The sequence below is a fragment of the Haliotis rubra genome, unplaced genomic scaffold (genome assembly GCF_003918875.1).
Source record: "Haliotis rubra isolate DU_JTF1 unplaced genomic scaffold, ASM391887v1 Scf447, whole genome shotgun sequence".
NCBI lineage: Eukaryota > Metazoa > Mollusca > Gastropoda > Lepetellida > Haliotidae > Haliotis > Haliotis rubra.
Genome location: NW_025767132.1, coordinates 652,195 through 796,373, shown reverse-complemented (window position 1 = coordinate 796,373; position 144,179 = coordinate 652,195). Strand labels below are relative to the sequence as shown.

General features: G+C 40.8%; 4 protein-coding genes across 6 annotated transcripts in view; 1 reads left to right on the top strand and 3 right to left on the bottom strand.

Moving 5' to 3' along the window:
• LOC124289687 overlaps positions 1-155 on the bottom strand; it is a 4,032-nt gene extending 3,877 nt beyond the window's left edge. Inside the window, exon 1 of the mRNA XM_046726312.1 lies at positions 12-155. Coding sequence (XP_046582268.1) covers positions 12-75 — 64 coding nt within the window. The 5' untranslated portion in view covers positions 76-155. The remainder of the gene's footprint in view (positions 1-11) is intronic.
• LOC124289686 overlaps positions 1-8,278 on the bottom strand; it is a 21,000-nt gene extending 12,722 nt beyond the window's left edge. The window contains exon 1 of the mRNA XM_046726305.1: positions 8,128-8,278. Within this exon, the coding sequence (XP_046582261.1) occupies positions 8,128-8,200 (73 nt within the window). The 5' untranslated portion in view covers positions 8,201-8,278. The remainder of the gene's footprint in view (positions 1-8,127) is intronic.
• Positions 8,279-63,288: 55,010 nt separating this feature from the next.
• LOC124289716 lies at positions 63,289-86,249 on the top strand. 2 transcript variants are annotated; one of them, XM_046726348.1, is made up of 2 exons: positions 63,289-63,393; positions 83,266-86,249. In XM_046726348.1, the coding sequence occupies exon 2, from the start codon at positions 83,352-83,354 to the stop codon at positions 84,417-84,419; it is 1,068 nt and encodes a 355-aa protein (XP_046582304.1). In that variant the 5' UTR covers positions 63,289-63,393; positions 83,266-83,351; the 3' UTR covers positions 84,420-86,249. The 2 variants fall into 2 exon arrangements, with proteins under 2 accessions (XP_046582304.1, XP_046582302.1); XM_046726346.1 differs by lacking the exon at positions 63,289-63,393 and adding an exon at positions 77,586-77,757.
• A 31,086-nt stretch (positions 86,250-117,335) lies between these two features.
• Positions 117,336-133,018, bottom strand: LOC124289683 (sporozoite surface protein 2-like). 2 transcript variants are annotated; one of them, XM_046726300.1, is made up of 6 exons: positions 132,771-133,018; positions 127,097-127,156; positions 126,856-126,885; positions 121,291-121,326; positions 120,787-120,945; positions 117,336-120,657 (listed from the first exon to the last, which is right to left on the bottom strand). In XM_046726300.1, exons 1-6 carry the CDS (start codon positions 132,832-132,834, stop codon positions 120,296-120,298), a joined length of 711 nt encoding a protein of 236 aa, XP_046582256.1. In that variant the 5' UTR covers positions 132,835-133,018; the 3' UTR covers positions 117,336-120,295. The 2 variants fall into 2 exon arrangements, with proteins under 2 accessions (XP_046582256.1, XP_046582257.1); XM_046726301.1 differs by having other exon boundaries at positions 120,823-120,945; positions 132,771-133,013.
• Positions 133,019-144,179: the final 11,161 nt, after the last annotated feature.

Here is a 144,179-nt window from a genome sequence, read left to right as displayed (position 1 = left end):
TGAATACTTACATATGTTGACACTAGTTGCACACACACAGTGAAGGTAACAGACGAGCAGCCCCACGGTCCACATATCTCCGGCCCGTGTGCTGGAGTGGTGTACCCAAAGAGGAAGAGAGGAAAACTTGACTGTATCACACAACCAGTCAATGTCGCTTATTTCACTAGCCTATTATACATGCCTGACATCAGTATATCATGCTTTCCATTGGAGGAAAATACTTTCCTCTTCTTCATTTAACGTCCGGGTATGTGATAGGTGTGCATTCATTCATAATACGTCGTAGGGAACTGCGTATAATGTAACATTCATTATTATCTAAGCGAGCGTGTTTTCGCTACGTGTCCTCATCTCATAATCCAACACACCAGGGTTATACTCCTTGGTATCCAAGTTATCGTTCCCCAAGAAATCCATTAGCTTTCTGATATTATTTTGGAGTTTTTTGTCACTCGGAATCTATATCCATAGATATATATGAAACAGATGCGGGTATCACGGGTCTACCTTATGTTTGGTTCAGTTTGGTTGTGGTAGGTGGTGGGTACGATCCAGTCAACTATCTACCTCCGACCACACATATAAGCAGTGGTAGGTACGATCCAGTCAACTATCTACCTCCGACCACACCTATAAGCAGTGGTAGGTACGATCCAGTCAACTATCTACCTTCGACCACACCTATAAGCAGGGGTAAGTACGATCCAGTCAACTATCTACCTTCGACCACACCTATAAGCAGTGGTAGGTACGATCCAGTCAACTATCTACCTCCGACCACACCTATAAGCAGTGGTAGGTACGATCCAGTCAACTATCTACCTCCGACCACACCTATAAGCAGTGGTAGGTACAATCTAGTTAACTATCTACCCCCGACCACACCTATAAGCTTTGGTAGGTACGATCCAGTCATCTATCTACCTCCGACCACACCTATAAGCAGGGGTAAGTACGATCCAGTCAACTATCTACCTTCGACCACATCTATAAGCTGTGGTAGGTACGATCCAGTCAACTATCTACCTCCGACCACACCTATAAGCAGTGGTAGGTACGATCCAGTCAACTATCTACCTCCGACCACACCTATAAGCAGTGGTAGGTACGATCAAGTCAACTATCTACCTCCGACCACACCTATAAGCAGTGGTAGGTACGATCCAGTCAACTATCTACCTCCGACCACACCTATAAGCAGTGGTAGGTACGATCCAGTCAACTATCTACCTCCGACCACCTCCGACCTATAAGCTGTGGTAGGTACGATCCAGTCAACTATCTACCTTCGACCACACCTATAAGCAGTGGTAGGTACGATCCAGTCATCTATCTACCTTCGACCACACCTATAAGCAGTGGTAGGTACGATCCCGTCAACTATCTACCTCCGACCACACCTATAAGCAGTGGTAGGTACGATCCAGTCAACTATCTACCTCCGACCACACCTATAAGCTGTGGTAGGTACGATCCAGTCAACTATCTACCTCCGACCACACCTATAAGCAGTGGTAGGTACGATCCAGTCAACTATCTACCTCCGACCACACCTATAAGCAGTGGTAGGTACGATCCTGTCAACTATCTACCTCCGACCACACCTATAAGCAGGGGTAGGTACGATCCAGTCAACTATCTACCTCCGACCACACCTATAAGCAGTGGTAGGTACGATCCAGTCAACTATCTACCTCCAACCACACCTATAAGCAGGGGTACGTACGATCCAGTCAACTTTCTACCTCCGACCACACCTATAAGCTGTGGTAGGTACGATCCAGTCAACTATCTACCTCCGACCACACCTATAAGCAGTGGTAGGTACGATCCCGTCAACTATCTACCTCCGACCACACCTATAAGCAGTGGTAGGTACGATCCAGTCAACTATCTACCTCCGACCACACCTATAAGCAGTGGTAGGTACGATCAAGTCAACTATCTACCTCCGACCACACCTATAAGCAGTGGTAGGTACGATCCAGTCAACTATCTACCTCCGACCACACCTATAAGCAGTGGTAGGTACGATCCAGTCAACTATCTACCTCCGACCACCTCCGACCTATAAGCTGTGGTAGGTACGATCCAGTCAACTATCTACCTTCGACCACACCTATAAGCAGTGGTAGGTACGATCCAGTCATCTATCTACCTTCGACCACACCTATAAGCAGTGGTAGGTACGATCCAGTCAACTATCTACCTCCGACCACACCTATAAGCAGTGGTAGGTACGATCCAGTCAACTATCTACCTCCAACCACACCTATAAGCAGGGGTACGTACGATCCAGTCAACTTTCTACCTCCGACCACACCTATAAGCTGTGGTAGGTACGATCCAGTCAACTATCTACCTCCGACCACACCTATAAGCAGTGGTAGGTACGATCCAGTCAACTATCTACCTCCGACCACACCTATAAGCAGGGGTAGGTACGATCCAGTCAACTTTCTACCTCCGACCACACCTATAAGCTGTGGTAGGTACGATCCAGTCAACTATCTACCTCCGACCACACCTATAAGCAGTGGTAGGTACGATCCAGTCAACTATCTACCTCCGACCACACCTATAAGCTGTGGTAGGTACGATCCAGTCAACTATCTACCTCCGACCACACCTATAAGCAGTGGTAGGTACGATCCAGTCAACTATCTACCTCCGACCACCTCCGACCTATAAGCTGTGGTAGGTACGATCCAGTCAACTGTCTACCTTCGACCACACCTATAAGCAGTGGTAGGTACGATCCAGTCATCTATCTACCTTCGACCACACTTATAAGCAGTGGTAGGTACGATCCAGTCAACTATCTACCTCCGACCACACCTATAAGCAGTGGTAGGTACGATCCAGTCAACTATCTACCTCCGACCACACCTATAAGCAGTGGTAGGTACGATCCAGTCAACTATCTACCTTCGACCACGTCTATAAGCAGTGGTAGGTACGATCCAGTCAACTATCTACCTTCGACCACACCTATAAGCAGTGGTAAGTACGATCCAGTCAACTATCTACCTCCGACCACACCTATAAGCAGTGGTAGGTACGATCCAGTCAACTATCTACCTCCGACCACACCTATAAGCAGTGGTAGGTACGAACCAGCCAACTATCTACCTTCGACCACACCTATAAGCAGTGGTAGGTACGATCCAGTCAACTATCTACCTTCGACCACACCTATAAGCAGTGGTAGGTACGATCCCGTCAACTATCTACCTTCGACAACACCTATGAGCAGTGGTAGGTACGATCCAGTCAACTATCTACTTTCGACAACACCTGCATGAAGTGTAAAACAGATGAGTCTATCCATTATTCTATTCCAAATAGTATAGTTATGAAAAAGGTTGTGTTCACAACATGAGACAGTTTCATAAGTAATTTTATTCAGAGAGTTCAATAAGTTTTAAGAGTGAGATTCTTCATTTCCTCCAGAAATCAATCCGAATCAAGTGTGCAATCCAACATTAAACATATTAGGACAATGCCATGCATTTGATATATACAGGAATATAATCAAACGTTACTTGTACACAGAGTGTCTGCGTTAGAATACTAACTCAAGATATGGTTTCAAATGGTAGACACATGTTGCATTGTTATCCGTCCCGGAGAAGGGATCGTGTGAACCTTTGGGTGTTGACAACATTTCGTCGTTTTCAAACATTTCAAAATTTACATAGGTTTCAACATCAAGTACATGTAGATCAATCACAGATGAGAAAAAAAGTTATTTCGGAGAGGTAATATTATTACAGTGTAGCATCATATTGTTGTCATAATCATAAGAGTGTTTGTTACAAAGCAAACATTCTTTTGAGACTTTTCGTGACGAAATTTTCAAGCATAATTGTAAGGCTGCTCTGTGTTCAGGATATAAAAATGATAAGCTTGAAAGTATGTGATATGTCAATGATGTATGAACTCGCCTGTAACGAGGCAGTCGTGGATTAAGTGATACTTTGTTGCGCCACATTAGCTCGTCATATTCATGTACTTGTTTGTTTACAATTTGTCTTCACTGGTGTTTTGGGGGAAATGAACCACTGTATCAATGAATATATAAGTAGTTTTAAGATTGTATTTGAGCAAGGCAGACTGATGGTCGGATCTTGGTCTCATAATCGGAAACATTTTCCAAACAGTATACTTTATTACTAATAACAAATTAATCTTGCGAGAACTATTAATCTATTCCAGATGTTTTTAAACTTTTTAACTTTCTGAGAAATGAATGATTAACGTGTATGAATTACTCGTTGCATATGTTCATTCGTTTGCGAGAGGCCACACAGTAGAAACAATGCAAGTTGTAATGCATGGCGACGTTACAAGAAAAGTGCATATGTTAACACATTTGTATTAAAATATATATTTACAATAAAAACATAGATATATAGAGAATACTACACGAGGTCTCATTACACACGAATTATACGAAACGAGTGTCCTTCCTATGGTATCTGACCGAGCGAAAGCGAGGTCAGATATCATAGGAAGGTCACGAGTTTCGTATAATTCGTATGTAATGAGACTGAGTGTGGTATTTTATTTATTACCCACGTCTTACATGCATTAAATTGACAAAATAGCGTTTTTTTTTGTTAATATTTTGGTTTCAAACCGAAACCGGTTTCATAAAGAGGTTGCGGAAGAGTTTCGTACTGTAGTACAATATTTGCATGACGTCACACTGTAATGACCTCACTGCCTTGGTAACCGACGTCACGATGCATGTCAGTTGTCATCGCCTCGTACAGCCGCCTACAGTAAACTACTCCGTAGCACCCCGTTTCTTGGTTTGCAGTTGCTACATTCGGCTAACATCACTGGTGGAAATATTGCGTTTACGTTTTTCGACGGATATAATGTCTCAGTTCGACTCACAATTAAACAGCGACACGGCAACGTTCGCGATGTTTACATTCCCACAGTGCATTTAAGTTGTAGAATGAATGAATTCACGTGTTTGTCATGAATGAAAAAATAGTTACGTCAGAATGTGACCTAATTGAGGGGTTATCGGTTATCCAATCAAATCGTTAGAATCTCAGGTCAAGTCGTTACGACACAGGTCAACGCGATACGACACTCGTGTGACGTACGAGATTAGTATGCAACTACCCATACGTTGACCACGTGGGTAATAAATGGATTATATGATATGAGTGTCATATTGAGTCTGCTACACGAATGGCATTAAATAATTCTTTGTTTTTCGTAAGCTTTTGTAGTATAGCATAGTATAAGTAACAATAATCAACAGTAGTCAACATGGACTTCATCATATACATCATGTCTACATCATATGTGTTATCAGATTTGTAGTATAGCATAGTATAATTAACAATAATCACCAACAATAGTCAACATGGACTTCATCATATACATCATGTCTACATCATACGTGTTATCAGATTTGTAGTATAGCATAGTATAATTAACAATAATCACCAACAGTAGTCAACATGGACTTCACCATATACATCATGTCTACATCATATGTGTTATCAGATTTGTAACTTTGCAGTATGTGGTATATGTATGTTTAATTATGTGTCATGTTCACACATGTTTAAACTTTTCATGATATAAATATAAGTCTATAAAAAAGAATTCATAAAAATGAAATGGTACAAGTCAGTCAAAATGAACCGCTTCAGTCATTGCTGAACTTTCAAGTGACTAAAATACAAGGTATTAATTAAACACACAGTCCTAGACGATATATAGTTGTTTCATGAGATACCACATAAATTATTTGATATTGTATAAGTTTTTATTTTAAATACTCCAATATATCATATCCTCAATAATTAGTTGTTTTTTACACAATTTGTATCCTATTAATTTATCAATGTTACGTTGTTCTGATTAGGGTTTCTTTGATATAGAAATAGACAGATTGATATTTGCACCTGTAAAGGGCTTCTATCCAGTTCCTTCCTAGCAAAATTGTTGCGAGGGAGTGTTAGTTCTACAGGACGTACAGTAACTATGTGAACCTAAGATATCATCAAGTTCATCATAATACCGATATCATTTTCACTGGCAATAGGGGCGGTGGGGTAGCCCAGTGGTTAAAGCGTTCGCTCGTCACTCCGAAGAACCAGGTTCGATTTTCCACATGGGTACAATGTGTGAAGCCCATTTCTGGCGTCCCCCCACCGCGATATTGCTGGAATATTGCAAGAAGCGGTGTAAAACTAACTCACTCTCTGGCAATTGACCTTGTGTTACAGGAATCGGTGGTTTTGTCATCACTCTCATACGTATGGTGTCATCCAAATTCTTTACAACCAGTCCTGCATCAGCGACATCATAGTTACCTTCTTCAAACCCCATCTTTATTGCACTGATGTGACTGTATGATTCGTCCAATCTACTGGCGCCGCCTCCTGTCTGTACATGTGCTGTGTCGTAGTGCCCCTCTGTCCCTCCCGTATGGTCGTACAAACCAGCATCGCCTTTCACCTTTGCTGGCAGGGAGTTGTGATCTTTCTCAACACCATCCACAGAGTAGTTCTTGTAGGCTTTCTTAATGTGACTGCTGGGGTTTACTGTGGCCCTCGGAGTGGATGACTGCCCAGCAATTGTGTTTGGGTTTATAACAGAATATTCCCCATTATCTCTCGGCACATCTGTACAACAGGTCGCGTTATCTGTGGGCATGTTGAAGTTCATCTGATGATTCGTATCTTCTCTCTCCAAACGGATTTTTCGTTGCCTGCAATATGATGAGAGTATAAACTGTCTCTCCATACATGTTTGACTTTGAGTCATTTTGTGAACAATAACTGGCGTGAATGATTGAAGTAGTGCTAAATGTATGTATTCATTACGTTTCCTCTAGACGTAGCACGTGTAACATATTGTATATGTGACATTTTGAAAAAAGTTAAAACAAGCTGCAGATTGATAATTAATGGACACCTGACATTTTAAGATAAACTGTAAGGGCGATAAAGGATATCTACAAAAGAAGTCTTATTTCACAATTTTGGACAATTAGTTACTCAAGGAAAAATAGTACACTTAACACTTAACACTGCAGCTGTAGCAGTTTTATGATGTTGAAAGAAGAGCCTGCTTGAGATCTCACCTTCGCACAAAGAAGACAACAGCGATGGCAATGAGAAGAAGGACACCGATGCCTGCACCCAGACCGATGTGAAGACCTGGACATAAACACACAGAGTACACATTAATAACAGATATATAATCACTCAACATTATTTCGTTTTGTTTGGGTTGAACATCTCTATGTGACATGGATATATCAAACTTGTAACTGTACTGCTACCTTACCTGTCTGTGTATCATTGCTATTGGAGCTAAGAGAGGGTGTAAATGAAAATTGAAAGCATATTACTGCCACATTCCAAGAAAAATATTTCAGCTTTGTAGAAGATAATTTCATCTACGCAGATTATACTACATTATTTATGTTAATGATATCATAATTTACTTAGGTAGAAGGCATCATCTGGTATCGAATTATCGACTTGGTTTTAACCATGTTTTCGGGTCTGTTTTTTTTCTTTTGACGTCTGGCTTAACTCATTAAAATATCGAAGTTTTGTTAAATGTTATCGATCTGTTTGGGTTTTAACACTGATGGACAATTTGAGATGATTCCAATACGTTGTCGAAGATAAAACACACTGGAACCTAATTGTGCAAGTCAAAACACGGAACTGTGAGATGATGTGCCAAATTTGAAACAGTTCGTTAAGCACTGATTTGACATTATTGTTACCTTCACAAATAGAAGCAAGATGGAGAGAGCACGGTAACCAGTACAACTTCCTTGTTCTATTGGTTTTCAAAGCAAGGCACATTTGTATAGGCGAGTTCAAAAACGGGTAGTAATCTTCATATCCATAGGCGTTATTTCCTGGAAACATAAATGCATAGTTCACTGTAGCATTTATGAGCACTTTCTTGGGCATGTATGCATTCAACTGAGTGTGTTGAATCAAGTGGGGAAATCCATTTAATATTACCTGACAAATCATATTGCACACAAACGCTTACTTTCCCTGACTTCCCATTGACGCTTTAACAGTGATTCAGTTACTTTACAGAGTGAAAGGACTCACATACCTGCACCAAGTGTATACACTGACATCCCAGTGCTGTTTCCACACTTTTCATCTAGGTTGCCCGGACACTGCATCTCTCCTGCACTGGTATTTGTAGCTTCATATGTCTCGCTAAGACAATAGCATTTGTTGCCCTAATTACAACAAGGACACTTTCAGAAAACTATATACTGTACTCAGTAACATTAATGTCATGAAATGTTAGTCTATTCCAAGTGGAGTCCTTCAATGAAATTGTGTATAGTAAAATATTAACAATGATAATAATAAAGTGTTGTCAAAAAGTCCAAATCTTTACAGCTCCAGGGCCTGATGACATTCGAAGCCGTTACTGGAAACTGTTCTCCTGTGTCCAAAAACCATTACTTCACTGTGTCAATTCTCTCGTTGACACAGGTGATGTTCCTCCATGGTTCTGCAGAGGTCGCACAATACTCCTTCCAAAGAAAGGAGGCCTGACTAATCCCAAAATCTCCCGGCCTATATAACGTGTTTAAATACACAAAACAAAATCTTTACAAGGTGTTTGAGAAAGCTTGTGTCATCCGACTGATCTTCCAGTAATTTATACAGAGCAGAAGGGAGCAAGGAAGGGATGTTGGGGATGCAAGGATAATTGTTTTGTACAGAAAATGATTTGGGAAGAGGCTAAAACATATCTCCGCAACCAGCATGTGCTGGATTGACTATACAAAAAAGCATATGACTCTGTCCCTCATGGATGGATTCTGAAGTCTCTTCATTGTATTGACCTGCCAGAGCGACTACTTGATCTACTCAAGTCTTTAATGAGTTGCTTGTCGACTCAACGCGGGATGTACTCGCAAGGGTATGTGCAGACTTCGGAATCTATTCTTATAACAAGGGGAATATTCCAGGGGGACTCCTTTAGTCCTTTGCCTTTTTGCCTGTCTTTAAATCCTTTGAACTTTCTCATTAATAAAGAGGAGGGTTACCATCATGGACCTCCTCAGCATAGACAACCAACAATGCTTACTCATCTCCTTAACATGGATGACATCGAGCTCCTTCCCAAAGGCGATACCAAATTGAAAGAACAGTTTCTCCTCGTTGAGTCGTTTTCTAATGATACTGGCATGATATTGAGACTCTTCAAATGTAATACTCTTTATTTGAAACGTGGCAAGGTAATTAATGGTGGATCGGTCAAGTTACCGTGTGGAGGAGTTATTGAGCATCTTGTGGCAGATCAGGCCTGCACCTATCTTGGAATACAACTTTGGACCGAGTATAAAACTTGCTTAAAGAAAATCTGGAGCTCAGAGCTAAATACTCGAAACAAGGTCAAAGTCACCAATACTGTTGCTGTGCCAGTCCTTTCCTATTCCTTTGGAACAGTTGATTGGAGAAAACCAGATATCCAGAGTCTTGACTGCCTGACTAGAAGGATCATGTCTTATAACACAGCCCACCAACCTCGTTCCTCTCTTAATCGTCTATATATGCCAATTAGTTCTGGAGGTCGGGGTTTGATAAATGTGGGGGCTTTTCATGATAGCATTTTATTGTGTTCTTTTCCACATATTTATTTATCGGATGATCCTCTGGTGATGCATGTCAAGACTCATGATGAAATTCCATAGCTATTTTCAGCGCGCCAAGGTTGTTGGACAGAATCTCAAATTTGAAGTTGATTTTGTTGATACCGATGTACTGCTGGGTGGTACAGCGACGTGAATATACCAGATGAAGTCCTTCACCAAATCTGCCCAGAGTCGGTCATTTGTGAAGACACTTTCTGGGAAACCACTGCATCGTGTGTACATGTAGTGTGTGGAACAGAATAGCAATCCAACCGACTCCTTCGCCTGGATGAAGTCTGCTGGTCTAAAATGTGAAACTGAGGGCTTCCTTTTTGCTGCTCAGGATCAGTCACTTCCCACTCGCAATCGCCAAAATGTTATTATTAATTGATAATATTAACAGGAAATGTTGAATATAAAATGAATTTACAGAGACTGTCCAATGCCTGTCAGTGGATGCCGTTCTTTGGCACAAACAGCATACCTTAAACAATATGATTCAGGAGAAGCATGCTAAATATGCGGACCTCGCCTTTGAAATGTCTCGCTTGCATCCCAAGCTCACTGTCGTCAGGCTGTCGCATTGTTCTCGGTGCCCTTGGTTTGGTACCTCCTGATCTCTTGGCGCAGGTCAGGAGAGTGACCGGGTTCTTCACCGGCAGCACAACCTGGGCACTCTGGGTAATGCAGAAGGTTGCAGTGTTGGGGAATCCACATATTCTCCGGAAAGTTCTTGGTGGGTTAAACAAGGCAGCGTTTCCTGGAAGAAGTCCGGATCGCTGTCTGGGCTGCGTATAAGGGGGGGCAAAGGCCCTGAGCTGATGATGAGCCCTACCAGCCTGACTGTGCCAGGATCACCCGACCCCTCTCTGCTGCATTTTTATCTTAATCTGTGAAACATATGAATAATAATGGTGTATCACTGGTTTAGAGAACGTCGACAGGAAAGGTCTTTTGTTAGCCTTGAATGTTCTTCCGATTCCAAACCCTCTCCTGCTCGTGACCTTTCTGATGACCGTTTTGCATTTTGTTCATGCCTTTATATTCAAATCTGTTTCAAATTGAAAAAATGAGGCGAGCTATAAAAATTAACACAATATTTCCACAGAACCAAAATGAAAAATATCTCTGAATGCGGACTATTCTTTTCCGGACATCAACATCTCGAACATTGGAGAAAATCCATTTAGCTTCGTATTACAATTTGTACAAGTCAGTAAATGTGTTTATTGCAGATGTGGAATCTTATGTTTACAATTTGAGCTACTTTCTTCCGTGCAAGTGCATGTGCACCTTCTCAGAACGTACGGTACATCTATTTCTTTACGTCATTACGTCTAACGGCAATACGTCTACTCAGCATTTTTTCGCATTCTTACACTGAGTCCTGGCGAGGTGGGGTTAACCTGCCTTTTCAGGGTGAGACTCCTGGTGACGCAGCAATCTTGAACATGTCAACCAATGAAAATCGTCATCAACGGAGTAGTCGCATTTCATTTCTCAAACGAAAACCAATGAAAACAATATGGCGGGGTGAGTATGTCGGCATCGGCACTCTTCTATCCGATGAAGGTAGTATCGAATGGTTACAAAAACAGGTAACATGAGTTTGAAACTGGTCAAAGAGCCAACAAGAAAGCTAACAATTGACAGCTGGACATCCCCTTTCCATATTTACATGAGTTTATACCTCGGTAAACATTCCAGACTGCCAGGCAGAAACTGAAAACAGGCAAAATAATCAAGAAAACTATCAAAGTTTGGGACAATGAATCAATCGAAAACCTCCGTGCATGCTTTGATTGCACAAGCTGGGATATGCTCCTCGCTGATGTAGACAACATCGATGGAAGCGTTGATGTAATCACTGATTACATAAACTTTTGTATAGACAGCATTGTCCCCGCAAAGCAGATTAAAATCTATCCCAATAACAAGCCCTGGGTTTCGAAAGAGTTAAAACTCTTGCTCAATGAATAGAAACATGCTTTCCAACTCAAAGACAACACAAAACTCCGAGCTGCCCAGAAAGAATTATATGTTCAAAAAAAATAAAATAAGAGCCTAGCAAGCAATACAGACCATGATTGGAGGCACAACACGTCGCCAAACTTTCAACGTTACTGACGAAGCGTCACACGCAGAGGATCTCAACTCCTTCTACGCCAGATTCGATGACATCAACTACACATCTGAACTAAAGGATATCACTAACTCGATCACTGTGGACAACACCCACTAGATTACGATAACTGAAGACGAAGTGTGAAGTGCATCCAAATGGATAAACACCCGGAAGTCACCTGGACCCGACAACATCTCTGGTAAAGTACTGGGACTTGCTTTTCGAAGCTCTCTTAGCACTAAGATAGTCGTAAGTTAATGTTAAGATATGGCACTTACGACTATCTTAGCGCTAAGAGAGCTTCGAAAATCTAGGCCCTGAAGGAATGCTGCTCAGAACTCTGTTTTCAGTAAACTATTTGAAGAATATAACTCTCACAATATTCTACGAATATGGAAACTTTCCAAGATTATTCCAGTTCCAAAGATCCCAAGATCTAAAGAACTTAACGATTATCGACCAGTGGCGTTGACATCTATTATCAAGAAGTGTCTTGAACGAATTATGCTCCGACTTCTCCAGTGCGATGTTAAAGATTACCTTGATCCACAACAGTTTGCATACAAGGCTAAGCGAGGTGTTGAGGATGCCACAGTGACCCTACTACATGCAATCACGAAGCATCTTGATTCACCCAAAACGTATGCCCGTGTTTTATTTGTGGATTTTAGCTTTTAATACTATACAACCTCATTTTGATCCTACAGAAACTGTGTGCTTTGAATGTTAATCCTCATATTTCTCTCTGGATAAGGGACTTTTCAACCAACCGTCTACAATATGCACGAGTCAATTCGACATACTCTAAAACACGTATCTTAAACACAGGTGCCCACAAGGATGTGTACTTTCCCTAGTCCTCTTTACATTGTATACTAATGACTGCAGAAGTGATGTGAATCAAACCCTAACTGTAAAATTTACCGATGAGGCTGCATTAGTTGGATTAGTAAGTAACAACGATGATTCACATTACCACCACGCAATAGGACAGTTCTGTAATTGTTGTCATGACAACGTCCTAGTTCTTAATACGAAGAAAACAAAGGAAAAGATTAAAGACTTTAGAATAAAGAAACCCGCTTCCAAAATCCACTTTTCAGAACTAACAGGGCATCAAAATCATTTATTCCAACCATCATCGCTATTTTAAACCAGTAAATCGGTTTATCGGTTTTATTCTCATGCGTCATTTTACGCCCCGTTGACTTATTATCTTTTGTATTTTAAATTTGTAGCTTCTGCATCAGGCATTTACCTCAATGTTAATTTATTCACTCTGTTTAGAGTGCTAATTTTTATTCTGTAATTTTAATTATACATCACTTAACATAATATTCTTTTTACCCAACTGTACATTTTCTTTATACCAGTTATCATTGCTCTGATGTGGTTGAATGTATTACTTGTTATGTGTGTCATGTCATAGTCCCCTTGTGTAAATACTGTGTTGTTTAGGTGATTCTCATACTGTAACATGTACCATTTATTGCTCTATGTATCACAGCAGCTGATGTACAACAAATTCCCTTTCGGGCGAATAAAGTATTATTATCATTATTAAACCTTAGTTCTCTCTAACGTGGTACATGTATTTTCTGCTTTACCCTATCCCCCTAAATCATGTATTACAGAAATAGAGAGAATCTTTTTCAGTTTCATTTGGAATGATAAACCAGATAAGGTTAAAAGGGAGTATTTGAAGAGGGATTACAGTGAAGTGGCTTAAGAATGACTGATGTAACTAAAAACTTATAGATTCCCTATTAAATGATTGCAACTATCAAAAGAAGCTTTCGTAAAATCCCGCTTAGTAACTCAACCAACGTACCACTCCAAGATGTAATTACTCAAGGAGTGAGTGAGTGAGTGAGCTTAGTTTTATGCTGCTTTTAGCAATATTCCAGCAATATCACGGCGGGGGACACCAGAAATGGGCTTCACACAATGTGCCCATGTAGGGAATCGAGCCGGGGTAGTCGGCGTGACGAGCGAACGTCTTAACCATTAGGCTACCTCACCGCCCCCAGTTACGCAAGGTGCAAATATTGACAGTTTGTCAACTGTTGTAAATCCAATCTGGAAAAATGCTTTCTCTGCCTGGAAAAGGTATAGATTTAAATTCACCACTGACCAGAACAATTTAGACAATATTTCAGCTCAATCACTGTGGCTGAATGAACAATTTAAACATTCTAAATTTATGATAAGAAAGTGGTATACAAAAGGTATCCATACCATTAAGAATCTTTGCAACTCAAACGGATTGCTCTCCTTTGAAGAAGTTAAAAAGAGGTATGAAGTGAGAGGTTCATTCGTCGACTTCTTACAGGTTATTATTAATATTCAATAAATGTTACAGATACAATAAATGATAAGAAATATAACTATTAACTGTTAATTTGACTTTACACACATCTGCTCTGTCGAATGTTCTATGATGTTTTGTGTAAATATCCGGGTCATCATTTGCTTAAGCCTTGTTTTAAATGGGAAAATCATATTAAACTAGATATCCCTTGGAAAGGTATATTCACAAACTACAAAAAATGTACCAGTGACCCAAAGCTCCTGGACTTTGAATATAGATTCATTTATAACTGTGTATTTACAAAAATAGGAATTGCTAAGAATAAATTTGGTAGATAGCAATGTTTGATCTTTTTGTAAGTCGGAGTCTGAGAGTATAATGTATGTCTTTGTTAACTGCATTGACGGATCCAGAGGTGTGTGTGTGTGTGTGTGTGTGTGTGTGTGTGTGTGTGTGTGTGTTTGTTTGTTTGTTTGTTTGTTTTCAGGGGGTTCGAAACCCCCACTCTCCGTTCTTCTTTTTTAAATTGACTAAAGACCACATTAATGTTTTGCATTGGCGGAGCCACGTTAGAATTCAAGATGTGAAAGAGTTTTGGAATAACTAGAAACAGTCCATACATAGAACATGTAATATTGATGTAAACTTTTCAGTTTTTCAGATACTGTTGGGTATTGATACCGGACAAAAGTTTCTGAATCTCCAAATATACCAACAGTATCCTGCATTTGAAAGGAAATGGCCGAATGAACTGGTACAATAGTATATCATGGTTATTGTGGAAAATGAAACTACCCCTACAGTCACGAAACGTTGTGGAATCTGTGTAATATTGTCATTTGACTGAAATTAATATATCGAAAAAAAGTTCCTTCTTTATGGCATCACTTCTTTATTGTTTTCTTGTTCTTTACTTCCTTAAACTGACGGCCGAAATAATCTGCGTCACTATAAAAACTACACTTAAAAAATTAAAGAAAACAGAGTGAAAACTAAATCAATGCTAACCACATATTTAACACACTATTTCACGCAGAAGGTTATACACATCCCCGACGCAAAACACATGCCGCTTCGGCAAACAGTACTACACGTGCAATCCGGGTATAGAAATAGTACGGCCGGCACTGGGACCTCACACTGATGAAATAGAATCAGTGAAATGCCATTACTGGCACCCGAATAATGCGTACGTAGGTGATGTATGCAGATGGGAGCCTCGCGAAAAGGTGAGCGTACCCTGCCCCACCGGTGGCGCCCGTCATATATATATGCAAAGGCTTGCCAACTGTTCGGAAACGTCAAAATACGGCATTGATGCATCAAATTTGGAAATGTCCTCCACATGTCTACTATAAAACTGTTTGAAAGCTATTACTGACCTTGATCGAACAACTTCTGAACAAGAGCCGTTTGACGCTCTTTGAAATTTTGGTAAAAGGAGCATGTTCGACTGTACCTCAAAAGCGGTAGCTGTTGGAATATTCCTCGACATGAAAGGGAAGTTGAAATTGTCTATTGGAAAGTTGCAATCAACCTTTTTGTCATACAGCCTTGTGGAGACTTAGTTGTGGTTCAGGGAGTTGTTCCAGCATGACAACGCTACTTCACATACAGCAAGCGGCACGATCCGCTACCTTGCCAGTTCTAACGTCAATGTCTTGCCATATGACCTTCCCGATCACCAGATGTAAACCCGATAGAACACCTATGACATGAACCCGATGGACCTGTGCGTCAACGTCAAAACACGCCTCAGACACTTCCACAACTGGCCATGGCATTGCAGGAAGAGTGGGAAATAATTCCGCAAGAGCGACTTCGCCAACTTATCCAGTCTGTGCAGAAACGTTGCCGAGCAGTAATTGCTGCCAATGGTGGTCATACTAAGTACTTCGACGCCTTTGTGTGAAATTTCAAAATTTACCATTGAAATTACATGAAATAATTGCTCTTAAACTAACGCAATAAATTCTTCTAAAATGGCTTACACGCTTCTTTCTTTAAAAGAGTGTTAATACTTTTACACTTGTTTTAATGAAAATATTATAAAACAATAATGCTTGATGCTTTACTTTTTGTAAGGGGTATGTAGAGTATATGTTGCAATGACAATGTCCTTAACAGTGGGAGAACATGCTTGAAAGTGGCACCGATTGAGGTGATAATCAAAAGCACATTAACCCTCACCCTTGGTATCTTTAGATACAGATCAGCACATTACAGTCACACACTGGCCAGTTAAAACATTAGGTATTTTGGGTCTGAAATTGATATTTACACTGTTACCTTTAACTACATTTCTAATGTTCTAAAGGGGTGTCGAAAGAATCATTTCTAACATTAATGGAATCCTAGAAAGGACATTGTGACACTGACAATAAGAAATGTGTCAAATTTACCGCGACATTTTGGTCATTTGTTCCGTTTTGAATATGTTTTCTTTCACCAATAGGCAACGATGCAACAAAGCAACAGTTTGACTGTTTGTCGAATTGTTGGTGCAATTGTAACATCGACCAGGACTGGAAGCAGGAACTTTAAAGACATACAGGTCGACTGAATTCCCAGGTGACAATGATGAAGATTCCTCAGGGTTCACGTTGATACAGCGACCTTAATGTGTTTCTGTCTATAAAACAGGGATAAAAATTCAGGCAAAAATTATTTTTAGATAAATTTGCTTAACTTGAATCCTCAATTATCGAAATTCTCGAATAACATCATCCAAGAAAATCACTATCCACCGATTTGAATTCAAATCGGAAGGCTTCGTCATTTCAATCTGTACTTTTAACTACAATTTACAATCTGTGATGTTGCCTCATCAATCTCTGTCCAAATACAAATCAGGTACATGTTGACTTTGATTATGATGATACTGATTCTAGGTGATGCTTAATATGTTTCATATTGTCTTAAAAAAAAGTTTAATTCATGGATGTGCAATCACTGTTCTCACTGTAACGTATTTTAGCTGTTTGAATAATAAACTGCTAAACATGCTATTGTGCAGCCTAAAATAATACTCCTTGAAAGGTTGTGTCTTCTTTTCGCTGTTAAAAAGTGTTGAAGCACCAATTTAAATTGTACTTACAGTGGTTGTTTGAGATTTCGTTTTATGTATACTCACACGTAAAGGTTCTGGCTCTGCCAAATTATCAATCCGGTTGTGTTACCTAGAAAACTAGATATATAATGTACTTCATCTTTGTTTGTTCATGTCAAGATATTGGCAATAAAATAATGAAACCGAGGAAAGGATAATGGATATACTTAGCCAAGAATGTAGTATTTTCCCTTGAAGTAGTTCAACAGATACGTATGATTATTTTAGATCCGTTAAATCTTAACTGAAACCTAAAAATATTCTGCCATCTTCTGATGATTCTACTATCCTGTGCCGTCGCAAATATGACAGTGCTATTACTGGAATACAGTACTGGACTGATTTGTTTTTAAACTGTCGGAAGCAAGACCCACTACTATAGGAAATGTACTGTCTATTTTCTATCAAGTGGAGACGGAAATATGCTCCGTTTGTCTGTCTTCCAAAAACGGGGGATTAGGACGTTTTCTTAGATTACATGTTATCTTGCCCGACTACATGAATGATCATGATATTAATCACTGGTTTGTGTTGCTACCGTCGTGTAGCAACAGTTTGTGCGGTGATAATAAGGAATCGTCCTACCCTTGACATGTATAAATGACCATGGCCCAAACAACAGAGGCGGACTGTGTCCTTGTACACGCTTCCTGTTTATGTATGCGAGTCCTTCCACATCATGACAAGGATGTGTCTACATGGAAGTATTTTCCAAGAATGTAATCTGAGAGAACCTTTCGTCAAACGTGCATATTATACACATTTTAAAACGTAATTTTAATAAATGTTTATGCTACCCCTAAATAGTTTTTTTCTCACAATCGCCCCAAACTATTCAATGGTTGTTTGAATCGCCCAACTTCCTTATTCTTATAAAACACAAGAAAACTTCGTTCTCTTTAAAATATTACAGTCACCATCAGCATTTATCACATATGAATTGGTTTCCGACATTACAACCTTCAGAACAATTATTGAAATACTATGTTTTGATGATACTTTCGTCATTCAGCAACAATTGTTAAGCAGACCATCAGTTTAATGTCAGTCGTGCTCAAAGGAAATCACCTGTTTACTGCAGCACTCTACAGTTAATGAATTTAGATCAATAAATTTGAAATTCAACCCTTCACTAGACTGCCATGTTCTCACGAAAGATAGCAGTTCTCACGCTATCTTGGCATCCGGGGATCCCAGGTATCGTGGCCTCAAGACCTCCCAGGAGAGCCTGCTGGAACGGACTTGGTGAACCTCACGTGACTTGAAGTCTTCCATTTTCTCAACAACATCATCTGCTCTTTTTAACGAATGCACTTTTGTCTTAAGAGGGTGTTTTTTTCATTCGGTTTATATATTGTTGAAGTTCGGTTGTCCTTGTGAATTAACCGAGAATCTGATATAACAGAACGTGGCTGGCCGTGAAACTAGCCCAACCTATTGAACAAAGCGTCAGTAAAATGTCACATCGTGGTTCCTTGTACGACCTTCCAGCTCGTCACGTATTAACATTCATGTATGGGAGGAAACAATCCGAGGTTATGTTCTGAGGTTAAACATGAGGGTGCAAGCCCCGGGTGGAGATGGGAGAGGGTGAATGTCTTTAAAAAGACTACTGGAGAGACAGGTTAATATGTTTGTACATCCCTGTAGCCAGAAGATGGAATCATTGTGACGGGGACACATGAATTGGAGGTAATTCCACGATAGCAATGTACGCATAAAACAATAGACTTAAGTCACCTAGGTTTCTTCAGGAATATTAGATGTCATCTCTATATTAAACTTGATTAAAATGCGTCAGAAAAAATGCGTTCTACATCACTAATTGAGCAAATCTTCTTGGTTCAGAAGGCGATCTTGATAACGTCAATAGCTGATTCTAGACTTGACATAAACGTCTCTCCATTTCATACCAAGCGTGCCTAGTAGGTCCGGAGAAACAGCTAGCTAGGGTAGTACCGGAATGTTCTGCTGTCTCAGGAGCGACATGTGAACAGTCATCTTGCTGAAGCGTGAAGAATACGTCCCTGTCCTTGAATGAACGGCTGCACATGAGGCCTAATGATCTCATCTCTGTATCGCAGATCAGTCAGATTGCCATTAACAATGACAATGCAAGTTGTGTCCGACACCAAACTGTCGCCGTGAACAACGCACGTGTCAGCATACCGTTCACCTCGCCCTCCCTAAACCCTTGCCCTGCCTCCTGAGCTGTCCAAATGTAATCTAGACTCGCAAGTGAACAAAACACTATGCCAATCTTGTGTACCGTAGATACTGTCTGCACCAGGCAAGATGTTCCCTGTCGGTGACGATGGAGCAAAATTGGAGTATTGCAAGCCGTTGGGGCCGGATGTTGTGCTCTCTCAATCGGTACCGAACAGTCCTGGAACTGATAGGTCGTAAGCCAGGAATGGTCCGAGCAGTCACACTTGCAGTCTGGAATCGTTTCCTTAGATAGGTCAGCCGAATGTGGTTGTCTTGCTGACGTTACGTCAAGCATGGACGGCCGGTCCGAGGCAAATCTCTCATGTTCCCATTATGTTGGAAATGTCTCCGTGGGGATGGACACCAAAATATCTGGCCACTTCATTTTGGGGCGCATTCCAGTTTCCGACATACCCACGGCACAGAGACGCTGATTTTCTTTTAGCCGTGGCAGGTAGTTTCAGAATTCACTTCAATAAGATTTGCGTTTACAGCGGTATAATCGGTATAAACTCCGTAAATCTTCGTTGGGTATATGTAAGAGGGGGATAGGTCTGTCCATGAAACTCGGAGATAGGTATGTCAATGTAACATAGAGCTAGGTCCGTCCATGAAACATGGGGATAGGTATGTCAATCTAACATAAAGCTAGGTCTGTCCATAAAACACGGAGATATGTCAATGTAACATAGAGCTAGGTCTGTCCATGAAACACGGAGATAGGTATGTCAATGTAACATAGAGCTGGGTCTGTCCATGAAACATGGGGAAAGGTATGTCAATGTAACATAGAGCTAGGTCTGTCCATGAAACATGGGGATAGGTATGTCAATGTAGCATAGAGCTAGGTCTGTCCATGTAACATGGTGTCAGGTGTGTCCATGTTACACGAACACAGTAACACAGAGCCATATGTGTTCATATTACATACAGGCAGGTGTGCCCATGTTACATACAGACAATGGGTACATGTAACATAAAATCAGGTGGGTTCATGTAACATACAGACCAGCAACTACACATGACAGGAAGTGATCGTTGCCCAGATGAATAATGTACTACTGGCGAAGACATGAACAAAAACAAAGGTACTCACAACTGGATGTACTTTCTCCATGATTACGCAACACTGTCGGCACGTTTGAAGTAATAATTTATGACAGGTGACGTCATTATTGGTCATAATCGTTGCGTAGTGCTGGATCTGGAATAAAGAGATGCCGTCATGCACATGTTCAGCTGGCTCTGGCAGCAGGGACTTCTGACATCAGCCCCAAATGTAAGCTGTTGATTCATTCACGAGTTTGGCGCCTCTTTAAATTGCATTTATCTACTTTGTTCCAGGCTTAATTAGTCGGACGTAATCCCACAGACAGGGGTGTGAGAGGGACGTGAATGTTTGATAGGCTCTGAAGGCCTGCTGTACAGTGCACGGAATAGCTTCTCTGCCAGCCTACTTCCATACAAAAGTTCAGATTATGCTGGTTGAACAGACGTTATGAAATCAGTCCAGCTTGATAGCGGTGTAAGAATCTGCCAATTGCAATAAACAATAGGTTATTATCCTTGAAGTTGTATGTTTCCTTACCAACTCACCAATTTCTAGGGTGACAATCACCCGTGTATGATCCAAACAGAAAACCCAGAACACCATGCTGGACGACGTGACGAGAGTGTTGGGAGTTTTAGACATTTATCATCTTTCTGAAACCTATGACCACTGGCAATGTGCGGAGAAACCAAGGATCATAAGTAGTCAAGTTGGGGATTCGAGGTGTTTGCATGTTTGTTTCTTTGTTTTCTGAATCATCACGCAAATCTGGACAACGTAGTCCTGCCCCTTTAGCTTTACATAATACTATCAGCACCATGATTAAGCATATTGATCTTATGTCAGAACTAATTCAGCACTTTGGTTTTAAATCAGAAAGAAGAAGTACCGTTAAGCACTATAATGCTGGAACTATTTGAGTGAGTGAGGTAAGCGTTTTAGGTTTTCATACTTGAATCTCAAGTGCTTTCCTCCCTCACCAGCGTCATGAGCCCGTAATCTAGATGGCGCGATCGTCATATTCAGTTCAACCATGCTAGTGTGTTGTGTATCCTGTTTGGACGTCATACTGTTGGCTAATGAGATATGCCGACTATCAACGACCGTGTAATTTCACACTTGATAAGCAGACTCTGGGTGCATTGTCTGACCATGGAACTCATAGTCAGGATCATGTTTCGTGTGATTGTTGTAATTCGGCCTGCCACCATCCAGGGCGTATTAAAGTACAAGTCAACTGGTTATTTCCGCTGGGTTATTTTTACAGGATCTTCTGTACTGACGCAGGTGGTGCACAGCAAACCAACGTCAACGACAGTAACGGTGCTGATTGTATACACTGCCCTTATGATTCCACAGTGGTTATACCTGGTAAAATAGGTTAACGGGTGGACAAGGTCCGTGACTTGGTTCAGTTGATATGTCATCGTACCGTTATATTAGTTTTAAAAATATTAATTGGTTTCAAAAAAGCATTTGATAGTGTTAACCATGAAGTTATTTTCCCCAGTGTAATTAACTCGGGTATAAGAGGTAAAGGTTTTAACTTTGTTGTATCAATGTTTCAAAATCTGTCAGCTCGTGTCCGAATAGAGAAAGTATTTCAGGTGTAATACTGATACCTGTCAGGGATGCCCCTTAATATTCTTCAAAAGAAATTATCTATATGTTATCGAATAAAATGCTGGAAAAAACATATTTACTTCCAGTGAGTTTGTTGCAGCCGTTTACTTTTTCAGGTATATCTGATACCCCAGTTAATTAATAAAAGATTACTATGCTTGGACAAGTTTTGACAGTACTGTTGTTAATATAAACGTGAGTTAAACAAAAGCAATGGTATTTCGTAAAGGTGGACGTCTTCGTTATTATGAAAGATTGTACTTCAAGGGGAAAAGAATAGATATTTTACAGATATTTGGCTGCTGTGTTTACACCTAGACCTCCCTAAACCAAGAGGGCACAAGCATACATGACACGTATGCCATATGAGTGTCAACAGAAATTTGGAGCAATCTCATGTTCAGATGTGTTTAAAATCTTTGATGCAGTTATCGTACCTGAACTTTGTTACGGGTCCGAATGTTTTGGGTACAACCCACTGCAAATAAATTGAAAATGTTCATACATATTTTTGTAAAAGCTTTCATAAGTATAGAAAATATGCAGAAATATGTTATGCCTCTTGGGGACTACAAAAGGGTTCCATCACAATGTAAGCACATGTCAAAGTGTATAAAGAAGTAGTGTAGAGTGCTTCACTTAGATACCTGTAGACCGCCTCGCCAATGTTATATAATGTTTACATCTCTTGATAATGTTGGAAGGACCACTTGGGTTTCATGTATTAGAAATATTATATATCAGAAACAAAGGATTTGGTGTTACATCTCACTAGATATTCGAGCTGTAAAAGTGGTCATATCTTTGTTGAAGTAATGACTTATGATGATCTTTCTCCAGATTGGCTTTATACAGTGCAAATATCAAAGAGCATGGTGAATTTAAAAAAAGAGTATGCTGAATTTAACACAATGTTACATGAGGAAAGATATCTCTCTACAGATCCTCCAGTATATCATAGACATGTCTGTCCAGATTTTGGTGTTTTAACTTTAAACTGGCTGTAGGATAATAATATTAAGCTCAATACTACTCTTCTTCTTCTTTTGAGAACCCGTGATGGTCCGGGTTAGAATTTATCTTCAGTAATCCATGCTTGTCGTAAGAGGCGACTAACGGGATCGGGTGGTCAGGCTCGCTGACTTGGTTGACACATGTCGTATTGTCTGGACCAGGCTCGATTATTGACAGACCGCCGCCATATAGCTGGAATATTGCTGAGTGCGGCGTAAAACTGAACTCATTCACTGATACATCTTCGATTATCCAGGGTGTAATAGTTCCATTTTCTGGCAATAAATATACTGGACTCATTCGCTAGCATAGTTTCGTTTTGAATTCGATTCGAATTACACGACGACGGAAAAATAGGTAATTGATGAAATCACCGGTTTAGCTGGAAGGACCATGTGCTAAAGGACAGGAGATTGAAATGGTGACGTCACTTCCGATCCGAAGGGGTCGAGGGCATGTAACTTAATGGGAATGCCTTTCAATCCAAGCGTTCATGATAAGAGTACATCAGCCAAGGCACCAGGTGCACCGCATATCCAATGCACCTGTGCCAGAGAATTTGATATATATGCAATCTACTGCACGAACTTGGATTAAATTACAACCGCATGCTGCGCAAGACGTGATTAATTCCAGACGATGATATACGATTGATTCGTCCACTCAAAAGTTGCCACGTGAATGTCATGGAGCCTCCATTGATGCCCCTAGGAACCTACGTTCGGATGTTTGGATGTATATTTGTCTACAGACAATAAAGACTGTATAGTGGTATATGTTCCAGGAATCTCTCGTAGCCCTTCTGCTACAACTGAATCGAGAATAGGGGAGAGTTTGGTTTATCGCCTTTTTGAATACCAAACGCTTAAAGGAAAGTATCTATCCATGTTCCATGTTTGATAAAAGAGAAACAAACAAGAAATTGTTATATTCGATGTAGTCGGTATGGATATCAAAGTTAGGTTTTGGACCTGTGAAGTACCGAGACGACAGTTTGCAAATGAACGCAAACTTTCAATGTCATTTCATTCGCGACAGTAAATGTTCAACACTGATTCTGTTTGTTGTTTGTGAGCCCCAATAGCTTTGCGTCTGAGTCTATTTTCACATATATATCATGCACTGTTTATATGTTTTGTAGAAAAAATTTTCGTGAGTTCATTTTCCTTTCTTATTAGGGAGAGTAATTTTGGGCGTCACTTTTCCTTTCCCACAAGGCATCAATCTGCCATTGTGACTGAATGTCCTATTGACATCTGTTGCTGTTGATCTTGTCACTCGGAATCTTTATCTTACTGCGGTTGAGGCTGCTTCACTTGTCTGTTATATTTCCAGTTCCGGTAGGTATTTCATTATAGGGATTGCTTATTTGATTGCTTGTGAATGATATCAGTTCAGCAGAGCTCCAGATAAGATTTAGCTCATGTGGGTACTGTACCCACTGTATTTATTTGGAGTGGGTATTATGAATGTTGAATGGGTTTTTCATTTTCCGTTACCCACTGCTTTCAAATAAGTGCGTATTTCCGTCATTTTACTCACCTAAGTATTATGTCATTGAGTAAGTTTACTAAGCAGGTATGTTCTGCCTCATGTCATACCTAATCAAAACCAACTTAAATATAATGGGAATGATTTCATAAATAAATCATTCATCCTATACTGACAGTACAACACTTGTCCTATACTAACAGTACAACTTGATAGCAATCGATGTCTTTTTCATTACGCAAGTGATTTTTATAAATATATTCCGTACGCATTTGTTTTAAACTCTTTGCGTATCTAACATTTTAAATGCGTAATTGGTACGCAACAATTATTTTTCAATGCCTACTTGGAAATTTTCTATGCGTATTTTACCCGGATACGCAGCTTATCTGGGCCTCTGAGTTCACCTATATACCTAAGGCTTAATTTACACGTATAATGACTTGCCTACAAATATACCTTACAAATACCCCATTGGCCTTGAATGAAAGTTTTGTCTCACCTGTGGTTTAATAGTGTACACATGTAAAAATGGTTTGGTTTTACTTAACTGAATCCACAGTTAATCTCCAGAATCCATATCGTTATAATTATTATTACTTTTCGTTATGGACACGTGTATATGGTTTCTGTGCCATATATTGTCAGTATCTGATGTAACGAAAGGTGATAATTTCAGGATTAAGTCAAGAGTGACACTTGTATTCATTGAATGATATTGGCAGATTCGGTTAGACAAACTTAACCCTTTTACTCCTGGTGCCATGGTCTAGGTCAATATAACGAGTGAAGATAATGTGTTAGCTTCCCACGAGACAGATCGCAGCGTCTGGAAGATAGGCTCTAGATTGTAGAGACTATTCCCTACCCGAAAAGCAGACCGGCATCATCGGTCCAACTGTAGATAAGTAGTTTCGTTTTTAAGAAGCATTGGTCACATTCTGATTGAACAAATACGAGACCAGCTCACTCACAGAAAACGGCTGAAGCGCTACCACCATCGTGAGTCTCGTGAGTTAAGTGGTTAGGATCACGTTCTGCCGATGTGCCATCGTCACTCTCGTACTTTAAGCGAAAGGGAGAATAGTCTGGTTAGGATCACTTTGTGCCGATGTGCCTTCGTCATTCTCGTACTTTAAGCGAAAGGGAGAATAGTCTCTGGTGAGGATCACTTTGTGCCGATGTGCCATCGTCACTCTCGTACTTTAGGCGAAAGGGAGAATAGTCTCTGGTTAGGATCACTTTGTGCCGATGTGCCACCGTCACTCTCGTACTTTAAGCGAAAGGGAGAATAGTCTCTGGTTAGGATCACTTTGTGCCGATGTGCCATCGTCACTCTCGTACTTTAAGCGAAAGGGAGAATAGTCTCTGGTTAGGATCACTTTGTGCCGATGTACCATCGTCACTCTCGTACTTTAAGCGAAAGGGAGAATAGTCTCTGGTTAGGATCACTTTGTGCCGATGTGCCATCGTCACTCTCGTACTTTAAGCGAAAGGAGAATAGTCTCTGGTTAGGATCACTTTGTGCCGGTGGGCCATCGTCACTCACTTTTAAGCGAAAGGAGAATAGTCTCTGGTTAGGATCACTTTGTGCCGATGTGCCACCGTCACTCTCGTACTTTAAGCGAAAGGGAGAATAGTCTCTGGTTAGGACCACTTTGTGCCGGTGGGCCATCGTCACTCTCGTACTTTAAGCGTGAGGGAGAATAGTCTCTGGTTAGGACCACTTTGTGCCGGTGGGCCATCGTCATTATCGTACTTTTAGCGTGAGGGAGAATAGTCTCTGGTTAGGACCACTTTGTGCCGGTGGGCCATCGTCATTATCGTACTTTAAGCGTGAGGGAGAATAGTCTCTGGTTAGGATCACTTTGTGCCGGTGGGCCATCGTCATTATCGTACTTTAAGCGTGAGGGAGAATAGTCTCTGGTTAGGATCACTTTGTGCCGGTGGGCCATCGTCATTATCGTACTTTAAGCGTGAGGGAGAATAGTCTCTGGTTAGGATCACTTTGTGCCGGTGGGCCATCGTCATTATCGTACTTTAAGCGTGAGGGAGAATAGTCTCTGGTTAGGATCACTTTGTGCCGGTGGGCCATCGTCATTATCGTACTTTAAGCGAAAGGGAGAATAGTCTCTGGTTAGGAACCACTTTGTGCCGGTGGGCCATCGTCACTCTCGTACTTTAAGCGAAAGGGAGAATAGTCTCTGGTTAGGACCACTTTGTGCCGGTGGGCCATCGTCATTATCGTACTTTAAGCGAAAGGGAGACTAGTCTCTGGTTAGGATCACTTTGTGCCGATGGGCCATCGTCACTCTCGTACTTTAAGCGAAAGGGAGACTAGTCTCTGGTTAGGACCACTTTGTGCCGGTGGGCCATCGTCATTCTCGTACTTTAAGCGTGAGGGAGACTAGTCTCTGGTTAGGACCACTTTGTGCCGGTGGGCCATCGTCATTCTCGTACTTTAAGCGTGAGGGAGACTAGTCTCTGGTTAGGACCACTTTGTGCCGGTGGGCCATCGTCATTCTCGTACTTTAAGCGTGAGGGAGACTAGTCTCTGGTTAGGACCACTTTGTGCCGGTGGGCCATCGTCACTCTCGTACTTTAAGCGAAAGGGAGAATAGTCTCTGGTTAGGACCACTTTGTGCCGGTGGGCCATCGTCACTCTCGTACTTTAAGCGTGAGGGAGACTAGTCTCTGGTTAGGACCACTTTGTGCCGGTGGGCCATCGTCATTCTCGTACTTTAAGCGTGAGGGAGACTAGTCTCTGGTTAGGACCACTTTGTGCCGGTGGGCCATCGTCATTCCTCGTACTTTAAGCGTGAGGGAGACTAGTCTCTGGTTAGGATCCACTTTGTGCCGGTGGGCCATCGTCATTATCGTACTTTAAGCGTGAGGGAGACTAGTCTCTGGTTAGGACCACTTTGTGCCGGTGGGCCATCGTCACTCTCGTACTTTAAGCGTGAGGGAGAATTCTGGTTAAGCCGGTGGGCCATCGTCACTCTCGTAGGGAGAATAGTCTCTCTGGTTAGGACCACTTTGTGCCGGTGGGCCATCGTCACTCTCGTACTTTAAGCGTGAGGGAGAATAGTCTCTGGTTAGGACCACTTTGTGCCGGTGGGCCATCGTCATTCTCGTACTTTAAGCGTGAGGGAGACTAGTCTCTGGTTAGGACCACTTTGTGCCGGTGGGCCATCGTCACTCTCGTACTTTAAGCGTGAGGGAGACTAGTCTCTGGTTAGGACCACTTTGTGCCGGTGGGCCATCGTCATTCTCGTACTTTAAGCGTGAGGGAGACTAGTCTCTGGTTAGGACCACTTTGTGCCGGTGGGCCATCGTCACTCTCGTACTTTAGGCGTGAGGGAGACTAGTCTCTGGTTAGGACCACTTTGTGCCGGTGGGCCCAGGCTCACGGTAAGCAGCAGCCATTAAGTAATGCAACTAATAAATATTTCACCTTTATCACCCAGTAATGACAGGAGGCGACAGTCCACTCTCATTCCGACGCCGAGCTTAGTCACAGTCCGCTTGCTTCGTATCTCAGCCGGCCAAGCCACCGGGTAGCTATAGTTTAAGAGTACATCTGTATATACAGGGGGTATTAACAAGGATATATGTTTAATAGGGTATTAGCTGGAATACGATTTCCTTCGTTTCCTTTCTAGCTTGAAGGAATTCACTGAAAGGGAGAGTATTACCGTATCGATTTATATCAGTTAATGAAAGTGACACCTTCTCGGCTGATCGATATTAAATGGAGGTAGTGGCATATTTAAACAGTTGAAAATGTATGAGTATTTGATTAAAATCCATCATTAATAAGGCATGATAAAACAATAATAAAGATAATCCCTCTTTGCAGGAAGAACTTAATGTATCGGTCTGATGTTCGCTTACGGCAGACAATGTAACCTCAGTGTCAATCCGTTAAATGGAATATGGACAATAATTTAGTCCCGCTATGTACTTGCATCCGATTTTTAAAAGTCTTTCATTTTCTAATCTTCTGACGAAAATAGTTTTTGTTCATATGGTGACACATTCACATTGAAATATGGAAACATAAATCGATATGTTCATTACGTATGAAAATAAAGGAGGGCTGCTTCATCCAATTCCATGTGAATATATGATTACAGTGATCATGATTTCGATGTCACATAGACTGATCATGACTATCAGTATAAACCAATATCCCTACTCGCCCCTTCAGGGGGTATAGCTGTTTCACAGATTTACATCGACTGGCATAAGTATTAGCGAGAAGATAAAAGTGCTTAAATCAACCTCTAGGGAATCCATTTTGGACTATAGATCACTGTACACGTACTCACAGCTTATGTTATGACGTTCCTCGTTTATTGTGTGTCTGGTTTAAAGGTCACTGTTACAACGTCACGCAACTCAACATGTAATCAAACAAAACATTTCGCTTATACAGACTGGAGGTCACGCCAGGTTGTTTAATGTCCATGGATGCTTAGATCAAAAGGCCAAGGGAGATCACTGAGCTTATGATGTATAATCGTATGATATGGTTATTGCTGATGATTTTACGTTTTATTGCACGGCTTGGCGGCAGGCTTGTTAATCAGTTCGTCGCAGCTGGTGTTCATATTAAATGCAAACACCATAGAAACCAAATGCATTCACACACCATAACAACCAAATACATTCACACACCATAGCAAACAAAAACATTCATATTCCTTAACAACCTAATACATTCACACACCATAACAACCAAATACATTCACATACCATAACAACCAAATACATTCACACACCATAGCAACCAAATACATTCACACACCATAGCATCCAAATACGTTCACATACCATAGCAACCAAATACATTCACACACCATAGAAACCAAATACATTCACACACCATAGCAACCAAATAAATTCATAAACCATAGCAACCAAATACATTCACATACCATAACAACCAAATACATTCACACACAATAACAACCAAATACATTCACATACCATAGCAACCAAATACATTCACACACCATAACAACCAAATACATTCACATACCATAGCAACCAAATACATTCACATACCATAGCAACCAAATACATTCACATACCATAGCAACCAAATACATTCACACACCATAACAACCAAATACATTCACACACCATAGCAACCAAATACATTCACACACCATAGCAACCAAATACATTCACATACCATAGCAACCAAATACATTCACACACCATAGCAACCAAATACATTCACATACCATAGCAACCAAATACATTCACACACCATAGCAACCAAATACATTCACACACCATAACAACCAAATACATTCACACACCATAACAACCAAATACATTCACACAGTATTCCGACGAAATACAATTACACAGTATTCCGACCAAATACATTCACACAGAATTCCGACCAAATACATTCACACACCATACCAACCAAATGAATTCACATACCATACCAACCAAATACATTCACACATCATACCAACCAAATACATTTTCACACCGCACCAACAATATACATGCACACACCGCACCAACAATATACATGCACACACCGCACCAACTATATACATGCACACAATATAAGAACGAAATGAGTACACACACCAAACCAGTCGTATACACACACACCACACCAACCAAATACATATATACACAATAGTGTCCAAGTCTTTAGCTTCCATTCAACACGATTGTGGCAAAACCTGTGCAAACATGAATTATGAACTTAAATGTCCCCAAGTTATTACAACGTCACCCGGCCTGACCATCAAAACAAATTTTTATCCACACCATTAGCCTCTTGAATGATGTTGGACGCATGAACTAAGTCAATATACTCACTGAAGCGGAACTACACGTGAAGGTTAATGGTATTGCGATGCTATGTTGTGTGACTCTCTCCCGCCCACACATCAGCAAAGTACCTACTGGGCAGTTCCCAGAGGGGCTTCGCGTCATCTAGGACAGGCCCCTTTGATGTTTAGTGTTCAGTCGGATGGGGAAGAAAGGTGTATCATTGACAGACTGAGACCAATATTCCTATGACGATATATGTTATGTTCTATAGGTTGTGTTAAGATACGCTTAACCAGCCAACCAACTATGGATGTCGCCCGACTTCTTTCCAGTCCGTTTCAGAAGCTGAGTAGCACGCAATAATTGTTTTGTTACAATAGAGTCTGTACAAAGATGGAGATATTGCCGGGTTCACCATATGAACAACCAAATCCTGCTCCAAAGATAATCAAAATCCTTACTAGGTAGAATAGAATAATCAAGGAATGACTTTTTTTATATTCACAGAAAAAGTTTCAGACATCTGAAATTAATCCAATGTAAATTCTCAATAACTCAAAGAGTATGTTTCAATTATTGCAATCTATAAAAAAAACCAAGTTGAATTATTAACTTTTGATTTATCAATTTTGTACACGACAATCCCACACAACAAAGTTAAAGATGGCCTAAACATCGTGATCCATGAGGTGGTTGCCACTGAACATGGTGAACTTAGATGTAGTTACATTAATATGGTTCGGAACATTTGTCAAAGATGAAGGCAAACTGTGAAATGTTGGACTTCCTTGTTCCTCCTTTGCTGGTCTGCTTACTTTCCCATACGAATCAGAATTTCTGCTGGCAAGGTCAAAACAAGGGAATCTGACCTTGAAGTGAGGCGACAATCGTTACCAAGCCATGTCGCTTCCACTGATATACCCACCTGAAATGGAAACAAACGACAACAAACACAACCCCAAGTTTACTTAATATAAATCTGTGCATAAAGATTTGAAAAAAAATCCCAAGGGCACTGTATGTCCAGAAGGATGTCTTTAACTTTCTACTTGTCAGGTTGCTCTTTATGGGGAGCAACAGTGCAGCAGTTCCAGCCTTTGGAGTGTACATTCCTAGTTTGTCAGTTACATGCGAGCATGGTCTTCTTACGAACCTTTACATCAGTGTCATACGACTCTTTGTTTTATCATGGTTACAATATTCATAGTCGATATGTGGAGAAGCGATAAAAAGATTTCCATGCGAAATCTCTGGTAAAAGCAATAAAGCTCTGTATGCTATCAGACATGTGTGGGACATTTCAAAGATTTTCCCCTCAGTAAAACAATTGTGCGTGTGCGTGTGCGTGTGCCAATAGCTGTACAGGAAATACTTATCTTTCTGCCAACACACGCACCACGTGGTCACACCATGTGTTTGCAGAAAGTGTATTTAGAATGTCTTGCTTAGCTGTTAGAACTCAAAATGTAATATTTCTTCCACATTCGGGAGGCCTTCTGGGCCAGACAAACCAGTGATTATACCATGAGCATCATCCCCTGTCGTCTTGGTACAACGTCATGCATTCAACTAAGTGACCTTGACTCACCTACGGCTCCATTTAGTCAACTTATAACATGCCCTTTCTGGGAACCTGTTCTAATTCGGAATCCCCAAAGGGTTCTTGATATCTTACTACGCTGAAGGGGAAACCTTTGGATATTTGAGGCATGTGAACAGTTTGGAAAAGAAAGACGTGACTGATTGTAATTCTTGATTCGTTGAGGAAAAATGTATTCTAGATAGAGACTATACTATCCTCCCTCCTTTAGATTTCTTCAACCCTAAGAGCAGAAAGTGTCAAATGTCGATATCAAACTGAATGTATTTCTGTTGAAAGGTTGACCCTTTCAAGACCAGAACTTCACCCTTAAAACACATATAGATCCACTCTGGTCATTTCCTCAAATGGTGAAGTGCGGATTAAATTCATTTAACGTCCGCAAACAATTCTTGACTGGTCGCATAAACCAGGAAACACCCCTCAGATCCTCACCATGAAGTCCGACATATGGGCAGACGGAATTAAACAAAAGCATCAAGCGATCGGAGATCTGACATCGATCTAGGGTCGATTTCCAACAATGGGCTGCAATAAAACACTGCATCTAGTACTGTTTACTTCTTTGTGTACTCGTGTACTCTACACAGTGTTGTGGGGAAGAGCTGGCCCATTAACCTGAATGTCTTGTATTCTTCTTTCATGACTGATACTGACATTGTCTTCTACGCTTGATTAACGGTAAGAGCTTTGAAATCGACGTTAATTGGATTTCGTGAGAGTGTGTATTATGTTCTTTGTCATAGAAGTTTTGGTGAGTAAACAGTACTTCGTGTCGTTGTCTGAGAGTGAAGGTTGCAAAGGAACAATAGACTGGAGTCAAGTAATTCACATGTCAAATTATTTTTTGCTGACAAATGTGACGTGCGTTTTAACAGTGTTAGTGTGATAAAGTTTAACTGTTTTCAGTTTTATTAGTCAGAAAATATAACAATGGAAAGAGTGGAAAACAATATCCAACAACACCACTTTCTCCTTTGGTAATGTGATGTATCTCAATACTGACACCAATGAAGGCACTCACTACAAGAACCAGTATATGGTATTGCCAACCACATATGCACTGTCATGCAACGGGTACGTATGTATGACCATGATTCTGTGAATGAAGAAAATATTGTAAATATTCTACAATGTATTTGCACTTGCAATTATGTTGAGGCAATAATCCGTGTAGAGCTACGTCTATAAAGCGTACCAGAAGCCTATACTCGTGATTCGAACCTTCGCTCCAACTTATTATATAATATATGATCATCAACACCATACCCTTTACTTCCAACAAGCGGTAAACAACTGAGTCAAAACAAAGTCTCACAAATCCGGTGAGAATATTGGATGTGCGAAATATAGAATGTTCCATACCTATTGATCATGAGTGTTTTGAAAAAAATAGACCATAGGTAAAATATAACTTGAAAATTGCGTTTTAGGTTTCTTCTGACTTTGTTTTCCTACAGACACTCAAACTGAAACATTCAGTTAATCTAGAAACATGTACGCAAATTCAATGTGAAACAAACAATAACAAACGAATGTTGCACAATCAACCCTTTATTGGAGGGGGTGGATGGGTGGTGGTGGTGGTGTTGAAGCCCGTTTCTGGTGTCCCCCCGCCGTGATATTACTGGATTACTGCTAAAAGCGGCGTTAAACTCACTCACTCACTCAGGAACGTTACATATCATACTGTATTTATCTATAACTGTTTTAGGAGATTCAAATAACACGGAATAGCGTACACCATAGACAGTAATGTATTCCTGACAACAAATTATTGTTATAACACAATGTAATGAACTTCAGTTTAACATAAACTATATAATACAATCATAACATTGCTTAATAATACATTTCACTACCATAAAGCACTATTATAATAATTTTAACACTGCCATGTAAAACTACCTGTTGGCATGATAACTGGTATCATAACCCGGAAACTGAAACATTTGTTCTGAAAATGGTTGGCGGTGGCGTAATAGCCAGTTGGGCGATACATCCAGGGAATTTCAATGGCTGAAATTAGTGCTAAAGACTTCTGGCGTTATAACCAGGGGCATTAAAACCAGGTTGCACAGTATCTCAATATTATCTTTTAAGATTTAAGAACAACAATTAGTGAATTAGTTAGTGAGGTTTAACGCTGCATCGAGCTGTATGCCAGTTAAACACAAGAAAAGGTGTTTCAGCTCAATGTGGGACGAAAAGTCGAAGTGGTGCAAGTCTCTGACGTTTACCATTACGATGAAACAACAAAATACGGGAGTAGTGTTGACAAACCAAGAAACACAACCGTGGCCTATCGGGATTCTACCGCGCGATCATAGGGTTCTGGCATACCCAAGGGACGCAACTCTGCGCAGAGAATTACGGCGCCTTTTACTGACTGAAGTATCCATGACTCCTAAAAACAATGTAAAGGCAACATTTCGATTTGCATATATTTCTTGCCCATTCAACAAAATATTACCGGGTAATGTTTAATAATACATATATGCTTCAAATCCAATCAATGCGTCATCGAACTTAGCAAGGATATGTACATGGAAACACACTATTTTTAACAGTCAACTCCAGAGCAAAGAATTACAACCTAATTTGGATTGCTGTCGAGAAATATTTCTATTAGAAAAGCTTATATATTGAAACCACGAATACATCCTTGAGTGAGTCATTTAAGACAGATAAGAAAGACTCCCGCCAGTGTTAACAATGTAAAAGATACCCATCCCACCTATCAAAACCTCGTGACCGGGGTCAGTGAGGGTCTCAGACGCGCGTCTACCTCTTACTTGTCAATATTTAACATATGTAATATTTATGCTTCGTTTGCTCAGAACACACCTGACAGGTAACTAATGGATGTCTGGATCTGCGGGTAAACACCGCAGACCTTTCGCCAGGTATTGTTTGCCAAGAAATGGATGAGGGTCCCTGTGCATACACTGTAGGGGACCCCCGCCCCCGGGGGTGCTATTTGAGACGAGGACACAAAGGATGGAACTAGGCAAATCGGGTTTCGTGTCACAGGCTTTTGCTAACTCGGATTTCGGGTCCATGGTTGGGTTTTTTTCGGTTTCGCCAGATGTGTGATACTTTGTGACGTGAGTTTTGTATCATGAGATTAGTATATTCAAAGTGTTTGTTTTCACAGGTATAATATGATTACTCCTTTATTTTTATCACATACCGTCACAAATCAACGAGACGAGAGCGCTTTCATGGTCACATTTTGTGACCTCTTAAGATCTTAAGATCTAAGGTGTAAAGAAGTATTGTATTCACACACGTCGTATATAGTGTAACATCCAGGAGGGAAACAGGTCGTAGAAGGCGCCACTTGCCTCCCTTAGGCGTGCCAGGATTGTGGGTGGGAATCGCAGATTTAATCTAAGTATGATCCTTTGCCTGTTAGTGCTACATCCGTGATATCCGGTTTATCCAATGTGATACACGTGGCTTACTCCAACAATAAGTTTTCAGGACATGACTGAACTATTGTTCTTTATGACATTAAACCCAACTCTCTCACTCTGCACTAAGCCAGTTTAAAACGACACTAACAAAAGTTTTCATGAAAGAATCTGGTAAGGGGGGTTGGGTTTTTTTTGTTGCTGAAAATGGACACCGTTTGTAGTTACCAGTCCAGACGTTGACGTCAGTGTAGGTAACCAAAGATGTTGCTGGACTTCTACCATCCCCCATTATGTAGACCGCACAAATCATGTTTCTTATCAATTCCATGTTGTATTTATAACCATGTGACCAGACTTTTGTTTCTTGTTTAACAGCAACTTGGTTTTTGCTTCTAACAGCGAAATATGAGAAGACAACAGGAGACAATAAATAGAGATTATTAACTGAGTGTGTTTCCGTATCATTATAAAATTTGCATTATGCGAGCCTATACGAGGTTAATAATCTCTTTATCAAATAATGTCATTCTTAAAATTACTATAAAAAAGCCATGGTTGTTTACAAACTCGTCCACGCAATGTAAACTCGCAACGACGTCATCAATGGCATGTTAAAACGTTTTAGGATTCGCATGGCGTGTATGGAGATTTGTGAAAGTAGTTCGTGGACTGACGTAATTTGCATAGTTCTCAGATTCGGATTCCAAGTGTATCAGATTACTTTATTGCACCGATAACACGATACATTAGATGACAATAGTGCTTATTTCATTGCAACATGGAACGCGTTAAAAGTACATACCATGCATGAACTTAGGGACCGTTGATAATTTATGGCGAGGGTGAGGATGGGGTTTAATGGTGATTTTTATGGCGAAGCATGTACAATGTGACTCCCCACCCCCCTAAAATTTAGGTGCAAAGTAAGTGACTCCCTGCATGTCATGTACAAAATCAATGAGCCTCCCCTTCCCATATTTTTTAAGCATAAGTTTTTAATATTATTATGTACAAAATTATTTTAACCCCCTTACATCCCCAGGACAAAATGGGTGAACCCGCTTAAACTCAACGATATTGTAATAATAATAGCTTTGTACAACAACGAAAATGTGTAGCATAACAGTTTTGTACATGTTGTACCTTGTGTACAACCTTTACGACTACAGATCCCATTTGTAGAGTGTTCCATTTAAAACATGGCGGACACACAGCAAAGGCAAGACAACACTAATTGAAGACCAAAATCTAAAATTCGGAAGCCTCATAGGCATCATTGACCAACTCCATTTAAAAAGACCCGCCCGACGTTGAGATGAATTTTGTTTCGTTCTTTGACCTTAGAGGTGGTTATAGAACACGATGGCCTCGTACATATGTACTGTGTATGTGCTAACTTCTACTGTGAGAATACATGTAATATCACTGCGTTATTGGACTGGTGATAATGAAGTACATTGTTTGATTGTGCTTGCTGACGTGTTAATCAGCCTCCTAGTGGGTATGGATTTTGACATTCTATGATATGTATGTTCCGTTAATATGTTTTAATGACATGTGTGAATGTTTAATTTTGCTTTTTATACCAAGCCTCGAGGGAGTCACGTTGATGATACTGAACTGTCGATATGGCAGTTTTGTTCTCTTTCTTTGTTTGGGGCGGTGGCTTAGCAAAGTGGTTAAAAACAGCGTTCGTCTCACCAGGTACAATGTGTGAAGCCGTTTTCTGGTGTCCCGTGCTGGAATATTGCGGAAGGCGGGGTAAAACAAACGCAATCGCTCTTTATTTGTTAAATTGTTTGAAACACAATTGAAAGGTTTTTTAAATAATGTTTTGGGAGATAACGAACATTGACGATGAATTGGACTATTGGACTGTTTCTGTGTCTTGCAGTTTGCTGCACTTTTTGGCTCCGACTGCAGGCTGTGGAGCGTTCATCTAACGTGTCACTTTGATCCTTACTGCATTTGGCACTTGGTTGCACCTATCTCTATCCTAAGCTCCCGACCACGTTTCTATAAAGTACCACAGTGACTTAGAGATCATTACGGTCATGTACCCTTTCCCATAGACTTATGTTTAGTCTCTGAATATATATCATTTTAATATTACAAACAAGCCCATTTAAATTGAAAAGGAGCCCAATGGAGACCAGAGATTCAGAACCTGAGGAAATCTAGACTTGCTTCATTTAGGGCTTTAGCATTGCAGAGAGGGCTTGGCAGTAGGGAAAATAATGTGGTTCAGGGACTGTGAGACAGACTACCTTTCCGAAGAAACAACTCCCTGTAGCCTGTATGATCCTCAGGGTCCGTTGTGGGTTAAGGTATGGATTAGTTGACTCTCGATCAGCTGTCTCACCTTTCGAAAAATAATAATAAAGTCCAAAAATATTCATTTGGATCGGTAAACATACGAAGCCGGATCAAATAACTTTGCCCTATGTGTAGGTCAACAAAAATGCTAATCAAGAAAAGAATACAGCACTCGGTTTCTGAAAAGCCATACATGCAATATAAACATTGTCTGGTTTAGCCTTGTGTATACCCCGTCTGCCTCGGTATCTGGTGGGGATGGCCCCGATTGACAGCGATATAGCTGAGGAAGACGTTAAGACGTTCAATATTACAAAGACAAAATATTCTCGTCGGCATAAATAGCTTTGAAGTTGTGTCAAATGACAGGTAATTGTTGCTATTGATAAGTGATATTGGGCCTTTCCCTGAGACGAGATCTAATGTTTATCATGATGACTGGCGGTGTTAGTTGTGACATAACAGTGGTGAATGGGAAGGTGTTGGTTGACGCGGCTGTTAGCGGTATTCCGATATTCTGATACTTGATGATCAAAGAGGTTTTCATGTTGGTGATGGAGCTGAACATGATGTTAATTAGTCTAATGCTACTAATGAGTCGTTTATGAAAGGGATAATGTCGTAATGGCATAAGGGCGGTTATTATGACATGCTTACATGTGGTTTAGTGAAAATAATCACGCCTTGTCATCGTAGTTGTTGTTACGTTCTATTACATTATTGTGAATGTTCACAAATTCAGATTATATGGAACACCTGTCCAATCAGCAGTGCATTAGTTGCAGAGTGAGTGAGTTTAGTTTTACGCCGGACTCAGCACTATTCCAGGTCTGTAAATAATCGAGTCTGGACCAGACAATCCAGTGATCAACAGCATGAGCATCGATCTGCGCAAATGGGAATCGATGACATGTGTCAACGAAGCCAGCGAAATTGACCACCCGATGCCGTTAGTCGCCTCTTACGACAAGCATGGGTTACTGAAGATTCATTCTAACCCGGACCTTCACGGGTGCATTAGTTGCAGAATAGACTTAGATGCAATTCAGTAACATTAGACTTGACCCACTACTTCATATTCAAATGAATACATAATATCGTTAATCTGAAATGGAGGATTAAACAGAGGGATATTAATCGTTGTGGTTTAAGGGAAACCAGTGTATATTTTTCATTTTAAATATATTCCTAGTCTCTTGTGGATACCATGTCGATTTATGAGGATATTTTGTTTAGTGTAACACCCATTTAGTGTCTTTTCCTCCATATTGTCCTCACGCTAATTATGTTTTGTCAACTCTTACACAAAACGTGACCATGTCTATGTAATTAAAGCGGTGGTCTTGCCAACAAAATTATAGGCGTCTGAGAAAAGAAACGGATATCTAATGATATCTTTGTTAATACGCCAACGACTGCCTTACCTAACACACGTATTAACAAAGGTCTACTGTGTTGAAGGCTATCTGCTGGTTAGTTATTATGAGTATATTCGTCCTCCATTAATGCGATGACCCTGGCTTGACCACACAGCTATACAATTTATCAGTAGCCCCTTGTTCGGAGACCGGAGAGCATTCATTAACGACTTCAAAAATATCTGTCGAGGGAGTGACAGTGGTCTTAATAACATGACTAATCAATAGCTGCTCTAAACATATCTTACATATCGGGACGGTTCGATAGCCTAGTGGTTAAAGCGTTCGCTCATCATGCCGAAGACCCGGGTTCGATTCCCAACATGGGTACAATGTATGAAACCCATTTCTGTGTCCCCTGCCGGGATATTGCTGTAATATTGCTAAAAGTTGCGTGAAACTAAACTCATTCACTCTCTCTTACATATCAGAACATATAAAAAATGGATATTCATATTCGCGTCATGGGGCATGACTGAGACAGTTCCGTTACTCTTGTTGTGTAACATTCAGTGTCTTACAAGTCAGATATCGTATGTTCGAATCTCCGATTATATTTCTATTTTTGCCAGCACCATGCATGCCCACACTTGTGGATTCCACCAGAAATATATCTACAAACCGAACTCATTCATTCACTCATGTATCTGCCACAATAGAAACATTGCGAACAAAAGTAATGAGCCCATGAGCTCAATGTATGGTAATAATCATGATACCAGATGCAAAACAAGAAAGTCCACTGTCTCTTTACTTTATTGGGATCCGTGAAGGTCCGGGTTAGAATGAACCTTCAGTAACCCATGCTTGTCGTAAGAGGCGACTAACGGCATCGGGTGGTCAGGCTCGCTGACTTGGTTGACACATGTCATCGTATACCAGTTGTATTGGTCCAGGCTGGATTATGTACATCCCAATACGCCACGTCTTCATATAGCTGGAATATTGATGAGTGCAGCGTACAACTAAACGCACTCACTCACTTTATTGGGTTTATCATGTTTTAGCCTTTTTGTTGTTGTTGTGATTTTTTATTCAGGTAGGTGTTTTGGGGTTGGTGTTAGTATTTATTTTCTTAAAACATCCCAATGCGCCACGTCTTTCTATGCATCTCAACACTCCTCCTGAGTTGCGCGTTGACTTCTTTCTGGACGCGTGTCACTGCGGCTGCAGCTGGTGCGTCCAGTTCAGGGACAGGAATCAGTATTATGTCTTTATCTTTAAAACAAACTGATATGACAACACAGTACGTAACAGGCTTGTCTTAAGTCAGTGCACACTCAATGCCATATGAACCATTACGACTCCTAGTCTGTCTCCCCGTATTAGCTTCATGGACTCTTCATCTTGTTTAATGACCCACGTAAACCACATGAAAGGACATTAAACAATGTGTAATGTAAAATCAAATTGAGATACGGTATCAATGTCTTCTGGTACACTGAGTAAATGGCTCTGTGTAGTGATGATATAGATTTTCTAACTTCTCAACACAGGGTCATCCGAAGTAATTAAGAGTATTATGGCAAACAAAGATGAAACCATTATATCCTCACCCTGAAAGAATCGTATTTGATGATGGTGAAAATGGAATTGTCTAGCACTGAAGCAAACAAAACTTATTTATGTCATGCACAATAACATGTATGACTAATATGTCATGCACAATAACATGTATGACTAATCAGGCAAACGTTAAGAAACGTCGCTCCCGGGGAGTAGATGGATTTGTGATCGTGTTCGGTCGCTTGGCATCTGAGAGTTCCCAGAAATGCTGACTGATGCTTAAACATCTTGTCACGATTGCAATATTATTATTGTTAGTATGTTTCACGGATTACAATATGATGTAGAGAGGGGTTGTGTGGTCCTGGTACAGCCTGGCCGGTTAGGCTCAGCAACAGCTGAGGTACCCTTGGCACCTCTACACGTAGCACAGACAGCGAATAGGACTTCTCCCAGGTTGCGCTGCCTAGTCGAACTCACCAAGAACAGTCCGGCGAATATGGAGCTTCGCCAACACCGCAGCCTTCTGCATTACACAGAGTCCCCAGAAGGGCCGTGTCCCTGACAGGATAGTCTCCCAATGTCAATCAAGAGACTGGGAGGTACCAAAATTAAGGAAGCAAGAAAACAGGGGAGTCGGACAACCCCCCTTGCGAGGTTCATTTATTGGCCATGCTTTTTCCAAGATTTGTTGTTCGATCAATGTGACAACATCCTCAAGGCCACAGTAAATCTTTCTAAACGTTTTATGGTAGATATGTAGAGTACATATTTCAAAATGTGATACATCAGTAACGAAAATTATGTCCGATGCATGTCCAAAGTTTGACTTGTACCATACGTTCTCGAATATTTATCAGATGAAAAATTGACTAGCCTTAGCATATGCTTATGGCGGGTGGCATCGGTGGGGCAGGATATACTCATCTTTTCGCGAACACCTGGTATCACCATTATTTGATAGTGATTCTTGAACCTTGAATACTTTGTTATTGTATGTCATGATGTCAATCACTGGATTGTCTGGTCCAGACTCGATAGTTTACAGACACCATACAACTGTAATATTGCTGGGTGTGACGCAAAACACAAAACAGACATATGCTCATAATATAGTCGGAATTGTACAAGCGACTCTTTTCTTATTGATGTGGAAAGGGTTTTGTCGCTTTTATTGTTCTGTATCTTTCAACTCTATAACTGTCATAAGGGACAAAAAACTCGATAACATCAATACTTCTTTGGTTTTATTACAAAGGACCAAATTGGCTTGGGTATGTCTGAGGTTGTACACAGGCCTATTCCATAGATTTTTATAGATGTCATTTTCAATAACGCTCTCTGCATATTCTCGGTTGTCCCCATATAGCTGGAATATTGTTGTGTGCTATTAACTAACAAACAAACTGCATAATCTTGGTCGTACCATGAACGGATCTCGGAGTCAAAACCACAAGCATGGCGAAGACGGTGATAAAACGATCAAGCCCCGCCATCATGTCGCTTAAGTTCGTCCTAGAGCTGGACATCCACTGACAAGGTATTGTGCAGTCTGATTACATTGACGGTTTCGTAAGGGACGTGGCTGGTCCTGTATCAGGGTTAGAATGCTCCCATCGAGCATAGTATCGATCACGGGTTGACGGGTCAAGATTCAATTATTTACAGACTGTTTAGGTCGTCACTCATAAGATCAATCATTGCATCGTCCAGACTCGCATGTTCACAGACATGTTAACTTGAGTACCGTGTACACAAAAAAGATATCATTTATTACAGACAGGGTCCTGTGAAGCATGGAAGACCCCATCAATTTGGAAGTGATCATATGTTACTATGTTACGATGGACAATGATTGTTTTATTAAACAGCAGGGCCCTTATTCTCGAAACGTTCGTAGCCCTAAAAATTCTTAACTTTGACCGTAGACAATGTGTTAAGAATGGGCTTAAGAAGTTCGTAGGGCTACGAATGTTTCGAGAACAGCTAACCAGGCGAGGAGTACGTTCAAGATACAGTTTTCCACGAGTTGCTCTGCAATCATATTCAAGGCTCGGCGGATACATATACAAGGTTTACAACTAAAGAATAATCGGATATTTTATATAACCTCCACAGTGTTGTTGATATGTTCGGAACGTGTGTATGTGTGTGTGTGTTTGTTTATATGTTTACTGTGAGTATTACTTAACCCAAGGTACCCAGTGACCAGCTGACTCTCACAGACGACGTAACGGTTAATCATTTCACAGTCAACTCTGTGACATTGGGACAGTTTTACATATCATGCAATCTTGCAATGAATTCCGGGATCACACGTCCTCTGTGACAAAGCGCAATAGATTCCGATGTACACACTATATGAACCGTGCAGATAGAGGCCGAGATGAACAATTAAGCAATTGGCCTGTGCAAGGTAGCACGTAATTAATGGTATATGTGAAACTGTTGCATGTATGTTTACACTTAAATAGCAATTTGGCAAACACGCATATCAGTTACGAACCATATGTAACTCTTTAGACCGGAGACGCAATCAGCTGGAACTATTTAATGTGTGGGTGTCCTTTGGTACAGAAATTGATACCTTCATTTGTTGGACACTTGACATTGCCAGCAGCTGTTATGTGTGAAATACTTATTGACAATATAGGGAAATGTCATGCAATGAAACGACGATACATTTCTACTGCAAGTTACACAAGACTTTCTACAGTATGGGACAGAGGTTTTACTTAAACTCCCGAGGGCACTGAGACAAAAGGGGTGACTCGAAGTTTCCAATGATCACTTATTTCCATATGTCGAACTATAATCCAGCTCCAACCTTACATTTCAAGACTAAGGAACAACCGAGCGTGCTCTTTCTACAAATATTTCAAAGAGCGTCATACTACCCTTGCTCAAACATTGTTTGATCAGGTTCACAACATGCACGAGCCAACAAAGCTTGTAAAACGTTTAGTGGTAGACATGTGAAGTACATTGATGCAATTATCTATTTCGATCAGTCCCACACGTGTGTGTGTGTTTTTCAGGTGAACGATTGCTTTGCCCTTGCATATTTTTTGTGGGTGCTGTCATGCAGTTCGCGTGTACCCATTTTCCACGTTTGTTTGTGTACATGTTTTCCGGGCAGCTCTGCTACCGTTGAATCTTGTGTCTTTGCCTCAGCTCATGAGAACTGTCGTTGTGGACACTTGTTTTCTACGTGATTCATTATTTAATATGTTGTCTTAATATCTTGAGTTAACCACATCTATTTGACTTTGTATGTCTAGTTATTTTCCAGTAATTTCCTGGTATATGTAGTTGTCACCGTGACAGGGCCACTTGGAAGACAGGATACGATAAGCTTTGGATATAGTCGGAATCTCACAATGAAGTTTGTGTTTAGTAGATACTTCAAATGATGATGGGAATGTCTGTCGTCGCTTTCACCTGGTAACTGTATATCTGTGGAGCCTCCACATTAGGGATATTATACAGAAAGAAGCTGTGTCTCATTGGCAACTTATTGAATGAGCGTTGACGACGACCAGAAGGATTGACATATGTTTTCCAGTGTGAGTGAGTGAGTGAGTATGGTTTACGCCGCTTTAACAATATACCAGCAATATCACGGCGGGGGACTCCAGAAATGGGCTTCACACATTATACCCATGTGGGAATCGAACCCGGATCTTCGGCGTGACGAGCGAACACTGTTATCGCTAGGCTACCCCTCCGCCGCTTTTCCCATGTTAAATACTCTGCAATGGATAGCCTGATGATTAAATTGGTCACTTGTCACTACGAAGGTCCGGGTTCGAGTCGCGATACAGCACGTGAAGCTAATTTCCGTTGCCACCTCCGTGATATACTAAATATCACTAAATCGCTCTGGTTTGAACAGACGCAATAGGCACACAAATCATACCATGAGAATGTTTGTTGTACTACAGGTCTCAGTCATACGGCTTCATTATTCAGAAGGAAACATCGCTTAAATGGGTATCGCCATATTTTACGAGCTTTTAAAAAATACAATTCTTCAGAGTTGCAATTCCAAAGCAACTATATCTTAAGTTTGGAAAGGAGGATCGATCTCGCTTTAATCTTGTGTTAATATAGGAAGATTTCATAAGAAATCGCCTATCATGGCGAGGAGACATGAAATAAGTTTCATAAATTACATCCAGACAGTCAGATAGTTTATTATTGTTTTATGCATTAATGTAGTGATTCGAAACCGAATGATATGCTTGATGAGATACCGCTTAATCTCTTGGCTAAACAACCGCCCATTTAGTTAGTTAGTAAGTTCATTCAAAGGAACACTAATTATTTCGGCATTGATGGAAATATACTTATACAATAACATAACCATGTTAGAAAAAAACCCCTTAAATTGTCAATATACTGCAGTTTGATCTCCAGCTTGGTTAAGAATAGTCAGTGTTACGCCACTTTTCATTATTTCGAAACTGTTTAAGCATGTGTAATATAGTAAGGTGCAACATATCGACATCATGGTAAATGGTGTACACTTATAAAGGCCATAAACCAGATATGCTACTGGGTCAAAAAGTACAGTAATACACTTATATTCGGTATGATATATGGCATTTTAATCACATTTTATGACGCGTGTACTCTAACATCAATGCGAGCACTTGGACGTCACAGCGGGAGATCTACACCATTCATTAACCGATGGATTTACGATCAGGTCAATTCAAACAACCTTCACTGTCAATGCTGTTGAATCATGTGGTGTCTCGGGTTTCTTGGAGGTTTCAGAACATGCAGACTTTTAACCCACGAGCCATAGTCCATGAATAAGAAAAAGCTGGAAACAGACATTTATATAACCCAAAATAACCTACACTTCCTCGGTGTAATCTCTGGCCTTTGTTGCGGTGAACCCATATAATAATACGCACCAACACAACGACACGAACCCTAGCCATTGTGCACTGAAATTATTGCATTTTCTTCTTCAGTTGAAATTAACTTATATTTCCTTAATAAGATGTTAGTTTTTTAAAACTTCAATAATTTTATACCCGCAACTTCACCGCTCTTTGGAATCACTGCGTTTGAAATAGACATGTTTTGCTGACTACGTGCGTATGCCATGGCTACGATATCCCCCCTGCGACGTTCGATGTATCAAATATCAGTAGATTTCCCCGTTCATAACACGTGCTTTGAATTCACTGTTCCGTACCCAGTGCATATGTCCAACAAGCAAATACAGGATTACCACAAGGGTGGGTCCAGGACCCTATTATTTTGCCGACGTGATTTTAACGTAAGATTGATGTTAGCAAATAACAGACGCTTGACAGTCGTGTGCTAAACATACCCTCAACAAGAAATCCTCTTACAGTACAAAAGAGAGCAACATGTGCTTAAAGCACACATAGCTGGATTAGCCTGCCAGTATTGTGGTGCGCTGTACGGTCCTCTAAGCAAGTTAATCAGCGTCAACCGTCCCTGTGGAATAACAGGTAAGACAACATTGTATCACTCTGATTACTTTGAACAATTCTCAGTATATAGACAGGGCAAGTCTGTCTTGGCATGTTGAGTTAGTGAAAAGATAGGGTATGACAATCACTGGATTGTCTGGTTCAGACCCGATTTGTTTACAAACAACATCATACAGTTGTAACACTGCTGAAACAAATATCTGCTCATGATATAGTCACAATTGTACAATCGACACTGCTTTTGACAGAGATTTCTTATGAATGTGGAAAAGGTAATGTCACTTCTGTTTCCATATTTTCCCTCAGTGTGTCAATGTTGTTCACACAAACACTCGTAAGCAGGATTGTATTTATACCATATATTCTACACGTACCCCGTTTTATTACCCACGTGGTCAACGTACTGGTAGTTGCATACTAATCTCGTACGTCACACGTGTGTCGTATCGCGTTGACCTGTGTCGTAACGACTTGACCTGAGATTCTAACGATTTGATTGGATAACCGATGACCTCTCAATTAGGTCACATTCTGACGTAACTATATTTTCATTCATAACAAACACGTGAATCCATTCATTCTACAACTTAAATGCATTGTGGGAATGTAAACATCGCGAACGTTGCCGTGTCGCTATTTAATTGTGAGCCGAACTGAGACATTATACCCGTCGAAAAACGTAAACGCAATGTTTCCACCAGTAATGTTAGCCGAACGAAGCAACTGCAAACCAAGAAACGGGGTGCTACGGAGTAGTTTACTGTAGGAGGCTGTACGAGGCGATGACAACTGACATGCATCGTGACGTCGGTTACCAAGGCAGTGACGTCATTACAGTGACGTCATGCAAATATTGTACTACAGTGCAAAACTCTTCCGCAACCTCTTTATGAAACCGGTTTCGGTTTGAAACCAAAATATTAACAAATATACGCTATTTTGTCAATTTAATGCATGTAAGACGTGGGTAATAAATAAAATACCGCACTCGGTCTCATTACATACGAATTATACGAAACTCGTGACCTTCCTATGTTATCTGACCTCGCTTTCGCTCGGTCAGATACCATAGGAAGGACACTCGTTTCGTATAATTCGTATGTAATGAGACCTCGTGTAGTATTCTCTATGTACTACATTCGTATATCAATCATGTGATGCATTGACTTGTTCCTCCATGTATTGTTCCAGGGCATATTATCAATAGATCAAATAAGAATGTATGTGATATTTACATACACCCCGTTTGTTTATATAATAGTGACAGTAAGACGAGGCTGTGTATTGTGTCATTACATACTATTCCATGCATTCACCATTTAATGTCGTATATGACATTTACAGATACTAAGTTAGTCACAACTACAGTCAGATCGTAGCAAGCTGTGTATTGTGTAGTGATGTTATCTATCATGCCAACGCTTATCACTACTCGAACAGTGAAGTACGTACTGGATATGTTATGAAGATAAACCATAAATAGTTGTACACTACTGTCATATCAAGATCAAACCTTATAAAGGTTACTTTCATTATGGTAGTATGGTATATGTGATGGTTATATACATCTTATGATGTCATAATTAATACATTTTTTGCTGTAAGAAATTATGTTCTTTATAGTTAGTGAGTGAGTGAGTATGGTTTCCGCTACATGTAGCAATCTATTTAACATTGTCACGGCCCTTAACACCAGAAATGGCTCAAAATATTCTTTAGGAGAGGCGTTTTATATTCACACATTGTACACATTTGGAGAATCGAACCAAGATGGCGTAAAGGGTGAACACTTTCACATGCAGCAAGTAGCAATAGCCTTCCCTTTTAATGACTGGAGGTATCAGTGTACAATATATTTTGTACATCAAAAGTTCAACTTTAGCCGTTAGTCGTCTGTTATTATACTTCAGTGATATAGGCCATGAACTAAATCAATCATCCTGGCCTATCTTTAGAGTGGTGCTGTTGTTTTGTCTGTCGGGACCATAGCAAAGAATAAATATATTTCTTTTGTTTGTCCAAGGTTTCGATTTATTGACGCTTTGTATTATCTAAGATAACACATCACTCGGTAGTTGGTATATCTCCACAGACGAGGCCTAAATTACCCCGTGTACACTCAAAATACACCTCTTTATTGCAACAACTCTTCTGGAAAATTGCGATTTTGTGTTTTGTATATTTCCTTAACTACGGGTAGGTGACTCGCAGTAGGAAGGGCTTAAGAGGAATTGTGTCTCAGTATCAGATTTTCGAAACAGATTGGTGGGTGTTTATATAATCACTCGTTCATGTTTAAAGACAATATAAAGACTGTAAAATGGCGAAATCAATCGTTAAGATATTGACCTAGCGAGAATCGATTATCAGGTAATATCACAACGGCTACTTACATAAGGGCTATCGCGAATGTGTTCATTCATAATTCATACTATACAAATCAACAATTGCTGTGTTTTAGTAGACGTGTGGTATTGTACACATGTAAGCTCGGATATAGTTTTACGGTGGAAATGATGAATGATTTGATACATATTTTGATTTCGTGACACGGACTGCAGCGTACATTATTTGTTGGTATTAATAAGAATGTTTCAATATTCTAATGGTATTGCGCGGTGTGATTAATGTGGAGGCTCTTTATTGCACATATTTACTTGTCTGATGATTCTCTTGTGAAGCATGTCAAATTTATATATATTCAAAGACTAAACGTTGGTCTAAGAAGAAATGAGTGTCAGCCAAGCGAAATGCCATATCAAATCGATACAGTCTCAGTTTTTCAAGGGAAGGTTCTATGAACGACCGCTGCATCGAGTTTACCTGCTGTGTGTTGTGAAGAGCATCCCTGCTGAGTCTTGGATGAAGTCGGAGGGCCTGAAAAGTGAAACAGAACGAATTCTGTTTGCTGCTCATGACCAGTCACTTCCCAGCCGTAACCGTCAATGTCTGAATTTACGTCAAAAGGTAACTTGGACATGTAGATTTGCAGTGAATTTAATAAGACTGTCAAGCACTTTGTCAGTGGAAGCCCAGCAGATTCTTAATCGACGAGGTGGCTTTGCTCGGTCTTTTTCTCACAGTCTTCGCCAAGCTTGTGGTTTGACTCGGATGTCCATCCGTGTACGACCCAGAATATGTAGCGGATGTCATGGAAAATGACAATTACAAATTCTTTAGCATAAGCCATATACAGCCTTAGACATATCCAAGCCAACAAACCTGATCTCGTTCTTTTGATGAAACCAATGGAATTATTTATATCATTGAATTTTCGGTCTCTTTTGACAGAAATGTGATTGACAAGATTCGTGAAAAATATGGCAAATATGCGGACCTCGAATTTGAAATGTCTCGTTTGCACTTGCATCCCACTACACTGTTGTCGGACGTCTTGGTTTGGTACATCCTGATCAGACATCGCAGAAGTAGACATAGGCTGGTTAAGTAGAACCCAACTGGAGTATCGAAGTGCACGTTCCGGAAAATACAGGGAGATCAAGTCCTTAGATATAGAAGGATAGTTACTAGTATCATTGATGAGTTAGTCATGGGTGAAAACACACGTACAGGCCTTGAAGCAATATCAAGAGGAGACGGGAAGCAGTATATATCAACGTAGGCTCCCGTTACAGTCTCAACTGCCCTATAACTGCTAAAAGGTTTATTCATATATAATATAAACACTATGTCATCCAACCAGGTACCCGTTTACAACTGCACAGAAGTCTATTTTGAACAAGGTTGCGATACTCAGAATGGAGTTTTACTGTAGGAGTCAAAGTTGCTCTGTTTGCCGTTCTCTATAGTCTGCCCCACCGGGCTTGTGAACTATGCGCTGTAACCCATTCCTTGTGCACGAAGTAATTAAACTGGTACAATGAACAAAGGTGCACTGTCAGATTTCAAGTTGCACATTAGTTAGAGTATTTCGTGATCGTTAAAGCAACATCGATTATCCACCGAAACAGACAAAGACAAAAGAGCGGTGAAAGTTCAATATACAAATAACTGCAAATATGTGATGATATCAGGTGTTCGTGAAAACACGTAAGGATGCCCTTACTTACTAGTTCCAGTAGCACGTCAAAACATATGGCTTGAACTAAGAGAGTTACCGGATCATTTGTCCAACAAGCAAATACAGCGGAAGAAAATCAAAATGCACTTAACGGATCATGTATATACACTACTTCAATCCACGGAGTAGTTGCAATCTAGAACCAGTCTCTTTTAGGAAAGCAGCGATGAGTGAGCGAGTGAGTGAGTATAGTTTTACGCCTGTTTAAAACAATATTCCAGCAATATTACGGTGTGTGACATCAGCAATGGGCTTTGTACCCATGTGGGAAATCGACCCCGGGTCTTAGGCGTGATGACCAAAAGCGTTAAATATTGGCTACCCGACCGACTTGGAAGTCAGCGATTATTACATTCATTGACCTTTCCGTAGTTGTGGATAGATCAATGTTCAAAACTCAACACTAGGTCACAGACATGTGGTTGGGGCGCTTCAGTGAATGAGGTTATGTGAGTTGAGCTTTGAATCAAACACACGTCATATGTACAAGTTTGCCTTGAAAACGAGAATTGACGGACTATGTCTCATCAGAATCTCTTCCACTGTTCTGTTGAGTTACAGAAGTGGTTTCAACGTCACACTAACAGTGTTCGTGAGAATTGTGTAAAACGTGTACTCAGGTGTAAACACTGTACACCTTACATACATTCGACAGTAACGACGATAGTTGTGGTCATGTGCACAAATTATTGAAAATGGTTATTTTAACATCCTGAAATCGTTGTGATGGACATTGGTATTGACTCTGTGCCAACATATTGTTTGTGCTCATGACAGATCAAAGGTGTCCATTTCGCCCGAAACAGCAATCTGTTCACACTTGATAACGACACTTTCCGCTGTATTTCAGTTATATTATGTAAACTTGATGTGGAAATACGAGATCAAATACCTCCCGTATTCAGAATCTGTTTCTACGTTGTGCACATGTTTGACATTTCTCACTTCGGTTATTCAAGCAAGCACGACACAGCGCTCACACATTCAGATCATAGCCAGAGCGAAGCTGCTTTCCACGCATGATAGTAAGTTTCGCGTACAACCATCCGCAAATCTTTCATTTCAGTCCCCCATTTCAGTAAGAAACGACAAGAGTAATCTGCAATTCTATATCCCAAATAATTCTGTGTGAACCACGGTTTGAGGACGTCCAGCATACCATGCACTCATGATCGTGTAATAGAATATTGTCATATCAATTGCTGAAATCTCAAATCCAACAAATGTGTATATGAATCGTAACTGTAACCGACATGAGTTTGGTATTTGTAATTGGAAACTGATGCCGATTAATTGAATCGCATGCTATGAGTGGTCACGCAGTGCATAGTTTTGTTTTGAATTGCGGTTGACAGTTGTTGTGATGACCCATGGCAAAACAGAGACTTCGCAAGTATTTGCTGAATGACATGTACCACCACCTCATTTTCATTTACATTCAAACATTCATGACTGTGAATCCTCTAACGTGTCATCGAAATAATAAGTATATTTCAACACAAACAATTATATAATGTGCAAAAGAGGTGGAATTTTAATCAACGGATAATACCGGCAGTACCATTTGGGTATTACATTTAAGCGAGTCAGCTCACACTGGCACATTCTGCTAAAGCATACTCAGTTGTACGATTCCGAACATGCGTTAATGAATTACTAATAAATAGTTAATATGATGTTCTCGAAAGGTAAGCGACCCTCCCCAACCGGTGTCACCTTAAAACAAACAGGAACAGGTTCACCTCCAAAAAGGGTCATCATTTTGTCACAGTCGGTTAAAGAACTAGAAGGGCTGAAGACGTATCTTTGTTCAGGGCATTGATATTCAAGCTTACTCAACACCAGCACGTGTCAGCAGGTCTTGCTAACGGTATCCGCTAGAAAGGTTATCATCTGGAGAAACGACTTCACGATGGACGAGCATATTTATTAAATCTCAAAGATCAGTTTGATTGGGAAAAAAGATAAGCATGTGTTTAGTCTTGGCATTCATCTTTCAGCGACTTTTTTACATGAAGCTGAACACGCCTGCTCCTAGTCCCAATCGTCACTGGGCGTGATCACATTGTTTTGTGCATACAGAGTTCCCAAAGTTACACACACTGATGCTTCTCCGCCGCGAGTCAAGGGAATATGTCACTCATTGTCAAGTCCTCAATATGTAGACTGGTTTCAGTCTATCTGTGCGCTAACAACATCAACAATTATGTCTCGGTTCACTGATGTAGGTATTGTTTATCTCAAGTGTACAATACATCATATTATATAGTCATTATTGTACGTTATAATGAACAGTGTTTGCAGATATCGTGTTATTGTTGTGAGTCCTTCACAATGCTTTGAATAAACCTGTTAGAATTCGTATGGGAGGTGAGAATCTTGGTGTCATGTATTCCCTTCCCATAAATATTGTATGATCAACGTTCGTACAATGAGGTTGACGCCACTGTTCTGGATCGGACATCGCCTTAGAGACGTTGCACCTGACACGGGACGGTATTCGTAAAGTGGAGTCGCCTGTGAGGTCACAGTTGTCATCGATAGGCTGTCAAATTTGCTGTGAATGTTGTTATTTTGTTTTGTCTATGTGTTCTTGTTCTGCTGGGGTGTGGTGGTGGGGTGGGTGTGTGTTTGGTGGGGTGTAGCCTAGTTTGCTTGTCACGCCGAAGACTCAAGTTCGATTCCCCATGTGTACACTGACTGAAGCCCATTTCTGGTGTCCAGACCCTGACATTGCTGAAATATTGCGAGAGAATATCGGGGATGCGTAGAGTATTTGACAGAAGAAAATAGTTGCGTGTCCCAGTTTCAACCAGGACTGAACACGGTTAGACGAGCACTGCGGCAAGTTCCTTTTCAAGTAGGAATGAACGTCAATAAATAAGTAATACCCGGCAATATTACAAAGTAAACAGCTTACCTTTAGGTATTATGTTATATGGATTGAATCGGATATAAGTTGTGAAACGCCCTCGCTCTTCTCTTGTGAGTCTTCATACATGCTTCACTGAAGACTATGGTATACACACCCGTGAAGGTCAGGGTTAGAATGTACCTTCAGTAACACATGCTTCTCGTAAGAGGCGACTAACGGGATCGGGTGGTCAGGCTCGCTGACTTGGTTGACACATGTCATCGGTTCCCATTTGCGCAGATCGATGCTCATGCTGTTGATCACTGGATTGTCTGGTTCAGACTCGATTATTTACAGACCGCCGCCATATAGCTGGAATATTGCTGAGTGCAGCGTAAAACTAAACTCACTCACTCGCTCACTATGGTATACCCATGAAACATGAAGCCCATTTTTGGTGTCCCCCGCCGTGATATTGCTAGAATATTGCTAAAAGCGGCGTAAAACTAAACTCACTCACTCACATGAAACGAAGGTAATGTCTCCAGACAGAACATCAAAGATGATAACAGTGTCTCAGGATTGCCACAAACTAGGATCTACTAACAGGACGTACCAGATCATGCATCTTGAGTTCAGTTTAAAATTGTCCATAAGGGTTTTGTTTCAAATACTTCTCGGAATATGTTATGTATATTCGCCCGCATGATATGATAATAACACTGCAAGGGTACATGATAACAGTATTAAAATTGATAGTTACACAAGACAAGAGTTGTTTACCAGACCGCATTAAATAGGCTTAATTTAATGTAATCATTATGCAAATATATTATAATCAAGGGTGAAAATTACAAACCTTTACCTGGCGACAAAATGCTCGATGAATTTGGGTTGCATTTGGGATTCGAACATATGAACAGCTGATACTTTATGTGAATGGAGATTCAGATCACTGAGCCACCCGTTAAGCACATAGGTGATTCAAGTAGTTTGAAGTATCTGTATAGCAATCCCTCATACCGACAGTAGGCGTGACGAAGGTGTATCTTTATCAGTAATAACACTTTCATCGTCCATGAACCCGGTATGATCTTGGGAGGGAAGATTCTCGTTAAAAACACTCTGAGTATTGAATTATGATTTCTTGCAACATCATTTGTGCGTGAATCATGCCGTATCACATTCTGAAGAAGTGTATGTACTTACATCGTAGAGTAGCACTTAGGAACCCAGGCACATAGGCATGAACATTTCCAGGTAAGTAATCAGTTTTATAGAATCCATTCAAGTGTTCTGTAAAATGATCATTAAGTATTTCCTGATTTATTGCAGTGGGTACCTGTACGTGCGTACTGAGGTCAGATATGAAATATACTATGAAAGGGTTTATACAAGGATGGCACGTTTCAATCAGAACATACAGTAGGTGATTGAGATATTGTATGAAGCTTGTAACAACGCCATAAAAGGGCAAGTACATCTGTACCAACAAGGTATTTAATGGCTTTGCTACGTCAAGCGCTTGAACCATTATTCTTTAAGAGCTACGCGCTATATAACTGTGTTTGACCAACAAACAGATTTACGGGCGTACTTGGGTAACACAGTTGTAAAAGCGTTTGTTCGTCACCCAAAGACTGGGTGCGATTCCCACTTTAGGGCAATAATTAAAGCTCATTTCTTTTTACTTTGTTGTTTAAACATTAAAAGCCGATAAAAACCATGCTCATATATTATCTATTATTATCATATCTCATTTTTAAGATTTTAAGGATCATGTAAATCGAAGTTCGTAAAACCTGTATTTTTACTTAAAGCCAGGTGTTAATTTTAAACTCCGAGCATTCCTTTATTTATATGCTTCTGTGATAAAGATTCAATGTCATTGATTCATACAAGAGGTGGATGAAAAGTCTCAGGCAAATGGTTCAACTGTTTGCTAGCCAGACGATTTCTTTCTTCAAGTAACTACCTAAAGGTGCCACTTTATTGAATACACATAATGTTCTATGCTTCTTAAGCCAATCATGGAATGGCGACAACAAACTCGTACAGAGGTAAGATTTCATAGGAATCCGAGAAAAATGGAGCCTTCATCTTGCAAGCTGGTGATGAAGACTTTTCCATCTTCGAAGAGTGAGTGAGTGAATATACGCCGCTTTCGGCAATATTCCAGCAATATCACGGCGGGGGACACCAGAAATGGGCTTCACACATTGTACCCATGTGGGCCATAGGCGTGACGAGCGAACGCTTTAACCACTAGGCTACCCCACCGCCCCTCTTCGTAGTGACGTTCAGGACTTGTCAGCCACCCCTCGTAATGAGGTAATACTTGCCCACTCAAAACAGTAAACTGTCACAGCTGAAGCAGCCAATGTTGTACGAGTTCAGCAGTTACTGCTGTCGAAAAACTACCCCATCGGTTTTTTGGTATAACAGTAAAACCCTCTTTGTTTTATTTTGGCACAACCAATCACAGCTGCACTTACGTGCAATATTACACCATGAATTATATCGGCGTTGACAGCCGAATAACACGAAGCTACAGGATATACGCGTCGGTATAATGTTTAACTAATTACTGTTAGATATTAATCCATGGAAGTTCAGCCCGTTCCTGAAATTAAGACTTTCAGAATAAAGCGTGTGGACTATGTCCCGGGGTTACAGTCGTTTGGAGGCTATCACCATGTTCGTGATTGCGTTCGTGTTTCAGATTCGCTACAATTTATTCATATGCACGTATCAACAGCCCTTTTGACGGTATTTCAAGTGGAGTCATTTGTTCGGTTGAAATCGCTGGTCTGTTGGCTTGATTGTTGCATAATGCCACACTCAGAAATATTCCATTGTGGTACGATAACACGATAACTTATTTATTGAATCGAATGAATACTTCGGGTTGGTGTCGGCCCCATCCCAGAACAACCACCAGGCTGATCACTACTCAGATTTCGATTGCTTTGTAATTTCGTTGTGTTTATTCTGTTTTAATTATTTAGGTATGAATTTTTTGGAATTGTATCAATAATATGATATTATTAATTCGTTTTGATTTTTTTTTCAAAGTCTCCATAGCGTTTCAAGGGTTGGAATAATGCCTATAGTAATCCCCTTTAGAGCCATGCTATTTAGAGTGACTTGAGTGACTGTACGGAATCGTACGACCATGCTCGAATATTTTGCTGTATTGCTGGAATATTACTGCGTAAAACAATTTGTTTCACTCTGACAAAGATACACATTACAAGTCTCAACGTTTGTTTTACTTTGAAAAACATAAGCATTCTAGCATAATAAAAGTCTCGATGTGTGTTTAACTTTGGAAAAGAGACGCATTCTAACACAATACAAGTGTCGGCGTTTGTTTTACTTTGACAAACATAAGCATTCTAGCATATTAAAAGTCTCAACGTGTGTTTAACTTTGGAAAAGAGACGCATTCTAACACATTATATGCGTCGGCGTGTGTTTCACTTGGACAAAGATACGCATTCTAACACATTACAAGTGTCGGCGTTTGTTTTCTTTGACAAAGATACGCATTCTAACACATTACAAGTCTCAACGTTTGTTTTACTTTGACAAACATAAGCATTCTAGCATATTAAAAGTCTCGACGTGTGTTTAACTTTGGAAAAGATACGCATTCTAACACATTGCAAGTGTTGGCGCTTGTTTTACTTTGACAAAGATACGCATTCTAACACATTACAAGTCTCAACGTTTGTTTTACTTTGACAAACATAAGCATTCTAGCATATTAAAAGTCTCGACGTGTGTTTAACTTTGGAAAAGATACGCATTTTTCGACACACATTAAAAGCCTTTAGGTTTAAAACACCTTGAAATGATTAAATGTTTAACGAAGGAGGTGTGTACACGAATACCTTAAAGGCTATAGCGATTATTTCATGAATGTAGTGTTTATTCAGTTTGTCGTTTCTACTCTAATTGGATTATGTTGCTTGTCATGTGGCATAAATAAGATCTCAAATACACCTATTTCTGTGATGTGTATAGGTACATCATTGCCAGGTGTACAGGTGGACGCTTAGCTCAGTCTAACACGCCGGTCATTTTGTCAAACCCATTTCAACAAATGATGTTGATCGGGTGCATTTGTTGCACGTAAAAAAGCTCAGTAGTCGGTATGGAGGCAAGATTTCTACATTCTGTATTCATGTATGGATATTGGTCATCTATTTATGATAATTGTTACTATTATCAGACTTTAATAGCGTTTAATAGTGTTTTTTCTTTCCGTTTTCATAAAAGGGCCATAATAAAACTTGATTCATCAGTTTATGAACAGATTCTGAAGTTTTTTGGTTCCAATTTTGGATCTGGGTATGTAAGGCTCGGTTTCCTTTCTTGTCCTGTCATTAAAACGTTATAAAGTTTTGAATCATTAAGACATTTAGCCTAATACTAAATGTATATAAATCGCCATTGAGATATCATTTAACTCCGCAAGACAGAAGGAATCGCGTTTTATCGAAAACACACGATGCATGTCTATCAGTATCAATCTATTGTGAAAAAAAGTACGCAACACAACTTTTATAACTCTACAATGAATACGGGAGGAAATACACAAGGAATATATAAATACATTGTGTGTATATGCATGCGAGTTATCGCATCCACATCGTTTTACTTGGGTCTGCTAAAAGACCTTTGTCACACAGTGTAATATCGTTCTACTTTGGTGTGAGAATTCACACTTTTGTAAAGCTTATGATTATATTATAGTTTTGTCGCTTTTATTGACATTTCGAAACATAGAACACGTTATTACTGACATGCTGTGTTACTGTACAGAGCTCGGCCAACATGAATATGTTACATACTGTTGCTGACGGCACAACACACCAGACAGGTGACTTGTATAATTAATTGCCATGAACACCGAAACCTGCCAGTATGCGAGGAATCGAATGCACCCGATGACATTAAGCTATGTACCAACACAGCCATCACCCTGTATAGGCCACACGGAGTCTTGTAATTTTCCGTCTTCCTATGGTAGGTAGTTATATTTTTCTCGGCCTTTGATCTTAATTGGTTAGGGATTGATCCAAGAGGTTGCACGGTCAAGCCTAACACCAGTTGGAATCCACGGGTAGAAAAACTGCTATTATAGGATTAAAGTTTGACGTTTCGAAGACAATGCACGAAGTAAGGATATAGTTGTGCGCCAAACGGTAGGATCATATTGGGTACAAAAACGCACATGTTGTAATTAATGTGTCAAACTGGCCACTGACATGTTATGTGACAACAACGTGTAAGAACTGGATAGTACATTTCTTGTGACATTCTGTTGTTTGTGTACGGGTAATCGGAAGACGCTTCATTTAATGTAAGTTGACACTTAGTCTAATATTTACGATTGATTTATTTCCATTTTCCTGTTGGTAATAATTCTCTTGGAGTTTATACATCAAACATGGTTCAGTGTGTCTATATGACCATGTGTCCAAGTGTCCAAGGAACATTGTATCCCATGTGTCAATGGTTCCATTGATCAATCTGTCCTTGTGTTAATTGTTCCATTGTCCATCTGCCTAGGTGTCAATAGGTTTGAAGTTTAAGTGTGTCCAATTTGGTGTTTCCCTGTGTCCATAGCCTTTAGGTTTTCATTTGTCAAGGTGTCAGTGGTCCAGTGTCTTATGGTTCAATGTGACTTTGTGTTCATGTTTCAGTATGTGATGTCTCAATGTGTGATGTCTCAATGTGAAATGTCTCAATGTGTTATGTCTCAATGTGTTATGTCTCAATGTGTTCATGTCTCAGTGTGTGATGTCTCAGTGTGTGATGTCTCAATGTGTGATGTTTCAGTGTGTGATGTCTCAATGTCTTCATGTCTCAGTGTGTGATGTCTCAATGTGTCATGTGTCAGTGTGTGATGTCTCAATGTGTTCATCTCTCAGTGTGTGATGTCTCAATGTGTGATGTTTCAATGTGTTCATGTCTCAGTGTGTGATGTCTCAATGTGTGATGTCTCAGTGTGTGATGTCTCAATGTGTGATGTTTCAGTGTGTTCATGTCTCAGTGTGTGATGTCTCAATGTGTGATGTCTCAATGTGTGATGTCTCAATGTGTGATGTCTCAATGTGTGATGTTTCAGTGTGTGATGTCTCAATGTGTGATGTTTCAATGTGTGATGTCTCAATGTGTGATGTCTCAATGTGTGATGCCTCAATGTTTTCATGTCTCAATGTGTGATGTTTCAGTGTGTGATGTCTCAATGTGTGATGTTTCAGTGTGTGATGACTCAATGTGTTCATGTCTCAATGTGCGATGTCTCAGTGTGTGATGTCTCAGTGTTATGAATCTGAATTAATTACTCTGTTTAATGTTTCAAAGGTCATTTAGTTTTATACTTATATGTGAATATTCCTTTACAATCCTTTCCGTGTGTGAACAGACTAACGTTTCGTGTTTTATAATGCCCACAAAATGAGCTGTTAAATTTAAATCGTTATTTCTTTAGGATTATTAACTTCACCATATGTATAAAATACAGTATCAGCTAGAAATAGTTGTTATTGTTAGATGACGCCAAGTTCCTACAGTTTATTTCAAAGGAAACTGGCCTACTTTTTTATGTTCAAATCTAATGGTCATAAAAAAGTAGTTAATATGAATTCAATCAATGTATACACCACGAGAAGCGGATCTGAAGTGACGGGGCTGCGGGACTCTTCCAGCCGATCAATGTGCTCTACAAAGGTCCGTTACGTTATCTGTCACTGTTGACAAACAGCAGAAATAGATTCGGTCTCAAATGACAGATGTAAGTGGCAATACAACCAAATCTCGATTACAACGAGTCTATACGTGACGTCGGCACAGTTTGTTTTACTGTGTCATATAGTGTGTTGCCAAAAGGTAGCATTTTGCTTCGCATACATTTACGTTAAACGCACGAGCTCGAGGGCAGCGATGATGATGATGATGATGATGATGATAGTTCTGGATGAGTGAAGGAAAACTATGTAATTAATGTTGAATAATGTTCAAGTTATTTCACGGCAGTCCATGCTAAATCGAAATAGGACCCAGCAATGACATAACACACACGAGCAAAGATGCACCACACAGAGAGAGAGAGAGAGAGAGAGAGAGAGAGAGAGAGAGAGAGAGAGAGAGAGAGAGAGAGAGAGAGAGAGAGAGAGAGAGAGAGAGAGAGAGAGAGAGAGAGAGAGAGAGAGAGAGAGAGAGAGAGAGAGAGAGAGAGAGAGAGAGAGAGAGTCCCCTCTACCAACATATTAACATAGTTATATTCTAGTAGTCAGGAGATTGATTTCAACATTTAGAGTCAATACACTCTTCAGAAATTGAGTAATGTAATCTCAGAATAGTCAAGAATGACAAAGTGGATTATTTTCGTGTGGTTTGTTTTACACATTGACATAAATGGTCAATAGGACATGCAAGATGCATATATTAACTCGTTGTACATACAATCATATATATTATAGGATTAATCATGGTTATTCAACATTGTGAAGTTGCTTTCAGCAGTACAGGTTTGTATTACTCATCGATCCCAACTTAATCAGAGGTAGTCAGTGTTCTGCCTATTGATTTTCTGCCCTCTAATTACTGTAAGTTCCCATTAATTCCCTCCTCCAGCCCCGATATCTAATTTCTCCAGATGCTCACGCTGCTCCAATTTCGGCCACCGCGGTCAGTCTGTGGTCTACCCCTGCGCTCATTACGCGACCTATGATTTACCAGTGGGACTAATTACTTGATCATACATAAGATAATTACAATGTTAAACCACAATGTAAGCATAAGGTAAATAAATCAAATGTCGGCGTCACACGGTAATTCGAAACATACCTTTCCCTTTAATGTATCGTGTACCCGTCAGTCTCCCACTTGTCATTATTCTTGACTACCATAAATCAGCAGGAGGTTTTAAGTTTCTCCAGCGGTGACTGATCCCACGTTGAAACATTGCGAGTACGAGATGCTGTTTCGAAGACAGTGTAATTGGAATATTTGCTTAAAACATCTTTGACTGTGACGTTCAAACGTTAGCTGGAACCAGTGTGGACATGGCGGTAGGTGCAGTTCTCTTCCATTTGAGTGAGGCTATGTTCAGTAGGTAGGTCTAGATTATATACGTCTTGTCATGTGGCATGTGTAATAATCGTTACAGTTTATCATGAACTAATATATGTGTATATAGTACAAAGCTTAGTGAGTCGACGAAAAATCGATCAATTTGAATATACCTTGCTAGGATTGCTTTTGACCTAGCCGAGGGTAGTTCACTTTCAGTTTGCTGTTATTTATTCGATGAAGGTTGCTGATGTATCAGTTCAGTTCGGGAAGCGTTTGGCGTTAATGTGATGAACACTGACATGTGAAACGAATTTGTCAGGCCATTTGACATGGCATTATAATTAACAAGGAGACACTTACAAAATAACTGTGCAATTCTTTCCCAGATTAGCTTGGTTTGTCGTTTACGACTAAAATATGCATTATTTCTTGCTTCCCTCTCTCATCAAGCTGTCCTGCCCTGTGAGATATCTCAAATATAGTTGTTCAACCTAGTTCCTTCACTTCTACACAGCACTCGCTGCCTAGTGGATACGGCGTCATAACTGAAGACGTTAAGTGATGGTATACTGGAACTCTCTATTATCGCGAAAACATCGGGAAAGCAGAAACACCACGCCCCACATCGGCTGTTTACAAATGCAAATAACGTAAAAAATTATTATTATCATTATCAATTTATTTCATCGGAATGTCATGTCTAATCGGAATGTCATGTCTACTCGTACAAATATTAAAGTATTCATCTTTTCAGTAAGTTCTGGATCATTTTGAAACCAGTATGACCCTACTGCCATTACATCTAGCATGAATCAAAACTTACTTCATCAAGAGTAATCCTGCGACAACTATAAGGTCATTTGCATATTTTCCATCCTAAACTATAACAGAAAGTGACGTATTATGCAACTTCACCCTGCACACGACAGCAAAGTTTAAGGCCGCAAAAAAATTATTTTGTTACATATTTTTGTTACCTTGTATCCAAATGAATAGAAGTTTCAGATATTTGGGTTAAAAACATGATGATATTACTAATCTGAATGAAATTCCTAAATATCTTTTAATAATACTATTTAGATTCCTTACTCGCCTTAGTAAACGTTTAACAGTGTCATGTGCTTGTACCGCGTGCCATAGTAAGAAAATAACAATACCGCGATAACAGAGAGTTGCTTCAATTTCCGGGTCAAACGAGGCAATCGGGATGCTGCGATCGTATTGAACGAGTTGCGACTATGTGTCACATTATTTGTGACAGAAATGAAGATTAAACATCAGTCAACTGAAAATATATATAAAATGCCAAATGTCAGTAGGCCTTCATAATCTCGATGGTGACAACATTAACTACCGCGATAATAGAGGGTCCCATGATACTTGTTGTTTCCCTGCCTGGTGTTTGGCATTTGTGATGAAAAGACAAGGAATGGCTGATTCTGAGTCAGCACACACGAGGATGCAAGTCGCCATATGGTTGCGATAATCTTGTTGGCGGTAATTTGGGATGTTGGAACGTCGAGAACGCCATACAGCCTGAAAAAAAATCATGGTTCGTACTATCTGAACCTTTTGATGTGGATATCATGTCCGTTTATTGCAAGTTAAAACCTGAACATAATGTATGTGTTTGTTTAATATTTCTGAACTCTCATCTCCTATTCGAATAAATCTTTCCATGATCAATTTCTCCGCATGCCCGACAAGAAGTTCAAAGTGTTAACGTATTCTCAGTATAGTAAGATTATTTACGCAAACCCAAATCAACGTGTTTCCTGGAATAAAGATTTGATCAGGGTAACTACTGGCCATGTCCGTACAATCTCCACTGATCAAATCAAATTATACAGACACGCAATACAACGATTTATACTATCAATACCATCCTATACATTGATCGACGGATGTTATGTTATCAATAGTATGATAAACAGTGGGAGAAGACGGCAGCGTCAATTATTGAAACCAAACCGACAACACAGTAACTAACATATCAAGGGTTGTTCGATACATCGTCAGCTCTCACACTGCACGTCGCAAACAATCGCCATCACAAATAACCGTAAAGCATTGTAAGGAGCCATTGTTTCTATCACTGAGGGAGGATTTTCTTCATTCACAGGTCACGTGGGCTTTGGTTGGCGCGGCGGGTTCCGACTGTATCGCTCTCCTGAAGTTGGGCAAGGGTTGATCGATGGAAACGCACTGGTTACAATGTAAAGTAAGTGCCTTTGAACATTATCGTATTATAATACCTGTTGTTTTTCTTTTTATTGTCAAACATTTTATTCTGGTATTTACAAATATGGTTACATAAACAAACGGATGAATTTTGAGCGTTATTCGTTCATTTTGAAGTTACAAAGTTGAATCTAAATCGTCAATGCAAAAGAATAACCAGTCTTGGTTCATGATGTTGCATGAAGTGCAAAGTACCCGTTAAAATTTTATGGATGAAAATCTGTAATGACACCAGGTGTTTCTCGAAAAGGGTAAACATGTCATGTCATAACGGTAGCCCCGGCCATTCACACAATTTGCATGCGAAAGTCATGCGCCGGTGGCCTGTAAACAAACCATACAATCAGGTGATCGACGGACCAGCGTTTCCAGTACAGGGCAGCAGGTTTACAGATTTTGTTGAAACGAATAAAAACGATGACAATTTTAATGGATCGGCCTGAATATTTCCTTGCAGTCGGCATTGCCTCAGTCCAAGTAAATATATCAGGCCACTGAAAGAGAAGAACCAGCCTTGATCATCAACCGAAACAGGTTCAATTAGGCGCGAAGGGGAAAAAGTTCAATTTTTTTAAAGTATGCATAATATGGATATCATAAAGGTATGATTATTTTTTATAATCAGCTGGTTGTCTAGTACACGTACCTAAGTGCAGTGAGCTTGCCTTTGACAGTCATTCAAAGTCAAAATATTTCAGGTATTCAAAACAGTCAAATGGTCTGCTGTAAGTAATTCACGTCTGGGCATCAGATGGCGGTCAGATGGTCATTTTGTGGTGGTTGTAGCTGGGATGTACTGGTTTTATTCACATATTTTAGGCGTGCCAGCACCTTAATTACGTGTAGTATTTTCTACATTACGAATAGGTAGAGGTTAAACTTCAGCATCAGTATCCATGATAAAACGAAACCGTTTTCATTTTCGTTTATTACTTTGTTAATTATTAAACCGATACGTAAATTCTGACTTGATCTCACGCCTCATTTCATTCAATCAACTTATATATGTACATATGTGAGAACATAAGCAGATTTTTTGACGACAATTGTGTGTGCTGCCATGATAGATGTACAATGCCGTTTCTCTGCCCAGTTCAACTCTTTTATATATACTGAAACTTTTGTGTGTATTCGAGTCACAGAGAAGGTTACGCCATGTTTTAGAAGACGTCAGGTGGAAAAATGGCTTTGCGAGGTAGTATTTGTTTAGGAATTCGGAATTAAAATACTGCACCCATTGTGATTGACCTTGTGAAATTAATCAATTTGATATATTTCATATGTTGACAAAATTCTATGGATATAAATATGCATCACAACAACACAAGAAAAGAAATTGTTCTTCTAGATTTCATGAAACTCGGAATAGACAACAAATTCAAACGATGTTCCGAAAATAAAATGACTGACTGCTTGATATCACAGGTAAAAAACAACCAGGGTACAACTACTACCAAATGTATAGTTCAACTCATGGCCTTCATGACCTTGCCATAACAATCTAGATCATCTTAATCAGGACGTTACGAGCTTTATCAAATCATTGTCTCGATTATCCAAGTATGCGAAAACATTGGATAGGTATCATAAGGATCAAGAGGATGATAATCGTCTTGCTGATTAGGCTGATGAAGTTTCACTGAATGTATACACAGGTCCGACCTCTGACACATTTCCATCCTAATTAAATGTGTAAATAATTAAATCTTGACCTCCTTATGTATGCCACCATCTGTATCAACGGTCAGTACGTTTCTAAATATGGGCATCCTTAAATATTAATCTGGTCAAATGTGAATGAACACGCTTTCCCCTAATCGATAAATTCGGACACACTATATACGGGGGTAGAGCGATTTAGATGAGCTCAGTTTATGTGTTTTTGTACTAGATATATTTCATAGATTATTCCCTTATGTGCCAGCTATGTGACATGCAAGCTGATATTGATTTTCTAATACAAATGCATGCTTTAGGTAAGGAGGTAAGGTCCAAGTTCGGATTTTTCATCTAAAGGTAGTGGGTGGGGGGTGGTATGTGGGGGGTTATGTTCTAAGCCCTTGCAGCATTATTCTAGCGGTTTCACGAGGATGAAGTCCAAACATTGGTCGGAAACCGGGTCCTTAGTGTGAGGACGGTCTATTCAACCATTAGGCTACGAAACCAATACCTTTCATAAAGGGCCTGTTTGCGTGTGTTGGTTTACTAACCTCAGTGTTGTTAATATACTGTCGACAAGTATCGTGTGATGCTAAAACCACTCCTATGACATGCCTTCTGAATTTCACAGAATCGTTTTTCTTTCACAAAGGATTTTGATGCTGCAAACCCTCACAAACAATACCTATTGCCAGTATCCTAACGCTTTGTCTCAGAATATGTATAATTTTGATTGTAACAAATAAACCCCAAGGAGACCAGAGATTCAGAACCTGAGGAAATCTAGACTTGCTTCATTTAGCGCTTTTGCATTGCCGGGAGGGCTAGGCTGTAGGGAAAATAATATGGTTCAGGGACTGTGAAACAGACTACATTACCAGTAGCGCCTGTACTACCGAGTCCCCTCTATGCTTTAGATTTGTATTGCGCGTGGAATGAGACGTATTCTGCGTTATTGGTGCTATTATTTTGCTCACCATGCATGTGTGTAGGTGTAAACGCTGTCCCAACTTGTCATGTTATCGGACGTTGACACCAAAGCATATGTGACGATGGTCGTCTTCAGACAACAGCTGATCATATGTCCTCTTAATCTACTGTTCAGACAACATGTTACACACAAGACTATTGTCACCTCGGGCATGAATGTTTCATTACCTATTGTGTCCATGTGTATTGTTGAAAGGTTTCGTGATAATAGTCATTAATTAATCCTAAATGTACGACATCTGTTCATACAAACAACGTGAAAACAAACACCCTTAATCAAGCTAACGATGCGGTTGGTAAAACCAGAATGTGTCCTCAGCATACAAACTCGGTCCATGGAAAATGGTGAGCGTATCCTGTCCCTGGAGAATGGTGACCGTATCCTTTCTCAACGTTGCCCCGTCACCATACTGTAATGTATGACAATCCGATTTTAATCCAAAATACAGATTTTCAACTTGTTACACAACAGCCATCAAACATAGGCTTACTTGTTTCAGATAATTAATCGGAAAAGAAAACCAACGAGATTCTCTTTCATTAAATGGAACTGTGCTTCGTTAGCTTAATATCGACTGTGCAAGCGTCTCTTATATAAAAAGCTAATGGACCCATATAGTTTGGAACGTTTTTCATGAAGGAAATAAATCTTCGGTTTCCATGAACTGGAATCTGTCTATTTGATATAAGTCGTAACCGGCAAACCACTTGGAATCCGATGATCATAATAACACGCCAGATCCATGTACTCTCTACGGCATTATCTGGTTGCCTGGTTTCAGCTTACAGTTACATTAGGAATGGTCATTAAAATGCTCAATAATTTCAATAAACTAGTCATTAGTCTACTGTGAGGACTTTCTATCGTATAGTATTTTTGCATTCATTAGGTTCTGTAACTAATTGTATGTTCAAGGAGGCTCTTTATGGTCTAAGTAGTATCATTGTTAAAGCATTATGATGACGTCATTCTATTGTTGCTGCGGTTCTTCTGAGCGCAGAATTCAGTGAAGATCCTGAATGTGCATTTTGAGCACGTACATCTGGCGCAAGAACAGGTTATATCCAACATTATCGTGAATGTATACGTAAACAAATATGGTCAGGGAAATCACTGGAACCTGTTGATTTCTCTTTAACTTCATTCATCAACAGGCAGTCTCTCATCTATCCCCCGAACATAAACTGCATCCAAGTAAAACGGTAGGAACATACACAAAGGAACACGTCATTGTACATTGAAAACACCGGGTGTTCACGGACTGAACGACTTGGCTAAGTAGTGAAGGTCAAAGTTAAATTATCACGTTTTTTAGAAAAAGAGCTAACAATGAAACAGAATGATGCCCTTATTTGCAAAGCATAAAACTTGATTAAATGACACTGTCGATATTTGAATAGCTACATTATGTATGTACGTGTGAAGAAGATTCGGGTTAGAATTGTTCTTCAGCAACCTTGTCTAAAGAGGCGACTAACGGGATCGGTTGGTCAGGCTCGCTGACGTGGTTGGCACATGTCATCGTATCCCAGTTGTGTAGATCGATGCTCATGCTGTTGATCACTGGATTGTCTGGTCCAGACTCGATTATTTACAGACCGCCGCCATATAGCTGGAATATTGCTGAATGCGGTGTTTAACAACAAACAAACAAAGAATAGCTATGACATCGCTATGTATCACATCTTGGTAAATATAGGCCCTTTCAGGTAACAACTTACAGTGCTTCAATTTTTAAATATCGGCACACGCCAGTGTTAAACACCAGTTTATATGTAAACAGTCATAGGCATAAAATGTTAACACTGTTTCCCTGTATCTGTATGATGATTATTACGAGGAAGCAACTTATCATTCAATCAGCAATATCCCACAGCCGCTAACCGTGTTACCGTGTGTTACCTTTTAAAACTTCGCTGAGTCTTTTCTCCCTTTCTTTTTCATTCCTACATGCTCAGGGGTGACGGTGTTGTTAAGAAGGCGAACACTCCGACAGGCAATATATCTTTCTTTAAGTGTTTCAAGGCATAGTCGTGAAACGTGCACATTTATTGTGACAAACATAACACGCTAATCTGTTGTCTCCTCTATGTTATTATTGAAAGGCAATATCTATGTGCTGAAAATCAAGCATGTTACGTCCATGAATTACTCCACCTTGTGAATAATAAGTACGGTGTTAAGTGTTTGAAATCTCATATTCGTTACGCACATTAATGAACATTGAGATATGATTCCTGCTTCATTTTACATAATTGTTATATCCTAAGATATACATATCCGTGTTAAGTTTTATTCAGTAGTCAGTTTATCTCAACATACATGTACTCTCAGTTTCACACTGTATTAACCATATGTTACTTAAGTGTTCTTATGCTCATTCCCTTTGATCCAGTGCCAAATTAACTCGCCCTGGTGGTATTTTACGTACAATCTGCACTGACCAGAACAGCAGGGTTAATCAAGATTTTGATTGAAGTGTCATAGTCGTCTTATAGCCTGGAGCAACGGCTAATAGGTAACGTGTAAGACAGCAACCTTGTACAACACCAACGTTATGTCAGAGTGCCTGAAACGTACTCCCATGGACGTCACATCATTAAAACCTGGGTGAGGACACATTTTTTGTGCGTTTCATATATAGAGATTATTACACAAGTATGTGTGCCAAACGACTTGTGTGAAACGAGTGTGAAATTTTGTATTGCCCGAGCGTGAGCGAGGATAATACATAATTTTGCACGAGTTTCGTATAAATCGTATGGCACACTTGCGAGTGTAATAATTTCTTTATCATTCATTTGATTCATGTACATTTGTGCAGTAAAACACGGTCAGCAAGTTTGACGGACCTCTTTATTGACGTCACGTTCAATTGTTTAATGACGTCACAGACGACAAAATACAGAAACAATGGTTGCTAGGCAAACGTGATATATGCACATGTGCAAATATGATATATATGACACTGGTTATGTTTCAACATATGGGTAATAATTTTGTATATTGTTCAGTAGTCCGTCTTTCCGTGATTTGTACAATTTGTGAATCATTTGTTGCCATGAAAATCGTTGGTGTTTTCATATTATAATGATTTACTGTTTTGCATGAGCAATTTGAAGAAATCTATTATCTTTTTTCTACGTGTTCTATATATATCATTTAGGCTTGGTTATATGTGGATATTCCAGGGAATGAATTGCCACACTATTACAAGTATTATTCAGGTAGATCTTTCACCTATAATACATCATCAGATAATTTAAGACCACACATGCCATTTGAAACTCTATTTGCTTTGGAACGCAAACGAACTCACAGCAATGTACTCAAAGTCTCATTCCACACGTAAAGCTACTTCACAGAAGAGCCCTATCTGTTTGCACTTGTCTCCCTTTAGAAAAGCTCTCTTTCAATGACCATAATAATTCATTACCGCCTTTAAATGTCTCCCTCCTGGTGGGCGAGAACTGTTTATCAGTGTCACTCGCAAACAGCTGCTCAACAAATATATTTTTTTCACTAAGTGTAGGATAAATAACACAGTATTTTCATTGGAGCAAATACTATCTGATACTAATCTACATTTTGTTTTCTGTCTAAAGTTAAATCTGGTTAACTCTCGCAGCATGAAGCCGTTCTAACCCTATCAACATCGACACTACGGTCTTATATCGACGTATTATCGAATGATCGCTAGAGTTAACGAGGTTCAACTGGATATGAATCATTCTTCTGCCACTCTTTCGTTTTCTTTCGTGTGGTGACATCTAGAATATGAAACATTTAACTCATAAAACAAGTTGTAAGGCTGCATCGCATTTAACAGCAACACTTAATTATGAATTATACCTAGTCACAGAGCATTTGGCTGCAGTTAAGCATGGAAACTTTTACTGTGTCATAATATTGAAGAATGTAGCTGCCCATTCAAGTTAAAACAATTGGGCTTTTAAAAATGTAAACAATTTAAGCATTTCATGAGATCAGTAGTTCGAGAACACGAAAACTCACAAAGACACAATGAGCCATACGTGTAGTTAGGATCCAGGGTGCTCCTGTGCTCCTGTTGTCAAGCTGGTTTGAATACCAATCTACCCTGACCATGCTCCAGGTTTGTTTACAAAATATCTGAGCCCTTAGTTTTTGTCAAAGTAGTAAACATTTCAGATTTGTATCACTTCAGGTTTCACTCACTCATCACGTTGACGCGACGTCATATGGAGGAAGCACTAAACTCCGCTCAATCACTCATTTACAATGTTCTCAAGATCAACATGGGGTACAGGCGATGGTGTGTTTACAAAATATCTTGTTCATTAGAATATGTCTCTCCACAAATACAGAAAGTCCCTTAAAGGGCCACTGATGCAGAGCGATTAATCAAAATTTTACATCAAAATCAGCATTTTATCAAAGTGAATATTGTTTATATGAAACCAAATTATTCATCACAGTCTACATAATTTTACAACAACATCAAGATTATCGAGTAAAAAAGATTTCATCTTTGTTGATCAGTCTATACGTTTTCTGTATCAATTGCGCATGGTGGTGGCACAGCAGAGGTAACGAACTAGTCATTAATTCTGGGTTATCATCCAGGTACTCACGGGAGAAAAACAATAACAAAAGCAACAACCAGTCCACGGAAATTGCTCTGCATCAGTGGCCCTTTAATACCATCACATCCCAGTTATGTACTCGTTCGTTTCTTGTCTCAATTATTTCAGCATGTGCTAGCTAATGTAACTTTCTCGGAAGAGAAAAGACCGACTACGTTGTTCTGGAACGCCTTAAGGATCCTAGATCAGGATTTAGTGGTTGCTGTGTGTGATCTCTCTGCTAATGTCACCTTACAGCGACGGCGTGGGCAGTTGTCCATGCTGTCAACCTTTGATCTGATAACTACTGACCGCCGTGACGTACGTCGATACTGGCCTGTGCGATTTAATGCACCATTCTCCTGCTCATTCACATGTTCACCCTCTTTCCAACACACCCATACCCCAGCTGACATGGGTACTAGCTACGTATGAGGAGTTGTGTAATAGAAATTCAAGGAATGGGTAAATACTAGTATACCCTTTTATAAGCACTAAAACATATCTACTAAAAGCAAATTTGACTATACTATATGCATGTGTTCGCGAAAACTTGAGTGTGTCCTATCCCAAGCAAAAAATATCGATTATCAACAAATATGTTCAGTTAGGTAGATATTTTCACTTGTGTTTACTAACTGCACCTCTTTGCAAAGAAGTACACTGGGTTTGATTTCTCATGCAATTGAAAATTTATAGAACTGATGTTAGATTTGTATCTATGTAATCAGTGCTCATTATTTTGAGACAAAGCGGTATTTTGCAACTTATTAGCTCTAGCTATGCTATTGTATAGACGTAAACAGTAGTCTGTGTTTGTTACCCAATCTGTAGCAATATAATACTTTGATGAAATCGAGCTAAAGTATATAATTAATTTGTATAATTATATATATCGTTCATGTTGCTAATGTCGAGTTAACAAGCGGTATTTACCAGTAGAGACAGAACTCACTCTGATGTGGGTTTATGGTGTAGCTGGCCCAGTCTCCAGACGTCAGATAATATCATATATTACCCCACAGGCGTCCCGTAGCGTGATATGGACAACCATTTTAAATAATCGGATCGTCTATCGACGTATTAAAAGCTAATATATTACTCCTCACTACCGTCATTCGTTGCGGTGAGACTGTGCGGTACTGATCTTTAATAGATAATATAAACTCGTTCTCTGTGTGTGCAGAAACGTTTATAGTTATTTAACGTCAGCCATGAACATATCCAGTCTCGATTATCTGCTGAAACAGATTCCACAGGGTGTAAAGACAAAATAGTGATGAAAATTGTATGAATGGATCGCTGAAAAACACTCATGACACCATGATCCACATGTTTTACTTTTACTGTATCACCCACCGTTCGAAACAGATGTGATTAATTATTCTGCAATAAACGTATGCTTAGTCAGTATAAGGTTTTAAAATGAATCTTATAATGTATCGTGTAAATTTAACAGTTGTGTTAAGTTTTATCTAACTACGTTTTAAACTAGATACACATGCAGCTCCTCCATCATGGGTCGCAATGAAGAGCTACAGAATGGTCATACAGAGATGTCCTTTGAAAGATAGAGCAAAGTCCGAGGTGACGCATGTGACAGACGAATACCCCTTTATCGAAATCTACGACCATGTGTATAGTGTTAACAAACCAAGTATCACAACCATATGAAATGGCCGTCCGTTTCTTAGTTAAATACATATAAATGTATCCTACAGATTGGGTGTGTTACGACTGAAATTACATTCGGTAGCTATGAGTGAATGACTGACTGTAAATGGGTACCCGGAAGGAACATGAAGAAAATTCTGTATTGCAACGGACATACTGGTGCCTATTGTACAGGATATCGATATGTTCTAGCTGTTCCAACATCAGCCTGTGATGAAACACTTGCTATGTTTGTCATCAATATGATTCTAGATGATAAGTTCACTTCAGATGACGGTTTGACAGTCGAGTGGCTGAAAGTTACAAAAGTTACATTTTATAAGTATTATCGCTAAGTAACTACGAGTAGTCAGTTATAAAATGTGTATTTGGGGCATTTGTAAAAATGACATCCATATCTTTGAGCATTGACCCCGTTTATCTTAAGATACTCCTTAAGATAGGTCATATCTCTGACACATACAGTTATGATATATATTACTTAATCTGGACATCTAGTTCACTTATTATCCAATAAAACACTCCCGGTAGCGATTGTCACATATATAACAGGAAGGCAGTTCTCCAGTCTAAATGAACGCGAGTACGTTTTAATGAGATCCTAGATGTCTGCTGGCGTGTATCAACAAGATATTTCTTCAGACTCTTTCTTCATATTTTATTCCCATTATGTTCACATCGCACTCGAACGTCACTTTCAATTTGAAGTGAATCGTTGATAGTGCGCTTCTGGCCTACGTCGGTGGGACTCGGGACAGATTTATGTACGAAGGTTGATAACTTCTGAGCTTCACGTAGGAAGCCCTCGCCTCAACATAATCTCCTTTCAAGTTGATATACTTTTACCAACCGTCATTTATCATAGTTTCGTAGAACCTTTGAGCTGCCAAAATCTGCTGTAACGTCATAGGTGAGTTCCGTCTATATATTTCTTCATGTTTGGGAACAGATGAAAATCTGAGGCAATATCAGAACAAAGTGTTGTTTCCCCTCCACACCAGGGGAAACTAGAGTTCCAGCCATACCAGTTTGTGCAGTATATTAGTGCATTGTCCTGATGGAAAGGAAGAGCACATCCTTCTCATTTTCCCTTTTCTCTGTGTCCAAATTGTAACGAACAATTGCAGCATAATATGCTTCGTGTATTGTCTGGCCCTTCTGATGATAATCCACCATGATGTCACAGTCGGCATCCCAGCTGATGGGACAGATTTTCTAGTCTTCAATGGTGCTGGTGACGTCAAATGCTTTCTCTATTTTGACCCTTGTTGAATAAACTCAAAAACTGTTTCATACAGCGTCACAGATCGTTACTATACCTTTCTGGGTAAACCTTTTCGTAGACGCTTTGGTACCCATCGAGCTTTCACTTTCTTCATTGTCAAGGTTTCTATGACAATGGAATAAAGGCTTTCCTGGCACATGGCTGCTGAAGTAGCAATATGATACTCATCAAATGTTGTAGATTCTCTTAATTACTATTCTGTTGGTGCTGACGTGACATGCCTTCTTGGATAGGGATCGTCTCCCTGTCAATTTGCCCAGTATTCTTATGGATGTACCTCACTGTCATCATGTTGTGTCGACAACGGATGAGCGTGAAATAATAATTTTAAAATAAACTGAAGATAATAGGTTTCAGCAGGCGAGGTTTGCCTCAGATTAATCATCATTCTTGTGTATGATGTACATCGTTTTGAAGCAGGTCCCGTTGAAACAGTAAAGTTCCATAAAAGAGGGGAAAGAGGAAGGCTTATTTTCTGGAATTGCAAGTAATCTTGCTGGTGGACTACCTTCATTGCCAGTGTTATGCTAATGAGAATGTCATCGTCATAGATAATGTAAACTAAAGTTGTCTTGTATCACCTGAAGATTTTGCCACTCTTAGTTATTACAACCCATTGACCACCATCCGTATTCATCTGATTTGAAATTGTCTGACTTCTTTCTCATTCTGAACGTGAAGAAAGAAATAGTTGGTAAGCCTGCAAATGAAGATGACGTTATTTGTGCTGCGGGGGACTTTTTACACCATCAGAAAGACACCTTCGACAGCAGACTGATGCGAGCAATCAAGTATACCTGGCTTAGGTGTGTGGACTCCGGAGGGGGTCGAAGCGAAATTAGCAAGCAATTAGTTTTCAGCGACTCCTCCATTACGTGTACCTTGTTTATTTGGGTTTATCAGTTTTGCAATTTTGCATCTGCAGACAACCTCTGAGAAAATTTCCTAAATCTTTGCGTGCATTGTTTCTATGCTCTTCTCATAACTGGACAAAGTGAACAAACTCTCACTCCTTCATTTCGAGGGCGATGTGGTTGAAAATATGCATATGTATGTGTCCGTTTTGTTTGTAATTGTTTCTGTCCATCACTGCGACCTGTTAATGAAAATGGTCCGAGTTTAAAGTTATATTACGGGCAACGTCCCACGCCGCGATGACTTATGAAAACACCCAGGTCGTCGATCCTGACCATTCGAACAACGTAACCGACTCTTACGACATGTTTTGTTTAATGTTTTCGAGTCTCTGAAGAAATGTCAACTCCTTAAGGGTAAAGTCCTACAAGAAATATAAAGACTCTGAGCCCACGGCGTCTGAGGAGATATGGATCTCGCTAAGCAGAGTGTACCCAAAGTGTAAAATCCTACCAGAAATATACAGACTTGCAGAGAATACGGTCTCTAAAGATATGTGGATCTCCCGAAGGCTAAAGTCATAAAGTTTCTGGATATATGAAGATTAGCGTAATCAGTTAGGGCTTGAGACGATCATCCGAAAGCTTTTGAACTGCGCAGAGACAACGACTAAAGTACAACCAAAGATTGGTTAAACGTACCCGTGCTTTCTATAGAAAAGCATAGACCATGATTGGCAACTTCTTTAGTATTTGCATTGAATTTCCGGGGATACCTATTTCAGGTTAATGTTACGGATCTGCAATGTTTTTTGGCAGGTGTTACCGAAAGACAGCATTATGTTCTGATTTCACTTCATGTTATCCCACCAAGCATGTGTGTATCCGGTATTGCTTTGGTATGTGTGTTAAATATATCTCACATTACTATGACGGATATGATTGCACTGTACAACACACGCCATAGGCTCATAATTAGTTTCAGTAGCATGTGAAATTAAAGGCGTCATATTACCAACTGCATTGTACTTGGACTGATGAGGAAAGCGCAGTATATAAGAAGGAACAGTGTCTGATTCAAATGCTTTGCTCAGAAGCTGTTATGATCGCGTGACAAATATATATCTTTCGCGTTTAAGGTGAGGCAACATTACGACATAACATCTTCCTTACACATAATCTTCTTTTAACACGTACCCTCACTCTATGTGACATTCTCATACATTACACATTCCAAAACAAAAACACATTCTCATCTTGGCATATTTCTCATTTTCAAAAACATTCCCAGACTCTTTTACTTTATCAGATTCAATATGGCAATGACAGAGAATGATAAGTCTCGAATATCGGCCTGAAAATGAGATGGTCACTCCCACATCAAGCAGATAAACAGTGATATTAGAAACTACTGTTCTAAGTGCCGTTAAACACGTCTCATTCAACTGCGTAGTCTAGCACAGATTTACACCCTCACACATATCCTCACACTCACAAACATCCCGACCCTTACATTTTCTCATCCTAACAGAGATTCTCACCCTTAAACAAGTTTTTATTCTCACAGACGCAGTCACTTTAATTTCAAACACGTTCTCACATTCACACCTTACATGTTCTCGCTTAGTACCCATTTTCGCCTTCCTCGGGTTCACACACAACTTTCAGACACAGATGCACCTTCACTCATTCCAACCTTCCTCATTTTCGTCTCTCACGCAATTTTAAACTCACATTTTATCCTCATACAAATTATCGTTCTCACATACATTCACATCATCGCATACATGTCCGACTTCCTACACATTCATATCTTCACTTGCATTCTCACCTTCTCATCATTTCTTACCCTGACTGCATTCTCACCCATTTCTCCCCGTCGTGATATTGATTTGCTGACCTCTGTCATGATTTCTTACCCTGACACCAACAAGCATTTCAACATTTCTGCTCATTCCCGCTGACCCCGTCCTCCATTGTCGCCTTTGCCTGCTAATTAGTGGCCATTCAGTCCCAGCCACACCTTTCGGGAGTTGATGTTTTCAAAGTGGCTGATTACTCGATCTCGACCTGTGTTCCTGCTGAGGAGGTAAGGCATTGTGTGAAAACACCTGCTCTGACAGATTATTGCTAATCCGGCGTGAATGGTAAATGTGTCTGGTCGCAGGCTCCAGGAAGGGCTTTACGCACGTGTAGTTATGAAACTGACTGTAATTAAAATAATTTGATAGAATTTGTCACCGATTTCATTTTCTTCTCGATAATATCTGTAATTGAACATTATGTTGATTTTGAGACTGGGAATGAATTTTTGGAGGGGTTTGGTTTAACCATTGTCTTTAAAACCAGTTGGAATGTGACAAAAATACTGATGTTGTTATCCTTAAAACGTTCAACATCTTTACGATCCGGTATCCTCTAACTGCCAAATCGGAAACTGATGACATTGTACATGTTTCACTTATTCCTTCAGCGACCACTATACCACGTGCATCAGGGTTTGTGGGAATAATGATATACCATATAGTCTCTGACAACACAGGACAAGGTAATAGTGTAGCTATGATGTTATGTACCAACAGTGACTCGCTCCCTTTCTCTGTCGTGAACCTTAAGCTTCACCTGATCCAGTCACGCTCAGTTACTGTAATGTCGACAAACGTCCCCTTGGCGGAGCTTATTTCAAGCTTGATTTAACAATAGATACCAAAGCGCTGGATACTTTTTCCAATAACGTGTCTATCCCATTAGCCCTAGCCCTTATCCCATGGCATTCTGTCCTATTGAAGCACAGTACCTACTCGATCGAAATGTATTTTATGGGTAAAATTTATATTCATATCTGTCAGAATTTCAAGCAGGTGCGTGCTCCAAGATACCCAGACGCCCGTTAAATGGCTAGTGACAAACCTCGATAACCCGTCAGAGTAATCCAGATTGAACTTAACCAATAACAGAACTGCGAGGGTTAGGTTGATTTGACAGAAGCAGTTATCTCCCTTGCCACGATGGAAAGAAGGCTGATGATACCTATGTTCTTCAGGTTAGGGATTGAGTGGCTCGTTTAGTGGTGCATTCAAACAGTATATCTGGTAAGACCCCCAGTATCGGACTAATGCTATTATAGTCTCCGTCGGATACAGTTGTATTCGTTGTAGGATTGTGGTGTGGGGCACTGAGTGGTCATGTCACAAATGGACCCAGACAGTTCTACTTTGTGATTCCTGATGTTTGTGAGGGTATTGTTGGATATAAATCATGGACCGGGTTTCTTGATGTGAGTATAACAAACATACGTTGGTGGATGTTCGTTCATGATAGACACCGGTCACTGTTGTCATTATGTATGTATTGTTAATTATTCAAACTGTTATGCAACGCCATGCGTCGTTAGCAACGGCTTTGACTACAAGCTTCTGCTGGACACAACATGTTAGTTTTACGTAAATATTTTATTAGCACAACACATTTCCTAAAAGTACAACTATAGTGTCTCCTATATATTTTGAAGATAATCCCTCCTAAACAAATATCAACAAAGAGGTTTTAGGTTATTCATCAACTGAAGAGTCTCAAACTTGTAATTATGTAACAATTATATATTTATACACATTTTTATTTAATTTTCCCCGCCATTTGCACAACATATGTGACACAAACTACCACTAGCTTGTCCTTTGTCGCGTGTATCATATATGATGTATGCCGTTTGTGTGGAGTTGTCAACGTAGTGACGCCGACTGTTGATGGTGTATGGAGTGGTTACTGACTGGTTCACTGTTGTAAACAGTTTTAACACACGCCGATTGTATGGAGTTTTAACTGACACCGACTGTTGATGGTGTATGGAGTGGTTACTGACTGGTTCACTGTTGTAAAGAGTTTTAACACACACCGATTGTACGGAGTTTTAACACACGCCGATTGTATGGAGTTTTAACTGACACCGACTGTTGATGGTGTATGGAGTGGTTACTGACTGGTTCACTGTTGTGAAGAGCTATAACACATACCGATTGTATGGAGTTTTAACACACGCCGATTGTATGGATTTTTAACACACGCCGATTGTATGGAGTTTTAACGCACACCGATTGTATGGAGTTTTAAGCACACATCGATTGTATGGAGTTTTAACTGACACCGACTGTTGATGGTGTATGGAGTGGTTACTGACTGGTTCACTGTTGTGAAGAGCTATAACACATACCGATTGTATGGAGTTTTAACACACGCCGATTGTATGGATTTTTAACACACGCCGATTGTATGGAGTTTTAACGCACACCGATTGTATGGAGTTTTAACACACGCCGATTGTATGGAGTTTTAACGCACACCGATTGTATGGAGTTTTAACACACGCCGATTGTATGGAGTTTTAACGCACACCGATTGTATGGAGTTTTAACGCACACCGATTGTATGGAGTTTTAACGCACACCGATTGTATGGATTTTTAACACACGCCGATTGTATGGACTTTTAACACACGCCGATTGTACGGAGTTTTAACGCACACCGATTGTATGGAGTTTTAACACACACCGATTGTATGGACTGACGTTGACTGTTGATGGTGTATGGAGTTGTAACTGACGCCGATTCTGTATACATCATCACATAAAAAAACTACAATTACTGTGCAGAAAGAATGATACATTTATTTGTATATATCGTCTACATTCATACGGGTTCGGGAACTCACCACAGGTCTCATCGAATAACTCGTTTCAAAAGTACAAATAATTTGCTTAACTGTAACAGTGAAACGAAAGTGAAATTGACTGACGACATTCAATCTGTCATTGAGGCCAGTGTACGTGTTGGTATGCGTGCGTGTGTTGATTTCACTGAATGTAACCCAACAATATGATTGATGAAGTTCAGGGCACCGAAGAAATAGACAAACCGTAACCTGTTGATGTGAAGGGTGGACAACAAACTAATAGACTCACTATATTGCACACATACAGGTCACCTTACATTGTGTTAAAATGTCTGTGTGGTACACCCACCCAACTGGTGTAAATGGTTTTGTATTGGTGTGAAGACAACAATATCACAGTTATATCCAAGCGGTCTATAAATGATTGAATCTGAACCAGGCAAACCAGTGGTTGATATTACAAGCAGAATCTGGGCATTCAATCCAGTTTAATCATTTAGAAACAGCAGTGCTGGGGACCTATTCCTCCTCAGGGCTCCACGGGGCATGTGTATGGTATATAAGCATACATTTCCTGATAATATATCTAAGATGTACATGTTTGCAAACATATATCATACTCCCCAATTAGGAATACAGACGCGTGTTGCTAACAGCGTACAGTGAGTGAGGGACTGAGAATAATGATACACGTACACATGGTCAGTAAGTCAGTCTTGTCTTGTATTTTGGCAACCCCATAATTTGTGATTTTGGGCTGTAAAAATTGCAACTGTTATGTTTAGGAAGATAAAGCACTCTGAATGAATGAAATATTGAGTAGTCTTCAAAACCTGTTATAAATCATCTGGTGAAAACTGCTGTTGCCATGAAATAAGATGTCATACTACTGACAGTTGTCTAAATGATCCCTTAATATATCCTTACATGCGTCGTTACTTAACAGTGGCAAGGGCATTAGCTTTATCTCAAAAAGTCGTTTGTCATATCCATCTCCTAAAACGATAGGGTAAGTAATTAGCACGCCAAGGAATAGGCCGGAGTTCGATTGGATACAATGTTTAACTATACATGTATGTTATTATATAATTATTCAACCCGGAACACTCGCGACATATTATTACATATATGATGATAGGTTAGGTGCCCTAAATGAATTGTTACTAAAAAAGTGAAATAACATGAGTGGAATATTTATGCATCTGAACACTACACTACACTACACTACACTACACTACACTACACTACACTACACTACACTACACTACACTACACTACACTACACTACACTACACTACACTACACTACACTACACTACACTACACTACACTACACTACACTACACTACACTACACTACACTACACTACACTACACTACACTATCAGATGCGGGCATTTCGTCCTGGCTGTCATGTAGATACGTGACAGAGTTCTACATTCAGTATTGTAACCTTGTATCAATTCATTGTCCAGGCCAAGCATCTGTCCATGGATTGCGTTAAATAATTCAAGGTCATGGCGTCTGCTTTGAGAAGGGACATGTCACCAGCATGCAGATATTGCAATAAAGGGAGAGTAACATGTCGATCACATGAAGCCTAAAATACTCTTAATGGACCTCCCTGGATGTGCCTTCTTCTAACTAGTAGAACGGCTGTGTGGGGCTGCATCTGTTCATGATAATAAGGGCAAACTGCCCGTGGGGTAGTGTTCCGTGTATGTACTGGCATAACTCCTTGTTGAAATTACCACGAGTCTTTGTTGGACACGTTAAAATAACATAGCAGAAAATGGTATATACAGTTCATCACGAACCCAGTGAGTATTGTCACCTATTCTTATTGACATACGAGTATGATCACGGCTATTCGCTATACTGAGCCCAGAGTCCAATACAAATGAGTTGAATTCCACATGGCTGGGGTGGAAGTAGTCAAAGGACTGACTTTATGTGGGATGCTGAATTATAAGTGATTTTGAAGGAACAATGGACGCAGTCGTGTTGTTAGAATTTGATGATATGTACGGTCTGAGCTAATACATCCGTTTAAAACTATATTTGATACTGAAGGTGTAAAAACATTTTATGCAAATGTCCATTGTATCGACTCTCAGTTTACCTTAATTTCCTAACTGTGACCTCCTGACCTTAAATGATATTTCTCGTTTAATTAACCTGTGTGATACGTTAAGTGATAAAACGACTTGATATATATTTTACAACTTTATATATATATAATTCTTTACAACCAACAATAAACGACATGCATCTGTCTAACAACAATGCCATGAACATATGCATATGTACAGACAAACGTGGTCTTCGTGAAATGTACACGTGTTAATTTCCCCGTCAAGCCCTGACCTCGCCGACACCTTTATCAGTCAGATGTCTATACCTGTCGTCTCTTATGACATAACACTCTCTCGAGACCCAATCAACACCCTATAGGATGCTTCCAATGATATATGCAATGTTTGACCAATGTTAAAGCTCGTGTATAAACTATTGACATTGTCAGTCATAATTGTAGTTCAAATATTTGTTCTACGCAGTACTTGTTGACACTACGGATTTATGCTTCATTCTCTTCAAATGAGAATGAGACCCGCTTTCCAGTTATCTTTAAATTACAATTTGTGCAATCTGTTTGACCCAAGATTTACCTATACATGACAATTAAATAAACCTATTATTTCTAATTACGTCTTTGATAAGCATGTCGATATTAATGTACATCAATCTATTCAAACTTTTAGAAATGAAGTTCATATCAGTGATGGCATAATACTATTATTATACGCTCATACTGACTGTGTTTTATTATAATTCATTAAAATATTTTAATTAGTACTATAGTATATTATTGCAATAAGGGCATATGTTTCTACGTTAACATTACATTTCTGTTTCATGTGGAACAACATTTGATTAAGTCCATTCCATAACTGGCCTACCGCAAAAGGCCTTCGTTCAAACGTTGTGTTCAACATTTTCAGTCAGCAGTGAATGGGTACCCCACAGGTTGATACGCTGGTGATTAACAGACAAAGGAACTAAGAATGTTGTTAAAATACACAGTGACGAATTAAACCGACCGTTTTGAGTGTGTGTTTTTCAGTATTAATTTATTTTGCAATAGGGATACTGAAGTGTCTGGTGTAACATTGTAAAACAGGAATATATCATCTCAGTTGACGAGTATTTTATGTGATTATAGCAACATGTTCAACCCGTTGTGCAGTGTGTGAAGTTGTCGAGGTCACTGCAAAGTCGAACGTAGGTACAAATCTCTTTATTATTCCACGATTAAGGCCACGGACGTCTGTAAATCTGCATTAGGGGGTTAATCCAGGGAGACCTACGTAGAAACAAGGATTATATTCCCCTACTGGTTACATTCTGTTAATCTCTCAGCCACTTGCTTTGAAGCGAACCTCAACTGTTCCCGACTGCACATAGTTAATTTATGATTATACTCAATAGTACACGAAAGCCACACTCTCACATGGCCATGCAGAAACTCGTTATAAGGATATCATGAAATATTTCCATGTGCCACAGGAAGGTTTGAAGGCGTGACAAGGTAGTTTGATTTGTCATGAAAATCATTCAACATTTATAGGCTTTGCTTTTAGTCCCTTTTGTCAGACATATATATTTCAGGTTTCTATCATAATATGAACGCATATGTATTTGTTTCTACGGTAATCTCGTACATTATGGTACCCTAACAGTCACGTGGGTCTCGTTGTTATTATAAATGTAATGATAATTGTGATAAGACTGTTGATAACAGCACGCTGTTGGTTCTGTTAAGGCCTTCTCGAGTAAGGAATATAAATAGGAACCCGCCTCGTGTGATTCATGCAGAACTTTTTCAGCGCAATTTTAACTTGCGGCCAATTGAATGTGTTGGATGGCCGTGACTGTTTATCCTCTATTCTATTATATATTTCTACGTTTTCAACCTTGTATATTTCAGGATCCCATGCAGGAGTGAAACAATTTTTGTGATTAGTCCTGAAACCATTAAAAACATTTAAACATCCATCAAGTATACATTTCGCTTCGGTAATTTCTGAATTATATTTTTATGTTTTTTTTCTCCACAGATTTTGACCTTAGCAGATGCCTGTGGTGATGTCCATTCTAGGCTGACGTCCTAGAGAGGAGATCAAGCCCTAGAGCACAGTCTCCTATGTCCATCCGTCTGTCCGTCCACAGACCCGAGTTGACCATGCCTGTCCTCACTGAGTCCTCCCAAAGACCAGCCTGCATGCCCGGATCTAAGGACGAATGCTTCCTGCCACGAATCTCACAACGAGGCTCCTGCTCTGACTCCGACTCAGTTGTTGAATGCAGAAGAGGAGCAATTGCCCGAGTTCCGCCCAGTGCTGCTACGTCTGTGTCCAGTAGTCCAGTCAAGCTACCAGCCATATCCGGGAAGGCAAAGTCCAATAGTGTTTCCAGTCTTTCCAATGGGATGTCTCCTACCCGGAGAGAGGACCAGAGATCCAATCTGTGCCGCTCTCCGAGCTGTCCCTCCAACCTGGGATTCTGGTACGATCGTGACGGGGATACTGAGACACCAACTCCGGTTGACAACGGTTATTCATACCCAGTCTCTCAAATTTCGAAAAGAGATTCTGGAGATTTGAAGTTACCGAACATCAAAGATCGGAATTCAATGTGTAGTGGAGCAAGCCAGATCACTGTCCGGAGTCTGGCCACTCAGAGAAGTCCGACAAAGTTGAACCGAGATATCAGTCCTCACACTTGTAGACGGGACACGTCTGTATCTCTCTCCCTCAATCGGGACGTCACAAAGGACATACCCACTCCTCGAGCTGAAAACGTACTTGACAGTCAAAGGTCAAACACCCAAAGTGCACTTTTACTTCCCATTCGGAATTCGGAATCCAGGTTGTCTCTCAAAGGCAAAAGGAAAAAGAAGAAAAAACAAGGTTCTCGTCAGAACACCGATGTCAGTATTAACTCCGAGAACACTGTGGTTGGGTCGGGGGCTTCCGAGAATTTCGAACAAATCAAAACCAAGATGGAAGCCATTGATGCACGCGGATATTTCTCCGACGCCGAGGAATCGGGGATGAGTGACGAACGATTCATTACCAAAGTCAAGGAAGAGAACCATGTATCAAAAGGCAAGGAGGGTGTTGTCAAAGTCAACAAGCGTCATAAGCTAAAGAAAAGGATGACGGATAACAACTTGTACTTTGAGCGGGAGTTAACGCAGGTGAATGCATGACTTCAATACTTGCAATGATTAACCTAACCAAGGACAAAAGTGTTTGCTCAAATATGTACATGTGTATATATGGCTTTAAGAGTCGGTTCAGGACGTGGCGACTGTACAAAGATAACTTTAGTTGTGTTTTAAAATCAAACGTTTTCGAGAAAGTGCTTCTGTTCTATATTGTTTACCTCAATGTAGAAGATAATCAAATATGAGAAACGCGTGTTTCTATGCTCATACCAAGGCTGTGATAGATGCAGATATTTGTATATAAGGATGTTGTGACGATATATGTACCTACTTTGTCATGCGTTCCGTACTATAGAGACAATGAATACAATGTTACACGTGTATTGCCCAGTATGTGTGAGATGTGTGTTATTTATAACAGAGCAACTGGTACGGTGTAATTCATTTAATTTATATTCCAGTACCCGCACCCAGCTCAGCTACAGAATACTTCAGTAACGAATGTTTGGTTGGCTTAATGGTCAATGCGTTCACACGAAACCAGTTTCATTTGTAACATTGGTAAATTGTGACAAATTTATGTTGGTTTCCACCGTAATGATACCAAACGTACTCACATTTAAATCAAGCTAATTTGGTACGCGGATAGGGTAATTACTAAAGGAACGATACATAATAGAGCTTTAACAACATGAAAAACATTCCAAATCATAATAGAGTTTTCTTGGATCATGTAAGGAGTTTACATTTATACAACAATTGCAAACCTGAGTAGTTTTTGTTATTACATTCCTGTCGAACCTGAAATGTCCCTGTTTAAGTCAGACCAGGATTAATGAGGTATCGATATTTATCATGTGTATTGCGATAGTAATCAAAGGAAATTCAATGTTTGTGACTGACACATTCTAGTGCAATCCTGTTTTCACTGAATGAGACGAATATAGAAGAAATAAGTAAGAAGTAAACCTTTCAAGAAGCACGCAAGGCGACTTTGATAACTATGAAATGATACTCACGTGCCAAAATGATTCCATCCTAATGATTATCAATTTCATTCGAATACACTTTAGATGCTGTTTATGTTTAGATGCTGTTTAAGTTTTCATTATTTCTTTATGCAAAGTAAGTTCTCTGAAACACTATGCATATTTCAATCGTCCAGTAACATGTTTGTCTCAAAGGAACAATATCAAACAAGATTCAGTCCCATATGATATAATTCTATAGTAAAATTTATATATTTTTCATGTATTTTGCTGAAGGAAATTCATATGTATTAGGTATTCTGGTCCAATAAAACAAAATACGTTTTGATGTGTACCTTACAATAGCGAAGATGCCAGAATGCTATCTCTGTTATTTCTTGAAACCATTATATAAACCTTTTGATTTTAGCTTTTTCCTCCGCCATGTTGCCTTGTCAAGCAATTGTCTTTTAACTTTTAATTTCAAAAAGATGTCTTTATTCGTTTGAGGGTGTTTTTGTGTAAATTATTAGTTTCGCAATGATATCTTTTTTAAAAAGTCAGCCACGTCATATCGTATCATCATAAACATGTTATTAGTTGTCACATGTATGTAACTATTTTGCAACCCCGTCCAGTATATGTTTGTGATCTCACGAAAGATTTGCTATATATTATATGTTATTCTATTTTGCTGAAGTATGTAAATAACTTATGTTTTATCGGAGAGATTTGCAATGCCCTTACAATTCCGTCCAAGGACTTTGATTAAAGTATGCTCCGTCCAGTATCATATGTATTGCCAGCATTGGTTTACTGTGTTGTGTGTTTCTATTTGACCCTGTTAAGTCTGTCATCTTGCATGCACCCCATCCCTCAACCAATAAAGTACATTCGTATACTTTGAATAGTCATGTGTTTTGTACATGTACCAATGTTGCTGTATATCACAAGTATGGTCGGCGTTGTTTCGAAAACAACGTCAACAATTGTTGGCAAATGTTACTGTCAGAAGAATGCCTTCACAAACAGTTGTCCCTTGTAAAGTTAAACTCAGACGTTAAGCGCTCTGCCGATGTAGGACTGCATCAAAGTCCATATTGCCAGTATACTAATAGAATCTTATTCAACTACTTATGTAAACACGAAACGATGTTTAGATTCAGATACATATTTGTTCAACTATGCCAAGATAGATAAGAATCTTTCCCTCATTTATCGTCCACCTTTGGAAATCGAGGACGATACTCAGAATACACTCCCGGAGTTTTATGTGTGTCTGAAATCTAAAATGATGGCAGTCTCTGCACTAAATTTCGATGCCACTTTCAGTAGTTCGCGCAATACCACCACATCCTCTTTGGGGCGTCTGGGGTTTTCGGTTGCTCATGTACTTCAAAGAACATATATTCATTCCACGGAAAGACCATTTGCTATTCCATCTATTTGACGGCGGCCAAACAATAACAGATTATGCTACAGACAACGTTGTGATTGTGTTGTACATATCGATGACACGCTATCAATCCATGCAGTCACTGAGCCTTTGGTCGCCTCTTACGAAAACCTATTCCGACCCGAAAATGCTCATGGGTACTACACTTTTGAATCAATGACATGGCGAAATAAATTTGATATGAGAGTTATGTGAAATGGTTAAACTTAACTAAACGAGACATGCCGCACAATGATGATTGAGTCAATCCCTCCCTTACTATGACACTTACATGGATATCATTTTCACAATACTAGTTAAAGTGTTTCTGGACATTTCAGCCATTACACTGCTTTTCCCATGGAATGGATATATTCGACATTAGTAATACTACAGTAAACATCGTCTATGTAGCTCTGCGCGTTCACTCAAAGTGACCTCAATAATATATTCACATTATGCAAATTCACAACACAACATAAGTGTGGTGCAATGTTACTATGTGTAATCTCAAAGGATCTTCTGAAATATAACCATTCAGGTATAAGCGAAATGTTATGCAAATAAGAATGGCAGAACCGTTTCCACAGTTGACTATACGAATTAAATGTATCACAATCATGAGTTTCTGAATCACTATCAAATAGTGAACAAAACCCAGATGTTCTCGAATAGTTGTGAGTGGCATCTATCACTAAATGCATGTAAAGGAAAAATCAATCGTTCATCTGAAAACAGACTGGACCATATCGTACAGGTCTGAAAAAGGAATTTCGCACATTGTTTTTGGCACTGATTCATCAAAGTGAGGTATTCTCCAAATACCCCCCAAAAGCTGTTTGAAAGCTGTACCAAGACCGTGAATGTTGCAACCACTATCAAACAACTTTTGAGCATGTCTCTTTTAAAAAAGCCCAGGAACAACATGCTTGATTGCGTTCTTAAATGAAACAACAAAGGTTGGAGCTGCTGCTGTTGCTGTCGCTGAGTATTTGAAAATTGAAGTCATCCCTCTTGCCACACTGTCTTGTGGAGGGGATTTTACAGAAGAGTAGAAAAATGGCTAATTAAACTACAGTCCTATGGTAGCGCCCAATGCAGCTCAAAACTGTTAATTCATAATGCCAGTGTCATGGAAGTATGTAACCAATAGCCAGTATGGTAACATTCTTCCATGACTATTTGCAGAAATTACATCCGTTTGAAATGGAAGCAATCAGAAAACTAATTAAAATGCAAATGGATAAAGAGAAAAAAATAGTTATTCATAGACATACAAGGAAATATGCCAAAATGCAGGAAAATATGGTCGAGACAGCAATAGAGACTCTTTACACATTCTCACCATTTTCGTTGCATCTCACGTCAAAGGCACTGCACGTGAATGTAGACACATTTCGTTTGATATCTAACTCAGTGTATTTAAAATATAGAAGAAAATTAACATAATATTTTAACTGCTGCAAATATTGCTAAACATTCGCGTGCTTGCGTGTATCTATTATGCTATTATATGCTTATGAATATAGTAGATTTCAATATGTAGATTCTGGAGATCATCAAAAAAGAAGAAAATCATCTCACAAGTTTGAACATTATTTTTTCATAGCATAAAGTGAGAAATTTATTGTAAAATCATAAATAATAACATTTACATGTCTACACACTTGACAAATGACACCTATTTCATACTTTACGTTTCACAACACACAGACAGACACGTATATCAATCACAGTTAAAACAGTTCCAACCAATAGCTGATCAAGGATCTAAATTTTAAATTAACATAGAGAAGATGTAGGGTTGAGCCAACTTCTGCTAACTTGCTAGTCAGGTACAAGCGATATCGTGATTTAAAAACATCAGACGTACCTACTCAATTATTTGGAACCACTTTCTCCCCTTTTTGGTTACTTTAATTAGAGCGCTAATCCCAGGTAAGCACTACTATGACATTAGGGGATGTTAACAGTCGTTATATGCTGTCGTAACATGCCAAACCGCGTCTGTATGACGTTGACTTGTTTATGCCGTGTATCGACATATGTTTACCCAGGTGGGTTTAAATGTAGCCCGTGGGGAAGGAACATTTGTGTTTGTCCATTGGACACATTCTTGAATGGATTTCAAAATGTTGCTTTTCGAGTTTGAATATTTGGAATCCAACACAAGATTGAGAAACGATGTACATTGACATTTGCAGGGTGATCTACACAGTCACATTTAAGCAGTTAGGGGTGGTCATCTTGATGGGAATGCGGGATGAGACGGAAGCGGCGGCGAGATTTCTGCGAGTGAAAAAATGACGTATTTACTCATCACATGGGGATGATGCTTTCAGCTGTGCGTTTCTTTGTCAAAAAAAGGGGGGGGGGGGGGGTTAGCCTAGTGGCAAGTGGTTAAAGCGTCCGCTCGTCATGCCGAAGACCCGGGTTCGATTCTCCATATGGGTACAATGTGTTAAGCCCATTTCTGGTGTCCCCCGCCGTGATGTTGCTGGAATATTGCTAAAATCATCCTCACTAAAAACCATACCCACTCACCCCCTGAAGGAGAGAAAAAACAAATAGGCCATTGTTATGATGTCAAAATATTTAAGGTTTAAACTGGATAAGCTCAACATAATCCTTAACTGAGTCTGTTATGTAATGCAAGATGGTTTCAGAACATACATTCTTACATTTAAAGTAAAACTACACAGAGCCTCTTTGTCGATCGGAATACTTCAACAACATGTTCAAAATTTAAACAGGACCAACATTTCTCTGGGCTGTGAACTGAAAATCCTATCTGGGCTGTCTGGAGCTGGAGGTAGCCATGGCTGCCAGCGAGTTCTCGCGTGCCACAGTCCCAGGTCATTATACAGATGAATTAATGATATCAGTTATATTAATTGTTAATTAACTTTTTACAGCTCCATGTTACCCACCCGATCCGAGTAGCGTGACGCACCTGGGTCACTGGGATAGGAAGGTGATGAGGCTTAAACAACGGGACAATGGTTATCAGTGTCAGTAGGGGAATAGTTAAAACACGCGGCAGGTTTGTTTGTTGATCTTGGTGATATGACTCGACAAAGGATTATGACGTTTTGTTCGGTTCATCATTGGGGCTCGTCACACTCGGGACCCATGTTGCAATTTAGATTCTTGTTTTTGTTTTGTTGTATTAACACTTTTGTTTTGTTGTGTTAACACTGCTGGTACAGATTTTGTTACAGCGTTGTCAGAAACAGATGATTATTAGTATTGTTCTCTAGTTTATGTTTTGAAATCGAATTACCCTGGAATCGTCACTGGTTTGTATTATATTTAAAGGAGAAAAGACCGGACACAATAAACTGAACTTCTGGAATATTTTCCCAATGTGCGTACGTTATATACGAAGAAGATACATATGCAAATGTTCAAAGACAAAAACTGGATTAGAAATCGATTATCCATGAACACGTCAAACTTTCCACCCTTCACCACAACAGCTGATAATTTAAATATACATGTACACATCAGTGTGATTTTGTAACCATCCCTGATTCCGTTTTACTGTTGTATCTGAAAAAACAATAAACAAGAGAGCTTTGAAAATCAGCAACATTCTTCCTGATAAAACTTAAGGGTTCCACACCTTGATACAACTAACGTCATTAGTCATATCGTATAGTCCTTACAAACCCATGGTAGTATAGTGCTGACAACCCCACTGTCGTATAGTGCTGACAAACCCATGGTCGTATAGTGCTCACAAACCCATGGTTGTGTAGTGCTGACCACTGTCGTATAGTGCTGACAAACCCATGGTAGTATAGTGCTGACAACCCCACTGTCGTATAGTGCTGACAAACCCATGGTCGTATAGTGCTGACAAACCCATGTTTGTGTAGTGCTGACAAACCCATGGTCCTATAATGATGACACACCCATGGTCGTATAATGCTGACAAACCAATGGTCGTGTAGTGCTAACAAACTCATGGTCGTATAATGCTTACAAACCCATGGTCGTATAGTGCTGACAAACCCATGGTCGTATAGTGCTGACAAACTCATGGTCGTATAGTGGTGACAAACCCATGGTCGTAAAATGCTGACAAACCCATGGTCGTATAGTGCTGACAAACCCATGGTCGTGTAGTGCTGACAAACCCATGGTCGTATAATGCTGACAAACCCACTGTCGTATAGTGCTGACAAATCCATGGTCGTATAACGCTGACAAACCCAAGGTCGTGTAGTGCTGACAAACCCATGGTTCTATAATGCTGACAAGCCTATGGTCGTATAATGCTGACAAACCCATGGTCGTATAGTGGTGACAAACCCATGGCCGTATAGTGCTGACAAACCCATGGTCGTATAGTGCTGACAAACCCATGGTCGTGTAGTGCTGACAAACCCACTGTCGTATAGTGGTGACAAACCCATGGTCGTTTAGTGCTTACGAACCCATGGTCGTATAGGGCTGACAAACTCATGGTTGAGTAGTGCTGACAAACCCACAGTCGTATAATGCTGACAATCCCATGGTCGTATAGTGGTGACAAACTCATGGTCGTATAATGCTGACAAACCCATGGTCGTATAATGCTGACAAACCCATGGTCGTATAGTGCTTACAAACCCATGGTCGTATAGTGCTGACAAACTCATGGTTGAGTAGTGCTGACAAACCCATGGTAGTATAGTGCTGACAAACCCATGGTCGTATAGTGCTGACAAACTCATGGTCGTATAATGCTGACAAACCCATGGTCGTATAGTGCTGACAAACCCATGGTCGTATAGTGCTGACAAACTCATGGTCGTATAGTGCTGACAAACCCATGGTCGTATAATGCTGACAAACCCATGGTCGTATAATGCTGACAAACCCATGGTCGTATAATGCTGACAAACCCATGGTCGTATAGTGCTGACAAACCCATGGTCGTATAGTGCTGACAAACCCATGGTCGTATAGTGCTGACAAACCCATGGTCGTATAGTGCTGACAAACCCATGGTCGTATAATGCTGACAAACCCATGGTCGTATAGTGCTGACAAACCCATGGTCGTATAGTGCTGACAAACCCATGTTCGTATAATGCTGACAAACCCATGGTCGTATAGTGGTGACAAACCTATGGTCGTAAAATGCTGACAAACCCATGGTCGTATAATGCTGACAAACCCATGGTCGTGTAGTGCTGACCACTGTCGTGTAGTGCTGACAAAACCATGGTCGTATAATGCTGACAAACCCACTGTCGTATAGTGCTGACAAACCCATGGTCCTATAATGTTGACAAACCCATGGTCGTATAATGCTGACCAACCAAGGTCGTGTAGTGCTGACAAACCCATGGTCCTATAATGTTGACAAACCCACTGTCGTATATTGCTGACAAACCCATGGTCGTATAGTGCTGACAAACTCATGGCCGTATAGTGCTGACAAACCCATGGTCGTATAGTGCTGACAAACCCATGGTCGTATAGTGCTGACAAACCCATGGTCGTAGTGCTGACAAACCCATGGTCGTATAGTGCTGACAAACCCATGGTCGTTTAGTGCTGACAAACCCATGGTCGTATAATGCTGACAAACCCACTGTCGTATATTGCTGACAAACCCATGGTCATATAGTGCTGACAAACCCATGGTCGTATAGTGCTGACAAACCCATGGTCGTATAATGCTGACAAACCCACTGTCGTATAGTGCTGACAAACCCATGGTCGTATAATGCTGACAAACCCATGGTCGTATAGTGCTGACAAACCCATGGTCGTATAATGCTGACAAACCCATGGTCGTATAGTGCTGACAAACCCATGGTCGTATAGTGCTGACAAACCCACTGTCGTATAGTGCTGACAAACCCATGGTCGTAAAATGCTGACAAACCCATGGTCGTGTAGTCCTGACAAACCCATGGTCCTATAATGCTGACAAACCCATGGTCGTATAATGCTGACAAACCCATGGTCGTGTAGTGCTGACAAACCCACTGTCGTATGGTGCTGACAAACCCACTGTCGTATAGTGCTGACAAACCACTGGTCGTAAAATGCTGACAAACCCAAGGTCGTGTAGTGCTGACAAACCCATGGTCCTATAATGCTGACAAACCCATGGTCGTGTAGTGCTGACAAACCCACTGTCGTATGGTGCTGACAAACCCATGGTCGTATAGTGGTGACAAACCCATGGTCGTATAGTGCTGACAAACCCATGGTCGTATAGTGCTGACAAACCCATGGTCGTGTAGTGCTGACAAAACCGTGGTCGTATAATGCTGACAAACCCACTGTCGTATAGTGCTGACAAACCCATGGTCGTATAATGCTGGCAAACCCATGGTCGTGTAGTGCTGACAAACCCATGGTCCTATAATGCTGACAAACCCATGGTCGTATAATGCTGTCAAACCCATGGTCGTGTAGTGCTGACAAACCCACTGTCGTATGGTGCTGACAAACCCACTGTCGTATAGTGCTGACAAACCCATGGTCGTATAATGCTGACAAACCCAAGGCCGTGTAGTGCTGACAAACCCATGGTCCTATAATGCTGACAAACCCATGGTCGTATAATGCTGACAAACCCATGGTCGTATAGTGGTGACAAAGCCATGGTCGTATAGTGCTTACAAACCCATGGTCGTATAGTGCTGACAAACCCACTGTCGTATAGTGCTGACAAACCCATGGTCGTGTAATGCTTACAAACCCACTCTCGTATGGTGCTGACAAACCCATGGTCGTATAGTGCTGACAAACTCATGGTCGTTCAGTGCTGACAAACCCATGGTCGTGTAATGCTGACAAACCCATGGTATGGTGTGCTGACAAACCCATGGTCGTATAGTGCTGACAAACCCATGGTCGTTTAGTGCTGACAAACCCATGGTCGTATAGTGCTGACAAACCCATGGTCGTATAATGCTGACAAACCCATGGTCGTATAGTGCTGACAAACCCATGGTCGTATAGTGCTGACAAACCCATGGTCGTATAATGCTGACAAACCCATGGTCATATAGTGCTGACAAACCCATGTTCGTATAGTGCTGACAAACCCATGGTCGTATAGTGCTGACAAACCCATGGTCGTATAGTGCTGACAAACCCATGTTCGTATAATGCTGACAAACCCATGGTCGTATAGTGCTGAAACCCAAAAACCCATGGTCGTAAAATGCTGACAAACCCATGGTCGTGTAGTGCTGACAAACCCATGGTCGTATAATGCTGACAAACCCATGGTCGTAGTGCTGACAAACCCACTGTCGTATGGTGCTGACAAACCATGCTGATAAACAAACCCACTGTCGTATAGTGCTGACAAACCCATGGTCGTATAGTGCTGACAAACCCATGGTCGTATAAGTGCTGACAAACCCATGGTCGTGTAGTGCTGACAAAACCATGGTCGTATAATGCTGACAAACCCATGGTCGTATAATGCTGACAAACCCATGGTCGTATAGTGCTGACAAACCCATGGTCGTATAATGCTGACAAACCCATGGTCGTATAGTGCTGACAAACCCATGGTCGTATAATGCTGACAAACCCATGGTCGTATAATGCTGACAAACCCATGGTCGTATAGTGCTGACAAACCCATGGTCGTAGTGCTGACAAACCCATGGTCGTATAATGCTGACAAACCCACTGTCGTATAGTGCTGACAAACCCATGGTCCTATAATGTTGACAAACCCATGGTCGTATAATGCTGACAAACCCATGGTCGTATAGTGCTGACAAACCCATGGTCGTATAATGCTGACAAACCCACTGGTCGTATGGTGCTGACAAACCCATGGTCGTATAGTGCTGACAAACCCATGGTCGTATAGTGCTGACAAACCCATGGTCGTATATGGTGCTGACAAACCCATGGTCGTATAATGCTGACAAACCCATGGTCGTATAGTGCTGACAAACCCACTGTCGTATGACTGAAACCCATGGTCGTATAGTGCTGACAAACCCATGGTCGTATAGTGCTGACAAACCCATGGTCGTATAGTGCTGACAAACCCATGGTCGTATAATGCTGACAAACCCATGGTCGTATAATGCTGACAAACCCATGGTCGTATAGTGCTGACAAACCCACTGTCGTATAGGTGCTGACAAACCCACTGTCGTATAGTGCTGACAAACCCACTGGTCGTATAATGCTGACAAACCCATGGTCGTATAGTGCTGACAAACCCATGGTCCTATAATGCTGACAAACCCATGGTCGTGTAGTGCTGACAAACCCACTGTCGTATAGTGGTGCTGACAAACCCATGGTCGTATAGTGCTGACAAACCCATGGTCGTATAGTGCTGACAAACCCATGGTCGTATAGTGCTGACAAACCCATGGTCGTGTAGTGCTGACAAACCCATGGTCGTATAATGCTGACAAAACCCATGGTCGTATAGTGCTGACAAACCCATGGTCGTATAATGCTGACAAACCCATGGTCGTATAATGCTGACAAACCCATGGTCGTATAGTGCTGACAAACCCATGGTCGTATAATGCTGACAAACCCATGGTCGTATAGTGCTGACAAACCCATGGTCGTATAATGCTGACAAACCCACTGTCGTATAGTGCTGACAAACCCATGGTCGTATAATGCTGACAAACCCATGGTCGTGTAGTGCTGACAAACCCATGGTCGTATAATGCTGACAAACCCATGGTCGTATAATGCTGACAAACCCATGGTCGTATAGTGCTGACAAACCCATGGTCGTATAGTGCTGACAAACCCATGGTCGTATAGTGCTGACAAACCCATGGTCGTATAGTGCTGACAAACCCATGGTCGTGTAATGCTGACAAACCCATGGTCGTATAGTGCTGACAAACCCATGGTCGTATAGTGCTGACAAACCCATGGTCGTATAGTGCTGACAAACCCATGGTCGTATAGTGCTGACAAACCCATGGTCGTATAGTGCTGACACAAACCCATGGTCGTATAGTGCTGACAAACCCATGGTCGTATAGTGCTGACAAACCCATGGTCGTATAGTGCTGACAAACCCATGGTCGTATAGTGCTGACAAACCCATGGTCGTATAATGCTGACAAACCCATGGTCGTATAGTGCTGACAAACCCATGGTCGTATGGTCGACAAAATCGCTGACAAACCCATGGTCGTATAGTGCTGACAAACCCATGGTCGTATAGTGCTGACAAACCCATGGTCGTATAGTGCTGACAAACCCATGGTCGTATAGTGCTGACAAACCCATGGTCGTATAATGCTGACAAACCCATGGTCGTATAGTGCTGACAAACCCATGGTCGTATGGTGCTGACAAACCCATGGTCGTATAGTGCTGACAAACCCATGGTCGTATAATGCTGACAAACCCATGGTCGTATAGTGCTGACAAACCCATGGTCGTATAATGCTGACAAACCCACTGTCGTATAGTGCTGACAAACCCATGGTCGTATAGTGCTGACAAACCCATGGTCGTATAGTGCTGACAAACCCATGGTCGTATAGTGCTGACAAACCCATGGTCGTATAGTGCTGACAAAACCCATGGTCGTATAGTGCTGACAAACCCATGGTCGTATAATGCTGACAAACCCATGGTCGTATAGTGCTGACAAACCCATGGTCGTATAGTGCTGACAAACCCATGGTCGTATAGTGCTGACAAACCCATGGTCGTATAATGCTGACAAACCCATGGTCGTATAATGCTGACAAACCCATGGTCGTATAGTGCCGACCCATGGTCGTAGTGCTGACAAAACCATGGTCGTATAATGCTGACAAACCCACTGTCGTATAGTGCTGACAAACCCATGGTCCTATAATGTTGACAAACCCATGGTCGTATAATGCTGACCAACCAAGGTCGTGTAGTGCTGACAAACCCATGGTCCTATAATGTTGACAAACCCACTGTCGTATAGTGCTGACAAACCCATGGTCGTATAGTGCTGACAAACTCATGGTCGTATAGTGCTGACAAACCCATGGTCGTATGGTGCTGACAAACCCATGGTCGTATAGTGCTGACAAACCCATGGTCGTATAGTGCTGACAAACCCATGGTCGTATAGTGCTGACAAACCCATGGTCGTATAGTGCTGACAAACCCATGGTCGTATAATGCTGACAAACCCACTGTCGTATATTGCTGACAAACCCATGGTCGTATAGTGCTGACAAACCCATGGTCGTATAGTGCTGACAAACCCATGGTCGTATAATGCTGACAAACCCATGGTCGTATAGTGCTGACAAACCCATGGTCGTATAATGCTGACAAACCCATGGTCGTATAATGCTGACAAACCCATGGTCGTATAGTGCTGACAAACCCATGGTCGTATAGTGCTGACAAACCCATGGTCGTATAGTGCTGACAAACCCATGGTCGTATAGTGCTGACAAACCCATGGTCGTATAGTGCTGACAAACCCATGGTCGTATAGTGCTGACAAACCCATGGTCGTATAAGTGCTGACAAACCCATGGTCGTATAGTGCTGACAAACCCATGGTCGTAGTGCTGACAAACCCATGGTCGTATGGTGCTGACAAACCCATGGTCGTATAGTGCTGACAAACCCATGGTCGTAAAATGCTGACAAACCCAAGGTCGTGTAGTGCTGACAAACCCATGGTCGTATAATGCTGACAAACCCATGGTCGTATAATGCTGACAAACCCATGGTCGTATAGTGCTGACAAACCCATGGTCGTATAGTGCTGACAAACCCATGGTCGTATAGTGCTGACAAACCCATGGTCGTATAGTGCTGACAAACCCATGGTCGTATAGTGCTGACAAACCCATGGTCGTATAGTGCTGACAAACCCATGGTCGTATAGTGCTGACAAACCCATGGTCGTGTAGTGCTGACAAACCCATGGTCGTATAATGCTGACAAACCCATGGTCGTATAGTGCTGACAAACCCATGGTCGTATAATGCTGACAAACCCATGGTCGTATAGTGCTGACAAACCCATGGTCGTATAATGCTGACAAACCCATGGTCGTGTAGTGCTGACAAACCCATGGTCGTATAATGCTGACAAACCCATGGTCGTATAATGCTGACAAACCCATGGTCGTATAGTGCTGACAAACCCATGGTCGTATAGTGCTGACAAACCCATGGTCGTATAGTGCTGACAAACCCATGGTCGTATAGTGCTGACAAACCCATGGTCGTATATGCTGACAAACCCATGGTCGTATAGTGCTGACAAAACCCATGGTCGTATAGTGCTGACAAACCCATGGTCGTATAGTGCTGACAAACCCATGGTCGTATAATGCTGACAAACCCATGGTCGTATAGTGCTGACAAACCCATGGTCGTATAGTGCTGACAAACCCATGGTCGTATACAAACCCATGCTGACTGAAAACCCATGGTCGTATAACGCTGACAAACCCATGGTCGTATAGTGCTGACAAACCCATGGTCGTATAGTGCTGACAAACCCATGGTCGTATAATGCTGACAAACCCATGGTCGTATAGTGCTGACAAACCCATGGTCGTATAGTGCTGACAAACCCATGGTCGTATAGTGCTGACAAACCCATGGTCGTATAGTGCTGACAAACCCATGGTCGTATATGCTGACAAACCCATGGTCGTATAGTGCTGACAAAACCCATGGTCGTATAATGCTGACAAACCCATTATCGTATAGTGCTGACAAAACCCATGGTCGTATAGTGCTGACAAACCCATGGTCGTATAGTGCTGACAAACCCATGGTCGTATAGTGCTGACAAACCCATGGTCGTATAATGCTGACAAACCCACTGTCGTATAGTGCTGACAAACCCATGGTCGTATAGTGCTGACAAACCCATGGTCGTATAGTGCTGACAAACCCATGGTCGTATAGTGCTGACAAACCCATGGTCGTATAGTGCTGACAAACCCATGGTCGTATAATGCTGACAAACCCATGGTCGTATAGTGCTGACAAACCCATGGTCGTATAATGCTGACAAACCCATGGTCGTGTAGTGCTGACAAACCCATGGTCGTATAATGCTGACAAACCCATGGTCGTATAATGCTGACAAACCCATGGTCGTGTAGTGCTGACAAACCCACTGTCGTATGGTGCTGACAAACCCACTGTCGTATAGTGCTGACAAACCCACTGGTCGTATAATGCTGACAAACCCATGGTCGTATAGTGCTGACAAACCCATGGTCGTATAATGCTGACAAACCCATGGTCGTATAATGCTGACAAACCCATGGTCGTATAGTGCTGACAAACCCATGGTCGTATAGTGCTGACAAACCCATGGTCGTATAATGCTGACAAACCCATGGTCGTGTAGTGCTGACAAACCCACTGTCGTATGGTGCTGACAAACCCACTGTCGTATAGTGCTGACAAACCCATGGTCGTATATAATGCTGACAAACCCATGGTCGTATATAGTGCTGACAAAACCCATGGTCCTATAATGCTGACAAACCCACTGTCGTATAATGCTGACAAACCCATGGTCGTATAGTGCTGACAAACCCATGGTCGTATAGTGCTGACAAACCCATGGTCGTATAGTGCTGACAAACCCACTGTCGTATAGTGCTGACAAACCCATGGTCGTATAGTGACAAACCCATGGTCGATAGTGCTGACAAACCCATGGTCGTATAATGCTGACAAACCCATGGTCGTATAGTGCTGACAAACCCATGGTCGTATAATGCTGACAAACCCATGGTCGTATAGTGCTGACAAACCCATGGTCGTGTAGTGCTGACAAACCCATGGTCGTATAATGCTGACAAACCCACTGTCGTATAGTGCTGACAAACCCATGGTCGTATAATGCTGACAAACCCATGGTCGTATAGTGCTGACAAACCCATGGTCGTATAATGCTGACAAACCCATGGTCGTATAGTGCTGACAAACCCATGGTCGTATAATGCTGACAAACCCATGGTCGTATAGTGCTGACAAACCCATGGTCGTATAGTGCTGACAAACCCATGGTCGCTAGCGCTGACAAACCCATGGTCGTAGTGCTGACACAAACCCATGGTCGTATAGTGCTGACAAACCCATGGTCGTATAGTGCTGACAAACCCATGGTCGTATAGTGCTGACAAACCCATGGTCGTATAGTGCTGACAAACCCATGGTCGTATAATGCTGACAAACCCATGGTCGTATAGTGCTGACAAACCCATGGTCGTATAGTGCTGACAAATGGTCGTATAGTGCTGACAAACCCATGGTCGTATAGTGCTGACAAACCCATGGTCGTATAGTGCTGACAAACCCATGGTCGTATAGTGCTGACAAACCCATGGTCGTATAGTGCTGACAAACCCCACTGGTCGTATAGTGCTGACAAACCCATGGTCGTATAATGCTGACAAACCCATGGTCGTATAGTGCTGACAAACCCATGGTCGTGTAGTGCTGACAAACCCATGGTCGTATAATGCTGACAAACCCATGGTCGTATAATGCTGACAAACCCATGGTCGTATAATGCTGACAAACCCATGGTCGTATAGTGCTGACAAACCCATGGTCGTATAGTGCTGACAAACCCATGGTCGTATAGTGCTGACAAAACCCATGGTCGTATAGTGCTGACAAACCCATGGTCGTATAAAAATGCTGACAAACCCATGGTCGTATAGTGCTGACAAACCCATGGTCGTATAGTGCTGACAAACCCACCCATGGTCGTATAATGCTGACAAAACCCATGGTCGTATAGTGCTGACAAACCCATGGTCGTATAGTGCTGACAAACCCACTGGTCGTATAGTGCTGACAAACCCATGGTCGTATAGTGCTGACAAACCCATGGTCGTATAGTGCTGACAAACCCATGGTCGTATAGTGCTGACAAACCCATGGTCGTATAATGCTGACAAACCCATGGTCGTATAGTGCTGACAAACCCATGGTCGTATAATGCTGACAAACCCATGGTCGTATAATGCTGACAAACCCATGGTCGTATAGTGCTGACAAACCCATGGTCGTATAGTGCTGACAAACCCATGGTCGTATAGTGCTGACAAAACCCATGGTCGTATAGTGCTGACAAACCCATGGTCGTATAGTGCTGACAAACCCATGGTCGTATAATGTGCTGACAAACCCATGGTCGTATAGTGCTGACAAACCCATGGTCGTATAGTGCTGACAAACCCATGGTCGTATATTGCTGACAAACCCATGGTCGTATAGTGCTGACAAACCCATGGTCGTATAGTGCTGACAAACCCATGGTCGTATAATGCTGACAAACCCATGGTCGTATAGTGCTGACAAACCCATGGTCGTAAAATGCTGACAAACCCATGGTCGTATAGTGCTGACAAACCCATGGTCGTATAATGCTGACAAACCCATGGTCGTATAGTGCTGACAAACCCATGGTCGTATAGTGCTGACAAACCCATGGTCGTATAGTGCTGACAAACCCATGGTCGTATAGTGCTGACAAACCCATGGTCGTATAGTGCTGACAAAACCCATGGTCGTATAGTGCTGACAAAACCCATGGTCGTATAATGCTGACAAACCCATGGTCCTATAAATGCTGACAAACCCATGGTCGTATAGTGCTGACAAACCCATGGTCGTATAGTGCTGACAAACCCATGGTCGTATAGTGCTGACAAACCCATGGTCGTATAGTGCTGACAAACCCATGGTCGTATAGTGCTGACAAACCCATGGTCGTATAGTGCTGACAAACCCATGGTCGTATAGTGCTGACAAACCCATGGTCGTATAATGCTGACAAACCCATGGTCGTGCTGCTGACAAACCCATGGTCGTATAGTGCTGACAAACCCATGGTCGTATAGTGCTGACAAACCCATGGTCGTATAATGCTGACAAACCCATGGTCGTATAGTGCTGACAAAAACCCATGGTCGTATAGTGCTGACAAACACACTGTCGTACAAACCCATGGTCGTATAATGCTGACAAACCCATGGTCGTATAGTGCTGACAAACCCATGGTCGTATAATGCTGACAAACCCATGGTCGTATAATGCTGACAAACCCATGGTCGTGTAGTGCTGACAAACCCATGGTCGTATAGTGCTGACAAACCCACTGTCGTATATTGCTGACAAACCCATGGTCGTATAGTGCTGACAAACCCATGGTCGTATAGTGCTGACAAACCCATGGTCGTATAGTGCTGACAAACCCATGGTCGTATAGTGCTGACAAACCCATGGTCGTTTAGTGCTGACAAACCCATGGTCGTATAGTGCTGACAAACCCATGGTCGTTTAGTGCTGACAAACCCATGGTCGTATAATGCTGACAAACCCACTGTCGTATAGTGCTGACAAACCCATGGTCGTATAGTGCTGACAAACCCATGGTCGTATAGTGCTGACAAACCCATGGTCGTATAATGCTGACTGACAAACCCATGGTCGTATAGTGCTGACAAAAATGGTCCAATGCTGACAAACCCATGGTCGTATAGTGCTGACAAACCCATGGTCGTATAGTGCTGACAAACCCATGGTCGTATAGTGCTGACAAACCCATGGTCGTATAGTGCTGACAAACCCATGGTCGTATAATGCTGACAAACCCATGGTCGTATAGTGCTGACAAACCCATGGTCGTATAATGCTGACAAACCCATGGTCGTATAGTGCTGACAAACCCATGGTCGTATAATGCTGACAAAACCCATGGTCGTATAGTGCTGACAAACCCATGGTCGTATAGTGCTGACAAACCCATGGTCGTATAGTGCTGACAAACCCATGGTCGTATAGTGCTGACAAACCCATGGTCGTATAGTGCTGACAAACCCATGGTCGTATAGTGCTGACAAACCCATGCGTATAATGCTGACAAACCCATGGTCGTATAGTGCTGACAAACCCATGGTCGTATAATGCTGACAAACCCATGGTCGTATAGTGCTGACAAACCCATGGTCGTATAGTGCTGACAAACCCATGGTCGTATAGTGCTGACAAACCCATGGTCGTATAGTGCTGACAAACCCATGGTCGTATAGTGCTGACAAACCCATGGTCGTATAGTGCTGACAAACCCATGGTCGTATAGTGCTGACAAACCCACTGCGTATGGTGCTGACAAACCCATGGTCGTATAGTGCTGACAAACCCATGGTCGTGCTGACAGTGCTGACAAACCCATGGTCGTATAATGCTGACAAACCCACTGTCGTATAGTGCTGACAAACCCATGGTCGTATAGTGCTGACAAACCCATGGTCGTATAGTGCTGACAAACCCATGGTCGTGTAGTGCTGACAAACCCATGGTCGTATAATGCTGACAAACCCACTGTCGTATAATGCTGACAAACCCATGGTCGTATAATGCTGACAAACCCATGGTCGTATAATGCTGACAAAACCCATGGTCGTATAATGCTGACAAACCCATGGTCGTATAGTGCTGACAAACCCATGGTCGTATAGTGCTGACAAACCCATGGTCGTATAGTGCTGACAAACCCATGTATAGTGCTGACAAACCCATGTCGTATAATGCTGACAAACCCATGGTCGTATAATGCTGACAAACCCATGGTCGTATAGTGCTGACAAACCCATGGTCGTATAGTGCTGACAAACCCATGGTCGTATGCTGACAAACCCATGGTCGTATAGTGCTGACAAACCCATGGTCGTATAGTGCTGACAAACCCACTGTCGTATAGTGCTGACAAACCCATGGTCGTATAGTGCTGACAAACCCATGGTCGTATAGTGCTGACAAACCCATGGTCGTATAATGCTGACAAACCCATGGTCGTATAGTGCTGACAAACCCATGGTCGTATAATGCTGACAAACCCATGGTCGTATAGTGCTGACAAACCCATGGTCGTATAATGCTGACAAACCCATGGTCGTATAGTGCTGACAAACCCATGGTCGTATAGTGCTGACAAACCCATGGTCGTATAGTGCTGACAAAACCCATGGTCGTATAGTGCTGACAAACCCATGGTCGTATAATGCTGACAAACCCATGGTCGTATAGTGCTGACAAACCCATGGTCGTATAATGCTGACAAACCCATGGTCGTATAATGCTGACAAACCCATGGTCGTATAGTGCTGACAAAACCCATGGTCGTATAGGTGCTGACAAACCCATGGTCGTATAATGCTGACAAACCCATGGTCGTATAGTGCTGACAAACCCATGGTCGTATAATGCTGACAAACCCATGGTCGTATAGTGCTGACAAACCCATGGTCGTATAGTGCTGACAAACCCATGGTCGTATAGTGCTGACAAACCCATGGTCGTATAGTGCTGACAAACCCATGGTCGTATAGTGCTGACAAACCCATGGTCGTATAGGTGCTGACAAACCCACTGTCGTATAGTGCTGACAAACCCATGGTCGTATAGTGCTGACAAACCCCATGGTCGTATAGTGCTGACAAACCCACTGGTCGTATAGTGCTGACAAACCCATGGTCGTATAGTGCTGACAAACCCATGGTCGTATAGTGCTGACAAACCCATGGTCGTATAGTGCTGACAAACCCCATGGTCGTCGTATAGTGCTGACAAACCCATGGTCGTATAATGCTGACAAACCCATGGTCGTATAGTGCTGACAAACCCATGGTCGTATAGTGCTGACAAACCCATGGTCGTATAATGCTGACAAACCCATGGTCGTATAGTGCTGACAAACCCATGGTCGTATAGTGCTGACAAACCCATGGTCGTATAGTGCTGACAAACCCATGGTCGTATAGTGCTGACAAACCCATGGTCGTCGTATAGTGCTGACAAACCCATGGTCGTATAGTGCTGACAAACCCATGGTCGTAAAATGCTGACAAACCCATGGTCGTATAGTGCTGACAAACCCATGGTCGTATAATGCTGACAAACCCATGGTCGTGTAGTGCTGACAAACCCACTGTCGTATGGTGCTGACAAACCCATGGTCGTATAGTGCTGACAAACCCATGGTCGTATAGTGCTGACAAAACCCAAACCCATGGTCGTCGCTGACAAACCCATGGTCGTATAGTGCTGACAAACCCATGGTCGTATAGTGCTGACAAACCCATGGTCGTATAATGACAAACCCATCGTGTGTAAGTGCTGACAAACCCATGGTCGTATAGTGCTGACAAACCCATGGTCGTATAGTGCTGACAAACCCATGGTCGTATAGTGCTGACAAACCCATGGTCGTATAATGCTGACAAACCCATGGTCGTATAATGCTGACAAACCCATGGTCGTATAGTGCTGACAAACCCATGGTCGTATAGTGCTGACAAACCCATGGTCGTATAATGCTGACAAACCCACTGTCGTATAGTGCTGACAAACCCATGGTCGTATAGTGCTGACAAACCCATGGTCGTATAATGCTGACAAACCCATGGTCGTATAGTGCTGACAAACCCATGGTCGTATAATGCTGACAAACCCACTGGTCGTATAGTGCTGACAAACCCATGGTCGTATAGTGCTGACAAACCCATGGTCGTATAGTGCTGACAAAACCCATGGTCGTATAGTGCTGACAAACCCATGGTCGTATAGTGCTGACAAACCCATGGTCGTTTAGTGCTGACAAACCCATGGTCGTATAGTGCTGACAAACCCATGGTCGTGTTAGTGCTGACAAAATAATGCTGACCCACCCACTGTCGTATGGTGCTGACAAACCCATGGTCGTATAGTGCTGACAAACCCATGGTCGTATAGTGCTGACAAACCCATGGTCGTATAATGCTGACAAACCCACTGTCGTATAGTGCTGACAAACCCATGGTCGTAAATGCTGACAAACCCATGGTCGTATAGTGCTGACAAACCCATGGTCGTATAGTGCTGACAAACCCATGGTCGTATAATGCTGACAAACCCATGGTCGTATAGTGCTGACAAACCCACCATGGTCGTGTAGTGCTGACAAACCACTGTCGTGTGCTGACAAACCCATGGTCGTATAGTGCTGACAAACCCATGGTCGTATAGTGCTGACAAACCCATGGTCGTATAGTGCTGACAAACCCATGGTCGTATAATGCTGACAAACCCATGGTCGTAGTGCTGACAAACCCATGGTCGTATAGTGCTGACAAACCCATGGTCGTATAGTGCTGACAAACCCATGGTCGTATAGTGCTGACAAACCCATGGTCGTATAATGCTGACAAACCCATGGTCGTATAGTGCTGACAAACCCATGGTCGTATAGTGCTGACAAACCCATGGTCGTATAGTGCTGACAAACCCATGGTCGTATAGTGCTGACAAACCCATGGTCGTATAGTGCTGACAAACCCATGGTCGTATAGTGCTGACAAACCCATGGTCGTATAGTGCTGACAAACCCATGGTCGTATAGTGCTGACAAACCCATGGTCGTGTAGTGCTGACAAACCCACTGTCGTATAGTGCTGACAAACCCATGGTCGTGTAATGCTTACAAACCCACTCTCGTATGGTGGTGACAAACCCATGGTCGTATAGTGCTGACAAACTCATGGTCGTTCAGTGCTGACAAACCCATGGTCGTGTAAGTGCTTACAAACCCACTCTCGTATGGTGGTGACAAACCCATGGTCGTATAGTGCTGGCAAACTCATGGTCGTTCAGTGCTGACAAACCCATGGTCGTGTAGTGCTGACAAACCCATGGTCGTATAGTGCTGACAAACCCACTGTCGTATAATGCTGACAATCCCATGGTCGTATAGTGGTGACAAACTCATGGTCGTATAATGCTGACAAACCCATGGTCATATAGTGCTGACAAACCCATGGTCGTATAGTGCTGACAAACCCATGGTCGTATAGTGCTGACAAACCCATGTTCGTATAGTGCTGACAAACCCATGTTCGTATAATGCTGACAAACCCATGGTCGTATAGTGCTGACAAACCCATGGTCGTAAAATGCTGACAAACCCAAGGTCGTGTAGTGCTGACAAACCCATGGTCGTATAATGCTGACAAACCCATGGTCGTGTAGTGCTGACAAACCCACTTTCGTATGGTGCTGACAAACCAACTGTCGTATAGTGCTGACAAACCCACTGTCGTATAGTGCTGACAAACCCATGTTCGTATAGTGCTGACAAACCCATGTTCGTATAATGCTGACAAACCCATGGTCGTATAGTGCTGACAAACCCATGGTCGTATAGTGCTGACAAACCCATGGTCGTATAGTGCTGACAAACCCATGGTCGTATAGTGCTGACAAACCCATGGTCGTGTAGTGCTGACAAACCCATGGTCGTATAATGCTGACAAACCCACTGTCGTATAGTGCTGACAAACCCATGGTCGTATAATGCTGACAAACCCAAGGTCGTATAGTGGTGACAAACCCATGGTCGTATAGTGCTGACAAACCCATGGTCGTATAGTGCTGACAAACCCATGGTCGTATAGTGCTGACAAACCCATGGTCGTATAATGCAGACAAACCCAAGGTCGTGTAGTGCTGACAAACCCATGGTTTTATAATGCTGACAAACCCATGGTCGTATAATGCTGACAAACCCATGGTCGTATAGTGCTGACAAACCCATGACCGTATAGTGCTGACAAACCCATGGTCGTATAGTGCTGACAAACCCATGTTCGTATAATGCTGACAAACCCATGGTCGTATAATGCTGACAAACCCATGGTCGTATAGTGCTGACAAACCCATGGTCGTATAGTGCTGACAAACCTATGGTCCTATATGCTGACACTCCCATGGTCGTATAGTGCTGACAAACCCATGGTCGTTTAGTGCTGACACTCCCATGGTCGTATAGTACTGAGAAACCCATGGTCGTATAGTGCTGACACTCCCATGGTCATATAGTGCTGACAAACCCATGGTCGTGTAGTGCTGACAAACCCACTGTCGTATGGTGCTGACAAACCCACTGTCGTATAGTGCTGACAAACCCATGGTCGTATAGTGCTGACAAACCCATGGTCGTATAGTGCTGACACTCCCATGGTCGTATAGTGCTGACAAACCCACTGTCGTATGGTGCTGACAAACCCATGGTCGTATAGTGCTGACAAACCCATGGTCGTATAGTGCTAACAAACCCATGGTCCTATAATGCTGACAAACCCGTGGTCTTATGGTGCTGACAAACCCATGGTCGTATAGTGCTGACAAACCCATGGTCGTATAGTGCTGACAAACCCATGGTCGTATAGTGCTGACAAACCCACTGTTGTATAGTGCTGACACTCCCATGGTCGTATAGTGCTGACAAACCCATGGTCGTAAAATGCTGACAAACCCATGGTCGTGTAGTGCTGACAAACCCATGGTCGTTTAGTGGTGACAAACCAAGGATCATAACTGCAAATCTCGAAACCGAACCTTCCATAGATCTTGCCAAGGCTTGTGGACGCTACTTTTCACCGCGAAATACGAATGGGGCTGGACATATCTTGGAAATCACCTGACCGGTGTATAATTTAGAGGGTTACTGTATTAGAATGGCAATTTACTAGACACACAGTCAAGTGCGCACACTGACACAAACACACATACACAGACACACAAACAAACAAATACATACAAACAAACAACCCCACACACTCACATGGTGTAGAACAGATAGTGCAGTGTGTGTCTTGATGTAACACACGTCTAGTCTGTGTCCGTCATCCTTCATCTTACCTGCAGGAGGACGTGCAGTGTGTGTAGGACATCAGTGATGATGTAACAATCTTCGTGTCTGTGTGAGTCACACCACATCTCATGAACCGCAGGACGTGCAGTTTGTGTAGGACATCAGTGATGATGTAACAGTCTTCTTGTCTGTGTGAGCCACACCACATCTCATGTACTGGAGGACGTGCATTGAATGAATGAATGAATGAATGAATGAATGAATGATGTGCAGTGTATAGGATATCACTGATGATGTAACAGTCTTCTTGTCTGTGTGAGCCACACCACATCTCATGTACTGGAGGACGTGCATTGAATGAATGAATGAATGAATGAATGAATGATGTGCAGTGTGTAGGATATCAGTGATGATGTAACAGTCTTCTTGTCTGTGTGAGCCACACCACATCTCATGTACTGCAGAACGTGCAGTTTGTGTAGTACATCAGTGATGATGTAACAGTCTTCTTGTCTGTGTGAGCCACACCACATCTCATGTACTGCAGAATGTGCAGTTTGTGTAGGACATCAGTGATGATGTAACAATCTTCGTGTCTGTGTGAGTCACACCACATCTCGTGTACTGGATGATGTGCAGTGTGTAGGACATCAGTGATGATGTAACAATCTTCTTGTCTGTGTGAGTCACACCACATCTCATGTACTGGATTATGTGCAGTGTGTAGGACATCAGTGATGATGTAACAACCTTCTTGTCTGTGTGAGTCACACCACATCTCATGTACTGGATTATGTGCAGTGTGTAGGACATCAGTGATGATGTAACAATCTTCTTGTCTGTGTGAGTCACACCACATCTCATGTACTGGATTATGTGCAGTGTGTAGGACATCAGTGATGATGTAACAATCTTCTTGTCTGTGTGAGTCACACCACATCTCATGTACTGGATGATGTGCAGTGTGTAGGACATCAGTGATGATGTAACCACCTTCTTGTCTGTGTGTGTCACACCACATCTCATGTACTGGATGATGTGCAGTGTGTAGGACATCAGTGATGATGTAACAACCTTCTTGTCTGTGTGAGCCACACCACATCTCATGTACTGTATTATGTGCAGCGTGTAGGACATCAGTGACGATTTAACAGGCTTCTCTTGTATGCCAATCATCCCTCATCTCGTGTACAGGATGACGTGGAGTATGTGTGGGATGTCCGTGACAGTGTAACAGGCTCCTTGTGTGTATCAATCAACACTCATCTCGTTAACTTCTTTGAGAGGCATTTAGAAGTTGGAGCAGGGATAACAATATATGGATGAACAACTTTTTCATAGCTGTGAGAGCGACGTCAGCCACAAAGTCCAGAGACTACTGAAAAAACAGGCCAATTTAGATTTAGATCATTATCCCTTTGTGTATACTGCAGGCTTCACTTGTTACCGCTTTTAGCAAAGGCCACGGGTTGTTATTGTGTCTGGCTTCCTAATCCCCTATTGTACTGTACAAACATCTCCTCGATATGCTTCTCTATTATCATGCTGTTCATCACTTGCTTGATAACGATTTTAGAACCTACACCGAAATGTCGGTCGCTCTCACAGCAATAAAGAATTTGTTCATCCATAACTGGTTATCCTTCCTCATCTCGCTACTGGATGGCGTGGAGTGTGTCGGGACATCCGTGACAATGTAACCAACCTTTTGTCTGTGTCCGTCATCCTATATATCGTGTACTAGGTGACGTTCAATGTGTGCAGGACGCCGATGACGTTTCTTGTCTGCGTCGAAAGTGATTGAAAGACGCTTCACGTAATTGAGCCAGCTTTGCTTGCCAATTGGAGAACAAGAAAACTACCAGTACAAAATACACGGAAGAAAGCGAATACTTCTGGGTTCTGTCATATCACTCATTGTCGCTTTGAAACAAAGAGAAGAGAAATTAAAGGACTGCGAATTTGATAGAGTATTTTATTTCATTTGCGTTTAGTGGTTACCTCTCCTCGTACACTTTAAGTATTTTACTGTTCTCTGTGTGAGATAAGTTCATGTTGCCAATTTCTTCTGAAAGAAATGTAATACATTGTCACTGTTTCAGAACAACCTGATTTCCTCCTATATTGTGTCAAACGTATCAATACATATTTTATTTTTCAGCGTTTGAGAAGGCTGTAAAGTTAGAATGCATTCATTTTTTTAATAATATTTTGTGAAAATATCTGTTAATCTAAACTGTTAGCCAAAAGTGGAAGAGATTTAAAATTGTGAACTATGTTTTAAATTGGTTCTTGTTATTAATTTTTATTCGACCTAATAATGGCATTAAAACTATCCATCAACAAAAGAAAATTAGTTCTTTCACTCAACATAAGTTCAGATGGGAGATCCAAAGAAAAACAAAACAACTAAAAATAATGAACCGCTATATCAAACATTTGAAAACTGTTGCCATTCAAGTATATAAAACAAACCGTTGTTTGACGTATGTGTTATAATCAATAATTGACGGAATCAGTGACGTGAATACACAAAGACATCCTGCAAGCAACATCCTGTTACACATTTAACCATAACGTCTTTATTGGCAGAATTATTTATCTTCTGGAAGTAATCTTTGTCAAGTGTTTGCAACAACCCAAAATACATTTATTCATGTTTCAGGTGTTTTGCATGCATTGAGCTACCTACAAGGTTCACCGTGCATAGGCACTGTTGCTATGATGTTGCCAAGTAATCTATGTTAACTCTTACAAATGCGTCCAGTATATAATTATAGTAGTAATGCTTACTTCATTGGACTGATTTGTCAACTGTATGGTTGGTTTGCAATGGTATATTGGAGCATGCTGCTGTCACGATGCCTCTGTTGAAAAGCAGTCGTCAGTGGAGGTTGCAGAGGTTCTAAATTCACAATGGGCGGATAGTATTCCAACGCTTTAGACCCCTGAGCTACCCATGAAGTAATATTATCGAAGAGTTAACCTTATGTTAATAGAATTTACGATTATTATATATATTGACGACATGATAATACTATTCTACCAATTTAACCGGATGGATAGGATTGTTTGGTTCTCTAAAATAAGCAGGATTTCTTCAAAGTGTGATTTGATATTGTGCCTTTCAACACAAATACCCACACCAGTTCATTACAAAACATTTAAAAGGATTTGTCAGTCAGACAAGAAGTAGGTTATGCTAAAAGATTCAATTCTTTTCAGTCCGCCGTCATATTACTGATCCCTTCATATCGCTATCACTACTATATATTTGTCTTTAACCTAGTGTAGCCTAATGGTTAAAGCGTCCGCTCGTCACGCTGAAAACCCGGGTTAGATTCCCCACATGGTTACAATGTGTGAAGCCCATTTCTTGTGTCCCCCGCCGTGAAATTGCTGGAATATTGCTGAAAGCGGCGTAAAACCAAACTCACTCACTTTCACGTCATATGGAACCACTTCTGGAACCACCACTACCAAGACGGCTGATTCTCTGACGTCAACCACATCAGCAATGGTCCTGTATCCTAATGGCAAGTACATACTCCAGTCAAGAGACGGACTTATAGTTGCTAACAAGAATAGTCATTTGTAAGGTCTTAGTTCAGTTACTGGTTGATGGGGACGTGTCTATTGCCTACTTTCCCTAACGGCAGGGAAGTATGACTGAATTCCTTTTAACAATTTGTGGGGATCAGCAAATGAATAAGACAGAAGAAGGTAGATCCACACCACTTCTACTTTCCATGTTTAGAAGAATGGATGCTGTGTAAACACATACAGTATTGATCACAACAGGTAATGAATAATTTGCTTCCAAAAAACGACCTAACAGACCGAACAGCTATCAATGTTCTGTTGTCATAACTATCTTCCCATGTCTTCACGTTATTAAGTAAGACCTCTTCAAAAGAACTATCAACCACTTAATCTCAGTATGTAGGGGAGTTGGTGTGGCCAAATCACCCAAGGTGAGTCCGAGTTGATGGCTTAATTACACCAGAATCCTCTGATTGGTGGTTAAAAACCCTGATTAAAACCTTACTTTGGCGGCAAATGCCCACTCATCCTTTTTTTCTGATTTCATGCCTTTGTGTACTGAGAAAATCAACTTTAGTCAAGGAATCTCTAACTATCTCCCCTTTAGGCTTTGTGTTTTGTTTTTAAAGCCGGACTCAATCAATAGTCAAGCGATGTGACGCTGGTTCGTGTTACCAACAAATAAATATTCCTTAATCTGTCACGTATAGGGGTTTGAGTCCCTATATCCTTATATGTGTGTTTTCAAAATAATGTTGAGACTATATTAGAGGAGCATAAACTACATCTAAACGACTGACTGAGTTTAGTTTTACGCCGCTTTTAGCAATATTCCAGCAATATCACGGCGGGTACATCTAAACGAGGATAGGTATAGTTGAAATAACAGGCATACCTGCATTATTCATTTTAGCCACATATCTGCTGGTCAGCTGCTCGGGGCTAGTCTTTCGAACGAGCAAGGCAATATTGACATATTTATCACAACAGATGTAAAGTCATACACAAAGTGACAAAGTTACATGACCTACCAGAGAGTACATGTATCACACATAACAAGCCCGACACTGTCAAGCCGTTGTCGAAGTGAGTGAGTATGTTTTTACAGAATCAAACCTGGGTCTACCACATGAAGAGGAAACACTTTCAAACACTAGACAACCCCATCGCCCTACCCATTCCTAGTAAGTGAATTGGTATGACTCATCTTAAAAAGTCATCAATCAAATATAAGACAAAATATCATGGATGTCAACTTCTTCTTTATTGCATACACGTTTCTGGGCTTTTCCTTGCCCCTTGACGAAAAGCACAGAAACCTTGTGTATACAATAACGAAGAAGTTGACATCCATAATATTTTGTCTTACACTTGAATACCAACTTCTATATACCTCTCAAGAACCTCATCAATCAAAGATGCTTAAACTTCATGAAACTGAAATATTGTTTCTCAACTAGAGTGTTACGCTTGAGAGAGGTCATGGTGCACTCTTGATCCGATGCTGTTTTGTTTCTCATGGATCGTTATCGATCTCTTTTAACAAAGACCCTGAACTTGATGCAGTTCGTTGAATCGCATCTGCGTCTTTTGCAACGACAGTAAAATATCCATAAAGATTAACAATAGAGTTAGAATATCTAATGTAGCAGAACTCCAAGCTGTCAGAAAATAAGTCTAAACGTGGATAACGATGCTGAAGTCGTGTCTCTGTATTGGGTTTAAAGCGATGAGGAACATTCCTCAGTTATCTCCCTTTACCACTTCGCATTATTTTTCGACCAGATACGCTAGGTTTTCGTGCTTTGCGCACGGAATTCAGTCAGGGCAACTTCCAGTTTCTGTAATTCGGAATATAAGAATTACTCATAGAATAAATATCGTTTTAAGTTTCGTCTTGACAGACTAGCCTATATTCCAGTATCAGAGTGACGGCTACTATAGGAAATGCCAGATGTTTACGGAAGTGACGTCACGAGGCTAGGTTGCGCGCGCACCGGTAGGCAGAAGGACCGTAACTACCGCAGCGCTCCAGGCGGGCAAGGGGCGCTACTCCAGGAATGTTCCACATTGTGAATAGTGCGTTTGTTGTTTAACACCGCACTCAGCAATGTGTTAGCTATATCACGATGGTCTGTGAATATTACGTCTGGACAAGACATTTCAATGATTGACATCATGTGCATCGATCAAGTCATTTGGGTAAGCAAACATGACCAGCCTCTCAGTCGCTACTTACGACAAGCATGGGTTGCTCAATATGAGAGCTCAATATTCTAACCCGGATATTGTCCATTGTGAACAATATTTCAGACTAAAATATATGACATTCTTAAATTATTGTTTGAAGGAAATCATCTGCCTGTCGTAGACTGGTGAAACCAATCTCTGATTTGAACCAATGGTCACGGGTCAGCTAAGGGACTCCAAACTCCTATACTGGCGAATTGAGTACTTTACATCGATATTTAACTGGTAAATTGTCAATGTACAACTCAAGCAGACAACTATTTCCCATGACAACGGATTTTACTGTTGCAAATGTGTCAAGAATGCTCAAACAATAACACAAACACCAAGCCTATGCCCAGGGCAGATTTCTCCAAATAAAAGAATACTTAATGATATATTCCTATTCTATATCTGAAAACGACTAGAAGTATACTTCTAACAAGAAAATTACCAAATCGATAACATGGTTTCTTAACGATTAATTATTTTGTAGGTAAACATGAGCTTGCACTCTTTATTTATTCGTATTACCACAGAGAATGCATTGCGATTAAAAAAGGTTTCTATATATCTTTTCTTTTTAAACATCAATGATTTAGGAAAAGCTATTTAATTGTTCATCCTTGCGTTCTGTATTAAATATTTACAATGAAAATTTAAGTGGTTTGATAGAAAGTATGGATTTTCGCCATGGTGTATTTCCACGTAAGCGTGTCTCTAGTTGCTAGGTAGCCCAATATTGTTTCCAAACAATCACCGGTTCTATCTGTGATCATCTTAGCCCTAAACTATTTGAACAGCATACGGGACATGTCCACCTTTATAGTTTTATTTATTTGCGTTCGAAAATTCAGTAAAATAATAGTTTACCTCATGCCTCCGAAACTAAGAAAATATCTTGTAAATAGTAGTCCTTTAATGGTAACTCCAATGACTGATAAAGATAAAAACAATCTCCTAGCTCTGTAAATATTGGTTGTCCTTAGACCATTAGACTGTGCTCAAGCTAAACGTGAGCAACAGAGAGTTTCATTTAAGAAGTATTTGTTTAGCACTCTTTGTTGGGTCTGAGATTTAAGTCTGTATAACCACCCGGACCTGAAATGATGTACGCAGAACATATATAGAACTACGTACATCACTTCAGGTCAGACTATATCTATTTCTTTTTCCATCACCAGAATGTGGAACATACTATCATTTCAATCTGATCTAGGCGCTTGTCGTTTCGATCACCATATTCAAGGCAAGTCATATTGTTTGTCTAGTCAAGATGTGGTTTCGATTATCGCAGTCTTGTAAGGCGCAGTAATTCACTGTAAACATGTACATCCCTGAGGGAAGTCAGGATCCGCTAATCGCTAGTTCGAATCATTCCCCTAAAATGCGGTTCATTGCAATTCTCGCATTTGCAATTTGCCTAACGTAATCAGTATTTCAGCCGTAGCAGCGAATTTTAGCTTACATGTATCGAAACGTTTATCGCTTCAGGTAACGACGGGTTCGGTCGGAAGCCGGTTCCACTATTGTCCTTCCAGTAAACATCTCCCAAAGATCATCAGTTTATATCATTGTTTTCTATGTAACGCTGTGTCAGCCTTGACTGTTCACCACCATACTAAGTAGTATATTTCCTGTCTGAATATTGTTTGTTCTTCTTCCTAATAATGCGTGGTTCATATTCATAATATATGTTCAGTCCTAGTTACACGGTGTTTACAATCATTATTCGTTGGTATGGTACATTTGTATCAACTGAATGCGCTACCCTCAGTAAACGATGTCTTTCGACAAATAGGAAAACACAAACGAAAATTATTAGGGACGTGTGAGCTTAACGCTGTTTTGGTGAATATGCCAATTATATCAGACTGTGTCAATATAATGTTGGGGGTGAGTCCGAAGCTATACAAGTCTCAGGCGTTTACCAGTTTGTTGAAGCCAAGGAGCATTTGTGTGGAAGTGTGAAACCTAGGAACAATTATGTAGAACCAGGAGAACCCATAATGATAGTGAGTGAGTGAGTTGAGTTTTACGCCGCACTCAGCAATATTCCAGCTATATGGCGGCGGTCTGTAAATAATCGAGTCTGGACCAGACAATCCAGTGATCAACAGCATGAGCATCGATCTGCATAATTGGGAACCGATGACATGTGTCAACCAAGTCAGCGAGCCTGACCACCCGATCCCGTTAGTCGCCTTTTACGACAAGCATAGTCGCCTTTTATAGCAAGCATGGGTTGCTGAAGGGCTATTCTAATAGACCCGGACCTTCACGGGTCCCATAATGATAGGTTCCTGTAGGGCTTCAGTTGCATCACACGATGTGCTTCAGTGCTTGCAACATAAAGAGTCATCGGGTACCAATGGTATCTTAGACATCAAGGTGAGGTGAAACGAAGTTTAACGTCGTACTTAAGAATATTTCTCTCATATGACGACGTGCATGCGTGTGTGTGTTTGTGTGTGGCTGCATGTACTAGCCAAGACTTAAGCCGGTTTTATAGTGCTAGCCCACTGAAATACCATGCCGCAGTTAAGCATTCATACCCCGCTAAGACACATTATACTGACTCCAAGCCGACCAGTCCCTGCTGTAACCATTAATGCCGAGCGCCAGGCAGGGACCAACAAGTACCATATTTTAACGTCTTTTGGTAAGACGTGACCGGGGATCGAACCCGTGACCTTCCGCTCTCCGCGCGGGCGCTCTAACCATCGTTGACATCAAAATGATATCAGTGACGTATGTAGATGTTTCCGAAAAGTAACTCTTAGTGAAGAATACATGAAACTTTATGAGAAATCTAAAACTCTGGTTGGGGCAAGGATGGCGAATCATGTCACTGCTGGTTTCCTTCCTTGGACAGACGAAAATCAGTTATGACACCAATTGTCCGCGAAAAGGTTTAGCATGTCCTGCTAGAAGCACCCGCCCCTAACTGAATCTGAATGCTGTGCGGTCGGTTCGGGAAAACGTATGGCTATGGTTGGTCGTTATCATTATACCAGCAATATCTCGGCAGTGACAGCAAGAAAAGTCACCTCAAAGAATTTCAGTTGGGGAATTCGACAGAAAGGTACACGGTCGGAGATAATCGATGATATGATGAATTTCACAAACAAACAATAAACATAATTATCATTTAATTAATCTTTAATGTACAATCATATGAAGAAGGAACAACTGATGAAGCTTTTACAAGAAATCAACTGTTAAAGGTCAAATCTAGTGAACATTCTGAGGTGTATAAATACAAATATCACACGTGTCATGTTGACTGTATCACAAAATATATTTTAAGCATAATGTATTTATTGAACTTCCTCACAAAATAATAGGTTTAGGTTTAAAACTAAGATACATTTCAAGAGATATCACACTGAGCTTTTTATCACAATTTGATGAAAAACATAAAAAGTAACAAGTACATCACATTATAGTGAATATCTATCTACACATCAAAATACTGTAAATGACTAAATGACAACAATTTTACGTGAACTAAGAAAATTGTTGCTATCTATTGTGTCGCACAAAAAAATTTGCTCAACTCACGTGATATTATATACGTGGTAAAATGTCGCACAACAAGGTGTATATCTCATCTAAAACATCAATACATCCCTACAATGCAGTATTTGTATTACACAAGTGCCGATCAACTTGTGTTATCATTGATCTGTTTACGCATGTTGTAACCACAGCTAAGTGGATGTGATCAATGCCTTTCTTTATATTCCTGACTCTTTCTTTCTCAACTGACCTGGAACACCTGCAGTTTTTTCGATCACCGGGACTTCAATGGCGACATTCTATACAGTGCACAAGTAGGAGGTTGTTGTGAAACATGCAGCCATACGCTACAGGAGTTGTGCTTATGCGTTTCACTTTCAGGGTTAATCAGTATAAACCAGTTCATTTTCACAGCTGACCAGTCTGATTTAGGATACCTTCAAGATCAAACGGTCTAAACTGGTTCACCTTCACGTAAAACAAGTCTAAACTGGTTCACCTTCACGGATAACAAAGCCTAAACTGCTTCACCTTCACGGATAACCACTCTAAACTAGTTCACCTTCAGTTTTAACAATTCTAAACTAGCACACCTTCTGAAATAGTTTTTGTTCATGGTTAACCAGTCCAAACGGGTTGCCTTTTCACGTGTAACCAGTCTGATATATGGTACCTACTAGTCAAACTATCAAAACCTGTTTACCTTCACGTAGAAGTCTAACCAAGCCCACCGGCGTACCTTCGTGGACCACCAAGTTCACATCCACATTTAACAGGCTAAATGTATTCACCGTGACGTTTGTCTAGCTGCGGTCTGAACATTCTCTGGTTACCGGTCTGAAACATTGCACCTGAGTGATCAACCAATCTCAACTAGTTCACGGTCTAACAGAATCCACTGGTGTGTTGAAATATCAGATTCGCCGCGATTAGTATGTTAACATAACATGCGTGTGAATCCGTGTCTGACAGCGTTATAGATCAATACTTTAAACTTTATGCGATGTTACTAACGTGATGTTGAAAACGGCGTTTTAGTCCCAAATGTGTCACTGAAGCACATAGTAGAAACATATGTATTGCTCGATTGTATATATAATACAGGGTTAAAGAACGGTTTATCTTTGTCAAAAACAAAGGGCATCTAATAGAGTGCATAAAACATTAGAATTTGTGTGCTGTATTTCCAGTGACTAAAAGTAGATATTTCTGTGAAATGTTTGCAAAGTGTTCCTGTGAAGGTTACATATGATGTCCGGTGGCATCCTGAGAAGTGAGATACAATTTGACAGCACTGATAAATTGTTTACGTATGAACCACATTGTATATACTTATGGCGAGAAATAGGGGAACGTATACACGGGAACATTCAAATCACTAATGTTATATCAATGGGCTTTATTGAGGGAAGTAGTATATTCCTGCTGTGTGCTCCCTCGTTTTATCTTCAGTATAGCAATATATTCATTAGGTGGACAATGTTGTATAACAACGTGCATAAATGTTTGGTGACAAATAAATAGAACGTGCAAATTCACTGAAGCTCAATTGGCCGAAAGGCATTTCTCAGAAGTTGACGGATTACAAACCGGTCACAATGTAGAGATAACAGCATGTTTTGTTAAGTGTAATAGGGGAGTTTTATCCATGAATGGTTTCTACCTCGTCATCGATTCAACTACATCAATAATTTCTAGGAAATAATACCATAAATAATTGAAGCCAAATTGACAAACACGAAACAAGTATTTGATCGTTTCTGTACATGTAAAGGTACAAGGGACAAGTTTCAGCTCTGGTACTTATGACAGCCTTTGATCTATTTTTAAATTGTTAACAAACGTTATTAAATTTGTTGTCTCCACGAAACAAAATCCCTGCTGCGGGTCAGCGGTTCCACCGGCTTCAAAGCTGGATTTGTATACAGACGATGTCGATAAAGAGTGGCAGATGGCCATGATATAGCTGACTTTAATAATGTCCTCATTATAGATTTACGTCAGCTTACGTCACTTAAGGCACTTGTGTAGCCATAACACAAAACTGTACAAACTAGTACACAGCAGAACAAAGTCGTTCCATGGTAATACATTACATTTTGTTTGATAAGAAATGTTGAAAAGAGTGTTTGGATTTGCTACGATCAGAATAACCGAATTGTGAGAGAAAAAACTCTCTATTATCAACTCAATAGTTCCATGTTATTGAGCCAAAAGCAATGCCCCTCATCTGCGTAAGGTCAAAAACATGGAAAATTGACACATCCATATTAATACCAATACTCCTGGATCAAATATCATCTTTGATGGCGATACTGCTGATATAACGGAATGTAATTTATGTCTTATGACATGGAACTGTTTTGGGTTGGGTTGGTTGTTTGTTTTAGTCGAGTTCGTTTCAGTGTTGTCGTTTTATACACAAACAATGAAATACCATATTCTATTCACTTACGAGAATCGTCGCGCTGGGCCACAACACATCGTCGGAAAAATAACACATCGCAACCATCAAGATAAGAAAAATTCCAAATATTGAACATAACTTTACCCAGGCATTATATGGACAAGTGGGAGATCTATCAGGCTGCCCCCGCTGCACCTGCCACCTTCGCCCCTCCGCCCATTCCTGCTGTAATAACGGCCTTTATCGCCATTACCAACACAACGGTAGTTACCACAGCGGCAGTACCCCCAAATACAACACCCATGATGAGAGTTTTCTTATTCAGCTTGCTTTGTTTAGGGGTCTTTGATGTTGATACGTCAGGGTTTGTTGGATCCTTAGGATCTGTCGGGTCGGAAGGATTTGATGACTTCGTGGATGTTGTCGGATCTCCAGTTCTGGATGAATCACCCGGATTTGTGGGACCTCCAGGACTGGATGGATCCCTCGGGTTTGGTGGACCTCCAGTACTGGATGGATCCCTCGGATTCGGCGGACCTCCGGAGTACTAGATGAATCACCCGGACTGGATGGATCCCTCGGACCTTTGTGGGACCTCCACTACTGGATGGATCCCTCGATTTGTGGGATCACGAGGACTGGATGGATCCCTCGGATTTGTCGGACCTCCAGTACTAGATGGATCACCCGGATTTGTGGGACCTCCGGTACTGGATGGATCCCTCGGATTTGTCGGACCTCCGGCGGCACTTGACGGAGAACTTGGAGCATCTCCTGGACCTGAAGTGATTCCAGAACTCGTTTGCTGTCCAGGCCTGGGCGGACCTATTTGAATTATTAAATACATGTACAACTCTATAAGTTTAACCATGACCATTTTCAAGAAATATTTTCCTATAATACTTGACTATCATGTTACAATTATTAGTGTGTTGTCAACGCCACAGTCATTACAGCTTTATCACGACGACATGTAACAGAACGTAAAAATCTGTGTGCCGGAGGGTCATCATGTCCGAGTGCCTGTGATCACAAACATTTACACAAGTGCCTGACTACTTCGTGTTCATTTCTACATTGATTACTTGACGGATTTGTTAGAGTGTATAAATCCAACTTGATTATTGTACAAACTTGCAATTTAATTAGTTCAGTTTTTCGTGTACTTACTTGAATTATCTGGTGGTCCTGTTGTCGTCACTTCAGCTGCAACAAACAACATATTTGAAACTATAAACCATAGGCAGTGTTCCTGCTGGTTCCTAATGGTTAAGTGTGAAAATATAATAATTCATACACCCCCTCCAACACAAAACAATCAATGCCGTAAGTATAGCTTGTTTCATATAGGTAAAGTACACACATTTTCCTTAAGTGAGTGAGTGAGTTTAGTTTTACGCCGTACTCGGCATTATTCCAGCTATATGGCGGCGGTCTGTACATAATCGAGTCTGGACCAGACAATCCGGTGATCAACAGCATGAGCATTGATCTACGCAGTTGGGATACGATGACATGTGTCAACCTGACCAGCCGATCTTATGACAAGCATGGGTTACTGAAGATCAATTCTAACCCGGACCTTCAATACAACGTGCTCGCTTCTTCACAGTGTTTCGGTAGGGAAAGCAATGTAGAGAACAGTCAGGCTCGATTCATTGACGAATCATTTACTCCAGTACCCTGGATCGTTGTTCGCAGCTTTGTTCACTGCATTATCTGTAGTAGACTCGAGTGTATCCGGGACGCTTTTCGTAGCCAGGATATTGCCGAATGCAACGTGAGCGCATCATTGACAGTATAGTCGTAAGGCAGGTCTGCTGTCCATGGTGTGGTTGTCGCTCCGCCATTACATTCTTAAAATAAGGAATCATTCCTGTTTTCAATGAAATGGACTTTTCAAATTTTGGCAAAGCCCCAATTGTGTAGCTGACTATTTGGGTACGTGTTACCTTTGAAACCAATTAAAACGTACGTTGCAACGGCACAGTTCAAGTGCAATACGAAGACGTCACAATGCGAAACAATGCGATCTGCTGATCCTCAGTTGTGACGCGTGTCCTTGGATAATATTCACCTGTTAAACTGACGACTGAGAGTTTAATAGACTCGTCTGTGATGGATTTTCAATGGGGCTATCTGATTATATTTGCTTACACTTTAAACCTTCGAATTCATTCCAGATGTATGCTGTCTGTATCAAATCGTTATTGAGACCAAAGAAACGAATTTAAGTTACATGTCTGTAAAACGTTGTTCAAGAACAAAACAGTGTTATATCAATGCGACTCGTCCAAAATATATATCCTGTCCTTGGCTTTGGTGGTCGATCTGTCTGTTGGTAACACTGATACAGTGTACCACTAGGAGAGTATCTGTGTCTAATCCCAGGGATTGGTCATTGTTTGCACAGACGTACCACCCGCCGTACAGTCCGTATGGTCCTATGGCTGTATATGACACAAAAACAGGTGCAGTACAAATACGTATACGTTGTTACTGTCATTGCCAGGCAAGCCACCTTGGAATAGTAAACGTTTCTTTTCAGTCGTCTGTCGTCACTGATCCTAACAGATATTTCCTGGAAGTATTTATTTCCCTCTTAAACTATCACCACATCTACTTATGTTAGTTTCTACCAGTATGTATATATTGGGATCACGTCAATCAAATGAGGCATACACAGCAACATTATAAATAATCGCTAGAGAAAACATGTCTTAAACTAGCTTGTTAAGAACTTTATTGACTCACCATTCTCGGGTGGTTTGGGATTACCGCCTCCTCCTGCAACACAAAATGTCTTACATCAAAGTAATTACCTAACTACAGTGTATAGTAGATATATAATCATGTTTTAATGGATATTTAATTTTTTGTGGGTTTAATACCGCAACTTCCATGTCCATGAAGACGTTACATTTACAATTACACTTACACTGAACAAACTACTATAGGTTGGAAGGTTATTTCAAGTGCGGTATACTCACCTTGGCTGCTGGGCGTCCCTGTTGTGGTTGGTTCACCTCCACTTGCTGTGGTGGTCTCGCCTTGACCCGGCATCGAGAAAATTGATATAGGTTAATATTTTGTTAAAGACACGTCTCTTTGATTTGTTTGTTAGTTTGTTTATTGTTTAACGCCGCAGTCAACAATATTCCAGTTATCTGGCGGCGGACTGTAAATAATCTAGTCTGGACCAGACAATCCAGTGATTGATATCATGAGTATCGACCTACACAATTGGGATACGATGGCAAGCATCAAACGCCTCTTTGAACCAGCATTCCAGTAATATCACGGCGCTTCACATTAACGAGAGAGGAGAGCGCGATATGAAGCAGACGTGATTACTTTGGTGAAACCAATGAGGCAGGGCTATTGCGCAAAGCCAGAAACATAATCAGGGCGAATTGCGGCTCCTTTGATCACTGGATCTCCCGTGACCCAATACTTGCTTGTTGTGGATCAGAGGATCCAAGCATATTTACATTGCTTGTTGTGAGGACCAACATTTTGATTATAGCCAGATTGCTGAGTATTTATCAGCTGGGGTCTGTCAGGACCAAAGTCACTGGGCGAGCGGTACACAACAAAGGGCAACAGAACAAGAATTTATGCCTGGCAGTCATAGTGAGCCCTTAAGATTTCAGACCTCCCCACAAAATCTCTGCGTAGTTCGGATGACGTTCGTAATGACGCATCCAGACACGTCAACGAATATCTTTTCTCATAATTGATAGTTTTTTATTTCCTGCTTCCCCTGTTACAGAAAAGGCCGTAGAGCCAGGGAACTCTAAGGTTCTTTGCAAGACAAGTTCATTGATAACAGGAAAAACAGGATTTTTTTCTAACAAAGCACAAAACAACAAAACACCAGACACCACAACACATTCACTCACCAATCACACTTACAAGCTTCAGAATATTTACAGTAAGTTTAAGTTCAGTTCATTCAGCCTATATTTTTCATTTGGGAACAAGAAGAAAGAATTCAGAAAATCATTTAAAATTTGCAAAATCATGATATAACATTCACTTTTTATAAAATTTATCTTGTTCACTTTTAATGAAGGATATATTCTTTTCAATAAAATACCTATGTTGAAAATATTGTCTAAAATGTTTAAAATTAAGAGTAGGTTTTAATACCTTACATTTATATATGAAGAATTTAGCTAACAACAATATTAAATCAAACACATCATCAGTATATACATTTGATCTCATTCCAAACACAGTAACTTGCAGGTCCAATTTCATGTTGTGAACATGTTGACATTTATCATTCAGTAATTATAGAAAACATTTCCAAAAAAGCTTGCACATGTTCACAATACCAAAACAAGTGGGGGATTGTTTCAACCTCACATTGACAAAAGGTACATTAGTTGCTTTCAGCTAATTTGATCTTAAATAAAACTGGATTAGTTGATAGAATGCCATGTATAATCCTGAACTGAAACCATTGAAGTTTAGTATCCCTTGTAGTCTTTAAAGGTTTTAAAAATATTTTTTCCCATTCAAGTTCAGCAAGCATACAATCCTCCCACTCATTCATGAATTTTAAGTTTACATCAGATGCAGTCAAAACACAGTAATAACACTTGGCTCCCCTCTTAACAGACATCAGTTTTCGATTAACTGTATTACCATCTAACTGCTCAAAAGAAGTAGATTTCAGCAATAACAGATGAAGGAAGTTTATAGGCAGTATTGAGAAGTGTAATAGGTCTCCCGTTTTTCAAAAGACGCTTGGGCTTACCTCCTTTTTGAATATAGGTAATGATACCTTGTCTCTGAGTGACTGGCAGGTAACCTTAGCAAAGCCATAATTAAAGACCTTAACAAGAAAGAGGATAAACCTTTCCAATTTCTTTTTATAAAACTCATACGTGAACCCATCCGAACCTAGACTTTTATTATTTTTGGCCTTCTTCAGAAATTTTAGAAGTTCATCATAAGTTGTTGGACCTTATAATGAGTTCGGTTTTTCTTTATTGAGCCTACACAAATCTTCCTCTAAAAAAAATCATCAAGGTTACAATCTTTCAAGACATGCTCCTTGGAAGAGTACAATTTTTCATAAAAAGACTTTGTTTGTAGTCTCTAGAATAGACCCATCTTCCAGCTCCAACTGAGACATACCCTTATTCACAAATTCCTGTTTTCTAGATTGCAAAAAAAACAACTAACCTTCTCCCCTTCGTCTATCCACTTAGCTCTTGAGCGAATAATAATGCCATTCATCTTAGCTTTGCGAATCTCCTCTAATTCTGTCCTTTTTCATTCCAGATCCTTACAATCTCATAAGTTGGTTTCTAAACGTTTTATGTCATCTAATAAATCTTGTTCTTTTTTAGATTTAGTTTTTCTCAAAAATTAAGAATATGAAATAGACATTCCCCTGATTTCCATTAGAAGAGTTTCCAAAAACAACTGATAATTAACAGAAAAATCAATTTCACACAAGTTGACCTCACCAATATCACTATCATGATCCAATGAAGGAGCATATTGTCTGACAACATTACTAATGGTTTCCTTAACAGATAAAACATATTTAGAATCCCTTAATAGTGAATTGTTGAATTTCCAATATGTACTTTTATGATCATCATTTTCAGAGAATTACATTTTAATGTCAGTAAGCGAATGGTCTGTTCTGTAGCCAACATTTATAGAAGACTGACAAATAAATGAATATAAATTCTGAGACACCAGGAAGAAACATAGCCTTGCTTGTCTAATGGGATTAGGACGCCTCCATGTATAGCTGTGTACTTCTGGGTTATGGTCTCTCCAAACATCTACCAGGTCAATATCCCCAATCATCTCAATCACTTGCTTTCTAGCATTAGGGTCGTTAATATGTTGATAATTAAAAGTATCCAAAGACTGTTGTAAACACAAATTAACATCCCCAGCTATAATGCAATGAGAGTTTCAAAGGCTTTGATTCTATCCATCACCCTGGCATAAAATTCAGGTTCATCCGCATTTGGACCATATATATTGACTAGTCATCTTTTTCTCACATATAGTAATACTCAACATCAAAAGATTGCCCATGTCATCCCTAAAAGAATCATGTATCTTGTAATCGATATTATTAGAAAACATGATGGCAACTCCTCTTGACTGCCCGTTATTACTATTAAATAGTACATCAGGGCCCAATTCACTTCTAATAAAAGGTTCCATTTCTTTCAAAAAGTGGGTATCTTGCACAAAATAGATATCAACGAATATCGATAGTGAATCTGGTCTCCTCTGAAATCATTCCATGCCGTCATCAGCCATTGCCCCTAATTAGTACGCTTTAAAACCCACCGGTGGGATGAGTTGTTCACGGTGGTTCAACTGGGGGTTAGCGATGGGAGATGGGAAATTCAGAACCTGAGGAAATGCAGACTTGGTTCATTCTGGCTTTAGCATTGTAGAAAGAGCTGGGCGGAAGGAAAAGTAATGCGGTGAGGGATTGTGAGACAGATTATGGTGGATCATGTCAGTCTACTGGGAAACACAAGTCAAGCACACTATGACAAAGGAACCTGGCACCTACTGGTGAATCTCGTTAATTTGGGTTGTTGACTTATGCTCAACCCCTGGACAAGGTTTCTTTTTGCTTTTGTAAGTGACGATTGTTGCCTCTTCAGGAACAATGCCCCTCTGAAATTCAGACTTAGTAAGTTGGAATCTGTATGAACTATATATTTGTGCAAATTGACTCACCACCGCCTGGTTTGGCCTCGCCACCTCTTCCTGCAAAAGAAAGTCCTTTTTCTTTAACCTGTAATCTAAGCAACTAAATAACTACAGTGTATTGGCACATTCATGGTTGAACTAATACTTAATATTCCTTTCAAGTTAAATCAGGCACCTCCACCCAAAAGAAGATTGTTTTCACAATCAACACTTACACTAGACAAAGGATAAAAAGGGTTGAAGGTTATTTCATGAGTGATGTACTCACCTGATCCTCCTGACGTTGTGGTTGACCCATCACCACTTGTTGTGGTCGCCTCGCCTCGACCTTCCAAAGAAATAAATCGAAATAAGTAAACTTACAGGGAAAACAGATTGAGCCAAATTTATCATTGCGTTGTTTCGGATATTGTAAAAAAGATACTAATCAAAGAGGAAGGTATGTCAAAGTGAGTGAGATGTGTTTTCGAATTGTATTACAAAACTATATGATCTGTGTTTGGAATGATAGTGGAACACGTTTTATCTGAACCACTATATTGTTAAGTGATTTCTGAAAAGTCCCTTCAGCCAAAGACTATACTCACTTCGACATAGCTCACACTGAACAAATGTCGCCATCATTTAGCAGACGATGTAAAGGTGTTACATCCGTGTTCATATTGCATTTATAGCCAACATATTGGTACTTCGTTTTCAATGTGGGGCATGTCAAGGCCAATGTTGCCGGTAATTATGTAGGTATGACAAAGAGACAAATGAGATTGATATGTACGTAAATAGATTGTCCCATCCGATTTTATGTGTCACTGTGATGAATGATGATGGGGACCCGACTGACATGTGACATATATACAGCGTATTTGGACACTTGGTGTATAATTATTAGATCCAGTTGAAAAGAACATACTAAGTAAGTGGTTTTTGTCCGGATCGGCAAATAACAATATTTAGAGCTTCTGAGGAGACAAGCTCATAACTTACAGCTTCGATTTCAGTCTCAAAATCTGTGTTTGGGTAACCTGGTACATACTGGAATTTGGCCATCGTACTATGTTGAAAGGTTAAACTCGTGTGCATATATATCTTTTTAGCCAATTTACACAGGATTGCTGGCTCTTTTCAGGTAGGGGAATGTCAAGTTTAAGGTCATCTATGGCAAACGGACACCAACAATCGATCTTAATAAAAATTCTAAAACGTATAATACCATTAAGGTTATATTATGCAGAAATCAAATCAAGATATGCGGCCTCACGGGTGTCATCGATTCAGCTGTTTTGTTATGGTGTTTGTGTCCACTATCCAATGTACAAAACATTCGGTAAAACTTTGAGTGATGAGTTTGGCCTGGAATAGACAAATGACTACATTTTGAGCTTCTGAAGACGGCTTCAGTTATATCATCTTTGTATCATTATGGAGCCAATGTACTTGCTTGGGATGATATTTACTTTTCTAGGGCTATTCAGAGTGAACTCTCTTCAGTTCATTCCTTCGGACGAACTTACTGAGTTAACCCCGTTACACCCTTTACCATTTATACTCCAGTAACAGAAATACAAAGTGCCATCGTGTGATGGTAATGGTGGTGTCGACGCTGCTTTGGGCGAATCATCCTTAAGTATTTTCAACATCGATCCTTAAGTATTTTCAACATCGATTTATTAAAGACACCTCCTAGTACATGTGTCCTATAAAAGCGGGTTGATGAACACTTTCCAAAATTTACTAGTTTCCCGCTGGAGAAAGTTCATGCTGTGTCTAGTAGTACAGGGTTGTGCATTATCCTGAAGCAAAATGTGAAGATCTGCCGCCATGCTTTTGTCAGTACATCCGCTGCATACGTTTGAGCTGTAACTCGACCACAACACATGTGTAGATGTGTCTCGTCCTGACTACCAACCCCTCCCCAAATCATAACGCCTTCCCCAACCCAGCGGTTCAGCTGCTGAACCCAGCAACCAGCGGTTCAGCTGCTGAACTCAGCAAATCTGTAGCGTTACTTTTGCTGATCCACGTCGACAGTTGATAAACGTGGCATTTCCTTAAATTAGTGAGTAAAGTCAGCAATTTAGTGCTGTTCAAAATTTCGGTGTGATCTTTTTTACACAGATGAATTATCTGTCAATGTGTTGTGGAACCGCATTTTCACGCGATTTGCCGGTGAAAAGGTGATTTTCAGCAAATAGTGGGTCACGTCATCACACAGGGATGCACGTGCTTTTCGGTGTGCACCACGTTTTTCTGTCATAGTCAGATTCCATCAAGCATAGTTTTGGCTCAACATTCGTTTTACATATTCCCTGATCAATTATAATAGGGTGATGCGTTGCTAAAGTAGTTCAGTATAGTTAGTAATACAAGTGTGATCTTGCATACACCATCATCTATTCCTTTTCTGTCTCTGTCTCTGTCTACAAACTAGTAGATTACACAAACAATGTATAACCGCGTCTGTTAACAATGGTATCTTTGGCGTAAAGTCCAGTCCTGATTTCATTGGGTAAATGTGTGATATCATCATCGTGTGTAACGTCGTGGCCAGATCGATTCCCTATCTGTGCGTCTGTTTCCCATTACATCAATGTGCCAATGAGTCCAACAAATTTTGTACATGTTCTGATGAACTTGTACTAGAGTATTCTGTTAACAAATAGAGAAGAACCATGAACATAGCGCTACTGTTTCTCATCTATTCTCACCCTTGCGTTAATAATATTGTCTGTGGTGCGACATCTGGCGACGAGGGGAGCATATAATGAAGACGTGCTGTTACTATTTATAGCACATATCCGGACATTCCTTAACATGCAGTTTTGCTTATCTTGACCTGAACGCCCATTCAATAACAACTCATTACGACTCTAATCCCACGCCTTGTCAATGCCAATAATCTAATAGCACTATGTGTAGTCAATAAAGGACTGTGTTTATCATAATTTAATTCCGCAGGTTTGCACTAATTTACTGGAAATACATCCGACTACACCCCAGCCCAGCCGATCCCTGAAATGTCTTACCGTGATAACATTGTTCCAGTTTAAAACTGTGGGCGTCTATCCACTGAGGATATAGGAAACAGCTGTTTCATTAGAAGGTGTAGTTTTTACCATGATGACTCGCTCTGTATCAGTGTATAGACGTATTGTCATCAGACAGTTTAATGGACATTGAAAGGTGTACCTAATCTACTACAGGTCATTACTCGCCACCTAAATGTTCCCGTCACCTGTTCGCTAAGATCCGCCAGGTGTAACAATGATGAACTCTTTTCGGGCACGTATAACTAACTTTCAGCAAGGAGAAAAAGAAATATAAAACCATGGTATCCCTTTAATTCAACATATAAACATGCATTAGACAGTTAAATGTTATCTCTGATGAAGGTTGTCAAAAGGGTATTATTGCAGCAATGTGTGTCTGAAGGGGAAAGAATGACTGTTTTCATGGAATACAATTATCATCACCGTGTCATTTCTGAAAGTTTCAAGGATTATGTACTCGTTCATCGAGCTTATCAGTCATTATACACTATCCATAAAATTCCATCAACTGCATTCACCCGAAGATGAAAATAATACTCCAAAATTGTGACAGATGTTGTTGGTTATTTTTTTCCTTAAACATATTTGGGTTCGTAGTTTTAATTAAAGAGATGTCTGAATTTACGATTTTACAAATGTGAAGCCTCTTTACAAAGTCCCTGTCGCCCACCAGAATATTTTCAAATGGTCGGTCTCTTGGAACGTCATTACTGATATCTGTGACGTAATAATAACAGCAACAGGAATATAGGGCGTCATGGAAATGATAATTATGAATTTCTTTGGAATAGAACCACAGAAAATCTCCAGATTATCCAGGCCAACATACCTGACCTTGTCTTTTTTTATGTATCCAAGGAGATCATCTGTATGATAGGGCCCTTAAGTCTCGAGAGACGCTACTTCCGGTAATAGATTTCCGGTGATAGGCATGCATTAAGAAAACAGCCCTGGTTCCAAATTGCGCGACCGCAAAATATTCACTAGACAAAGTGGACAAACTGACAGACTGGGCAAAGTGTACTACCAAGCTTTCCTGCACAACTGTTAACACATTTACACGTGCTATTCATGCAACATAGTCTCGGTGTTTTTGTAGCCTGTTGCATGTCATAGTTTTCTGAGTCAACGGCGTGTGTCGAGTACGATTAGCCATTACATGCCCCTTGTAACAGTGCAATCGCCATTGCCGTAAAACGTTTGTCACCGAAAGTACAAAAGTCTCGCAAAGTGCTGTGACCCACTTACGGGCCCCATTGACCAGTATTTGACACTAATGTGATTAACAAAATTCAGAACATTCTGTCAAATATATTGACCTCGCTTACGAATTGCCTTAGGTTTGGTACCTTCCATTCTCTTGAAAGACATAAGGAGGGTCTTGCTGCCAGGGACAAAGCCCTCCAGACATAAACGCTGATGCCGAAGGCCGCATTGTTGGTTGAATGTGTTTCATTATCCCAAAAGGTTTTGGTGGGTTCGACTATTCTTGATAAAAGTCCCATGCGCTGTCTGGGCTGCGTGTAAATCCTGTTTATAATGTGACATATTCTTTTTAACGAGTGAGTACTGGTGACAGTACATTTGCATAACCCCCGACAAGACTGACGTACGTGTGTCAGCATTGACTTACAGTGGTCATTTCATGTAGTTTTCACAGTTATTTTGCCCATTAGGGAACTTGTTTCGGTGGATTTATTCTCTTGCATTGACTTTATATATATTTATGTAAATCAATATGAATTCTGATCTTATTACCAGGTTTACATTCAACCGGGTACCCATTCCCTGATGGCTGAATAGAGCAACGTTTTGTCAAGACGCCAAAAACGAAAACAAATCCATTAAGTTCGTCCGCTTTTATTTAACTTCACTTTCGCCTGATTTTTGACGTGTGTGCAATGCACGGGACATCTCGCCAACACGAACCAATGACAAACAAGACGTCTTCCAGTAAAAATAGCAGGGACAAAGTCACAACAATATCTGACTGACTGAGTGACTGAGTTTGGTTTTACACCGCTTTTAGCAATATTCCAGAAACATCAAGGCGGGCTTCACACATTGTACCCATGTGGGGATTCGAACCCGGGTCTTCGGCGTGACGAGCCAACGTTTTAACCACTATGCTACCCCACCGCCCCACAACAATATCTGAAGCAAATAGTGTCACTATTGTCACAGTACAAATCATTTGTTTGTTTGTTTGTTTACTGAATATCTGACACCTCAAACAACGTGACAAACCAACCGAATCTGTGACCAGGGGTTCAAGAGTGAGTTCTAAAGGTCACGTACTGGCGACCAGTTCTGACCTTCCAAGAGAATTGAACAATTACAATTCGTGTTAAGTTCTCAAAAAGCCTATGGCGCAGATCCCTACTACTGTTCATCATTCGTCACTGACAGTCTGAAACTTTCTCCATATCTTTGATACAACCTGTTTAAATGCATTGACATCGTTTCTCTTGATTCTAGAAGGGCGTATTTGACAAAGAAATTGTTGTAGGCCTTAAAAGATGGTCCCGATGATGTGAATATGTTGATACTGCAGATATCAGAAATATGCAAGCTGTTAATAGGATATAATATCGGAGACCAATGATGACAAGTAGTAGGGCGCCAGGTCAGCTAGACCACTGCATTTTAAAAATGATTATAGTGGGCCAAATGTGACCATCATGCATCAGCAATATATAAAATGTTCAGCAATGGGATCGAACCTAATATCCTAAATAAAATGTTGCTCTAGCTTCTGTGTGTCTGATTTTCTTTAAAGGGAGACATGATCTAAACATTTCAATTACCTTACGTCTGTGGGATAATTAAGGGTTGAAAATATATAAAATAAATAATGTATATAGACATTTCTCGTTTGGATTTACTCATAATTACCTGTAGCGTCAACTAGAGCTGTCAAAGACGCAGCCACCATCAGTAGTGGAACTTGAATCTTCATTTCAGCCCAACTAAATGTTGATAGTGAACTCCTTCAAGACGGATAAAACCAGTTCTGGCTGACAGCCACCCCCAGCTAACTAACTCACCGTAGACTGTGACGGGCGCTGCTAAGCTCACAATTATATTGTGTCCCGGTGTACATTGTCTTATCCTTGTTTTATTCTTCTTTGTTAGCGAATTTGGCCTCTGCAATGGTTGTCTCCCTTAGCCAATATTATTACGGTAACTGTAATCATTTGACAAATGCTACCTATGTTGTTTTACTTAAGCTGAGCAGGTTTGACGGGTGACATGATTTGCATCTCCTCTTCGCTTGTTTGGTGCCTGCACTTGTACAATGTTGAATGAGTGTATGGATATGTTGCTGTGTATAGCATACAGGCAGGTAGCTTTTGAGATGCAACACGTTATAGTTGGGATGACACTTTCTAAGCTTTTTAGATCGTGCATCCATGGCGACAGCCTCGGTGCTGAAGTAGTCAGTCAATACATTGTCTTCACAATACCAAACGGCGGCAAATCGATTGAATGCCTGAAGAATTAACTTTTTGATAATTATACCCGTAAAGCATATGCGTGTAGAGTGCACGTTTGCTTTTGTTCAGTTTGTCATGAGGGTATAAACAGCATGGTCTCCGATTAGGAGTACTGCCTCCTGTTTGTGGAGTAGAGATCCTGACAGACGGTGTGGACAGTGTGGTGTTGATTCTTTGTAGGACTGTCTGGAGACTGGATTTGGGGTTGAGCAGAGACTCTCACGGAATGCCTGGACTCTGACTAACGGCCTGGACGCTAACGGAGTGGAAATCTCCATGCCAAATATGTTAAACATGCCACAGACAGTATTTCAGCGGTATTGAAAAACATCTAGATTTGGACATTCAGCACAAGTGAAAAATTAAAAATGAAATATTGAGAAGCCGGTGACAACGTTTTCTGGGTTTACTGTGATCTGAAGGACGGGCGACAGTCAAACCTCCACACTGATTATCTGATGGTGAGCTGACAGGTGCGCGAGAGGGATGGTCTTTAGTGTATTCCCAGTACAAAGACCCAAGTGGGAACCCTCATAGTTTGGACAACTCGATGTATCCCTAATAATACTATATGATATTTCATTTCAATTTGATGAAATAATAACAACAGAACGACGATATAGTTTTGATGATGAAAGCCTAGAGCAAAGAAACGTATAAGCAGGTGAACCAGGACTTGAACCTGCAATCACAGGTTTCTGAAGTGGCGCAGCTCTCCACAACGAAATCGCCTTTGACGACTGTGTCACCCGTACAACCCACTTCCCCGACACAAGACAGCTGCTAACCCGACTTTTGGGTTATGTTATCTGTATGCTTGTTGTTTAACACTGAGCCATACGACAGATGTAAAATTTATGACTGTAAATTGTGAAAAAGTAGTCTGAACCAGACAACCTAGTGATTGATATTATTAGCGACGGCCCACCCGGTGGACGTACGATAGCAAACATTCAACCAAGTTAAAATTTACCATTCGATCCAATAGGTCATGAACACCGAGACTGGGCAAAATACCAATACATGTTGTACATTGTAAAGGTCGGTTTGGTTTCAGTCTGTAACGTTTAAACAGACATGACCACAGTTTAGGTCAGAAACGTAACTTGTCGTTTCGTCTTAAATATTACTAATCGAAAGGAGTCGCCCAATTCCAGTGCCATAAAAGAATTAATCCAGGACATCGTGACCCGGAGCGTATATATTATATTACGGAATTCTTATTGATCTGTGGCGGTGTCTTAAGGTAATAAGTATAATTGCTCTCATCTACAGTTGCATAGATGATGGTGTTTTATCGGTTTATTGTTTTTAAACATGCTGTCTACCTTTCAGTACTTAGACATATCTACACGTGACACGCATGTAAGCACAGAGACAAAGAGAATGGATGTTTTCGCTGTCTTTTGACAAAACACGTGGGAATTCATAATGGTGAAACACCAAAGTACCTGCAGAACTAGTATATATCAGGCAGACACTATTATAAGTTCGAGATATCCCCCAGAGGTTAAATCGTATGAGAACCGTTGTTGTCTTTTGTAGTCGTTGACACTTTCCACCTGTGACACAGACCCCCGCATATGTTCCGAGTCAACAAGCAGATCAATAACGCAAAAAGTGCTACTAGGGCATCGGGTAAACACGTTGGTAATTTCATTTCAATTTAAAGATGGCACGGTGTTAAGAAATGTGTTGGGGTCTGAACGCGGATTACCAGAATACATTTTCAGATATGACTCTTAAATACGGATAGAATGTGTGGAAATACTCGCGAGTGATGCAAAGAAATAGTCAAGCTTTGCCATGATAACCTCACCTATATGGTGAATTCTTATATTTTCGAGCGATAGCTTGTACATAATTTTTTACAAGAGTTTCATAAAATATGTCTGACACACATGCGAATGTGATAGTCTCCTTTTTACCCATTAAAATGTAATGATCACGACCGCGGTCTTAGAAAATCGAATACCTGAATGAACAACAAAATCTCAGCAGTGACGTCGTGTGTGTCGTCCGGCAAAATGAAATGAACCATAATTTAGTACCTTCTCGGCAGGCCGTACCAGCCAAACTATCAAACTGTATTGTGGTGCGAGCACGCGGATTCTACACGTATATATGCAGAGTCAAGGATGCCCGCTCCCTTTCAACCATCATCAGAGAAGCTGCGGTACAGTGATATAATGGGTGGGTCTTTTTCGGATAAAGTCCATACAGCCTAAAGAAAAGGAAATGGGTCTGTCCATATTGTTGGGGATACAACTTTTTCGTTTATCCTTGACCTTGAATATGACCTGCATGATCAGATGACCGCCATAATCAGTCAAGTTGTGAACGACCCCTGGAATCCTTCCCGTGAACTTGTAATTGATGTTACAAACACTATATATGGGCAGCCCCTCGAAAGTGTCCCGTCACGTGACAGTGGTCCCTCACCCAATCTTGCCCCAGGTCTTCCTTACAGATATAGCAATGGATTGCCTTTTAAAACTTTTGCCAATCTTGTCCTGTCATATCATAGGTTCGACCATCTTGATTGTTTTCTCGATATCATCCTGCTTTCGCCCCAGAGAACACAGAGAAACAAAAGCAGGCTAAGAATGACTTCGAAAAGGATTTTTACAAATTGCTGAAAAAACATTGAGGATTTGAGAAAGCGAGTAGATGTGAAGCTGATACAAGACCAGAAACAAGCCCTAAAACCGATCGCCAAACCTTCCTTTCAAGCGTTCAAAATTTTCAACGAGACTTGGTGGCCATTCACATGTTAAAGCAACGGTTATATCTCAACGGACCCATCTACTTTGGTTTTGCTATATTAGACATTTCCAAAATTACCATGTACGAGTTTCACTATATCTATATAAAACCAAATTATGGCCCCCAAAGTCAGCTTCTGTTCACGGACACTGATTCACTCTGTTACTCTATTCGAACGAGGGACATCTATAAAGATATGAGGAGAGACCATCCACTCTACAGCTCTCAAAACAAGAAGGTTTTAGGAAAAATGAAAGATGAGACCATGGCGTCCCCATTCAAGAGTTTGTCGACTTGAAATAAAACATGCATTCGCTTATCTATGAAGAGAAGGGAACGTTGGTGGACAAGAAGACAGCAAAGGGCAACAGGGAAAATGTGATCAAAACCAAAACACCTCACGATCACTTTGAACAGTGTATGTTTGAGAGACATATTCATATGAAGGCTAGGTGTCCCAGATTAGGAGCGATGGACATGAGCTAATCAACATTCAGCTCAAGCAGCAGCAGCAGCAGCAGCAGCAGCAGACGTAACAGCAGACGCAACAGCAGAGGCAGCAGTAGACGCAGCGGCAACAGCAACCGAAAGTGGAGACTGTACTGAATGAAGACCAGAGGAAAAGGACCTTTATAAAACATTGCGTTAAATGGTTTCACTGGCCTAAGAAATTCAATTCCTGGATTAAAGCGTCCGATGTTGTGTAATGTTGCTATTGTGCATAGATATATTTCTTTAATCTATTGTCAGAGTGAACGCGGGATAGATCCCCGACCCGCCCGGCCTAGTAATAGATACCCCAATGATTTCTTGTCCAGAAAGAACGTATAAATATCTGTGTCATTCCCCAACGCATAACATGTCCCATAATATCCAACATCGGATGACGGGATTTAAAACTTGGCAAACGCTGATTGGTCCAAAACGATCAAAACGCTCGTGTGGTGTCGGGCCAGGACGCAAGCATTCAATGCCAGTGGTGGTCTGGTGGCACGCACTCAGCCAGCACTTTAAAAAACGATGACGTCACACCTGAAGTGCCATCCCGAAAGGAGAGAAGGGGATGACAAAAAAATGCCATAGACTTAACATGTTCTCGTACTGTCATTTCTACCACAACTGACAGGACTAGGCTTTTATAGTGATTGCATATGATTACAGTAAGAGTTTGGTCGCTTCTATGTTTATAGTCTCCCGCGACCGGTTCACAATGAAAACGCATCTGATCAAGCTACTGTCATGACAGCGCAGTTAGCACTTGGAAGATTAAAAAATAATTGCATTTTTGAAACCATTTCTGAAGTGGAAGACAAACTGTAGATTGTGACAAGCAAAGTATGTATTATGGAGACGAGCGACTTATAATTCCTCTTAATGTCTACCACAAAATAGAAAATACATTTCACTAATATATTACACTCTTTAGGTTGAGATGTTGATCTTTTGACAGACATCGTTACATATACACCAGGCACCGACTATTTTGAGGCACGATTAACCAATATCGAGACCATGAATAGCACATAAACCGATAAAAATATCGTTACGATTTGGTGTTTGTGAACTACACAATCCCATTCAATCCTGTTATTTTATATAATAACAAAGAAGAAGAAGTTTATTCGTATTATACGAATATAATAACAAAATATGTACACTAAGAGTATTTAAACTACAACAAGGGTACCTCAAAATATAAAATTCAGTACCGAACCGTGCTTCCGTGGCAAAAATTAAGTAGAAAATTAAAATCAAACATTTTTCATCGTCAACATGCTCCGTACAAACTCACGCTATAATATAACAACTGTTGTGAAGGAACTATTTGTGTGTTCGAAAGGAAATGTAACTTGTCACCAGCAGAGTTAGACCTTCATATTGGCAATCGCTTTCAGTTCCTGAACATTTGTAAATTGCTGTCATCCAAAGACAGGAACCACTTCAGAGAGCCACTTGAAACGTGTAACATCTCCGTAATTCTAATGGATATAACTTGCTCGGGCATACACAACCCACTGACACACACAGACACACACGCTGACACGCATGAACACAAATACACTCGCGCGCGCGCACCCGCACATACACAGACGAACACACATTCAGACTTTTCGCTATCATGCGTGCAGGAAACAAAGACTTTAGCATCGCAACATAAAGACTTCGCCTCATATCAATAAACTTGTACTACAGACGCCACAGGGGATGTGTTAAGTAACGTTTGGTAATGTGTACAAGTGTCATGAAGTTTGAGAAGACGACGTCAGTAATTTTGCTCCATCGTGATCCAAGTTCATTTTTATCGATTGCCATCTAAAATAAGGAAAAATAGCAACGTACATCTTGCTATAATAACCTTGTATAATAAATGATTAATATTATCCCAGGAAGGTGGTATATAAACTCCTTGTGGACCAGCATTGTCGCCGATAAGTTGAATAGGCTCGTGCTGCAGGGATTACAAGTGTTAACATGCTCGAATGAGAATGTATTGCTGGCGTATTTTCGTTCCAGGTAATAATTCACGATATGTATATCAGAGGATGTTTCTTGTCTGTTGCAGGGCAGTGATGTTTCTGCGTAGGAGGATAACTCCTCCTCTTCACAAATGTTGGCTATTGAGATTCAAATCTCTAATATCCCCGTCACACTTGAGGCGGAATGAGCCGGAAAATTTCTGGAGATTCCTGGAACTGAATTCTAAAACTTCATACTGCATTCCGAATGCATTCCAACTATTCGGGTCAATTACTGTAACATGCCCGAATGTTTTGAACACATTCAAAACTTTCGAGGTACATTAGAAGTGGAAAAATATTGAACGGCATTTATAAGTATACTTACTGCACTCTAACTGCATTCTAAGTATTCTGAACATATCCGAGGGAGAATAGAAAAGACAAGCCACTTCAAATCCCGTCAGAATGTCTCGAAAGCGCCTCGTATGAGTCGGAATGTATACTCAGCAGCAAGAAAACGTCAGTACGAATTCAAAATAAGATAGGCACTGTATTCAAATTATTACAGAAATGGACATAATAAGCGGATCAAAAACATTTTTTGTGTACAATATCTTGACACATCAATGAATAACTCAGCACAATTTCAAGACATTACGTGAATGTTTGCAGTCCATTCAGACTCTTGACTTCAGTATCTAGTGTGACCACCACGAGCGGCAATAACTGCAGCACAGCGTCTGTGCATGGAGTGCACCAATCGATTGATGAAGGCCATTGGCACCTGGAACCACACTCTGAGAGAGGCCTGGCGCAATAAACCGGCTGTGTTCGGCCTTGGTATGCCATTATTCAGTCTCCTCTGAATTTCATCCCAAAGATGTTCAATTGGGTTTAAATCAGGACTAAGGGCTGGTCACTGCATAATGTTGACACCGTTCTGCTGTAGGAAGTCCCGTGTAGCTCTGGCAGTATGGGCCCGGGCGTTATCATGCTTGAACATGTTGTTCCGGTTACGTGCGAAATGTGGTATGACGTGGGGTCTGAGAGCTTGGGTACAATGTGTGAAGCCCATTTCTGGCGTCCCCCGCCGTGATTTTGCTGGAATATTGCTAAAAGCGCCGTAAAACCAAACTCAGTCAGTCAGTCTGAGAGCTTGGTCGATGTAGCGCACCGCTGTGATGCCGCCTCCTCTCCCTGGACCAAGGTTCTGGAACACCTCAGGCATATTCCACCCCATACCATGATGCTTTCACCTCCCCATGAGTCTCTTTTCATAACACATTGGTCTGAGTAACGCTGGCCACGTCGTCGCCATATTCTTGTTCTGCCATCTGCAGTTGATACGCAGTACCGACTCTATTCTGTGAACAGAACAGTTCTCCATTGCCTGTATCGCCAGTTTTGGTCTTGTAGGGCAAACTGTAGACGTTCACGCCGATGACGAGGGGTAAGGATAGGTCCACGGTAAGGTCTACGGCAATGGAGGTTCCCGCTGTTAAGACGTCGGCTGCCATCTAATAAGGAAAAATAGCAACGTACATTTTGCTATAATAACCTTGTATAATAAATGATTAATATTATCCCAGGAAGGTGGTATATAAACTCCTTGTGGACCAGCATTGTCGCCGATAAGTTACAGGGCCCGGTTGTTCAATACTCGGTTATCTTAACCGCCTGTTAACTCCTAACGGCCGGTTAAATCCTTAACCGGCCGTTAGGGAACCGAACGTTAAATATGCATTGTTCAAAACATGGTTAGTCATGCCGTTAGCTAACGTCGCCGTCAAAGTTTAATAGTGTGGTTAACGTCACTGGTTAGCTTCCATATATCCCACAATTCCGTTTTCTGTTTACTTCCGGATTACCAAAAATGGAATCGCGAAATGTCGCCTGCAGCCCATGGAAAAAGAGAAGTCGAAATTTCTCTGCTGACGATGAGAATGTAATCCAGTCAATGGTTGAGACCAACTCTATAGGTTATCATAGGCATGCGAATGTCGTAGCGCTACGAACGCTTGTGTTGGAACACAGGGTTCCAGACGTTTGCATATATATTTCAAAGACATGTAATCCCAGCTCTGTGTGGGACTTACTTCAATTCCGACAACAGAAAAGACATTTTAATGAGAAACTATAGTACAGCTATAGATAAAATATGATGAATCCATGAAAATACATGTAATATTAATAGTAGAAGCTTGTTTTCAGTGGATAGAATATTTACAAATATTACACACAGGAGTTACGCTTAGACGGCTACAGTCTTAATGAATCTTTGAATTCCCACAAGACCTATCGGTCACTTTTCACTCCTTAAATTGTCATGACTGTATGGCATTAAGATTAATCTTTTAACATCAAACAATATAGATGTTGTGAAATTAATACTATTAGCTTTTCATCTGAAAAATGCATTCAATGCCAATAGAAACTTAAGATGTTACTAGCACCACGTGCAAGCAGATCAAACTGTAATTGTACTATAGGCCTCAGGGCTAACACTGCTGAATAAAATCGATCTATTATTCGACCTTACTGTTGACAGGAATCTCATGAATAATACTGTACAATATCGTCATTATCTGAACGCCTTCACAGACGCATATTCCGGAAAGATGTCTTGAAAAACATGAAGCTGCGTCTAATTTATAGATAAGCATAATGTCCTCGATACTCATTAATCAGATGAACCTTCATTTAGTTCAATTCACAAGTGACTGCAAAACTGCAGAAAATGCATAATTCTTTTTAATGACTTCAAGGTCGGAAAACATGTATCATATTTCATAAGTGTATTATAGAACGCTGTAGTAGATGAACATAATTTCCTCGATACTCATTGATCAGATGAACCTCCATTTAGTTCAATTCACAAGTGACTATAGAAAATACATAGGTAGACGTTCTTGTAAATGTCTTCAAGGACGGAAAACATGTATTATATTTCATAAGTGTATTATAGAACGCTGCAACGATTCGGCAGAGAAATACTATTGTGCCATAGTATTCCTTATATGAAATACATCAGTGTATAACATTAGCATTCAGATATTGTTATAACATAAGTTTTAAATTCCAAACATTATCGTGTAGAAGAGATAGTGTTGTGTTCGTTGTGACAAAAAGGTTTCGATACTCAAATGTAACATTTAATCAAAGTGACTACGAAGTAGGCCTGCATATCGCAAACAACAGAAATAGATACATAATAATGTTTTGTTTATTTTCCTTTACATCACTTGCGAGAGCAATGTTTATGCTAATAAAGTTTTCGTCAATTTATATAGCATTTTTATAAGATGATTTGCTTCAATTCAACGATTCGAAGAATGATAAAGAAGTTAGGCCTATTGCTGAAATGATTAGTAAAAATATAATTACAATCCATCTATGGGAAGGGATGCCAGACGGACATTACTGGGAGTATTGACTTTCACAAATAGCATATTAATTATCAATGATATCAGGTTTTTTTTATAAAATCACTACTAATTCTGAAACGTTGCCGATAAACCTGGAATCGTGTTCAGATGTTTACATAAATACACTCACACGAACGCCCAAGTGCACTTTGCGCCCTATTGGATAGTGTTTACAAAATTACGTTTCGCGAAGGCCGGTATTGAGACGCCAATTACATCACTTATATTTCATATTCAGCGGCGACAAATGCATCTCTGACGTCTAAGGCTGGGACGGGTACTCGGGTACTCGAATCCGGGTTGGGTACAGCTGGAATCGAGTCCTATTTCTAGGAATCGAGTACCCGCAAAGGGAGAGAGCTCTGTTATGACAAGGGCTTGTCTTTTTCGTTTTTGACGTAACACACATTTATATCATTGAGTGAGTGAGTGAGTGAGTGAGTGAGTGAGTGAGTGAGTGAGTGAGTGAGTGAGTGAGTGAGTGAGTGAGTGAGTGAGTGAGTGAGTGAGTGAGTGAGTGAGTGAGTGAGTGAGTGAGTGAGTGAGTGAGTGAGTGAGTGAGTTTAGCTTTACGCCGCTCTCAGCAATATTCCAGCTATATGGCGGCGGTCTGTAAATAATTTAGTCTGGACCAAACAATCCAGTGATCAACAACATGAGCATTGATGTGTGCGATTGGGATACGATGACATGTGTCAACCAGGTCAGCGAGTCTGACCACCCGATCCCGTCAGTCGCCTCTTACGACAAGCATGGGTTACTGAAGATCAATATTCTAACCCGGAAATTCACGTGTTTTACATCATTGGTATTGTCCGATTAATGGAGCATAGTTTTAATGACTGTAATTTATCTGTGCATGTGGCAGTGAGTAGTTAAGTTACAGAATATATTCGAGGGAGAATAGAAAAGACAAGCCACTTCAAATCCCGTCAGAATGTCTCGAAAGCGCCTCGTATGAGTCGGAAGGTATACTCAGCAGCAAAAAAACGTCAGTACGAATTCAAAATTAGATAGGCACTGAAATCAAAATATTACAGAAATGGACATAATAAGCGTATCAAAAACATTTTTGTGTACAATACCTTGACACATCAATGAATAACAATTTCAAGGCCATTGGCACCTGGAACCACACTCTGAGAAAGGCCTGGCGCAATAAACCGGCTGTGTTCGGCCTTGGTATGCCATTATTCAGTCTCCTCTGAATTTCATCCCAAAGATGTTAAAATGGGTTTAAATCAGGACTAAGGGCTGGCCACTGCATAATGTTGACACCGTTCTGCTGTAGGAAGTCCCGTGTAGCTCTGGCAGTATGGGCCCGGGCGTTATCATGCTTGAAAATGTTGTTCCGGTGACGTGCGAAATGTGGTATGACGGGGGGTCTGAGAGCTTGGTCGATGTAGCGCACCGCTGTGATGCCGCCTCCTCTCCCTGGACCAAGGTTCTGGAACACCTCAGGCATATTCCACCCCATACCATGATGCTTTCACCTCCCCATGAGTCTCTTTTCATAACACATTGGTCTGAGTAACGCTGGCCACGTCGCCGCCATATTTTTGTTCTGCCATCTGCAGTTGATACGCAGTACCGACTCTATTCTGTGAACAGAACAGTTCTCCATTGCCTGTATCGCCAGTTTTGGTCTTGTAGGGCAAACTGTAGACGTTCACGCCGATGACGAGGGGTAAGGATAGGTCCACGGTAAGGTCTACGGCAATGGAGGTTCCCGCTGTTAAGACGTCGGCTTACTGTATCAGTACTGATTGGTCTTCCGTGTGTTCCCACTGTCTGGCGTGCTGTTTCGGAAGCCTGCATGAAGGGATTCTGTACATGCTGTCGCACAACATGGCGGTCTTGTCGTCTTGTGGTCAACCTTGGTCTGCCAGTAAGGGGGCGATCATTTGTGGTGTTGGTGGCCCGGAAACGTTGCTGCAGCCTGTAGATGGTCCGAACGGTGACCTGGAAGTGATTGGCAACGGCTTGTTCAGTGTGGCCAGCTTCAAGTCTTCCTAGCGCCTGGTTCCTCTGAGCTGTCCTGAGTCGCGGCATCCTGTTGACGTTTTAATGTGAATGTTTCAACCAGGTTTCGGGGTGCATTTTATAGGGCTGGTCCTTCTGGACAGCATGAGTTGCATGAAAAACATGGAGAACACC

What these genes read in the sequence shown, in the direction of transcription:
- LOC124289716 (XM_046726348.1), top strand. Translation starts at nt 83,352, where the DNA reads ATGTCCATCCGTCTGTCCGTCCACAGACCCGAGTTGACCATGCCTGTC.
- LOC124289683 (XM_046726300.1), bottom strand. Translation starts at nt 132,834, where the DNA reads ATGAAGATTCAAGTTCCACTACTGATGGTGGCTGCGTCTTTGACAGCT. An exon ending in AGCTCTAGTTGACGCTACAG is followed by an intron (nt 127,157 to 132,770) that starts GTAATTATGAGT and finishes TTTCTTTGGAAG; the next exon opens with GTCGAGGCGAGGCGACCACA. An exon ending in CACAACGTCAGGAGGATCAG is followed by an intron (nt 126,886 to 127,096) that starts GTGAGTACATCA and finishes TTTCTTTTGCAG; the next exon opens with GAAGAGGTGGCGAGGCCAAA.